The 144179-nt window shown below is 36.2% G+C and overlaps 1 protein-coding gene and 1 gene segment (V, D, J or C); one reads left to right on the top strand and one right to left on the bottom strand.

The window, feature by feature from the left end:
- The first annotated feature begins 32357 nt into the window (after positions 1-32357).
- LOC124103936 (T-cell receptor gamma chain C region C10.5-like) lies at positions 32358-43280 on the top strand. The segment is given in 7 exon segments: positions 32358-32724; positions 33025-33156; positions 36939-37268; positions 39624-39671; positions 41260-41307; positions 41901-41936; positions 42715-43280. Coding segments are annotated over 6 exon segments (684 nt in total).
- On the bottom strand, positions 38538-104463 carry Stard3nl (STARD3 N-terminal like). Of its 4 annotated transcripts, none has more exons than XR_009228332.1 (10): positions 104271-104463; positions 68613-68892; positions 64705-64782; positions 64092-64169; positions 62204-62257; positions 61973-62090; positions 59875-59970; positions 51485-51560; positions 46380-46844; positions 38538-38950 (listed from the first exon to the last, which is right to left on the bottom strand). XR_009228332.1 is itself a non-coding variant. In XM_046460634.2 (9 exons), the coding sequence occupies exons 2-8, from the start codon at positions 68832-68834 to the stop codon at positions 51502-51504; spliced, it is 705 nt and encodes a 234-aa protein (XP_046316590.1). In that variant the 5' UTR covers positions 68835-68892; positions 104271-104463; the 3' UTR covers positions 38538-46844; positions 51485-51501. The 4 variants fall into 4 exon arrangements, 2 of the variants coding, with proteins under 2 accessions (XP_046316590.1, XP_046316589.1); XR_009228333.1 differs by having other exon boundaries at positions 38538-46517; positions 46621-46844; XM_046460634.2 differs by having other exon boundaries at positions 38538-46844.
- Positions 104464-144179: the final 39716 nt, after the last annotated feature.

The following is a 144179-nucleotide window of genomic DNA, read 5'->3' as shown; positions in this document are numbered from 1 at the left end:
AAAGTATTTCTCCAATTCTGTGGGTTCTCTCTTCACATTACTATTTTTTTCCTTTTCTGTGCAGAAGTTTTTAATTAGATGTCATCCATTTATTAACTCTTGGCATTATTTTCTGAGTTTTAGGGGTCCTATTAAGAAAGTCATTACCTGTTCCTAAAAGCTGGAGTGTTGACCCTATATTTTCTTCTAGGACTTGCATAGCTTCTGGTCTAATTCCAAGGTCTGTGCTTCATTTTGGGGTGATTTTTGTGCAGGATGAGAGTTAAAGGTTTAGTTTCATTCTTTGCACAGCGCTATTTATTAAAATAGAAGTGCAATAGATTAGACAAAATGGAATGAAAGGAAGGGAGAGGATAGGAATAGAAAAGGCAGTAGAATAAATGTAACATAATTTTCCTATGTACACAAATGAAAATACCTAAGTGAATGCCATTATGCCCACCCACAAGAATGAGTTCCTAATTAGAATAAATTATAGTCCGTGCTTGTATAATTTTATCTAAATGGATTCTACTGTCATGTGTAACTAACAAGAACCATATAAAAAGGGGTGCTCTGTTTTCTCCAATATATGTTTTTTGGCATTTTGTCAAGGATCAGATGAGCATAGACATGTGAGTCTGTTTCTGTGTCTTTTACTTTACATCCTTTGTCTATGCATCTATTTTTATGCCAGTACCATGCAGTTTTTGTTACTATAGCTTTGTGGTATAATTTGAAGTCAGTTGTGCCTCTAGCATGGCTTTTTTTGGATTAAAATTGCTTTGGCTATTCTTTTATTCTTCCAAATGAATTTCAGGACTGTTTTTTCTAGTACCATGAAGAACATCACTGATATTTTGATGGGGATTACATTGAATCTGTACTATGCTGTTGGTAGTATGGCAGTATTAACAATATTGTTCTTCCTATCCATGAACAGGAGATGTCTTTCCATCTGTTGAGGCCTATTTCAATTTCTCTTTTTAGTGTTCTATAGTTTTCATTACAGACATCTTTCACCACCTTTGTTAGATTCATTCCTAGGTAATGTTTTTTGAGGCTATTGTGAATAAAATTGTTGATTTTTTTCTCAATAATTTTGTTGTTGGTATATAGAAAAGTTATTAAATTTTGTATGTTGATTTTTTAAACCTGATACTTTGCTAAATTTGTTTATTAGCTCTAGCAGTCTTTTTGTGGAGTTTTTGGATCTTCTAGGTGTAGGATCATATAATCTGCAAGCAGTGATAGTTTGATTTTATTTTATTTTTATCACTTTTATTTATTTCTCTCATATAATAGCTCTAGCTAGAATTTCTAGCACCATATTAAGTAGGAATGGTGAAAGTGGGCATCCTTGTCTTGTATCATATTTTCAAGGAAACACATTCACTTTTTCCCATTTACCATGAAGTTGGCTTTGGGTTTTTTACATATAAAGTCTTTATGATGTTGAGGTAGGCTCCTTCTAGCCCTAGTTTCTTAGGTGTCTTTATCACAGATGAATGCTGAATATTATCAAAAGCTTTCTCTTTATCTATCAAGAGTACTATATTTTTTGTTCTTAATTCTGTTAATGTGGTGAATTACATTTATTGATTTGCATACATTAAACCATTCTTGCATCTCTGGATTAAAACCAACATGGCTGTGTGTGCAATCTTCTTAATATATTGTTGAACAAAATGTACTAATATTTTATTAAGTATTTTTACAAGGTTTCTTAAGTATTTTAGTAGGTTTCTTTCCTCAATGTGTCCTTATCTGGATTTGGTATGAGTGTGATATTGGCTTCATAGAGTAAATTTGGAAGTGTTCCATCCTTGTCTATTTCATGAAATAATTTGAGGAATATTGGCACTAGTTCTTCTTTAAAGGTTTGGTAGAATTCAGCTAAGATTCCATGTGGTCCTGGGCATTTCTTTGTTGGAAGGCTTTTTATTACTGCTTGTATGTCATTACAATTTATTTATCTGTTTAGGTTTCCGACATCCTCTTGATTTAGTTTTGGCAGATTGTATTTGTCTAGAAATGAGTCCCTTTCTTCTAGGTTTTCCAATTTATTGGAGTATAAGATTTCTATTTTTTTTAAATTTTTATTGTTGGTTGTTCAAAACATTACATAGTTCTTGATATATCATATTTCACACTTTGATTCAAGTGGGTTATGAACTCCCATTTTTACCCCATATACAGATTGCAGAATCACATCCGTTACACTTCCATTGATTTACATATTGCCATACTAGTGTCTGTTGTATTCTGCTGCCTTTCCTATCCTCTATTATCCCCCCTCCCCTCCCCTCCCCTCTTCTCTCTCTATCCCCTCTACTGTAATTCATTTCTCCCCCTTATATTATTTTTCCCTTTCCCCTCACTTCCTCTTGTATGTAATTTTGTATAACCCTGAGGGTCTCCTTCCATTTCAATGCAATTTCCCTTCTCTCTCCCTTTCCCTCCCACCTCTCATCCCTGTTTAATGTTAATCTTCTTCTCATGCTCTTCGTCCCTACTCTGTTCTTAGTTACTCTCCTTATATCTAAGAAGACATTTGGCATTTGTTTTTCAGGGATTGGCTAGCTTCACTTAGCATAATCTGCTCTAATGCCATCCATTTCCCTGCAAATTCTATGATTTTGTCATTTTTTTATGCAGAGTAATACTCCATTGTGTATAAATGCCACATTTTTTTATCCATTCATCTATTGAAGGGCATCTAGGTTGGTTCCACAGTCTTGCTATTGTGAATTGTGCTGCTATGAACATCGATGTAGCAGTGTCCCTGTAGCATGCTCTTTTTAGGTCTTTAGGGCATAGACTGAGAAGGGGAATAGCTGGATCAAATGGTGGTTCCATTCCCAGCTTTCCAAGAAATCTCCATACTGCTTTCAAAATTGGCTGCACCAATTTGCAGTCCCACCAGCAATGTACAAGTGTACCCTTTTCCCCACATCCTTGCCAGCACTGTTGTTGTTTGACTTCATAATGGCTGCCAATCTTACTGGAGTGAGATGGTATCTTAGGGTGGTTTTGATTTGCATTTCTCTGAATGCTAGAGATGGTGAGCATTTTTTCATGTACTTGTTGATTGATTGTATGTCCTCCTCTGAGAAGTGTCTGTTCAGGTCCTTGGCCCATTTGTTGATTGGGTTATTTGTTATCTTATTGTCTAATTTTTTGAGTTCTTTGTATACTCTGGATATTAGGGCTCTATCTCTAGTGTGAGGAGTAAGATTTGTTCCCAGGGTGTAGGCTCCCTATTTACCTCTCTTACTGTTTCTTTTGCTGAGAAAAAACTTTTTAGTTTGAGTAAGTCCCATTTATTGATTCTAGTTATTAACTTTTGTGCTATGGGTGTCCTATTGAGGAATTTGGAGCCCAACCCCACAGTATGTAGATCGTAGCCAACTTTTTCTTCTATCAGACGGTGTGTCTCTGATTTGATATCAAGCTCCTTGATCCATTTTGAGTTAACTTTTGTGCATGGCGAGAGAAAGGGATTCAGTTTCATTTTGTTTCATATGGATTTCCAGTTTTCCCAGCACCATTTGTTGAAGATGCTATCCTTCCTCCATTGCATGCTTTTAGCCCCTTTATCAAATATAAGATAGTTGTAGTTTTGTGGATTGGTTTCTGTGTCCTCTATTCTGTACCATTGGTCCACCCGCCTGTTTTTGTGGTGAGCCGCTTCTGCCGTTTCTGCAGACTATGGTCGCCATTACAAGATGGCGCTGGCTCCGCTGTGGTCTGTGACAAACAACTCCTTATTTGGGAGAGTTGGCACATGGTTTTTCACCACCCTATGAGAAAGCGCCACGTGGCAGCTTTGCATTAGGGCTTGAGATGCTTTATTAAGGCTGGGAGGGGCATCCGAGAAAGAGAAGAAGAAATATCAAGGGCCTGAATAAACTGCTGAAAGAAGATTCCTGAGTTGCGTCTTCCTTGCGGGCAAGGGGTCGCGACATGTTTTGGTACCAGTACCATGCTGTTTTTGTTACTATTGCTCTGTAGTATAGTTTGAAGTCTGGTATCGCTATACCACCTGATCCACACTTCCTGCTTAGCATTGTTTTTGCTATTCTGGGTCTTTTGTTTTTCCATATGAATTTCATGATTGCTTTCTCTATTTCTACAAGAAATGCCGTTGGGATTTTGACTGGCATTGCATTAAACCTATAGAGAACTTTTGATAATATCGCCATTTTGATGATGTTAGTTCTGCCTATCCATGAACAGGGTATATTTTTCCATCTTCTAAGATCTTCTTCTATTTCTCTCTTTAGGGTTCTGTAGTTTTAATTGTATAAGTCTTTCACCTCTTTTGTTAGGTTGACTCCCAAGTATTTTATTTTTTTTTTTTTTTGAGGATATTGTGAATGGAGTGGTTGTCCTCATTTCCATTTCAGAGGATTTGTCGCTGATATACAGGGATGCCTTTGATTTATGCGTGTTGATTTTATATCCTGCCACTTTGCTGAATTCATTTATTAGCTCTAATAGTTTCTTTGTAGACCCTTTTGGGTCTGCTAGGTATAGAATCATGTCATCTGCAAATAGTGATAATTTAAGTTCTTCTTTTCCTATTTTGATGCCTTTAATTTCTTTCATCTGTCTAATTGCTCTGGACAGTGTTTTGAGAACTATGTTGAACAGAAGTGGTGAGAGAGGGCATCCCTGTCTTGTTCCAGATTTTAGAGGGAATGCCTTCAATTTTTCTCCATTCAGAATGATGCTAGCCTGAGTCTATGCATAGATTGCTTTTACAATATTGAGGTATGTTCCTGTTACCCCTAGTTTTTCTAGAATTTTGAACATAAAGGGATGCTGTACTTTGTCGAATGCTTTTTCTGCATCTATCGAGATGATCATATGGTTCTTATTTTTAAGTCTATTGATGTGGTGAATAACATTTATTGATTTCCGTATATTGAACCAGCCTTGCATCCCAGGGATGAATCCTACTTGATCATGGTGCACAATTTTTTTGATATGTTTTTGTATCCGATTCGCCAGAATTTTATTGAGGATTTTTGCATCTAGGTTCATTAGAGATGTTGGTCTGTAGGTTTCTTTCTTTGAAGTGCCTTTGTCTGGTTTAGGAATCAGGGTGATGTTGGCCTCGTAGAATGAATTTGGAAGTTCTCCCTCTTTTTCTATTTCCTGAAATAGCTTGAAAATTATTGGTATTAGTTCCTCTTTAAAGGTTTTGTAAAACTCTGCTCTATACCCATCCGGTCCTGGGCTTTTCTTAGTTGGTAGTCTTTTGATGGTTTCTTCTATTTCCTCAATTGATATTGGTCTGTTTAGGTTGTCTATATCCTCCTGACTCAATCTGGGCAGATCATATGACTTAAGAAATTTATCGATGCCTTCACTATCTTCTATTTTATTGGAGCATAAGGATTCAAAATAATTTCTGATTATCTTCTGTATTTCTGAAGTGTCTGTTGTGATATTGCCTTTTTCATCCCGTATGCTAGTAATTTGAGTTCTCTCTCTTCTTCTCTTCGTTAGCATGGCTAAGGGTCTGTCAATTTTATTTATTTTTTCAAAGAACCAACTTTTAGTTTTGTCACTTTTTTCAATTGTTTCTTTTGTTTCGATTTCATTAATTTCAGCTCTGATTTTAATTATTTCTTGCCTTCTACTTCTTTTGCTGTTGTTTTGCTCTTCTTTTTCTAGGATTTTGAGATGAAGTATGAGATCATTTATTTGTTGGTTTTTTCTTTTTTTAAGGAATGAACTCCAAGCAATGAATTTTCCTCTTAGAACTGCTTTCAATGTGTCCCATAGATTCCGATACGTTGTGTCTGTGTTTTCATTTATCTCTAAGAATTTTTTAATTTCCTCCTTGATGTCTTCTATAACCCATTGATCATTCAGTAACCTATTGTTGATTCTCCAAGTGATGCATGATTTTTCCTTCCTTCTTTTATCCTTGATTTTTAGTTTCATTCCATTATGATCAGATAAGATGCATAGTATTATCTCTCTCCTTTATATTGTCTAAGAGTTGCCCTGTGACATAATATATGATCTATTTTTGAGAAGGATCCATGTGCTGCTGAGAAAAAAGTGTAACTGCTTGATGTTGGGTGGTATATTCTATATATGTCAATTAAGTCTAGGTTATTAATTGTGTTATTGAGTTCTATAGTTTCCTTATTCAACTTTTGTTTGGAAGATCTGTGCAGTGGTGAGAGAGGTGTGTTGAAGTCTCCCATGATTATTGTATGGTGGTCTATTAGACTCTTGAACTTGAGAAGAGTTTGTTTGATGAACATAGCTGCACCATTGTTTGGGACATATATATATTTATGATTGTTATGTCTTGTTGCTGTATGGTTCCCTTGAGCAGTATGTAGTGTCCCTCTTTATCCCTTTTGATTAACTTTGGCTTGAAATCTATTTTATTTGATATGAATATGGACACTCCTGCTTGTTTCCGAAGTCCATATGAGTGATATGATTTTTCCCAACCTTTCACCTTCAGTCTATGTATGTCTTTTCCTATCAAATGCATCTCCTGTAGGCAGCATATTGTTGGGTCTTGTTTTGTGATCCATTCTACTAGCCTGTGTCTCTTGATTGGTGAGTTTAAGCCATTAACATTTAGGGTTATTATTGATATATGGGTTGTTCTTCCAGCCATATTTGTTTATTTATGCTACTAAAGATGGTTTGTTTTCCTCTTTGATTATTTTCCCCCCTTTACTGTCCTACCTCCCACTGTTTGTTTTCATTGTTATTTTCCATTTCCTCTTCCTGTAATGTTTTGCCGAGGGTGTTTTGAAGAGATTGTTTTCTAGCTGCAAATTCTTTTAACTTTTGTTTATCGTGGAAGGTTTTAATTTCATCTCCCATCTTGAAGCTTAATTTCGCTGGATACATGATTCTTGGTTGGAACCCATTTTCTTTCAGTGTTTGAAATATGTTATTTCAGGATCTTCTAGCTTTCAGAGTCTGTGTTGAGAGATCAGCTGTTATCCTGATGGGTTTATCCCTAAATGTAATCTGCTTCCTTTCTCTTGTAGCTTTTAAAATTCTCTCCTTATTCTGTATGTTGGGCATCTTCATTATAATGTGTCTAGGTGTGGATGTCTTATGATTTTGCACATTCGGCATCCTGTAGGCTTCTAGGATTTGGGATTCTGTCTCATTCTTCAAGTCTGGGAAGTTTTCTCATATTATTTCATTGAATAGATTGCTCATTCCTTTGGTTTGGACCTCTATATCTTCCTGTATCCCAGTGACTCTTAAGTTTGGTCTCTTGATGTTATCCCATATTTCTTGGATGTTCTGCTCATGATTTCTTAACAGTCTTGCTGAGCTGTCTATGTTCTTTTCAAGTTGAAATACTTTGTCTTCATTGTCTGATGTTCTATCTTCTAAGTGTTCTACTCTGCTGGTAGTATTCTCAATTGAGTTTTTAAGTTGGTTTATTGCTTCCTGCATTTCCAGGATTTCTGTTTGTTTGTTTTTTATAACCTCTATCTCCCTGTATAGTTGATCTTTTGCTTCATGGATTTGTTTGTGTAATTCATTGTTGAAGTGATCTTTCATTGTCTGATTTTGCTGTCTAATGTCTTCCTTGAGACTCCAGATCATCGGAAGCATGTATATCCTGAATTCTTTATCTGACATTCTATCTGCTGCAGCTGTTACCTCTTCTAAAGTTGAGTTGACCTGCATTGCTTGTGGTCCTTTCTTTCCTTGTCTTTTCATACTGCTTGCGTTTCTTTCTGCTTGGTGAAACTGTTGTGTTTTTGAAATTTTTTTCCCCCTGTATATTTATATTGCTCTTGTATGGTTGAAAAATCTCTCTTGCAGGGTCGGGCGGCGGTCTGCCTACCTTGCAGGCGCGGGCAGCGGCTCTGCTCTGTCCCTCCTCCAATTGTTGTGACCTGTCGACCACGTCCGCGGACCCCTGGACCTGTTCTGCTGGTCAGTCGCAGGTTTGCCTACCTTGCAGGCGCGGGTGGCGGCTCTGCTCTGCCCTTACTCCAATTGGGGTGACGTGTCTACCAAGCCGGTGGGTCGCTGGGCTTATTTCGGGCGCGGGAGGCGGCTCTGCTCTGCCCCTACTCCGATTGGGGTGACATGTGTACCACGCCGGCAGGCCACCTGGCCTGATCCGCCGGTCGGTTGCAGGTCTGCCTACCTTGCAGGCGCGGGTGGCGGCTCTGCTCTGCCCCTCCTCCAATTGGTGTGACTTGTCTACCACACCCGCGGACCGCTGGGCCTGTTCCGGGCGCGGGCGAAGTATCTGCTCTGCTCCTACTCCAATTGGGGTGACGTGCCTAGCGCCCCGGCCGGCCGCTGGGCATGTTCCACCAGTCGGTCGCAGGTCTGCGTACCTTGTGGGCATGGGCGGCAGCTCTGCTCTGCCCCTACTCCAAATAGGGTGACGTGTCTGTTGCACCGGCAGGCCACTGGGCCTGTTCTGCTGGTCGGTCGCAGGTCTGCCTACCTTTCCGGCACGGGTGGCGGCTCTGCTCTGCCCCCACTCCAATTGGGGTCCCAACTTCTATACATTCTCAAAGAGGAAGCTTATACATAAGAATGTGCCAATGCTAAGCCTCCTCATCTCTTCAGAAAATTGTTTTCTCACACAGACCTTCTAGATCATGAATGTTTATTCATTTGGAGATAACCTCCCCACTCCCTATAGTTGTTGTTATTGTTAATATTTATACACATTTTAAATATTCTATTTAGTTTTAGATGGACACAATATCTTTATTTATTTATATTTATGTGGTTCTGAAGATTGAACCCATTGCCTCACACATGCAAGACAGGTGCTCTACCACTGAGCCACAGATCCAGCCCCCAAAGCACACTTTCTCTCTCTCTTTCTCTCTCTCTCTCTCACTGGGGATTGAACACAGGGCATTGTGCATGCAAGGCAAACACTCTACCCCCTGAGCTATGTCCCCAGCCTTTTATACACATTTTTTTAACTTTGTGCTGATCAACTTGCATTACCTTAAGTTTCTCTGATCTACTTATCTCCATTGATTAGAAGATGGATATTAAATAGCATAGCATTCATTGTCCTAGAGGCTGAATTGTAAAAGGCATGGCCTAATCTTACCACAGCCAAGGCAGACTACAGTGACAAACATACCTTATGCATGCCTTGGGGTGGAGATTTTCTATTGTAAGCAAAATTATCATCACTCCTGCTGATCAGCACAAGGAAAAGTCCCTGGTACTCCTTCTGGACTCAAAATATCATTTCCTGGATAGAAGAAGCCTGTGTACATACAAATATTTTGGAAATTTTAAACACCTTATCAAAGTATGACTCTACATTGTATACTACCAGAGAAATGAAAAGCTGTGCTCCATTCGTATACAATGAACCAAAATGCATTCTGCTGTCAAGTATAATTAATAAGAACATTTTTTAAAAAGTACAGAATCATGGTTTTACTTTAACAGCTTTCATTCCAATAACATCTCTACTAGCAATTCTCTTCCAATGATAGATAAATTTCTTATTTGACATTGTTTTCTATTGGCCTGGTCTACTCAATTTGAAACTTCCTGATTATCTCAGAGAGAAGGTAATGGTCACTCTTTTATTTCCAAGATGTATAGTAATGGTAAATGTGCTGGAAGAAAAGAGGATGGAATTCCTATCCACTCAGCTCCCATTGACTGCCACGTAATGTGCTACCATGTTCAGAATCTCAGAGGATCATCATAAAATCCTACAAATAAACTTGTACATAGAAGAAAGAACTGGTGCTTACAGGTGGTTGGTGACCTACTAAAATGGAGTTTATGAGATTTTAATTCTACTCTTAGGCCACTTTGAGTACCTTTAGAGTTTATTAACTTTGTAAGAATATACTGTGGCATTTGAGGGCAAATGTTGGGTGCCCCAGACCTACTGCCTGCCCAGCAGAGTCTGATTAGGAGAGACTGAACAATAATCAAGAAGCCATGGCCACCTTGGGCACAAAACAGGAAGTTGTTTCTTTCTGAAAATTCTGACCCAGGACCTTTCTTCTTACTGGTGGGAAAAAGGCTAAGAAATGACATACCATCTCTATTCTTGTGAACTTGCCCTAACAGTAAATGTCACAAGTGGAGTACATAGAGAGGTGTCAAAACCCTTTAGCCTAGACATAGGTCAGTGATCAAAATGTGTAACAATGATCATGCTTGAGAAATATATAGTTCCTTTGGTTTTTTTTTCCTCCTATACAAGCTATGCCCCTCCTAGCCCTTTCTCTATTAAGGCTAGGCCATAAGATTTTAAGACCCATAGAAGATGATAGATGTGACTAGAATAAATTTACTGTTTGAGTTAACAGTGAGAGAATGTGTTTGAAAATCAGGTGAATTTTAAGGCAAAAAAAATGGTTTTCTGTAGTCTGAATCCCCATTCATAGGTCAAATCTGACAAACTAAGAGCACACAATTTCACTAAATGTACTGGTCACAGAAGATTCTTCAAATGGTATCATTAAAGTCATGTTCACCCAGAGACAATGGAAGCACCTCCCACTAGGCAGTACTATAAGATGATGGGGAAAGTTAGGGGACAGAAAAGTAAGTAAAGTTCCTTCCTTCTTCCCTAGCCTCTGGGGGTCTTATCCCAGGACAGAAACTCCAACATAGAACACAAGATAGAGGGATAGAGAATATGAGAGCCTCAGTGGATGATCCTACCAAGTTACTGTCTACAAATATGCAAAGAAATGCTTTAAAGTAGACAACAAACTGAAGTTTTCCATTATTATTTTGTAGCTCGTTGACTCAGATTTTCTTCAGTGAACATCTGTGCTTATCAAGATTCCACAGTAAGCGGAAGTGATTTGGGACAGGTCACGCTGGCCCCACTGATCTCATTGACACAGTGGCAATGAGAGGAAGGCTATTCCTCTGAAGCCTGGTGGGAAGTGTAAGTGATAAAAAGCACAAAAACATTTAGAACAGTGTTAGCCACTCCTCAATGGATATTAGGTATAGTAGTAATAGTAAAGTTTTACAAAAGTAAAAATGAACTTTTCTTTTAAAAAGTCCAACTCTTTAACAGTGTGCAAGTGAAAACTCCAAAGTTGTCTCATCTAGTGCTCAAAAGAGCTTCATGGAGCAGTAACAGGGTATCCATAGAGACATTTCCATACATATATAAAATGTGTAATGATCAGATCAGTACAATTGGCATGTCTATACCTCAGACATTATTTACTATTTTGGGGACATTCAAAATCCTTTCTACTTGTTATTTTTAAAGATGTAATTAATTGCAAACTATAGTTATCCTCCTATGCTAAGAACATTGAAAGTAAGTCCTCATACCTAACTGCATCTCATATCCATGAACCATGTCCTCCTCCCTCCTCCTCTACACCTTTCCTGACTTCTGGTAATCACTATTCTAGTCTCTACTTCTTTCTTTCCTTTTTCCCTTTTGGTACCAGGGATTGAACCCAGGGGCTCTTAACCACCTTGCCACATCCTCAGCTCTATTTATGTGTGTGTGTGTGTGTGTGTATTTTATTTAGAGATAGGGTCTTGCTAAGTTACTTAGAGCCTCACTAAGTTGCTGAGGATGGCTTTGAACTTGCAATCCTCCTGTCTCAGCCTCCCAAGCCACTGGAATTACAAGGGTGTACTACCGTACCCAGCTGTTAATATCTACTTCTTTTAGATTAGCTTTTAACTTTCCATATATAATTGATAACACTAACATCCTTTTAGTAACAGGAGAATTTAAAAAGGCACTAAATATTTACCTCCTTTTGCTTGACTTATTTCACTTAATACAATGTTTCCAGTTCTATTCATGTTGCTGCAATGCACAGAATTTTATTTACTCTTAGGGCTGAATAATATTTCACTGTGTACCTGTACTGCCTTTTCTTTACTCATTCGTCCACTGATGGCCACCTAGGTTAAGTTCATGTTTTGCTTATTATTAATACTGCTGTAACAAACAGATGAGTGCGAATGTTTTTCAAAATGCTGATTTCTATTTCTTTGGATATATATCCAGTAGTGGGACAATCTGATTTGTATTCATAAATGCCTGGAGAAAAAATTATAAGGAAAGTACGGGACACGTGCCACTGCTGTTATATTTTTAAATTTTAAAATAAATACCTTTATTTTATTTATTTTTATGCATTGTTGAGGATCGAACTTGGTGTCTCACACATGCTAAGCAACCATTTTGCAACTGAGCTGAGCCCAGCCCCGACTTGACATTTTTATCTCATTTTACTCATATTTTTATGAACAAATGATGATTGCTGATCTTATCTGGTGTTCTCATATTTACCATTATTGAATTATTTGTCAAATGGAGATGAACATAGTATCCATCTCACAGGGCAATAGAGAGGATTAAATGAGATAATTAATGTAAGAAAACACCTAGTATAAATGTCGGACATGTACCAGTTTCTTAATGGCTATTATATGCTATATTAATCTTAAAGGTCTCATTAAATACTATATGTAACACTGATTTCAGATCACTCTTCCACATGACATATGTTCATGATGCTGTTTCACAGTCCAGGGAGAGCACAAATGTTTTTCCAGAGATTGCTCTGTCTCATACCTGCCAGCAATGGAAATCTAGTTCCTTCTTGGAGGCACCCAGGTTATGAATGAAATGTGAGTTCCCTGAGTCATATTCTAGTTAGGGACAACTTAATTAAACACACACACACACACACACACACACACTACTCTAATGTTTGTGAAAATGGCATGTTAAATATTGTGAATAAAATATTTTAACAATTGATATTTTTGCTTTATTTTTTTGTTGAGAAACAAATATCAGGTTTCTTACCTTAGCCCTAAAACAATAGCAAATGACAGAAAGACAGACATGAGAACCATTCCCTCCCCCAAACACAGACGAACACATGCACACCAGGGATGTCTTTCCAGATGTTAACATACTTACCCAAACTGCCCAGTTCGTGTGGTGCAGGAAACCCCACTTTCCTGCACCACATGAACTGCCTCTGCTCATAACTGCAGAAGAGCATGAAGAACTCAGGAAATCACCTGACCCTCCACTTCTCTGAGAAACCAGAAGAACCACACCCTTTTTCACTGACCTGAGACCTCAGCTCTCTGGACCCCTCACTTTCTCACCTTCTCCCTGGGCAGCCAGCCTGGCAGACGGGATGCCACTCCTAAAAGCAGTCATCCTCTCCTCCCTCTGGGCTTGTGAGTTGCCTCTTCCTCACTTCAGTCTCTAGGAGAGAATGAAGTCATTCTTTTCTGTAGCTCCTTCACATATCATTGGTTCATAGGAATCTCTCTTTTCTTTGCTTGCAGTTGTACTTGGGGAATTGGAGCAACCTGAAATATCAATTTCCAGAGAAAAAGATAAGAGTGCCCAAATGTCTTGCAAGGCAATCCTCCAGAGCTTCGATAGCATAGACATACACTGGTACCGAGAGAAACCAAATCAAGGGTTAGAGCATCTAATATATGTCCGGACAAAGTATAATCAACGTACCTTAGGAGGAAAAAACAAGAAATTTGAGGCAAGTAAAGATTCTCCAACTTCCACTTCAGTATTGACAGTAAATTTCCTAGGAAAAGAAGATGAGGCCACATACTACTGTGCCTGCTGGACGAGCACACTGTTAGGGTTGCCAGAATAACTTGCACAAAAACCACCCACCTCCTCACATCGGCAGCCACAGTGGCTGCTGAGCTGGGCGCCCAATCTGAGCCTCCCCAACAGCAGCACTTCCAGAGTTTCCCAGGGAACCTCTTGGATTCTGCTCTCCTAGTGATCCATGAATGGTGTCAATAGGACTTAAGTTGTATTATTTCTGATTAAATCAGGCAATCTTGGAAATTAGAGATAAGGCTGCATGATTCCTGATTAAATCAGACAATCTGGGAAATCTGAAAATATAGGATGGATGGCTGACCACATAATAAAGTTGTTTTTTGTTGTTATTGTTGTTTGTTTGTTTGTTTGCTTGCATTTTGGTTTTATCTTACTAGATTGTACAGAGAATTTCAGTAATTGAATAGTTCAAACTGAAGGCAGGAGAGGGTTAAATGCCTGGAGAGATGTCCACCTATTATATAAATATTTTATGTGACTTGTCATTTTCTCATATTATGCCTGAGTATTTGGGTGTATTCATAGATAGAATGATCTGTCAGACATATTATTATCATTATCCCAGGCTATTCTAATGAAATCTAATGACCATTAGTAAACGATCAGCTATCTGTCATATCTGAGAGACCAAAGTACAAATTCTCAGTCCACATTCTGCACTTGTGGCTGGGAGAAAATGAACCCTGCTCCAGCTATGCTCCCTGAAGACCTTGTACTTCAAACTTCTGCAAAAGAAAACCAAAAATCCTGAATAAGAGGAACTGACAGTTAAAGTGAGAAAATATCTCTTCCCTGCATCTACAGAGAATACAAAGGTAATTTCTCTCACAAATCAGCAAAGGAAAAAATGATTTCTGACAATTATTATGTTTATTCTATGATTAGTAGTTGGACGGTTAAAATTTTTTAAGGAATACTGAGACAAAATTTTAAAAGTTAAAATATGAAAAGTGCTCTCCAACCTTCTTGAAGACTAATTCAAACAAGGTGGATAGTAATGAAAACATCTTCTTTCACAGATGTTTCTCACATTGGTTTCTTTATTAATTGGATTTCTTACCACATAGTAACTATGCGTACAATTTACCTACAGATTTGAAATAACTGCAGCATAGTCATACTCCATTTCTCCCTTCCCAGGATCATCAGAGATGCTGCTGAAGCTCAGTGAGGGAACACCAGGGGGCTCCAAGGCACCTTCCTAGGGAACACTTAGGATCTCTTGTCCAAAACCCTGTCCCTGTTGATTCCTGCTGACCCTGGAGTCAGGGTGGCATTGACCAGAGGGACTAAGTCTTCACAGCCTCTCAATTAATGAATAAAGAGGCACAAAGGAAAGAAACCATTGGAAAGTGCTCGCTTCGGCAGCACATATACTAAGAAATCATTGGAAAGAAAAAAATGGTCTGATACCATGAACCACATTTTGCAAAAAGTGAATGAAAAGATGCAATAAATTGCTTGTAATAACTATACTCAATATTTCTTGCAGGTTATTTCCTTTAATCCTCAAAAGAGCAATGAAGAGTCCCACTGCAGCAGCCCCACAAGTCACATCTCAGCAGATAAAGGCACCTGGAAAACTGAACAACCCCTGACATGTTTATGGGGGTGGAAACTTGGTTACACAGTGAAGTGATGGACAGGAGGGAAAGGGATACCTTATCTACGTGGCTTTATGGTGACCAAATACCTTTTAGCCATTTAATACAGTTTTTGAAGAAATATAAGTAAAAAGGCAAATATACACCACATATTTGCAAGGAGAACATTGAACACAGAAGAGGTTTATATGATATGCTCTCAAGCACATAAATATATATTTATGCAAAATACATATGTATGCAAAAAAGCACATGGGAATTAATTCTCCAGTGTTTAAAGAGTAGATATCCAGTCTTTGAAAGGATGGGTGATTTTAACTTCCTTTTTGTACTTTTAAACACTTTATGCATTTTAACAAAAAGCCCTTACTACATATAAAGATATATATGTGTAAAGTCAACATTTTATTGATTTATATATTTAGTAACAAAATTATTTATATAAAAATATAATTGCATACATAAGGCACACTTAAACGTTCTATTTATATTTTCCTACCTAATCATGTCATTACTCTATGCCTCTCAAGGAAAAAAAATAATTTTATAAAAACTATAAACCTTCATAGTAACAGTGGTTACTATGGATCAGGGGGTCCAGAAATTCTGTTCATGTCCAGATTGGCTGGTTTATAAGTAAAGATTTATTGAAACATGAGCTTGCTTATTTGTTTCATATAAGCTACAGCTGCTTTTATATTGAGTTCACAGTTGAAATAGACACCCACAAAACCTGAAATATTTACTGTTTGGCTCTTTATAGAAAATATTTGTCAGTCACTGTCCTAGGGTAATATACTGATGAATGACTTTATTTTATTTTATGTTTCCCTATTTCTCAGTGTTACCTCAAAAACCCTTTGCCACATGACCATCGTCCCCATATTAACTATGTGACTTTGCATAAATTCCTTCACATAACTTTAATTTTTTTAAATTTTTCTCATTTTAAAAGAATAACATAATAATATTAACCTGCATGAACTGTGGCAAGGATTAAAATAATGCACATAAATCTCTTACAAGTGCTTGGACCATACCTAGTCTTCAATAACTGAAGCATTACATTGATCACATGGGTTATTATTACATATTAGAAAATAAAATTATTTCAATTAACATTCTAAATCCTTGGTGCTCAAAGTTTGGTTTGTAAACTAACAACATCTTCTTCACATGACCTTGTTAGACATGCAGAAATTCAAACCTTAGCCCAGTGCTACTCAACCTGAATCTCACAAGATTCCCACATTACTCCAAGGTACGTTACTTATTGAGTAGGGGGGATCCAAGTGCCAGGCTGTTCAAGAAATGGATGCACGGCTCAGGACAATTAGAAACTGATCTCATTTTCACTGGATTTTTTGTTTAGGGTCCTAATGTTTTGGTAGAAAATCTGAGTCAACATTTGGTGATCTGAGGCCACCAAATGCAAGGCAACTTACAATTTAATTCACAAAAAACACATTCCATTATCCATGTGTGTATGTGTACTTTTACTCTCATTTTTAAAGTTCTTTGCAAAATCATTGCAAATTTTCAGTTATTATGTTATATACCAACAAACACAGGTCTTTTTTCATGGCCTTGACTTTTAGATTCACAGTGTTGAGCACAAAGTAAATGTCCTCATATCCTTCAGGCAATGTTGCTACTGAAAAAAAAAATGAATTAGCAGAGAACAGGAGAAAGAATAAGAAAATGAAGATCATTGATAGTACAACCACCCACACTCATCCAAAACTTAATAGAGTTCTTCCCTGCCATACATATTGTCACTGATGCTACGAGGTGATCCTGAGGGGCTGTGTTGGGGGATGGTTAGGGACAACCATTTAGGAATTTTGTTCTCTTTTCTCTACAGAAAGACTCATGGAATCCACCTGACTCATTAGTCGTCTCTCACAAGGAGAACTCTTGGTCATTCCACACTTAGGGAAGGTGTTGCAGCCCATATAGCTTGCTTCCTTTTGCTCAGGTCTCAGACTCTCCTAGGAAGTGTCAGAATTATGTGAACCCACACCAGGAAGGCTATACCTATCAGGATTTTATTTCCCTTGGACTTCTTCCCATGTAGGTGCATATCCCAGGATCACAGCAGCCATTTGTATACTACCATTTCCTCCTTCCAGCCACTGTTCCAAATCACTTACTTATAAGTCCTCATCTTTGTGACACTTCTTTGACATTATCAATATCATGATTATACTTTCATAGATAAATGACAGAGGTATAGAGATGTCATTTAATTTGTGGTCACAGAGCAACTAAATGAATAGGGAGGGGCTGGTTTCTAATCTTCTAAGGCTTTCCTTTTATCCACCTGCTCTCCTGCCTCTGAAACACACAAAATAAAATTGCCATCTATTATATGGTCTATAGAGCCACAAGAATCTGGTACAAAAATTTTACTAGAAATTATTCATGAAATAATAATGGTTGAGTTACACTATTTGGACAAAGTTTCTACTCCTGAGCATGAAATACCAGGAATTTCCCATCATCTTCTTAGGCTTTGCCTCTAGGACCCCAACATGCTCATACAGGGAGATCATAGAGAATCCAGACAAGGTGCCCCTTTGTACGATGGGACAGCAGCCACTACTTAAATTAACTCAGACCTACCCCATCCCCTGTTCATTTAAACAACAACAACGACAACAAAAAATAATGTGATCAATGTGTAGCAGAAGACACCAGGTGGAATCTAATTTCATTTGTGATGGCCTCAACTTTTCCCAGATGCATTTCTCATATCTCCACAAAATAACAAGTTGTGATCTACAGAGAGACAGATATAAAACCCAAAGCCCCAGGACACTAGGGAAAGCCAACAATGGCTGGATAGGGGAATAAGGGTAGAAAACGCTCTTTTTTTGGAATAGGACAGCAACACTTATGAAGGCTACATTCTCAATTCTGTGTCATGTTGTCTGTTTCAGACAGAATTTTAATGAAAATATCAGAGAATTTCCTTTCTTTACCTATCAGCATCATGCTAACAAACCTCAAGGAAAATACCAGTGGAACAAAGGGGAGAAGAGAAAGCCTTGAGAGAGACTTTCTCAGGGAAGATAAGAACACGGTATGAGCAGAAAAACCTGGATTCTCTGATCCTTAAGAACAAACTCCAGTCTTGACAACTTGGCTAAAACAAACTTCAAACCAATAGAGTGACTCAAACTTCATTCTAAAGGCCCAGCAGAAGGAAATGTGTGTGCATTCTTAATCATAAAATACATTTACCTCAATATCTACTGTATTAAACAACAAGTTCAGCTCGTAACCAAAAATATAACAACAGAACTACAGGCTAGGAGAAACATAGCCACAAAGAAATCATAGAATGACTCAGGTACAACTCATGTGTTTGAACTACCTGTCAGGGAATTCAAAGTAACTATGATGAACATGTTAAAGTCTTTAATGGAAATGGTGGACAACATGAAAGTTTAGACAGATGACTTGAGCAGAGGGGTGGTAATTCTTTAAAGTAAATTGAAATGAAAGAAATAAAAAAGCAAAGTAACAGAAATAAAGAATGCCTTTTCAAGGGCTGATTGACACACACAGTAAAGAAAAGGAAAGAACTAGCTAACATGAAGACTGGCCACTAGAAACTATAAAACAGGCAATGCAAGAAGATGAGACAGAGAAAGCAGATCATCATGTAAGACCAGAGCTATAGACAGTATCATATTTTCAAACATATTTGTAGTTAGAAACCCTAAAGCAGAAAAAAAAGAGAAAAAGGAGCAGAGAAATATATTAGAAAAAAAATAATGGGTGAGAATATTCTAAATTTAGTGATAAACACCAAACTACAGAGCCAAGAAGCTCAGAAAATATCAAGCAGGATATATGTTAATATATATATATATATATATATATATATATATATATATATAATTTATCAACCTTGGCATATTATATTTAAACTATAGAAAACAAAAGATAAAGAGAAAATGGTGAATGCAGCCATAGGGGGAAAATAGCAGATTTTCCATTAGAAACCATGAAAGCAGGATTACATTGGAATGAAATCTTTAAAGTGTTTTTTTTTTTAAGTAACCCAGTATAGAGACTTTCTCAGATGAAAACGAAACAAACAAAAAAAAAAAAAAGAAAGAAAGAAAAAGAAACAGAATTCATTGTCAGCAGACCTACTCCAAAAGAAACATTTTTAAAAATTGAGGCAGAAAAATATTGTGGGTCAAAAATTTGAATATAAAGAAAAAAAATAATGAGTCTTAGAATTAAGAAGGAAAATGTAATCTTTTAAATCTTACTTTTAATTGTTCTAAAATAGGAGTTGACTTTTTTTTTCTTAAAGGCCCAGATGATAAATATCTTCTGTTTTAAGGGCCACATGGTCTCTGTCCTAACTGCTCAATGTGGCCATTGCAGCAGTAAAAAGTCCCCGTCATTTTTACAACTGAAAGGTTATGAACCTGAATGTCAATGGGTGGGATATCTGTTGGAGGTCCCCTAACAGGACCTGTGGCCTTTAGAAAAGGGACACAGCAAGCCTGTCTTAGTTTGGTTTCCTAGAAGGTGAGCCTCAGGTACAGAGCACAGGTGGTTCCTGTGTCAGGTGCAGGAAGATCAGCAGGAGAGTAGGGGATGAAGCAGGGAAGGAAGAAAGACAGGAAATGGTGCTTTAGTGACCAGCTAGAAAGTGAGCCACTGGAGCATCTCAGAGATCCCAAAACTCAGTGATTAATTAAGTTAGTAACCTTCAGCTGTTGAGTCTTTGCTATGTCCAGAGAGCCACTTCCTCTTTATTCATCACATCTCAGGTTTCTTCTGTGATTGGTCCATTCCTTGGCTCCCTCTCAGGACAGATGCTAGCAGAATGCTGCTGGGAGATTGTTGCTGTTCCTGGTTGTTGGTAGTGACATCCCTGTAAGTTTCTGAGTTACACTGGGCAAAATATATCATCCCATTCATTAGAAGAGGGGCAAGGGAAAGTGCTCACATTCTGACACATTCTGACAGTCACATGGTTAGTGGAAAATCCCACCAAGACCTTGTATTCTTCAGGAAGAAAATGTAAGCCTCAGACCCCAAGATCTGTAAAAGTAGAGAGTAAATACGTAGTATTTTAGTGAGCTTCAAATTTTACAATTTTGCAAAATTGCCATTTTTTTTTCTGTTTTTCAAACAGAGAATCGGAGACATTCTCATCACACAGTTTATACCACACATGACCAAGAAAAAAAGAGAATGCAGCATTTCATGAATGCCAAAGATATTGCCACCTCAGAATATACCAAGTGGCCCTGGAGGACATGGGGATGTACTACTGCACCTGCTGGGATACGCTCTGTCAAAATGTTGGAGTGTCACTAAAACCTTCCCAAGGATGGTTCCACCAGTGCAAACACACACCTCCACCTTTTCACCTTCCCTGTGACTATGGTCTACGGAGCACCTTCCTACACTCATGTGTTCTGAGCAAAGTCACAGCAGAAGCCTAAGGGGCCAGGTTGTGATTCTTCCTTCATTTGTCTCTGCACGGTCTTCCTCACCCTCTGGGCCTGGGCTGGCTCTGTAAGTATCCTGAATGGTCTCTGCTTCCCCATCTGTGCGAAGTCTCCTTGGGAAAAAGGACATAATCCAGGCTCAGGGTGATATCTTGACTTTGCGTGAATGATGGAAGAAATGAATGAAGGAATGAATGAATGAAAGTTCTTTTTACATGAGGTACTCATTTCGGCTGGCCACTCAAGGACACAGTAACTTAAGAAAGTTACTAGAGCTTTTCTTTCTTATTTCCCTGAGGTTAAGTGTGAAGTGTGTCACCAACCTCCCAGGGTTGCTGAGAATTGCATGGAGTCTTATCTGAAAGTTCTTAGTTACTAAGCATTGTATTCAACAAATCCCAATGTCTTTTTCATTATGATTCAGTCACTTTTCTGAGCCATGTTAGCCAAAGTTGGGATACTGAACAACTCTTAGAATATATTACATCTATGTGGACTTCCAAAGCATCTAAAAGTAATCTTTAATTCAGAAAAAACAAGAATTATGAATGGAACAATTATAGATGTTAATGAAACAAAAGAATTTTGTCCAACAATTTGCTTCATTCAAAACACAGTATAATAGCATAAAAGTATATACAACTACACTAATTATTAACAGTTATCAAATGGAAATTTGGGCAAACATCTGATTTATAACTGTACTTACTATTTCATAGGGCTGTAGAATTATTCTCTCCTTCATTAATATATGTCATTATGAAATTTGTATTCCATGCTCTTGATAATCTTGCATAGCTAACTCTGCTTTTATAAAATATTGCAAAGAATATCAAACTCAGGGAGTGAAAAAGTGGCCCAAGATAGGTGACTTTGAAGCAGCACTTGAAGGATGATAGGGAGAAAATCTCTCTGGGGTAGGTGACACTGCATTAGCTTAACACACTATTCTAAGACTTGATAGTTCCTTTATACCAGGAACATGGTAAAACATCACTGACCAGAACCTCCATTGGTTCGAAAACAAGACTTTCCCTTCTGGCTTCACTTCCACAGAGCAAGGGCTGCTACTGTATCCAGGTCCTATTTCATGTTCCTTGTGGTGTCTGTTCTAACTTGTCACTAGAAATTGAACTTCCTGGATTTCTCTTGTGTCTCAAGACATGGGATGTTGAGTTGAACTATCTTGTCATGTCATTATTTTTATGTTCAGAATCAACAGTTTTTAATACTTCTGATTTTTCTTTAGTGATTTCAAGATGGAGACCCCAAAATAAGAATATCTTAGGGTCAAATCATCTTTACCTGAATATCAGACAGAATATCACACATCAGTCACCAGCTCTCTGGGGCCCCGTTTTAGAATGCTATTGTGTACTGGTACCAACTGAGGTGACTCCTTTATGGCTCAACCGAGAATTATAAGTAAGACAAGTCCAATCCCTGCTTGGAGACAGATGAAAGAAAAGATGGTATCTTTTACCTGATATTCAATAATGTTTTGATATCAGGCCAGAGACTACTGTGCCTTCTGGGATCTCACAATGTCTAGTTCCAAGGGGTCTGTGTAAGAACCTTCCTTTTAAGACACTTCAGCTGTGTTCATACTCATGCAACCTCATAGACTCTAATGTTGTCATTCCCAGGTTCACAGGTGTTAGAGCAGAAAGGCGCTTGGGACATATTTAGCCCAATGCCTCTACTTCAAAGGAGGAGCAGGGTCCCAGAGAGAGCAATTGGTTTCTCTCTGGTGAACCTCAGAAGCAGGTACATTCCACCTTTCAAAGTCTCAGTCCAGTGCCTCTTTCTGATTCTCTTGTGGTAAATGCCAAGATTCTTTTAGCAACACTGCATTTCTTTCTCAAGGGAGCCCAGACAACATGTCTTATCTAACCAGGTGATGCCCCAGACCTCAACTAAGTCTGGTATAGGCCAAGTGTGTGACTACCACACTCTTCAGAAAGGTATAGAGTCAACAGAGGATGGACTCCTCACCCCCATCGACCCCCATGGAGCTCTCCCATGGCTACTTACTGCCCTTTATTTCTGTCAACTTCTCCCTGTTCTGAAATTCCAACACTGGAACAGTTTCCTTATCTCCAACCAAAAGAGCATGTGGGTGGCAGTGATTGACAACTTCTTGAATATATACTTAAATTGTTTGTGAGTTCCCGAAGGCCCTGCTAACCTAAGGCCCAAATTTCCCACACTTCATTGTGAATCCTGGGGCCAGTCCTGACTGAGTAGCCCTGCTCTAGATTCAAATTAGATATAACTGGCCTGTTTTCTTCTGTGTTAGAGTGATCCAGGACTCTATGTCCATCTCACCAGCCACACCATGGAAATAAGAATAGTAGAAACAAAATCTGTGCCATTAGATAATAGGTAAACAGTTCTTTTTTTGGATGCTAATAAGTAGCCAAAACACAGTTACAGATTCTGATCCCATGCCATCAACCCCAGTGTCCTCAACCTGTGTTATTTTGATCAACCTGTTTGAAGAAAGATTTAAGTTGCTCCCATTGGTCATTGGGTATGTGTGTATTACATAAACAGAATGAGAATTGAAATTACTGACGTTTATACACAAGCCTAAAATTTTCCATTCTTTCTAAAAAAGAGAACACTCTGTGCCTGAATTTTTGCACCAATGATAAGAGAAAATGAACTATTTTTGAACACCTGCTATGCTCAGTCTCTATTCTAGATACATCATTTGAACCTCATGAAGCCCTGAGAAATGGACCTAATTATCTCCATCTTACAGATGAGGAGACCAAGGCTTTGAGAAGTGTGTCAAAGTTGCACCACCAGACACAGAAGAACTAGAATCTGAGCCTGATCTTTCTGATTTTAAAGGGTTTTTTCCTTCACTTTCAATCTCTTAATATGGCAATTTGAATCTTTCATCAGAATCTTCTTAAAACTCTAATAAATCTGGCAGTGTTCATTGCACCATTCACTTTGTATGTCTCCATAAAGCAGCAACATAGGTCCTTATTTGCATCCTTGTTTGTGAATTATGACAGCAATCACATCTAAGACATGTCTCCATCACTGGACTTGCTCCCCTGAGCAGCTTCCTTTTCACTAGCACATTAATAAAAGCACAGAACTAATTTTTCCACTTTCCTCCAAAAGCCTTCATTAAATTCTCTTGTTTATTATTTTTAAAATGTTTATTTGAAAGTAAAAGCTCTCCACATTCCTACTTCTTAAAAATTATTGTACTGAGTGAAGACCCCCCTACCTAGTTCCCACAATATTCCTCTCACCTGTATATTCAAGTACTCTTCTATGTTTTAACACACCTGTGGATATGCAATTGCAATTTTAATTTTAATGTATCTGGAATCTATTTTATTTGGTAGGAGTCAGACAGATGTTTTTATTTTCTCAATAGTATTTTATCTAATGGAAGTTTCAAATTAACTATCATTTTCCTACAACTTAAAAAATTTGCATCATATATTAAGTATCTGCATATACTTGGACATATTCTGAAGTACTTCTGCTTTACTTATTTATTTATTTATTATTTGGTTGGCATATTGATACATTTGTAATAAGTATTAAGATCTACTATGACAAATGTTTTATACTCTACTATTTTAAAAAATAATTCTTTTTCCATTACCTCATGTTTATGCATTCTTATAAAACTGCCATCCCTCACACACTAGTACAAAAAAAAATGAAATGTTGTAGTAATTCCAACTGAAATTGCAGTCAATTTATATATGAATTCAAATGGTATCATTTTTTATAATAGTACATCTTTTTCACAAATATATTTGTCCATGTATATAGGTTTTATTGTAGACCTTTAGTAAAATTTTGTACTGTGTTCTTCATATGGTTTTTATATTTTCTCATAAATTTAATAAGAGATTTTATAATTCATTACTTATCCTATTGCATTTACTTTCTTAAATCCTTTTAGGGCTCTACAAATACATAAAATTCCTAAGGCTCCTGATAATTCTCTTCCTGGTCCCAGAAGAAAGAAAAACTGAAGACAAAAAGGGGTGGTGTGAGAATCAATCCCATGTAATAAATGTGCAAAGTGTAATCTACATTTACAAGAAGTAATAACTGGGAATTCTCAGTTTAAAAAATATCTTCCAATAAATAAGTGATAATATTTACAACTCTTTCCAAAAATACCTTCTATCTAATCCTCCTGTTCTTTGCAACTGGTTTGGTGATTGTGAGCATCTGTGAATGAACAATTATCTACTATGACCATATTATGAATTCCTCATCCTTGTGCGCAGAGGCCATATCTGCTCATGGAACTTAGGCCAGGATAGGTGGACCTGGAGTGGATATGGGGGCCATCACAGACTTTCCTCCTTAGTCCTTGCAGCTGGATAGCTCACCTCTACCTAGGAAAGGATTTGTTTCATTCTTGCAATTTTTTTCTCCTGTTCTGAAACAAGTTACATAAAAGTGCAGAAATGTCTAAAAACTCTCTTCTTTCACCTTATCAGAGAACTGAAATTTTGTCCACATTCCAGTTAAAATGAGCAATCTGTAATTTCATGGGAGATAGAATTCTTCAATTTTATTTTCTGACATCCCCCCACCCCTTTTTAGGGTAGAGAGGCTGAGCATTGAACTCAGGGCCTCATGTATGCTAGGCAAGAACTGTACTACTAAAAGTTACATCTTCAGCCCAACATTATTCTCTTATTCTAGGAAAAAATAATAAGTCATCACAGAACTTTTTTTCACTTGGCATTGTCCCAGGAAGGAACCATGATGTCAAATGATAAATGTGGCATTTTTGAAAATGGAGAACTTGGTTCACAGCTCTCAAATGTGTCGGCACATTTGCATTTTCTGTTATTAAAGAGCTTCCTCCTTTCAAAAATATATTTCCAAAATTGCTGAGAGGCCTTGACATTTGTGAGAACAGAAGACAAATTTCTTTAATGGAAGCTCTGAGCAGTTAGCTTTTTGAAAATAGAGACCTGGGTTCACAGTTCTCAAGTATGTTGGCACACTTGCATTTTCAGTTACTAAACAGCTTTCTCTCTTGAAAAATCTATTCCCAAATCACTAACAGACAAAGAGGCCTTGGTGTTTTGAGAACAGAAAGCCCTTTCCTTTTTTTTTTTTTTTTTGGCTCTTTCCTTTGATGAAAGTACTGAGCAGCTTTAACACAACTGAACACCTGGAAATTAAAAAAAAAATTCTCAGAAACTTTTACTTTTTTACTTTCTTGGTAATTTAGAAAACTACTTGGTTGTCATGTTGGCTCAGTTTTCTTCTTCTCTTTCTCTTACCCTATCTATTTTTCTTTGTTACTTTCCTGTAATGTAATCTCAATGGAAAACAAAGAATATATAAGATCAGTTTATGAGAAAACTTGCAAATAACCTGATGCCACAAAACCTATATCTGAGGCCTTCCAAAGGAAGCTGGAAGATCAACTTGCCAAGGGAAGGTTGCTAAACTGTTGGTCAGGTCATGAAGCTTGGTAGGAAGCTGAGATTTTTGAAGATGTTTTGACCAGTGTGATGGTGCAGACTGCATCCAGATACATGCAGAAGGAAATAAGCTCATAGTAATTCCTCTTGGTAAGTAACTTTTTAAATGTTTTTCTTACCAATCTAAAATGGATACTCACTTGTTAGAAAAAAAAATAATGTCCTTTCAGTCTTATCTGAGCCTGCCACATTCTTATTCTCAGAACATGAACAGTTGTTCTGCAGGTCTGGGCTGTTGGATATAGAAACAAAACTGCTTTGCACATGGAATGGTCTTCCCCATGAGAAAGGAGGTTGTAACTGTACATTCATAACACACATACACACAAAAACCTAAGACTCTAGCCTTTAATGTTTTGAGGACCATTTCTGTAGACCTTTGGTGTAAATTATTGGTGTAAGATATTTTTTGATAAAACTTTTGTGTGAGGGTTCTCTTGTGTGAACCAAGTTCTCCATTTTCAAAAATGCCACATTTATCATTTATTTATTACTTGCTATGTTTATATTTTCAGATCAGATTGATATAGTGTTCTGTTCTCCAGATTACCTGCAAAGTCTATTTCCTTGGTTTTCTTATTAGTTCATTTTAGTTATATGTAATATTAGGGTTCATTTTGACATAATTATACAAGCATGGAATACAACTTGCTCCAAATATATCCTTGGTTTTAATCTTGTCCCTAACAACTCCGCAAAAATCAATTTTTATTGGAAATTATTATAGAACATTAATAAACCACACTTTATATTTTTTAATTCCTTAGAAAAAATATGCTACTGTGACTTGTTAAATTGCCTGTAGATAGATGGCCTCATTCACAGGAATTTGCATTTTGCACAAACCATTGCAACTGAGGTGTATGAAATGACTCTTTGTGGTTTTTCCATCTTCATTTGCTCATTCATTCTCTCTACACATATTTATTGAAGATGGTTTTGATGTAAGATGCTGGAGATAAAATGGTAGATAACATACATTCTCAGCAATTAAAATATTCCAGGCCCATGAATTTGTGTTCTAGATTTTGCCTTGATTGGACCCCGGTGCATTTATTCATTTGTGACTTCCATAGATATAGGATGTACTGGGTTCATGGGCTCTTTTCCTATTTCAATTTATGTGGTACTTATTGATTATTACATCCACATTTAGAATGCATACATCAGAAACTGTAAAAATCCAAGCTCTGAGACACTTTTGGTCCTAGATATATTGGATGAGTGATATTCAATAAGTGTTGTGTTTGGAGGAATAACTTGATGAAATGGCACAATATTATATCATTAAAGAGAAAAATTCTAGGTAATTTTTGGGAGGGCAGAAAACATGCTAGAGTTTTAGTGCTCTCTTTCATCACTCAACAGCTCTATATAAGTAAACCTCTCATTTCCTTTCTACAGATGAAAACAGTAAGGCTTAGAGAAACGCAGTTACTTCCTAGTCACAGGACTAGTAACTGTTTCAAGGTCTGGGATTCAGGGGACACTTGTCTATTCCAAAACACTTGGAATGAATCATTTTATAATATTACAAACATTAAGTCATGTTTTAATAATAAGAATATTTCCTCTTCTTGTAGCTCGAATTTTTACAGGGACTTTTTAATGTACAGTTTAGTAACAGTTTGTAATATTACTCATGCAAGAACACAATGCTTGTTTTAATCATGGTACTGAAATTACTCTCTTTTTCTCCAACAGAGATCATGGAAGTCATAATGAATATAAATTTACTAAATATTCAAGACATGAATCTTAGTGTACTTCTTTCTATAAAATGGCAAGTCATTTTGATACTATTACCCTCAATTTTATTTATGTATTGGCATCAAGTGTGTCAGAAATATTGAAGCTGGTTTAAAAAAAAAACTATAGCAGCTGTGCTGAATTATATTCTTAGTTACAACACTCATAATGGGACTTCTGCAAGAATAGCCACTGGCTGGGGGCCTTTGATGAGCAGTTTCAATGCTCTGGAGCTGAAGTGGTATTTTCAAGTCAAAGAGAGCAGTCAGTCATCAATGAAGTGCTTAAGGGATCATCAGTAAGCATTCACATTCTCATAATTCATCAAAGTCCCTATTAAGGGGAATTGGGTTCTAAACAGAAGTTACTTTATTATCAAACCAGATGTCTACCCATTCATACATATGAATTGCAAAATACCTATGAATCACATTGAATATATATTTATTAAATGCTCAAATATATGATTTCTATTACTGGTTCTTTCTGAAATTGAAGAAATTTTAAATAATATAAATTACATTGTAGGCCAAGAAACATTTTATACATGGAGACCCTTTAATAAGGGAGGAGATTTAAATGCTTCTGGCAAAGTTACAAAAAATTATCAAATCAGAGTTTCCCACATATGTGATAGGGAAGGACAACCAAAACCCAAGCTGCCCAGGCACAGTGTGCTTGGGCCTTAAATTCCTGATTGCACATTCTAATGTGATTTTGTTTGAGCTTTGCCTTTGTTTAATGTCAGCAAACTTACCTTTTATGTTTTTATATAAATATTGAAAAATATTGCTGAAATTTTAAAGTAAATGCAAAAGGAGATTTTTTTTTATAAAGACTTATTAAAATAGCTAGTTAATAAATGGCAGAATAATCCAAGTGTTTGGTCCTGGAACAAAGCTCATCATTACAGGTCATTTATTTTTTTCTTTTTTCTTCAATTCTGCAGGGTTAGATAGGGAGGGGAAGCAAGAATACAAGTGTTACAGGCTCCAGATCCTAGGCTGACTCAGAGATTTTGGAATTGCTCCTGGTTTAGTTATTCATCGTAGTGGGATCTCCTAAGAGGTCAGGTGACTTGGTCCAAGTTCTAAGAGGCACTCTGATGGGAGATGTTAACCTGGAATTTGGAGTAGCCATGGATCCCTGGTGGAGGGAGGTATTAGGTGCCTGTGTTATTTCTTTGTTGAAAAGTTTCTAAGCCTGTTTAGACTAGAAATTTGATTTATTTGATTCTTAAAGTACCCAGTGGGGTTAACATCTGCTAAAGTGGTCATTAGGTTATGGAAAGATGAAATATTTGGTGATTTGGCCACAGGATCAGTAATAATAAATGTTAAGGTAGCACCTGCCTTTGTTATCCCAGCCACTTTATTCAGGAGGCTGAGGCAGGATGATTAAAAGTTTTGAGGCCAGCCTAGACAATGTAATGGTTTATCCTTTCTCAAAATAAAAAAGTAATAAAAGGGACTGGGCTCAGTGATAGAGTGCCCATGGGTCCCATTTCTTGTACTGAAAACAAATTTGTTTTGTCACATATGGCCATATTAAAAAATGATATAAGGTATATTTTGCCTTCGTTCTTGTTTTTTAAATTCAGTTCAACAAGTTTTTTTTCAATCCCTCATTAGACTTAAAAATTCAGTTTTGCCTGAATGAGGTAGAAAATTTCAAAAGGATGATCCTTGCTTATTGGTTCCACTGAGATGGAAGTTTTCAGAGATTTTTCATAAAGTTGATAAAACATTGAAAACATGAAAAAAATTATTTCCTTAGTGATTTATACTATTTGAAGAAATAAATAATTTGAAAACTATTTTCTGGTCCTCTTTTTTCCAATGGACCCAATGTGAATTGTAGCAATGGAATTAAATAAATAAGTTCTCTGAGAAGGATTTTCAGTACAAGGAAAGACACAACTTCAATTCTAGAATATGACTTCTGGAACTACCACTTTCTATGTACCCATCCTTCAGCAAGTAAAATTTGGTTAAACAGTCAATACCTGATTAAAATTCTTAACTAATTATAGAAAAATTATAAAATACATAAAATAAACAAAAACTTAAAATGTATATTGTCACTCATAGTCATTATCCTTTCATTATAGTTTCACCTAAGAGTTTTATCTGTGCAAATTTCATTTTTATTTTACGAAATTAGAAACATACTAGTTACACAATAATGTATCTGTTTATATACTCCATGTTACTTCATGACCATTCTTCTGATATGTACTTAAAATTATTCAGTAACTGAGCAAATTTTGAAATTTTTCATTCTAGTTGATCTGTATAAAGAAGATAATGAGATCTACCTTAGGTGGATATTATAAAGTTTCACTGAAATTAAATATAGAAATTATCTATTCCAATGACTGGCAGGTGGCAGATGATGCCATATTGATTATTTATGATTCAAACCCAGGAAAGGAGGGCTATATAAACTCAGGAATAATAATAAATGTATTATCCACCATCTAATCTATTGTTCACTTTAGAACAAATGCTTTTTATATACAAGACTAAATGTACCACTTCTAAAAGTGATTAGAGTGGAATATGTATGATCTCAAATCTCATATATTATCTAACTGAATACAAGGTGCTCCCTCTTTTTTCAGTAGCTATCTATGGTGTTTTAAAAAGTTTGTTTCCACCCACAACTTGAAAACATAAACAGATTTCTACTTATAAAATTTACTTTCCTAATTGATTTATGTGTACAAAGTACACATTGATAAAAATAGAGGTTAAGAAATATTGCATATATATCTATTTGATTTTTGGTACCAGGAATTGAACCCAGGGGTGTTTAGCCACTGAGTCACATCCCCAGCTCTTTTTAATTTTTTTTTTTTTTAATTAGAGACAGGGTCTCACTAAGTTGCTTAGGGCCTCTTGAATTGCTGAGGTGGGCTTTGAACTCACGATACTCTGCTTCAGCCTCCCAAGTCACTGGGTTTACAGACAAGCTCTACCATGCTGGTGAGAAATATTGCTTTTTGTACTCTTACATTTTGTTAAAAATTTTGTTCAGGCTTAATCTGTATTGAAAAAATCTATCACGCCAGACATGGTGGTACATGCCTATAACCCCAAGGATTTGGGGGACCTGAGGCAGGAGGATCAGAAGTTCCTAAACCTCAGCAATTTATCCATGGGGCCCTAAACAACTTAGTGAGAACTTGTCTCAAAATATGAACTTTTAACAAAAATGACTGGGAATGTAGCTCTATGGTTAAGGATTCCTGTGTTCAATCCCCAATACCAAAAACCACAACAACAACAACAAAAAAAAAACTATCACTCAGGAGAGTTCTAAATCAACTCATGTGTGAGTGTCCATTTGAAACCCCTGAACCCCTGAATGATATCACTGGGTATTATCACCTCACAAAGCAAAAGGAAAGCATTTTTTCCATTCATATTATTCTATAAAGGTGTGAAGCAGTATAAACTGCAGAGATCTTAGTCCCAAGTAATAATTGCCAAATTCATGTTAATTTTTTTTTTTACTTTTTCTTTTCCTGTTACCAGTGCTATCTCCAAAAATAGCATCAACTGAGGTTCATTGTAGGCTCATATTTTGTCCTTGAAGGGTACCTCTTCCTAAAGGTACAAAGACAGTACCCTATTATAGCCTGACTTATTCCCCTTTCTAACCAAAAGGCAACCACTGTAAAGGAATAATTTGGGAAAAGAAAGTTTCATATTGTGTTCCAGCACCTTCAGAATATTTAAATTTAGCATGTCGGCATCTCTGTAACAGAGCCAGGATTTGCAAACCTGTTCTCCATCCTTTGTGCCTTATTTGAGCTAGACTTTACAAATCTTGAAAACCCTGGGAACAAAAGAGAAACATGCTATATACACAAATCAGGGATCATATATTAAAACAATCTATTACCAATATCTATTTGAGAAAATCTAAAATAAAATACACAAGTAGAGTCAGATCATTCAATAAAAATAGGTCAAAAGCACTAAGGATAAGAAAAAAGTCCTGTGATTATCTAGCAACAAGCACAGAGACTTTATGGTCAAAGTAGAAGAAAAGTGTAGTGGAATATATGCTTTTTAATAACTGATAAAAGTAGCACACCTAATTTTTAAATATGATGCTTTTTCCCATTATAAAATTAGAAAAGAATTGCAATGGGCAAGCCCTTTCCGAAGGAAGTGACATGTAGTGAGGACATCACTTTCAACCTCCACTTGGGGAACTGAGGGAAGGATCATTAAGCTCATTGCATCCCAGCCCTGCATTGGTGCTGTGGGTCTCATGACATTTCATGTGATGCACACATAGGGTCTCTCAGCACATAGGTCAGGCAGATAGCACACAGTGACCTAAGATGGCTTTGAGGACCAGGCTTCTTGTCATTTCTCTGGTCATTCTGCCTCAACAGCCCAAGCCAGCAGTTGTAACGTATACTTTGGCAGGAAATGATCAAAAAAAGTTGAGGCTGAACATTCTAGACAAAGCTTAGAATTCACACGTGTGGGGCTGCTGGTTGGGAAAAGAGCTATTATTTTGGACAGCAGAAGTGAAGTGTTTCCACTCACCAACTGCACCTGCTGGTTTGAGCTGGGGCTCCCTTTGTTTGCTGAAAAGGAGAGGATAAGACAGATAAGAGCCTGATAAAGCTTGCTAGTGTAAAAGGAACATTTCCTATAATGATGGCTTTGAGAATTCCTGACATATTTGAACAGAAGACAGAGGAACAACTCTCCCTCCTTAATCACCATGGATCTAATTGCAATCCCCAACTTTGATGGGTAAGGCCAAAGCTTAGTCCTGTGAAATTAATTGTCATGTTGAAGCCCATAGACGTAGCAGCAAGTTTCTAATTATAACAATGATAATGATGATAACAATCTGCTGTTTTTCTATAATATTTTAATCAAATTGTTGATTTTAGACTCACTTTATTTCTGGTTTAAATTGACTGACACCACTGTCATCGTTTTAAGATAAACGTAACATGAAAACCCTTAAAGTTAGTTGATTTGCTTAGCCATAGAACTTGCTGAGTGAAATTAACCAGAACCAGAACCCTATTCTCTTAAAAATTCTAGGCCATCATGTTGCCACTAGAATTTGAAGAACTCAGAGACGCCAAATTCATCTAATGTTTTTGATGAGGGTTATGTCACTGTGGAACAACTTTGAGAAAGTCTTCGGTAGTGGAACCAAACTTGTTGTCACAGGTGAGTATCCTAAGAGTCCATTTCCAAGGAGATAGAAGGAAGGCAAGAAATGATCCTCTTGGAAAAATAGTAAGAATGTTTAGAAAAAAGAGGTATGTGAGGGGAAATCGATGTATCAATCTTAGGAGAGATTTTAACCAAATGCCATACTAAAGGAAAAGAGACAACATTGTGCAGATAATGTAAAAACAGCATTTGGCTTTGTGTATATGTGAACTTCTACAAAGTGCTCATATAAAACTGTATAATGATATGAAAGTGTTTGACACTGGGACAAAGTTCCTTCTTGTAGATACGATGGTGATAGACTCAATGGAGGGCACACATTCCCTATTCTCAGTGAAATGTGTTCTGGAAGTCTGAGCTTTGAAGGCAAGCAGACTTGAACCTCCAGCTCCCTTGCTTACAGTTTAGTAAATTTGGACAATTATTCTTTGGCGTTAATTTCCGGATTCATAAGATGGGATAATAATATGAACCTAGCAAAGTTATGTGATAATCAAATGAGATAATGTGAATAAAATTATTGGCACAGTATTCAATACAAAATAGAAGCCCCATTACTTTTCTTCCAACTTAAATGTAAAGAGAGAATCATCTTCACTACAGAGTGTTGCTTTCAAATAATAACACTTACTACAGAGCAGAAATTTTCCAGAAGATTCAGCAATATTTCTAATGGCTCAAATGTAGTTTACCTTAACATTCACTCATAAAAAATTGAATCTGAATTTTCCATCACTTGGCAAGAATAATAAGAATAACTGAAATGAGCATGTTTTAAAAAGATTTAAAATTTTTAGTTATTGATAGATCTTTATTTTATTTATTTATATGCAGTGCTGAGAATCGAACCCAGTGCCTCACATATGCCAGTCAAGGACACTACCCTGAGCCACAATCCCAGCCCAAAATGTGCATTTTTAAAAAATGATTTTACATACTTTGAATCTTATTTCTTTATCTTAATTAGTAACATCTCTAACATCAATATAAATGGTCCCAAAATTTTAGACAAACAATAATAATATTATTATTATCCCACCAATATTTATCAGAAAAGAACTTTGGATTCATACAGAAAATAGGAACACTATAAATCATTGAAATATAGTTGGAAAATTGTCATAAATCTGAAATAAATATTTAAATATGAAGTAGGTAGTGTTATTTGATCAAGGAAAAATAGACAACCTTTAAATAAGTTCTCATATGTAGATTTGGAAAATACTTTTAATAAACAAGCAGTTGATATTTGGCAAATTTATATGAAATTTGTGAGTGCATCTTAAAATACAAGCTTAGGTATTTAATTCAAAATGCACTCCTTTATGAGGCAAATGAACATACATAAATTAATCAAACAGCTTCATTTATTTATTTAAATAAGATGTATTGATAGCCATTTTATTTATTACTCAAATAAAACAGAGTGGCTACAATTTGCCATATTATAAAAATTTTGATCATGATAAATATCTTGCCGGGGGGCAGTGGTATACATCTATAATCTCACTGGCTTGGAAAGCTGAGACAGGAGGCTCATTAGTTCAAAGCCAGCCTCAGCAAAAGTGTGGTGCTAAGCAACTTAGTAAAACCCTGTCTCTAAATAAAACACAAAAAATTGGGCTGTGGATATGGCTCACTGCTTGAGTGCCCCCAAGTTCAATCCCTGGTACCCATACTCCAAAAAAATCTTAATATATAATTTTTAAAGTAATGCTTTCAAAACCATGTAGCATTCAGAATATAAGTTCTAACTCTATATAATCAAGTATACTTTGTAATACTTAGTTCATTATTACCTTGAGGCAGTTCAAGACACATTCTGTACTCAAAAGTATGAAACTTAAACTACCTAAGGAAAAGATACAACAGGTAATACAGATGGGGTATTGTACAGGAATTTTTCCAATTCATCATTTGATTTTTAATTGCTTTATTATAATGAATCAGAAACATTCCATCAAGAAACACAGCTTCTAAGATGAAAATTAGATTTATTAATACATTATTTTACTAAAATTACAAAATTTACAATTGAAAAATTAATCACCTTTTATAACATACCTTTGAAACTACAAATAAAGTATACAGTTGGATAAATATGCAGTATGCTTACTATTTACACTAAAAGAAAGATGCAAAAAATTAAAATAAACACATTATGCCCCTAATACATTTATAACACGTCAGGAATATTAACATTATATGCTTACTGATTTTGTATACAAGTTAGGAACTTTGCTACTACCCAGACAGAAATCATCAAAAACTTTTGTTCTTTTCTTCTCAAGCGTGAAATCTGATTTTTTTCCTTAATAAATCACCTGTTGAATTATTATACTAAATTCAAATTAGTCCTAAGAGAATATTTGTAAGGCATCTGAGTTTCAACTTGCAATCAAATTGAAATAATTCCATCATTTATAACAATGAATTGTGTTAAAAATAAATGTAAAACCAGTTAACATTCAAGATACGCAAGGTATGGGGTTGTAAATAAATCACAATTTGTTGTATATTTTTACATTATGTCTGCAAGAAACTCTTGGAACTATAACTTTTAACATTACATCAACTACATATACGTTTTATTTAGTAGGTTAAGATGAAGAGACAGATTGAATTCCAAAGGAGAGATGTAGGAGACTGCGCTAATGCAAATTTTGTGAGAGTCAAACACAAATATACTGATAGGTATATTCCCTCACCCTAATGAAATAAGTACAAAAAATACACCCTTGGTGTATCTTAGTGACACTTGAACTTCAAATGATATTCCCAAATAAAATGTTTTTGATGAACATTTTCTATTGATAAGCACATTGTTTGGTAAAATTAATACAAGAACATTTCTGAAAATAATCAATACAAATTTTAAACAGTTTGCTGAGGAAATGTTGATATTTTCTGTCTAAATTCAAAACACTGAATAATTTGGAGGTGTGGCTTTAAATACTGCCCAACCCAAAATCCTATAGTAGGACAGATGTTAAAGCAAAATGTTAAATAAAGTTAGAAACTTCAGGAGCTTCACAAGTAGGTATGCATCTGCATTTGAAGCCAAGAGACCAACCTGACAGATTACAGGTACACATGGAAGTAGAGGCCTATTGAAACAAGTAACAGCGTGTTGTTACAAAGAAAAATGAAAAGCTGCCTCCTGGCATTTATTTTTATGAGAAATAAGATAAATAGGCTGCATTCTAGAATTAGCTAAATGAAGACTAGTTTGCAGAGTTGCAGAGCATGAGACAGTGAATTACATGTCCAGAGAGCAGAAGTGACAAAGGTTGGACAAGGGAAGTACTTTAGAAGGGACCACAGAGCCTCATCTAGAAAGATCATTAAAAAGGTCTGGTTGTCTTCTGCTCCTCTTCATTCATCTTGACAACACATACTCTACTAGGAGAAAACTAAGGAGATGTAAACAAAAAGTTAATGGGTTCAAGAATGTTGGAAGCCTCCTTCAGGAACAATTAAAAGTCACACCTCTCTTAGCATGTGGAAAAAAGAACAAAAGTCAAGCTTCCTTCTAGATCTTCCACTTCATAGCTGTGTCTTTGGGCTAGTTACTTAACTTCTTGAACCTTTTTGCACATCTGTAAAATAAGGTCTACGGTAAGCTCCCTGCAACCTATGGGGAATAAAAGGCCATGGTGGACACTAATTCAATGGCAACTTGTCTTCCTATTGATATATGTTAGGTTATTCCAAATCAAGCAATGTTTGTAACTCTCTAATTACCTTTTAAAATCTGTTTTCCATTTCCTCCACAGATAAAATCTTTAATGCAGACATTTACCCCAAGCCCACGATTTTTCTTCCTTCAGTTGCTGAAACAAATCTCCATAATGCTGGGACATATCTTTGTCTTCTGGAGAACTTTTTCCCTGATGTTATTAAGGTATATTGGAAAGAAAATGGAGGTTATAGGATTCTGGAATCCCATCAGGGAAATACCATGAAGACTAAGGACACATACATGAAGATGAGCTGGCTAACCGTGACTGGAGAGTCAATGGATAAAGAGCACAAGTGTATTGTCAAACACGAGAATAATAAAAGAGGAGTTGATCAAGAGATTCTCTTTCATGCAATAAGGAAAGGTATGTGCATTTAAATGTAAACATAAATTTCCAGAAAAAAATTTGAAAGGGAATACCACATCTTTCCTTCCAAGCATTAATGAAATCAAGTCTAAATCTTTCTTAAATATAATAACGTTTAATGGCAGAATATATATCCTGTGATTTTCCCCATAGAAATGAAATGGTACATAATTTGGAGAAAACTCTGAAAAATTTACTTCAGCTTTCTCAGCCTCAGTTCAATATTTATAGTATTAAAACTATAGGATGTGTTTTATAATTTTTATGTGGACTATATGAAATAAGACAATGAAAGTATCTAGCAACTCAATACTTGTAAAATATTAAAAAGAAGTTTCTACTTTTGATGATTTTACCTGATTTAGAAATCAAAACAATTATGTATATTTCAGAAATGTTCTATGAAGCAAGTAAAGTTGCCTACTTCAATCTTGCTATGCACAGGTTAACTTACAATGAGTTCTTAATTGAAAAAATTATGCTCAGACAAAAGAGCAGGAGCATGGCCCAACACCACCAAAAGATTTGGAATAATCTTAGCCACTGAAGTTCTATGTTAGCTTTAAGTATTTCTTATTTTTATTTTATATATCACTGTTAGAAAGAATTTCATAATTTATGCTTCAATGAGCCTAACGTGTATGAAGATACTCCATTTTTCCATGACAAATTTCTCCTTCCATTGGTAAATGTAGCTACATAAACATTTCCTGTTCTATTCACATATGCCAGGCCTGAGTTGGAATGTGGATGAATATTCTAGAATTAGTACTGCCAGTAGGATGTATTGCAGTCAAGAGAGAATCATTTTTCCCTGTCACTTAGGACCACATAGGACTCAGGCACGATGTCCCAAAGGAATCCTTTGGGTGCATTGAGGTACATATTCAACAAAGATAGGCAGAAGCCTGAATGTGCAGAGGCCTTGCAGTGGTCCAGTGACTCACTACATATTCACAGTCCTGAGTGTTAAACAGCAGTCCAAAAGGCCTAGTGGGCATGGGAAGCAATCTCTTTGTAATTTTCCCTGTGGCTCCGAGCCCCTATTGTGCCAGCGAGAAACTGGCACGTGGCAAACAGGGTGAAGAGCTTTGCCATAGTCCATCCCGGTTTCCCAAGTAAACCTTCAGTCGCTGGGACCCTAACTTTATGCAATCACTACTGAAGTCTGAACAGTTGCCTGGTTTTCCCTGGAGCTATGACAAAGATCAAATGAAATGCTGTTAGGAAAAAAAAAAATGTTTTCTTAAAAAAATAGAGCATGGATTCAGATATTTCTATATTTATTGTACTTACATCCTTTCCTAAAATCAACTAAACAAGAATACAAAACCAACCCCAATTTTCTGTTTTCCATGCTGAGAAACAGAGGGGAGGCAAATATGCAAACACAAGGTTAACTTAACCACTGTGCATAAGTGTCCAATTAGGTTCAGATTGTTCTATTGATCAGAGAAAATTAAAAAGAATATTAAGTTACATGGTGATGAATCTCGTGTAGGAGAGAGGTTCCAGTTTAATAATAATTTACTAGGCACTGATTTCTAAAACAAATGTTTCTCATGGGCTTCTCTGGCTCCAGAGCTGAGGAGAGAGCTTTTGTCAATGTCATCTTTTCCAATGCTGCTTTTTGAAGGTTCTTTTTTATTTTGGTTTGGTTTGGTTTGGTTTGGTAAAAGCTGAAAAATAGCACATGGAAATGAATTAATGAAGTGACTATTTTGAAGGGAGATAAAATGGTATTTTCATGTTTACAATAAGCTTTGAGAGAACTTAAAGAGCACATAGACTTTATTACTTAGGAACTGTACTTTCTTCTATTTACCTCAAATGATTCATGGTAAAAATGATTTTCATTTATCTTTTAGTGAATATATCACAAGGAAAGAGATACACTTTTTTCAAAAACAATTTTTTTGTTGTAGATGGACACAATACCTTTATTCTATTAGTTATTTTTATATGGTGGTGAGGATTAAACCAAGTGCCTCACACATGCTAGATAAGCACTCTACCACTGAGTCACAACCGCAGCCCCTAAGAGATACACTGTTTATATCCATTACAGTCAGTTTTTAATGGTATTTTCAATTCAAATATAACCATACTGATATTTTATTTCTAGAGACTTACCCCTAAGACCTATACCTCAACTCCATTTTAAAAATACACACAAAAAATAAGTCAATGTTCAATAATATTGCAGAGTGTTAAGTATATTCATATAGACAAGAACATGTCTAGTAGAAAAAGAACCAACCAAAACAACCATTGTCTATATACACACACACTCACATGCTTTAAAATAATGGGCATGAATAATTGAGTGATATTTGTTCTTATTGCTTTTAGTTGTCACCACTATGAATCCCAGAGAAGCCGATTTGAAAGTTACAAATGGTGAGTTTTAGTGTGTGTTTGCCTTCACCTCATTCGATATCATTTTCCCTCCTCTGATCATCTTAACTTCTGAACTTCATCACTTATGACAGAGAAATCAGAATATCTGGTTGTTCCAAAATGGACTGAGTGTCACTTTAAGTTGTCCTTTGTTTCCTTGGCATCATATCAACACAGTAAACTACAGACGCTGGTATGAGATGACTGTAAATAAGAGGATACAGCCATAGGCTCTGAAGCATTTCAACAAAGGGACTTCATTCATTCATTTGTCTACTATGTGTAATGACTGGGGAAAGAGTGATAGCAGATTACTCTAGTTTTGTTTCCTAGCTGTGGGTAAATACAACTGTTACTCTGAGTTTTATTCTGAGAACTAAAAATGTGATTGGGCCTATATTTCTATCTCCAGAGAGAATGGCACTGAAATGCTCAGCACCTATTTTTTTTAAAGGCATTTTCTAAGAATACTCAAGATTCTAGGGGATTTTCTTAGTGTCCAGAGTGGTGGAATTGTTTGTTTCTGTATAAATTATTTTCTCTGTATTTATATGCAAAGTAATTTCCACATTTTTTAAAAAAAAAAATTCCCCTCGATATCTTCAGATATTTACCCAGCAATTCACTGATAGGACTCTTGGTTAGTTATGTAAACCCTTCAAATTTTATTTCCTCATTCATGACATGAGACTATCAATAATGCAACTCAGCCATGTGTAGTAGTGTGTGCTTGCAATCCTAGTGACTCGTAAGGCTGAGGCAAGATGATTGAAAATCAAGACCAACTTCAACAACTTAGTGAAACCCTGACTTAGAATAAAATTTTAGAAGGACTAGGGATAGAGCTCAGTGATAAAGCAACCCTGAGTTCAATCTGCAGTAACCGCCCCTGCCACAATACAACTCACTTAAGTGTGACTGAGGATTTAAACAAGATAATTCATGTGAAGCATTTAACACAGTGCCAACCAAACAGGGATCACTCAATGTATATGAACTTTAATTAATATTGATATCGTCATGCCTACAAACACCAAACCTTCAGGAAATCGTGTGCGTGAACCAGGAATATTGGGGATATGCATGATTTGGAAAAGTACTAAGCAGAGGAAATTTCTCTAATTGAGACTCCTTCAAAAGTGCATGATTCTGTCATTGACTCTAAGATTGGACAGATTCATTTTAGTGTAACATCGTATTAGGAGTGTGAGCAGAAACCTGAAAAGCAGCTAATTCTTTTATTTTCCCACTGACATATTTGTGCCTACTTGTGAGGAGCTTTGAGTAAGGAGGAAGATCAGTCTTGGATATTATAATCCAGTTATGATAAAAAAAGGAAAAAAAATCTTTCATGAATTTCAATATCTGTGTGTGTGGAAAAATATTATATGATAGCTGCTCAATTATCTGGAATCAGACTATTTTTGGAACTGTGGGACTCAGTTTTAATGATTATGTCTTCTATGCTTCCAGAGATGTGTGTATATATTTATTTACGTGCATATAAATACGTGTATGTGTACACATACATAAACTTTCAAATAATAGACAAGAATACTTGACTCAATCTTGCTCTCTTTTCTTCTAGCTGTCACCACTATTAATGCCAGAAAAGCTGATCTGAAATGTGAAAGTGGTAGGTTTTAGCACGTTTGTCTTTGTATCATGCTATACAATATTCCTCCTCCTGAGCATCTTACTTTTTGAACTTCCCTCGTGTAAGTTAGAGAAATCAGAATGATTAGATGTGTCAGAATAGACGGAGTGACATTTTAATTAATCCATCATTTCCTAGGAGTCATGATAGATAAATACAGCTCTCGCCTTAGGTTTATTCAGAGAATTAGGAATGTAAAAATTCCTATCTTGTGTCTTTAGAAAGACTTGCACTGAAATGCTGAATCTATGGTTAAAAAAAGAGAGAGTGGAAAAAAGAGAGAGAAAAGGCTATATGCTAAGAATAATTAAGATACCTGATGATGCTACACCATTTATAATTAATTCCTCATTCATAAAATGGTTACCGTCCATGATTGAACACACTTATGTCACTGGAGATGCAAACAGTGTGGAACATTTAACAGTGCTTGGCACAGCAATGGTCACTCATAGATATTAACTTTTGGTTGACTGTCTCCAGTGTTGACATTGAAGTTTACCCATACCCAGGTACATACAGTCAAATAATGGACATGATAATTGACTTCTACTTGTTCTTATTTCTTCTAGTTGTCAATACTACTGAATCTGAAGCTTATTTAAAAGGTAAAATCTTAATTTTTAGTGTGTGTTTTTCTTTATCTCATGCTATAGCTTCTCCCACTCCTGATCATTCTAACTTTTGAACTTCCTTTACTTAAGGTAGAAAAATCAGAATGGCTGGATTGCAGAAAAGACTGTGGATATTTATTTAATCCATCACTTCCTAGGCATTATACTATCATAATAAACAATTTGTTTTCATATGAGACAACTATAAATGAGTCACAAAGCAAGAAATTCCAAAGTCAAGACTCTGAAACACCATGGACATATATGTTTGGGTGGGAAGATTCATGGGCTTTGGAGTACCACAGACTAGACTCTATTCCCATTTTGTATAGGCTACTATACAGATTAAATAAGACTAAAATTTTACATGCAAATTAATTCTTAACATACTCTGTGTCATTCGATTAATGGTTAATGAATATTATATATTATTTGTACTTAGAGACAGGTTGGGGTAAAGAAATTCTAAAATCTAGTTATCACACATACTTTTGTTCCCCATTGACACATCCATTAAACATGGATTCTTACTTTTAAATATTAGGAAGGTTCTAAGTAAGTAAGGCAAATATTGGTAATCAACTTGACTTACAAGCTAAACCTTGCTCTTGGTGGTTTGGGTGGGAGTGGTAGATGTTGACCTTTGGGGTTTGGTGGGGGTGGTGTCACTTCAGTGTAGGTCACCAAAAATAAACATCTGTGGAAACTTTCCCCATGAAGGGTCCTATCTTGTCAAAAGAACAAGTGAAACTAATTACCTGACTTCTCTTAGATGCACTAAAGCTGCAGCTCACAAACACCTCTGTCTACTGGACCTACCTCCTCTTACTCCTCAAGAGTGTGGTCTACTTGGCCTTCATCACCTTCAGTCTGCTAAGAAAAACAGCTGTCGGTAGAAATGGGAAGAGTACCTAACAAATGGTGGCACAACGGAGTTGTGTTGTGTTCTTGGTTTATTGTCCTGAAGAGTGTCTGCCGAGAACCTGGCTAGGTTTGCTTGCTGGGTTACAGCTCCTTGGGTTCTCACCTGTATAATTCTGTCACTATTGCAGTAAGGGTTTCTCTAACCAGTGGGCAAATGGAGCATCTTCACTCTGTAACAATGAGTAGCACTTAGTGGCACCTAGTCCCTGTGTTTCTAGTCCCTATCAGCCCCTCCAGCCAGCCCAATCATCTCAACCTTCGTGGGGCCAATGGACAGCTTCTAGACACATCCCTTAGTGCCCTTTAACCAGAGACCACCTTAAAGCCTTCCATTCCACACATCCTGAAATTGCCTTCTTTGCTATTTGAATTCTGTTCTTTATTTTTCATAATAAACACAACAGTCTACTTTGGGCCATGTGGACTTTAATTTGATGGAAATAAATTGAAAGTTCAAAGTGACAAGCAGCATGACAACTGAATCTTGACTTCAAGCCATGGTTATTAACGAGGATCCAACACCAATTTTCACTTCTATCCCTGAGATGGGAATTTTAGGGCTTTCCTAGGGGCACTGGCTCCAAAAGGAGTCAGAACCAAATGGAGAGTCATATTACCGCTCTTTTAAAGGTAACAGATTGACATTCATTTTGTTTAAGACATTCCCATGAAAATAGGAAAACAAGACTTGCACTGTGTGTGCCCAGCTCTGTACCAGGGTTTCACAAGCACTGTTTCCTGGTCCTCACAATACCAATGTAAATACTGCACTAAACCACAAGAGGCAGTGAGACAGAGGAGTTGAGGATATGGATGAAGGACCCAGATAGCTTGGGTTTCAATCCTGGGTCTGGAATTTAGTGTCTGGGTGACCTCAGAGACTTGCAATCTATGTGCCATAATTTCTTCCTATAAAATGAAGTTAGAAAACCCTGTGTTATAGAATTGTATGGGTTACATGAGTTAGTAATGCTTGGTTCAGGCAAGTCATCCATAGCATTTGTATGTGCTGAACTCCAGAAATAGTTTATAACGCATTTATATACCAGCAAAGCACCAAGGATGATCTGTTCTCAATTTTCTGCAGAGGATGGGTGGAATAGAGCAGGGACTTAGCTACTACCGTGCACCAGGCAATCCAATCCATGAATCCTGTAAGAGTCCTTCAATGTAGGCACAATTATGGCCTACAGTCTATAAAGTCACTAGTTTTTTAAGTAATAGTATTGATTTAAAGTCAAGTCCAGTGGAACCTAGTTTGTGTGTGTGTATAATTGCCCCAATATCATGTCTTCCTTTTATCCACTATCAATTTGGAGAAACAAAACAAAATCAAACACATGCATTCCTGCTTTACTAACGGCATCCTACAATGAGTCAGAGAATTTTCTTAAAGGTTTGTGAGTACATCTGTTTTCTCTTCATATACATACTAATTTCCAATTTGTCTTTCCTCTTTAGATAAAATTGTGACCTACTCTGTAATCACGATAATTTGTCCTCTAGCCATAGAAAGAAGCTCTGCCTTCCTTTTTGAGAGTGTGTGTCCTCTTGTTGGGAAGTAGGCTGAGCTTCATGTACAAGAGGACCCTTAACGGTTCTCTCTGGACATGGATAGTATTGTGATATCCTAGCTCCTTCAGTAGAATTACTGGGCCCTAAGGTCCTCACAATCACCTTGAGGAACATTCTAAGGAATCCAAGAAGGAGGTAGGTTATGCAACCTTCTTGGTCCAATCTTTTCCCCCACAGCACAACTACCCCTTATAGAGAAGTCCCATGGCATGGTGGAAGGAATCCTGGACCAGAAATCACATTTCATAGCCAGTTAGAGCCCTGGCTGCTCAGTATGACTCTAACTAGCTATACCATTTGCTCCTTTTATTTAAAATGACACATAAAATTTGTACATATTTGTGGAAACACGTGATGGTTTAATGCATGTATACATTGTGTAAGTTCAAATAAGGATAAGCATATCTATCCCCTTGTACGTGTATCATTTTTAGTCATAAAAACATTGAAAATCATTTTTCTTTACCCTGTGAAATATATAGCACATTATTATTATAGTTTATTCTCACACTACGTTTATCCATCCTTAGAAGAATGTATTAAAATTGAAGATTACAGCTTCAAATTCAGTGATTGACATCTCAATGAAGTAATAATAGCAACTGCTTTATAATGCTTACTACGTACCAGGTGCTACATTAACTACATGTCCCCTCATTTAATTCTCACAAACAGCCTAGGAGATATGTACAGGGGTAACTGAGGTGGCAATGGCTGAGGAACTTCCCCATAGCTATAGAGGGAATAATCAAAAAGGCTGGCACTTGAAGCTAAGCAGCCTGGCTTCAGGAGCCCTGCCCTCAAGTTACCCTTTAGAAAATTCTGTATCCTCATTACCTTCCTGTATTTCCTCTCCAGAATGCTGTGCTATTATTTTTATTAAAGGGCTAGAAGCCAACTGCCACGTAATTTTTCATGCTGAGAAGGCTTTTACACACTGATCTCTCATTAACCAATAGGCCTTCTATGATTCAAGTCCATGGCACATGGCTGGATGAAATACAGACTAGAACAGCAGGTTACATCCACAGGTGTTTGATGAAAAAAAAACTTGAGGCAAAGGTTTATACAATTCCAAATGAAGACAGTCATGTCTCAATAGTCATTGTAGGGCTAGAGTAATCCATACATTTCCCAAGTATAAGAAAAAAATGATGAATAAAACTTCATATGTTCTTTTTTTAATAATTATTTTTTAGTTGTAGTTGGACACAATACCTTTATTTATTTTTTTATGTGGTGCCAAGGATTGAACCCAGAGCCTTGCACATGCTAGGCAAGCCCTCTACCACTGAGTCACAACCCCAGCCCCTCATATGTTCTTAATTATTTTACAAAAGAGAAATTTTCCAGGCAACAATTCTCAAAACTTTAAGACTTGCCCCTATTATGGTTTTTTTTTTTTTTTTTTGTACCAAGGAATAAACTCAGGGACACTTAACCACTGAGCCACGTTCCCAATCCTTTTGTATTTTTTATTTAGAGACAGGGCCTCACTGAGTTGCTTAGCACCTCATTAAGTTGCTGAGGTTGGCTTTGAACTTGCAGTCATCCTGCATCAGCCTCCAGAGCTGCTGGGATCACAGGCATGCGCCACTGCACCTGGCCCCTGTTATGTATTCTCTTCTATGATTTGGAATTATTTTCTTCATAGACTTCATTGTTTGAAGTCTTTTTGTCTGGCAAATGGGCCAAATTAACAATAGCTGAATTTCTCCATTCTATTACTCAAAGTCCTATATAATTGCCAACCAGAAAATTAGAGGACTAAGACATAAATTGATAAAAAGCAAGATGATACATAATTCACCTGAAAGGCTATAAACTCAACATTCTTATGAACCACGAACACTTACATAACTGAATGCATGATTTCCATTATCTTCTGTTAGACTATGTTTGCTGTTTGATTTCTTTGAATTAATAGGAAATACCTACCATGTAGTGAGCATCAAGAATTCTGCAGGGAGGTCCACCTTCTCTCCAATGTCTCAACTGCACCACCATACAGACATTATGTCCATTTCACTACATCAAGCCAGATTTCAGAGGCCCCAGGTTAATCACACTGTAACCCTAAAATTAAATATGCCCAGAGATAACCAGTAAGCCACAGTATTAAATATGCCCGTGTTGAACACTGAATAAGCCCCAGAGTCCACATGATTCCAAGTCTTACTGGACATCTGTTGCTCTGTCCATTCTACCTACGGGTCTCTCTGTCTTCTTAGGAGCCCTTGAGAGTCATTGAGACATACAGCTTATCACAGGCCGGGTATAGGAACTTATAAACAATGTTCGGTGATCCTAAAGTACAGCCTGGTTTGAGACCAGCAAGTGACTTAAAACAACTCCAGAACTCCAACATGGCTGTCGCAGATCAAGCCACAAATGGTCATCATCCTAGAGAGAGCACAGCACCCATATAAGGAACATGATTCACCTGGAAATTGTTTACACTATTTGATTCATCAGTTATCAAAAGAAGCAAAATATATATGCTAAAATTATATGCAAGGATAATTTTATGTATAGCACTACATACCCTAGCCAAAAATTAACACATATGTCCAATAAGAAATTAATCAAGGATGTCAAATGACAAGACAAATACACGTCTTCACAAATGCAAATTCCTTAAAAGCAATGGAAAATAATCAGGATGTTAGATATTACAATATAATATTGTAATAAGATAAACTTACTGAAATCATTATATAATACAATCACATGGTGCAAACCCCAAAATATGTTACTTTAAATTCCTGTGAATAGGAATATATATAAACATATATATGGGTGTATATTCCCATTATGCTTTCCTACATATAGTATATATTATTCTGCACTTTTTCATTTATAAATTTGAGATCTCATTTTATGTATATATATATTTAGAGAGCCAGAGGTATTTCCCTGGTGAACATAAATTACATAACATCAGTTTCCTCTTATAGGCCCTTGGTTTATTTATTGCTACTATGAATAACCAGTTTTATGTCTATCTGATTGTGTGCACTGCCAACCTGCCCTCCAGAGAGCCCCACATGGCTTGCCTATCTGCATGTATATGAATTTGTGAGTATGTTGTCAAACATCAGGACTTTGTTAACCTGACAGGTGAAAAATAGAATCTCATTGAGGTTTTAATTACTGTTTTCTTTCTCATTATGAGTGAGGATAAACATCTTTTCATTTAACATCTATTTATGTAACTTTGCAAAGTTCTGGTCCTCTGATTATTTTTACTACTGAGTAATAATACTAAGAAATATGATACTTGTTTGCTCTGTGTGTCTGCATTTCTGTAGGAAATGATACAAATATTAAATGTATGGTAGGTGATTAAAAATAGTGTATATTTTTCTATATTAATGAAACCTTTTAAAGTTAGAAAAGTTTAAAAGTTTGAATTTAAAAAATGTCTTATTTTTTAATACTGGAAATGTTTTGCTCATTTACAATCACCTTTACTTTCTGTGAGACACATTCTTTGGAAAATAAACAGAGATTCCCATTATGAAACAAAATAAGAGTAACCAGACTCAAAAAGATCTATTCCTTGATGTACCTGCTTTGACCATGACTCCTTCAGCCAAATACTCCTCCCCCTGTTCAGAGATGGGGAACCCTCCCTGCCCTGGGAAAGCAGACACAAAGGCAGGAATCTTTGAGATCACTGAGAGCTTTGTGGGCTGACATAACTGGCTGGGCACTAAGCAGCCTCCTCTGTGTTTTCCAACCTGAAACCCTTTCCTCCCCCATGCAGCCCTGAATTTGAGCAGTACAGAAAGGGAGAGCTCTGGTAGTGGGGGACACAGAGTGGGTGGGGGATGGGTGCTGGTGTGGCTGATGCTGTTTTTAGTTTCTCAGGTTTCTTTTGTTTCTATACTCTGTCAAATGTGGTTGATTCAGGGAAAAGGCTCAAAGTCAAACCGACTCTACTTGTTTGTGTATCAAGAGGTGGCTGAGGTGTTGGAAGAGTAGTTGAGGGCAGTTAAACCACAACCAACTTTGCTCTGTTTCAGAAGTCTACAGCTTGTTGGAAGAGGTATCTGAGTTCACATAGTGAGACTAAAATGGGACCTGCTCTCCCTGCTGTGATCTAGGGACAAAGGAAGTGCTTCATCTACCCAGAGCACTGGGAATCTGATGCCAGGATTTCTCAGACACTGCATCTTCTGTCCATTCTGACACTGTCCTGAAGAATGGAGAAGAGGTCATGTGTAGCCCCAGGGAACTCCCAACATTCCACCAAGTGTCTGTGCTTTTCCCAGGTACTTGATTTATGGATGCTGGTTGGTACCTTTCAGTTTACTTTCTTGGTGTAGAGAGTGACACAAGACCAGTGTACATGAAGCCGTTGGCAGAGGTACACAAAGATGTGGGCAGTGGCAATGTGCTTCAGGAACTCAGATACAGAACCACGGGAGTTCTACTGTGTAACTGAAAGTCATATGCTGGACAATGTGAAGTCCATCTACAAGGACAGGATGACTTCAGAGTCAACCTAAGCAAGGCTCAACAGAGGACATTAACCTGAGATAAAAAGGTGATTGAGGTCAGACAGAAGAGTGTTGTTCAGCAATGTGAGCATAGAAATAAAATGCTTCCACCCATACCCTTACCTACCAGAATGGCTCCCCAGGATACCTAGTTTCATCTGTCCACTCCCAGGGGGAAATATAACTATTTCTGAGATAATTGCTTTAAGCTCTCAGTCTGACTTCATGCCATATTGCAATTATTCCATCATTCTTCTTGTTCTATGCTCAAACCACATTATGAGTGAGAATAATTTTCCTAAAATGATTGGCAGCCCAGCACTCTACTTCCTCAAATGATCTCATTTGGGGAAATACTCTTCCTGAAGATAAATTTAAATACCTGATGTCCTGCTTGGGCCTTATCTCTGGGTTTGGTATATATGCAACTCCACTTCTGAGAAAGGAAACTGACACTGAGATAACTTTATTGAGTTCCTTATGTATCAGTCTCTAGAACAGACCCTGGAGACTTTCCTGGCTCTTCTCCACCATAAGAAGCTCCTTGTGGTCAGATGCCAGCCTTTGAGTCAGCCTCCTATTCACACTGCTGAGATGTGACCCACACTTAGAACAAGCACCACAGCAGGGAGGCTTGGAGCTGCACAAATCATAAGGTTCCACCTAAATCAACATCATCACCATTATATACAATTTGGTTTTTCTTGAATGGCACCATGAAGGATGGAAAACTAACAGGTATGCTAACTCTCTGTGAAGCAGTTAGGGGAATATTCATGTTTGAAAAATAACTCACGATATAATTTAGTTCATTTTAATTCAAATTAGCATAAAAGACAAAGGAAAAATGATAACAATGGTTTCTTAGTCCTTTTATGGACACTTAAGTATTATATCTCAGAGAAAGATATAATTTTATAATAAAATAATACAACATATGGTGATGTTTTACATGTATTCACAATCCCTCCTTGTTCTCTTTCTTTATCCCAACACTTTAGGGTAAAGACATAATGTAAACCAAGAAAATACAACTAATCATTTTGATATGCTGGATTTTATTACTTTTAAAAATTGTACAAAGAGCACATGTGCATGAGTTAAAAAAAAACACAAGGGAAATGTAGGGTGTTAATAAATGAAATACAAAAGAAATCTGAGACATGAAACAAACAAAAAATTCCATCAAGTGAATTGAAATAAAAGGTATTTCACTTACTAGAAAAGTGTTATTTCAACATATTAAGAAGTCTTTTGATTAGGATATAGCACACACACAACTTTCCTTCAATTATTCATTGACAGGTCAGACTCAGTCTCACTGAACAGAGAAATAATCATGACATGACCTGGCCAGCCAGAGGCAGGAGACTGAATGTGTGTGGATGTGGGAAAATGTCCGTGAGGTATCACCATAAATAAAAGTTTACTAGCTGTTCAACAAAGTCAGCAGTGGATGTCGCCATTTCAACTATCAATAGGGAGACCCCATCTCCATCTTCTTCCCTCGGATGACTTCAGTGAGGGTTCTGCACACTTCGGAAAAGAGTGAAGACAAACAGGTTGAGGTATGGTGTTAAGAGGCAAAATTCTACACTGCCTCTTATCTTCCTAACAGGGTCTATACTGAAGACAAACTGTGATAAAGGCATATAAAGGACATGGGTGTGGCCATACCTAAAGTTATTTTAAAGCATTTTAGAAAATGTTCAACTATTCCGGTATCCAAGTATTTGCCTCCTCTCTACCCTGCTGTGTGGAGAGAAGCGTCTGTTGTGTGCCAGGTGCCACCAATGCAAGCACTGGTCACCTCCACCAGGAACCTGGCTGCCTCTGTTGCCCAGACTGCCTCTGTCTGGCTTTACAGGGACTCGTATTCCATCTACTACTTTTTCCTTTTGTGGTGAAATATTTAGGAGGAGGTGCTGATACAACTCACTTGCTATTTAATTGGCCTTCTATTTGTGAGGCTGAAATGATTTTTTTTTTTTTTTTGAGGAGCTGAAAGGGTTTAACAATGCATTCTGCCTCAGAGCTTTCGATTTCCAGCAGTTTTTATCTCAGAAGTTCCAAAACTTTTGAGAGACATCCCACTGCCCAGGTCTGAGCTTGGCACTCCCCTTCTAGCTATATAATTTTGGGGAAATTCCTCACCCACTGTTCCCTCACATGTGACACAGTGGTAATAACAGTCCCTACATATCACGGGTTGCTCTTCTTAGAACACAAAAAGGTTAATGCTTGAAATTAAAACAATGTTTGAAACAAAAAGACACTCTGGCTAAGTAAGGAGATGTGAATCTCTCCTTTTTCTTTGGAGATTCAGGACTTTGAGGTATTTCCCACATTACAAATTTACCCCATGCAGAAAACATTCAAAAATTTTACATAAGGAAATGTGACTACTGATTTCATGTAAATATAATGAATCTGGCTATATACTTGTACTCACATTCCTTGAAGTTTACTCTGAATCTACTCAAAGAAAATGCATTTTGTTAACCACTCTGCTCTTAAGTTTCACTTTCAAACACTTACTTTTTATAAAGTAGAACTCAGAGTTCTAGAAGCGGTTTTTCACTGTCCTGTTTTTCCTCAGCCTCTTCTTCAGATCCTATATGGTACAGAAGGAAAAAACTGTCTCATTCCATCAAAAAACAGTTTTATTGTAAAAGAAGACATATAAATTCTTAAATGAAAGACTCATTTGTTGAACTCTAGAGAGATTTAGGTTAACAAACTGCTTTCTTCAAATTTTACTATATTTCCTCCAGGAGGAAAACGAAAATATAATTTATGACTTGCATCAAATTGGCAAAAACAGATTTCACTTATGTGCTACTGAGATACTTATATGCCAAGAATTGTTATCGATTGTCATTGTTCTTCCACCTGTTTGCACCCTATGCTGAGCTTTGGTACAAAAAATTTGATCACTGTATCAGGTGAGTGAGAGAAGAGTGTGGGCTCCTGAGGATGAGGGAGGTGCTGCTGCTGCTGAGAGTGATCATTACTAGCTACCTGGTCAGAATCAATGTCTCATGAGCCTCATACAATTGACGCAGTCATTGCACTCTGCAACTCTTTCCTTAGGATTGATCCCTGGGGAAATAATACTTACTATTCATTATGTGGATTTTTTTTCTCTAATAACTAGAAAACAAACCTAACTTCCTGAGAATGTAAGAATGGTTAAATAATTATATTTACATGGAATACCTTGTATCCATGTAAAATTATGGTTCTTTATAGTTTATGACAACATGTAAAAAGCATGTTCATTAAGGCAAATGTAAATATGAAAAAATAAATAAATAAAACTTTGTATGCTATATAATTACGTTTGATAAAATTAAAAAAGGCAAATATAAATGTACAAATGAGAACAAGTAGAAGATAACCACATGACCTTTGCACATTTTAATGAATATTCCAAAATGTCTGTGATAAAATGTAAAGGGACTTAATAAATTTTACATTCTAATTTTAAAAGCAGGGTATAAATAACAGAGGCATTGTGAGAAAAAGATGTGAAACTACACACACAACTAGAAAGAAACAAGTTAAACTGTGAGTAGTGATACTGCTGTTTGAAGGATCAGTGAGTTTTAGTAGTTGTTTTCAACCTCTGTATAAAAGCATGTATTTCTTTTATGAACAGAAAAAAAGAAATAGAAAAATGAGGTGTGGAAAACCAATTCATTAAGTTAGGGATGCAATCTATTCACACATAAAGGTGGTGCCCTGCCTCGGCTGGGCTTTAATCTGTAAGAGAGTACACTGTAAAGAGGACATTATTTTTTTTCTTATGAGAAAATCTGCATGGATTATACCAAAGAACAAATGTGACTGTGTCTTATATCTCAACCTCATAAATGTCATACAGTTCAAGTGGAAACTGGGGTAAAAGAAATAGATAAAGGTGGAGTGGTTAAAAGGCTTTGCATTCCAGCCCATTAAACCGCTGTGTATCATGGAGACACAGAGTGGTTTAACTGCCTTCTCATGTTGAAAGGAGTCTCAGGAAGAGGATCAGATCAAAACTTCCTGTCCAAGGCTCATTTTCCAACTGCCACACCAAAAGTATGTAAACCACAATGAGTGGTCCTGTCGTGGTATTACCTGGGAATCCTAAATAAAGCTCCATCCTTAATTAAAATGTAACTACATATATTCTTTATATATTTTAAAAGAACCTCTAGCTATGGCCTAGTGAGGGGGTTCAATACAATCTTTCCATATGAGAAGCACCTATAAAAGTTGGAAAAATGGACAAAACTAAAAGCATTTCACCCTCTGGAAATGAGCAAAGGTATATACAACTGGAGACTGGTTTATGTGTGAAAACAGCAGAATTCAGAAACAATAGTGCTGCTCCTTCCTGAGCTTCTCCTGTTCCTCCTCCTGTGCCCAACACCCAGCTCAATGGCATGGAGGTTCTGGGGACTGGCAGCAAAGCCATCCAGGTGAGAGAAGCTCACTTAGTTTGGAGTGACAGCCATGCTAGTGGCCAGCAATATGGTTGGAAAATCCCAGGAAGCAGGCAGGGCAGCTGCTCTGCTAGTCACAGGTTGTGGTCATGGTTGTAGCAAGCATATGCCTGGTTGGGTCTTTTCACATGCACAAGGGAAACCCAAGAGAGCTCAAACTAGCCAGATACTTTGAACTATGAGCATCCTCAGAGAACACAGTCTCAGCAAAAACAAAAACCTATGCAAGACCTGAAAATGGCCTGAACTTTGAAAGTGACACTCAAACCATGGGTATTTTCTTCTGGCAGAGGATGGAAGCCTTAATTCAGGTACTTGAGACAGGTACTTAATCCAGCCAGGTACTCTGTAGACACAGGGAACCCATAGGAAGCTTGGTTTTAAAAACAAACCAAAACTTAAAGAAAAAAAAAAAAAAGGAAGTAAATTTAAAAAAAAAACTGAGAAAAGATAGATGTAACCACATTCCCCAGGGAATACAATTTCACAAATAATTTACTAAGCAAATGAACAAATAGCAACAACAACCTTTTGGGAGAAAAATGAGAATCCTGAGTTGCTACAATATATTTTCAAAAAGTTATTTTTCAATAGAAAATATAAAACATGTAGAGAATTAGGCAAGTATGAACATTCTAAAAAATACAAAAACACCAAAGCAAACTATCTCTGAGTGTCTCTAAATACTGTACTTAGCAAGAAAAACATCAAAGCAATATTAACAAATATGTTCAAAGAACAACAGAGAATCAATTTAAATAACTAACAGAAGTAGACCAACAAAGTAGAGGAGGGGGATTTAGACGGGGAGAGGGGAGAGGGAATGGGGAGGTAGAGGGGAAAAAACATCTATAAAACTATGCTATGTCTATGTACAAATATACTACAATGAATATAGCTTTTATGTGTAATTATAATTTACTAATTGAAATAATAATAATAAACAGAAGAATTAGAGCAAGTGGTTCAGGGGCAGTGGCAAGGGAAACAGAAGGTACAGGGGAATAAGATTGATCAAATTATGCCACTTGCATGTATAAATATGGTGTAATGAATCCCATTATTATTTATAAAACCTCTGAAGTGAAAAAAAAAACATTAAGTGCAATGATATATTTGTGAGTCAAGAAAATATTCAAGACAGCAGAGTAATTGGCATACATGAAGATAGGGCTGGCAGAAATGATCCATTCTGAAACAGAGAGAGCAAAAGACTAAAGAAAAATTAAATACAGTTTAGAGACCTATGAAATAACATCAAGAATACAAATATATGGGCATTGGGGAGTTCCAGAAGAAGAAAAAAGAAAAAAAATTCTAGAAAATATTTAAAGATAAAGGCCAAAATTTCCTACATTTTTGAGACATAATTAATAATCTATACATTTAATAAGCTAAAGGATCAAGAATTAGGACATATACAGGGATCCACAAAAATATCACTCTAAACTTGCTGAAAACCAAGGAATACATGAAAATGAACATATGGTATGTCAAAGTTTATGAGATATCAATAAAGCAATGTATATAGGAAAAATGTATGGCTTTAATTGACAATATAAGAAAAGAAAGTTTTCAAGTCAATCAAAAAAATCTACTTTAAAAGGTAGAAAGAGAAGAATAAGCTACATTTAATCCAAGAAGATTCAAGGAAATAAAAAAAATTGACTTGGCACATTTATAACCAACATATTTTTGACAAATGTGCCTAAATATATGAAAATTAATTCAAAATGTATCATAACTTTAATTAAAAGAAGAAACGCTACAAAATCTTCTAGACGGAAACACAAGAGAAAAATCTTCACTATATTTGAGGTCTCAAATATAGTATCCATTAACATTAAAAATTTGTGCTTCAAAATACCACATGAAAATGTGAAAAGATAAACATTAGACAAACATTTGCAAATTATATATATTTGATAAAGGACTTTTATCTACAATGTAGAGACAGCTAGTAAGAAAACAAGTCAAAAAATCTTGAAATACAGATTTCTCCAAAGAAGATACATGATTAATATATAATGGAAAAGATCTCTGTCATTAGGGACATTAAGCTTAACCACATGAGAACTACTTAACCTCTGTTAGACTGGCTACAATAAAAAAGACAGATGATACCAAATGTTAGTGATGATATGGAGAAACTAAAACCCATATATGTTGCTGAAAAGAATGTATAATAGTGCAACCTTGTAAGAATAGTTCAGCAATTTCTTAAAAAGTTAAATTTATCATATGACCCAGCAAATCCTTAGAAATCCATTCAAGAAAAATAACAATAAATATCTCCACAAGCACATATATGTGAATATTCATAGCTGAGTTACTCATAACAGATCCAAACTGGAAATAACCTAGACATCCATTAGCTGGAAAATAAGCAAAAATGTTGTACAGGTACACCATGGAACAGTATTCAGCCATAAAAGAACTACTGATATGTTCTACAACATAACTGGTCCTCAAAAACTTTACACTAAGCAAAAGAAGGTGAATGCAAAAACTACATGTAGTATGACCACAGTTACATGAACTTTCCCGAAAATATAAATCTGTCAAGACAGAAAGCAGATCTGTGTTACTCAGAATGAGATACAAAGGCAGGGGTTAATGAACATGAAATAAGTTTTTCTAATGGTAAAATTTTATAAAATTATCTTGTGATGCTGATGAAAAAAAACTATACATTTGCTAAAAATCATGCAATTATACATTCACAAACAATGGATTTTATAGTATGAAAATTATACCTCCATAGAGTTTCTTAAAAATCAATGTTTTTGGATATTCATCACAATGAGTTTTCAATATTTTAAAATTTCAAAATTTTAATTAAAAGGTAGGAAAGAACTGTGTTTCAAATCTGTTCACTATATATAATGTAATCATGGGACTGATCATCTGAACAAGGACACTTCTGAGAAATGAAAGGGATTCTAATAATCACACAAGGAGACAGGAAAGGCGAGGCAATTCAGAATGGATAGTCATTCTTGGTTGGCATTAAACTGGTATTTTAATGCCTTTATCTAAACCTGTTTAGAACAGATGACATCATGTAATTGAGCTACTCCACATTTTAAATTGGTCAAGAGGTGAATTATTCTGTCCTTAGCATCATGCTTGGTTCATTCTAGCTCTCTGACCACAGATGACAGCTTCTAGTCATCCAAAGAGGACTTTGTTTCCTTGTTCTTTCCATTTAATTCACGGGTTTTAGGACATGGTTAGCAAGCCTACATACAAATTACTTTTCTAGCCCTTAAGTGTTCATCTACTAAAATGTGCTAGTATCCTAATTTACAGGTCTAAAATTCAAGTCGATCAGTGACAGGAAAAATGCTGACACTTTTATGTGTGATGCCTCAATTTCTCTCTTATTTTTATCTAACCTTTCAACAGTTCTAAATCTATGTGCCAGGTACTGCATTAGATGCTGGATTAAAAAAAAAAAAAAAAAGACAAGAAAGGAAGCCAAACCTTTCAGATGCTCCTATGTCTAGTAAAAATCAGCTACTAAAAGACTGATTTTTCAGCTACTGGCGTAATAAGAATAGAATGTTCTTTCTTTAGGCACATTACCTCAAATAATAATTTTCACTTCTAATTCTTTCCTGAATTGAACAGGCAATGCAAAACAAACAAACAAACAAACAACAACAACAACAAAAACAATATAGCAAGGCCTTAGGGGCACTTCTCTTCACCCACCACTACTAATCTGCCTTTTGTCTTAAACAACGTAGCCACCTAGTGGAATACTATGAAAATGTTTTGGTTCTTGTGCAGATTTATGATTCAGTGAAACAGTAATGCCCCAGAGGACCACTAGGTGGTAGCAAATGTCACAGGCAGAAGCCCTGGGATCTACCAGTGCAAAGCTTGATGGGGAGGGAATGCCTGAGGTGAAATTCCTCATGTTTTTAAGAAAAAAACAGTAGAACTGGGAAACCACATTAGTCTTAGATAAAGAATTAGCTAACAAGTTGGAATAGTCTTAGAAAAAGTTGAATGGCATGAAATACATTATGAAATGCCCCACCTCTTTTTTTTAAAGTATTAATCCTATGACATAAAGTATTAGAAAGAAACAGCACTTACAATTTGGTAGTAAAAACATTAATACTTAATTTTAGTTACTATTGTCTCAGAAACAGATTCTCTGCTAATCCACATCTGTATCTCATGTGGATTTATAGTTTTGCATTTTATACTACTTTTAGATCCCATACCAATAGTCTACCATCATTCACACAGCTCTTTCTGCCAGGAGTCTGTTTTATTATAATGTGTAAAACACTCCTCGTGTTGGATGTTGGACATATAATAAGTAGACTCTAAATCAAGCTTACGTCCCATGGTAGAAACAAACCAGGTCACAGATGAAGACAGTTGGACATATAATAAGTAGACTCTAAATCAAGCTTACGTCCCATGGTAGAAACAAACCAGGTCACAGATGAAGATGACAGGGCTAGAACAGAGGTCCCAAAGACCAGGCAAAGGACACCTGACCAAGACTTCCAGGAGTGATGGGATGGGTAGAAAACGGTGTGCAGAGGTCTTTGGAATATGTGGTGGAGACATGATATGGAGAATATCAAGAGAAGATGCAACACAGCATTTTCAGAAAAGCTACAAACACAAGAAGGCAGTAAAGGAGGTAAGAAGTTAGACAACTGAGTAAGAGTGGGAACAGAGGTGCTTTCTGCCAGACTCCGAGACTATTCAATTATGAGTCCTTTATGCCACTGAAGGCTTTTGGACAGGCGACTGACAGGATCAATTCCACATTTTCACAAATACCAAAAGGCTGCAGACTTTAGCAGTTATGACCATGGACCCTAGCAGTGGAGCCTTATTTGTATGATGCTGAGCAACTGCTTCCATTCTCTGTGCCTCAATTTTCTTATCTCCATGTTGGAGATAATCAAGTCTTATATATTAGTATGGTTAAGAGGAGAAAATGAGTGAATTTCAGTTCTAAAGACCTGAGAACAGCACCAGGCACCTATAGAGTATTAGCAACTTTGAAAATATTTTTAATTGTGGCAAACTACAATTAAAATAAAATTTGACATTTTAGCTCTTTGTAAGTGCACCCAGTCCTTGCTTTAAATACATCTACCTTGTTTTGCAACCATTACTACCATGCATTCCAAAGTTCTTAGTCCCTGGGAACCACTGTTCTTTGTTTCTGTGAACTTGACTACTCCAGGTACTTCATTAAATTCTTTATGTGCTAGTTGTCCTTATGTGCCTCACTTACTTTATTTAGGATAATATGTTCAAGGTTCATATATGTTAGAGCATGTGTCAGATTTTTTTTTCCTTTTTAAGACTGAGCAATATTTCATTGGATGTATATATCATATTTTGTTTATTCATTTATCTGCTGGTGGCTGTTCAAGTTGTTTCTACCTTTGGTTACTATGAATAATGAATAATGCTACTCTGTAAATAGGAGGACAAATATATAATTGTGTTCCTGCTTTCATTTCTTCTGGATATAGATCCAGAGGTATAACAGTTGAGATAATTCTGTGTTCAATTTTTTGAGGAAACATCATCTTGCCTCCTATAGAAACTATATATACCATTTTACATTCTCAAATGCAGTGCATAAGGGTTCCAATTTCTTTATGTCCACACCAATACTTCTTTTCTAATATATATTAACAGTCATCCTAAAAGGTATAGTATCTCATTATGGTTTTGATTTTCATTTTTCTAGTGATTAGTGGTATTAAGCAACTTTTCATGTGCTTATTAGCCATCTGTTTACCTTCATAGGGAAATATCTGTTTAAGGCCTTTCTACATTTAGTCAGGTTGTTTTTTTGGTTTTTGATGGCCACTGTTTTGAGAACAGTGGTAGTTAGTTAGTGGGGGGTGGGGGAGGGAGGTATGGAGACATAAGTTTTGATGAAAGCTGAAGCAAGGAATGCTGAACTGGGGTTGGAGCTGCCAGGGAGTGATATGACAGAAATAAGATGACGGAGGCAGAAAAAAAGAAAGGAGGATCACACATCCTTATGAACAAGAAGATATCAGCCAGAAGAAAGTAGGGAGTGCTCAAGGCTCTGTTTTTGACTTGGATATCTGGTGGACAGAGCTGCCATTCACGGCCACAGGCAATTACACAGGAAGGTTGACTTAAGGATGAAAAGCAATGAAAAAGAGTTCAAGAACCTTCCCTTGTCTACTTGTCTTCTGAGATGGAGACAGCAAGTCACAGTGTTTGTGTCCCTCCAGGGCATTCATTTTTAGATCTCTTTATCTCACCACTGGTAACATGTGAGGTCATGTCTTACATATCCTGGTGTGCTAAATGTTTGGCAACTATATTGAGAAACAGAGAGGGTAGTGAGAGGGTTGGAGGGCAGAGCTTTTAATTGATAGATAAAAACAAAAATGGTAATCAAATTTTTACCTGCTTCAGATTCAGGAGGGGAATAAAACTGACCATCAGAAAGACCAGCAGGTATGAGGGCTGCCCTCTCTGATGCATCCTGAACTATCAGGAGTCCTGGAAAAGAAGAAATTCAGATCTGTGAATGTATCACCTTCCTGGTAGGTTCTTGGCAAAACATTAAATATTATAAATGGTAAAAAGAGATATTCTCAAAATCTTTCAACAAAAATAAAGCTTTCATTAATAAACTACGAACCAATACTGTAAAAATAGAAAATAAAGTAGTTCAAAAAAACTGTTTCATGTCACTCCTTCAACTCAATATTTAGAGCATCTTTCCCTTATTAATCCCTGTATTCCCACAAAATCAAAAACAACCACAAAGTGAAATCAAAACCCAGTCAGCCTGTACAAATGGTACACCATCTGCATGTGTTTAGAGAAATGCCAGGTATCAAGCATAATATCTAGCTGGCCTTTTTATAAGTATGTAAAAAAAAGTAAAGTTGATTAAGAAACACCTATGCAAAAAAGATCTGCAAACAAAAGAAGGGCATTAAAAAGCAAGGGGAAGACAATGAAACTCCAGAACACTAACACATGATGAAGAACATCAACAATTGACTACTTTGGCTGAGGACTGAGCAAATGTTAGGAGACAGTGGGAGGAAGCACCCAGACAGCAGATGCCAGGTACATGTGTCCTCTCTGCTACTGATAATAGAAGCAAATGCTGTTTTCAAAATCTAATAATTCTGTGTTCAGCTTTATTGGACACTGTGGAATTGGTTCAGTTAAACTTTAGTCATATTAAAAGTTCATGATTCAATTAAGTTCAATATGATGTTTATATACAATTAAAATAAACTTCCATACATTCTTTAGCTTTACCTATTCTTTCTCCACACTATGCTTTCATACACATACCCCAGAGTGAGCTGTTTGGGAGAGGAGACATTTCACACCCTAATGCACAGGATAGAAAATACATCTTGGACCACATTTTTATATATTTTTTAAATCTACTCTTGAACTATAACTCTTTTCTTATAGGTTATTTTTTTTCCTGCTGAAGAGATTTTCCAAAATCAAACTGTGCAAAGTTATTGTTCATCCTGTCATTTTTGAAACTATAATTATGACTAAGATTCTGTAAGATATAAGATTTTTTTCCCTATGAGGCATGGCATGTTGAGCCAGATGATGGATAAGGGCAACGAGGTAGGAGATCTGGAAACTGCAAGGGAGTCTGAATTGATCTTGGCTATTTCAACTCAGAGAGGGGTAGGCAGGACACATGAGCCTCCACTAAGGCAACATGTGAAAAAGATCCCAGCCCAATAATTAACTGTACAGCTCAACAGTTCATCTGCCCTTCCTACTCAACATCCTGGCACACTGAAAACCAAGCAATGAGATAACAGTTTCAGCAGGGCTCAGGAGTACACCATGCTAGCTGTCATGTGAGAGGGCTGAGCACTGCTCGGGCTGTAGGACTGTAGTTTTTCCCCTCTCAACTTCACCTGCATCATTATGGTCCCAGCTCTAAGCCTTCATTGTATTAATTACACCCAACCCATAGTAGGCCAACACCTACTGTATACATATCAATATGACACTTTAGAGAACCACAGACTTTGTTGAAAATTGCTGATTTGTTCACTTGAAATTGTTTAAAAATTTCTACCCCTAAACAGGATAGTTCCATTTATAAGCACAAAATGTTTAGTGTTGTATGATGATTATTAACAATGAGAAAAGTTCAACCTCCCAAGAAGAATGAGGTGGTGCCAATTTTTTTGAGATTTTGTTAATGAGATTTTCCAAAATGAAACCATATGCAAAATAGCTGTTTCTTGAACGACTTTTTAGCCAGTGTTCATATTTTCTCTTGGGGAAGCCTGGACTGACAGCCAGAAAGAAGAATCACTTCCTGTTGCCATCCACTCACCTACCCAACCCTTCTCTCCATTTTGGTATAGCCAATGAAGAATAGAGATGCTGTGACTGACTCACTCACTCTACCCCCTCATGGCTCCCCCAGAAGCCACATCTCTCCCTTGCTACTTGGTACTGAACTAGTAGTCTCTGGAGGCTGACTTTCACAGAAACTTACTGTTTTCTTCTTCTGCTTCTTGAGGTAACACTTTGAAATCCAGGAACCATGTCTCGATCCAGGCGAGGATGAATGAAATGATGGGCAACACATAGCCAAACGCCCCTTGGGAGAAAAGCTGGAAGAACAGGTGTGACCAGGAGAAGGGGGGCAGTCACTATCAGCTCACACTGGGAAATGAGGCTTCATCAGTGCAGAGGACAATGGTACAGGAAAAGGGGGAGGCCATACCTTTGAAAGGATCACTTTTGCTAGTAAAAAGGCACTGGTCACTGCTGTTGTTAACTGAAAGACACAATGAAGCAGTGCTCAAATTAGACATTTCTCACTGTGAAGGCACCTCCCTCATATAAGAGACCCATTTAAGCCAAGAGCAGGCAACACCTATTCTTGGCCTGATTCCTTCCCATATTACTTTATATTGGTCCCCTACACCCAGACCAGGGCAAAATGGGCTATATATGTGGCACATAATTGCCAACTGGCTGCTTATGGTATTTCTTCTCCCAAGTTTTAGCAGACTGATGTGTTATAAAACTACACTTTATCTATCAGAAGTTACAATATTCAGTCACATACAACAAATTTGTGAAAATGTACAGACAAGGCTTTCCATAGAGGTTATGAAGCCCAGAGCAATTCTACCATACCGGAGCCTTGTCACTTTCACTTCCAATTAATATTTTTAGCATGATGAAACCTGACCACAGTCAATGCTAATAGCAGTATGACAGAATGGAGGCCAGGGAATATCAAGGATCTTGCTTAGTAAGTGTTAACAAGTTGCTTGCAGGCGCGTGCATGCACACACACATACACATACCCCAGAGTGAGCTGTTTGGGAGAGGAGACATTTCACGCCCTAATGCTGGTTTACTTTACAGGCTGGCACTAAGTGCTCTTTAGGTACCAGCTGACTTCTCCTCCTTCTAGGACTCTCTCTGTAAATGTTTTAAACATGAATCAGAAACAGTAAAATGGATTTGCTAAATCAGATCTATTCTTAAAAGATCATTTGAAAGTATCTGTTAAAGATGCTTTATCATTGCATGTCTGAACGTCAATCACTTTTCTAAAATAAATACTAAGACAAATGGTCTGGCACAGTATTCTCCATCATGGAAACTCTGGAATAGAATGTTTCCATGGGGCTGTTAAAGAAAATTGGAATATGCTATCATCACAGGTAGTGTGATATGAGCTAGAGTATTTGGGAATCAAGTTGCCTAGACTGTCCACTACATCCCTCAAATGAGAGCTTCTGGATTAACGTAGGTTCTGACCTCCATCATGTGATGATGGGAATGTTAAGAAGAAATGACCCAGGCAGATATGGCCCTGGTACTTAGTCTGCAGAAGGCAGCATAGCTCCTATTCCCACCAGGACAAGACAGAGCCCTCAAACAGCAGGGTTTGGGGATATTCCTATGCAGTTCTCTCCAGCTTGGAAGATTCAACATTCTCTTGCCCCTTACCCCCAATGTATTCAGAACATCTGTGGAAATGGCAAAAAAACATTCAGGCAGAATTGCTTCTAATTCTTTTAATCCCTTAATGTTTACTGAAGATGAGTACCATGTGTCCAAGCTTTGTGCTAAAAGCTAGGAAAGAAATAAGTAAAAATATCACTATCCTCATGAAACTAGGGGGAACAGGAATGAGCATAGAAGCTTCTTCTTCCAGAATAGGGGAAGTGGGTAAAAGAGGGGGAAATTGATTATCAAAATAAACACAGATCAAATCTTTAAATATCTAGGCAGTTTTAATAAAAGAATTTTCTAAATATTTCTGGGACAGAGGATCCTGTTTTTATCTCTTCGGCAACATGAAACACAGGGTAGATGGATGTTTGGCCAATCATCATTCTTGGACCTCCAGAGTCCTCATTTGACTCAGCATCTTAGAAATGAACCTGATTACTCTTAAACATTAGAAAGAAGACCTGGAGAATTAAGTCTACTAAAGCCAGGGAGGAAAGGGACTCACGAAGAATTAGTGAAATTTGCTAGTGAAATTCTGTCTGGTTAAAACCCCTTCTCTTCTCCCAACTCGGGCTTGTTGTGCACAGGCCCTGGTCAGAACCCCAGAGGAGATGACCAGCTCATCATGGCACACTCACCGCTATTGCCCACCAATGGCGCAGTCTGCATACAGCATATGCGAGTATCAGCACTTTAAATCGAAAAACTGCCAAAAGCTGGACCAAAAAACAAAGGTAAAGAAGACAAGTTATTTAAAATACATATAATAAAATATATTTTAAAATACATATTTTAAATACACCATTCTAGTGCAATTGCAGATTGCCCCAAATGGGCACTGACTCCTAGACCAGCATGTGGGACTGCCTACCCCAGATCCTCAAGTAAAGTAACCGAAGTAAGGTGTCAGATTAATTTCTCCTTAACAAAAAGGAGCAATCTAGAAAAGAAATAGCATTTTTATCAGGCTATCATGAAAGCAGGTGAATTTGCCTTTCAGTGGCTAGGACATGTCAAAAGGTTCTACTTGAGCTGTGTGCTCTCATCTAGAACATGGGAATGATTCCTTCTGCCCTCTCTTTATTTCTTTCCTTGCAATGATTAGACACTTCCTTAGTGAGTAATTCAGGGAAAAGGAATACAGTTTACATTCAAGGTAGAAAAAAATGGCATCAAATTTTAGGCCTATTTAAGAAAAATTGTCTTTTGTTGTCATTCTATTTGTAAGGAGTTACAAAAGAAAATACTCACAAATATATCAAAATAAGATGAGTAGTAGTCATACTGTACCACCTCCTTCTCTAACGTGTTCTCAATGCCTCCGTTCACCTAGGAAAAAGAGTAAAAAGCAAAAAACAAGGATTTACTTGAGAAAATGAAACAAGAGTGAGGTTTCCTATATACTTTCCTACCAGTCTTGAACCCAGAAATGTTTGGAAGAAAAGAAGCCTCATAATTTTAAAAGGCTGAACAGCACTTCCCACTTCTTCAGAGTTCATTCATGCAAAAGATATAAATGTATAATAAGGAGCAATGACTTTGCAATTCATATTTTAAATACTAAAATATTAAAAATCATATTTTCTCTTTTAAAATAAAGTCTTCAAGCATATATATACATACACGCTTTTAAAGAAGGCACATTTATTCAAGCCTTCTTCACTTGAAGACCAATAGTTTTAGATTCTGGAAGGCTCAGGCTCCCATGATCTTACAGCGAACATAAATGAGGACAATTAGCAAGACACATAAGAGAAGTATAAAAATTCTCTTTATTTTTATCATCTTTTAATTTTGCTCCTGGCATTTTAAAATTCTAAACTCTTTATGCTAAGTGAAACAAGTCAAAACTAAAGGTCAAATGTTTCTGCTGATATGTGGAGGGTAACTCACAATTAAGTTGGGGATGGGGGGAGGAATAACAGAAGTTCAATAGATTAGACAAAGGGAAATGGAGGGAAGCCGGGGGATAGGAAAAGGAAAGACAGTGAAGAATCTGACATAATTTTCCCATGTACATATATGGGAACGACACAGTGAATCCCATCATGATGTACACGCACAAGAATGGGATCCTAACTAAAATAAGATATATTGGGGCTGGGGTTTTGGCTCAGCGGTAGAGTGCTCGCCTAGCAAGTGCGGGGCCCTGGGTTCGATTCTCAGCACCACATAAAAATAAATAAACAAAATAAAGGTGTTGTGTCCAACTACAACTAAAGAATAAATATTTAAAATAAGATATATTCCATGCTTATACAATTATATCAAAGTGGATTCTAGTGTCATGTGTAACTAAAAAAAAAAAAAAAACAATAAAAAATAAAATTCTCTACTCTTATCAATTTACATATATAACTTGGATAACAAAATTGGAAACATGTGACAGTTACAATAAATGGTGAAAATCAAACCCAACAAGATAAACTTTCTGTCCCCCCGCTAATTCTACCATGAAAATGAATTTTAAATTATCGAATTTAAAATTTTACAAATAAAACTATGGAGAAATATATATATATATATATTTTTTTTTCTTCTTTTAAGAAAATCAAGTAAAGGGACATATGACAGGCCATGGACAGAGTACCAGACAGACTCTCTTAATGGTGACAGCTCATGGACCAGCCTGGTCAGAAGGAATGTGATATGAAACATTAACTTCAAGCTTCTAATTCTGAACAAAGTCCTGGCAAACAAATAGAGATGCACTGAAAAAGGACAAAACAAAGTGCAATTGACCAGGCAATTGGATAAGAGGGAAAGAACAAGGAATACCTTTATAAGATTCCCTAATTTGTCAAATTAAAATGTCACAAGGAAAGGGTGGTCTTAGCTTAACTACCTTTTCATGGATTTGTATTTGTTATCCAAGTGAAAACAAACCAAAAATACTATTCTGTACCTTAAAATACCTGAAGGAGTTTTAGGTTTCTAAAATTAGTACAAATTGATTTTGTACCTCCTTGGCTATAAATTTCTATAAATAAAAAGAACTGAAAGCCTGGTCACAAGGAAAAATCACTAAAGACCAACCGACCATCTATTTACATTGCTTTGTCTCTCCAAACTAAGGAAACATTCCAATATCCAGAATATTAAGAGAATAATTATTCTGAGTAGTCCATGGCAAAGAGGGTTCTCTACCACTGTGACCACCCCCTCACTCCACTTCTGTTCCCAAGACAGCAGGAATCAAAGCTGTCAGCATGGTTTTGCCAGTAGAAAAAGTTTTCCTCTGGTATCTTCTCACTTTAAAAAAGACCCTAACTTTGTGTTTTTTTCAATAAGATATTTAGGATTTATTACCTAAAACCTTAACTTACACTCTAAATCCTTATTTCACAATCTTTGTCTAGCTCTAGGTATGTCAAATTGACTGACTATAGTTGAACACCAAATCAAATTCTTTCTGGTTCAAACTGACCATTCTTCATTCAAAGATATAAAATCTGAAATGCTACAAAATGTGAAACATTTTGAGCACTGGCATTCTCACCACAAGTGGAAAATTCCACATTTGATCTCTCATCCCAAATGCAGGCCCTCGAAAAACAGTACAAAATTACCTTCAGGATGTATATAAAGTACATATGAATAAATTTTGTGTTTAGAATTTGTCTCAACCCCAAGATATCTCATTATATATAAGAAAATACTGAGAAATTTTAAATACAAAATCTGAAACTTCTGGTCCCAAGCATTTTGGCACAGGGACAATTTCTAAGTCCATCATTAAAAAGTTGAGAGTCATCTTTGGTTACTAGGGAGGATAAAATCAGACTGTCAGCAAGTCTTCTGCTTCTCAGGTGAGCTCTTCCCTCCTACTCACACAATCTCAAATGGCATTCTTTCAACAGCTCCTGAGTTAGTGTTCTTATAGTGCTAACATGCCACTAATATAATCAAGCTACACACCACTACCACAATGATCTTTGTCCATTTGTTAAATATTTCCTGGGCACCCATGGAGTACCAAACACTCACTGTTTTAATTAAAGAAACTTCTGAAAACAAAACAATATCTCTGTCTTCATTAGCATGCATCCTAGCAAGGCAGGAGAGAGGACAAGTAAGAAAATAAGTACTATACAGAAAACAGAAGCAGGACAGTCTGACAGAATGATGGTGACATTTAAACTGACTTCAGAATGATAGGATATCAGAATCTACAAAAGAATAAAGGAATTTATTTATTAAATAAAGGAATTTATTTATTCCTCATACAGAGGAAACTACTAGTACAGAGGACCCAAGACAAAAAGGAGCCTGTTACATTCTGAGAGCAAAAGGAAGCAAGCAAGAGTGGCTGATGAATGCAATCAATGAGTTGTGTTGATGAAGGCAAGAGTGTTGCTGAGGGGGAAGCCTTCAGGAAGAACCCACTGTTAGTTGGGGAAAAATATAATCAACCTGAACCAGGGCTTTGGGAGAAAATAGGCATATCAGGTTAAATAAAATATGTTTATAATGAATTTCTCTTGTTTATTTTAACTTTTATTACTGTAACAACTATAGAATCTTAAATTATATGCTTTAAATTGTGCATTACATTTGTAACAGGCAACACTGACGGAGGCAATTATTTGGTAATATAATTGCATATGTCCAAATGCCTCTAAGAAAACTTACTTGATATAATATGAAAAAGTGATCTCTGAAAAAAAATACACAAAATCTGCAGCAATGGCGCTAGAAAAGTAGATGTAATAGCTAAAACATTTCAGAAACATTTTGTGTATTTTTGAGAAGTTGGTGAATTCATTCTGAAAAGGTCTAGGAAATAATTATTTTTGCCTCTTAGGCCAGAAGGTCTCTGGCTTAACTACTTAACCCAACTACTTACACACAAAGTGAAACCATAGGCATATATAAACAAATGGGCATAGCTGTGTTCCAACAAAACTTTGCTAAGACATGCCAACTGAATTTATCCCACATCCTAAAGTTTGTCAACTCTTATTATTGAGCAAAACACTAGGAATTCAAATTTCAAAAAGCCAAAGTGAGCTTTAAATTTACTCATTTGTTTCAAACAATGCTGCATCATCTGGAAAAAGATGAAATTCACTAAATGATACATAAAAAGTTTATTTGAAGAATATATTTTTGTTTCTGGACTCATTTCTTATAAAAGTCATGAAAAAAAATCAACTTACATTTAACTCTATTATCCATAGTAATGTTACAAATAAGAGGTCAAAGGTGACAAACAAACAGAAAGTCCTCCTGACATCGGATATGCCTTTCTTTTCCCTTCCTTCATAGGACTCAATCCTGGCCATGAGTTGTGTGGGGTTGATGGAGTGGACCTCGCGCAGAGAAGCATGGGAGCTCTGGCTCCCAGTGAGTGTATTCTCCATGTCTGGCAGGTGGTTCATCCCGGAGAAGGGTTAAAGGAACCTTTTCCCAACTTCACCATCCCTAGAGAGAAGAGACCTTTGGGAAATGAAAGAGAGAGATCATATTAAATCAATGTATAAGTACATAAACTGTATTATATTTTACCTAGTACAAGCACACTACCCTCATGACTGTGAGACTGTCTAACTGAGCAGCAGAGGGTCCTGATAGAAGGTATTCATGTTTTAATAAAGACAAAGAGAACATGAAATTAACAACACTTAATGTTCTCAACACCACAAAATATCTGCTACAGAAAAAATCAAGAAGAATGCAATAAAGAAGAACACAAATTTATGATAGGAAAGGGTGTTAACCATAACCAAAAGTCAACCCTGATAACCTGAAGCAAATGTCTTGTGAAAGCTGAAAGCACCAAGCCAGCTCTTTTGCTGTGCCAGGGAGAAGACCCCCACTGTCCTGCAAGTGTCATTGCCTATGAACTAGGAAACCATTTACTGAACATTTGCTTGCACACATAAGGAGAACATATAAGCTTTCAGCTACTAAAAAAGAAAAAAAAAAAAAAAGAAAAACCTTGTTTCCTAATGAAGATTTTTTTTTTAACCTGAAGTGCTTAATAAACATAGAATTTCCCCATTACTTCTTAATGAACATATGTTTCTGGGCCTCTTCTTGGAAGAGTTGTTTGTGCGCCCAAAAGTTCAACCCTCAAAAGTTCAACAGTATGTAACCACCCAATTAATGATTACAGAAGGTATAGCCCTATGTAGAAATGCAGGTTCCCCAAGACCAGGAAGTATTTCAATAATAAGATGAAAAATCTTATTATAAAAAGATGAATAATCTAAACAATCTAACTTCATCAATGAAAGATATAGTGGATAGTATGATTGTTTGCCAAATATTTCCGTTTCTCTTCCTATAATATCTCTCCTTGTATGAGGATATATGGACTCTATGACCTACTGAACTCATGTGCTTTTCTTTGGCCATGAATGTGGGTAGATGTTCATATGTTATTTGTGTCCAGAAGCATTAAGAACCAGTATAGCTTACCATGCTCATCTTTTTAAATGTGCCATGATTAGCTATGTCCAGAAAAAGAGAAGCATTTTCTAGCTGGGTAACAGAAGTTGGAAGCAGACTGCTGAGATTTCTCCAAAGCAACATGGTCTCATTTGGTCTTATTCCCTGTCCAGAATGTTGTCTCTTTAACATTGAGCTGATCTTTCTTCCTTCCCACATGCAGAAAAAAATAATCCTTTGCATTATGTATATAATATGGTGGAAAAATGATTTGATATTTTTATAAAAATTATTGATTATATTAACTAATATTTTTTAAATATTCATACTCTACTTCTGGAAATTTTAAAGGAAATTATTTAAACTAAAGACATTCAAAGCAAAATTGATATATTATGAGTCAAGTTAGTAGTTAGTTACCTTGGAGCAAGAGGAAGGGAATGATGATTGCAGGGCACAATGCGGGAGTGCATTTAGCGGACTTGGTAAAGTTCTATCTCTTGATTTAGTAAAGGTAACATGGGTGTGTTCAGTTAAGAGATAATTCACTGATACAGACAGTTTCAGTGTCATGTTGACTGGTGAAAATTTCAAAATGCTTTACACTTATGTATAAGTACATAAACTGTATTATATTTCAACAAAAATCTCTATTAAAATACTTCATATCTATAGTAGTATAAATTAGAAAATGATCTAAATATCTAATAATAGGGAAGTAATTAGATAAATCATGGCGTAGCCATAGTAGACAGATTAAAATGAATGGTTATGAAGCATTTGTAAGGACTTAGAAACATGTTTGAGTGATAACTTAATAAAAATCTAACACTATATGAAATATAAACATGTAGTTTGTTTACGACTATAAAATACACCTAAACCAAATTCTTTAAAGAATGTACATACAAAATATATAAGATGTTAGTAATGATTACCTCTGCCTGATGATACTGTATTTTCCTCTTCTTTTTACTGTTTCTACATTCTTCAAATTTCTTAATTTGAACATACTACATTTATAACAGCAGGAATAAATTCAATTGTCATTTTGTTAGGCTCTTGGACAGAAATCTCCAGGATACTATGGAGTCCTTCTCTTTAATTTCCCCTAATCTAGCCAACATTAATAAACAAGATAACAGTATCTTGTTTATTCACTTTGCTTCCTCAGAATCAGCAAATCAGCAAAGCATTTTGAAAAGCTCAGTAGGAGTTTACTTTTGCACCTTGTATAAAGAAAATATAAAGTTCCAAAAATGTTAAGTACTTCTACATGATTTGTCTGGATACTATGAAAAGCATCCTAGTAAAAGGACTATCAATGGCCTATAGAATATTCCCCATAAAGCAGCTAACTTAAAAAGAAAAGAAAAGAAAACCTTGCCTGTCAGACTTCTAGTGAGTTAACTCTGTAATAGTAAGTCAAAATGAATGAGTGTAAATAGTGTTTTCTGTGATGAAACACATACTTGAAGTTTAAAAGGATAGCTGATATGCCCTCTAGAACTGAACCTGTATGAAAATAGGTACATTTCTGCAACAACATATTCTTTAATAAGATAAAGCAACCCAGATAATTCTTAAGTCAATCTAATAATCCATTAGCAACATATTTAAAAAATTTAAATTCTTAAGTTCACTATTTTGTAAAAACATTAACAAATTTGCAATCCAAATTAAGGGCTCTTTTTAAAGTCATTTTCAAGATTATTTTATTAGTCTCAGTCCTCCTTGTTTCAAAAATCCACTACTCATGAATATAAAACCCAACAAAGCAGAACATCACAATGGCATACACATGACTTGGGAAATGAGTAATAGGGAAGTAATTAGATAAATCATGTTTGAAGTAATTAAATAAATTGCTACAAACATACTAATCAAACTTAAAATCATCTGGCCATCTTTGACCTCTGTCTCTGACACTGCTGGTGAACTGACTAAAAGCCACGTCTCAGAGTGTCTTAGAGTTCACACTAGAAGGTAAGCAAAATTATTGCATTATTTTTCAGATGTATGTGTATAACTGCTACAGATACTTGTAGTAGCTTCAATAACAAAGTTTCCCAAAGCACAAATTGCTCTGCACAACCTGGCTCATCAAATTGATCTTTCTCTGACAAAAAGGGAAATTAAAAAGGGGGAAGAAAGCTTCCTTTGCTTTTTTTATTTAACTATACTTAATGCAGCAAATCGATCTTCATATAGTGACAAATGTAGATGTTCTAGGTCATGAAAAAATATGCAACAGATTTCAAAAATAAATTTGTTTTAGAGAAACTTCTACTAAAAAGAGAAAATAAGAAAAGAGGGTCCTTAATTTGATAGACCCATGCTACAAACATACTAATCAAAGTTAGAAACATTTGACCATCTTTGACCTCTATCTCTGGCACTGTTGGTGAACTGTCTAAAAGCCACCTATCAGAGTGTCTTGAAGTTCACAATAGCAGGTAAGCAAAATCAACAACCTCCACCTGCTCCCTCTCCTTCCCACCCCCATAAAAATGGTTCCTAGTGATAGTTTCTTGGAGGAATTCGTAGGGACTTGTGGGCAAATGGGAGCAAAGAAAAAGCTTAACAATCTTCTTTATTCTCATAAATTAGACTGTGAACTCAGAACTACTGGGAGTATTGGTCAAAAATACCTAAGGAAATATCAGCTAATCTGTGTTCTATATGAAACTCTTGGTTTTTGTGTTGTTGTCCTTTATAAGACTGGATTTGATTTTTTACTGTCTTATTTCATTTTGATAGACTTGAATTAGAACACTTGTAACTACAAGTATGTCTCAAATTTCTTCTTAAATGTATATACATTGAATGTCTTAGCCTAAATTCTTTAAATTTGTTTTTTTTTAAAAAAAGTAGGGTAGGGATCCAACATGGCGGCGGGCGGGGAGGCAGCGCTTTCAATACCTCCTCAATAACGGGGTCAGAGAGACGCATTGATACGCTTAGATTCTACCTGCTGAGAAACTCCTAGCAAAATTCCACTGAAGAGAAACCGGCCGGGAATTAGTAGGATTTTTGGAGGTGACAGTTTGCCCCAGATAAGTGAATCTCTGCCACGCGGCGCAGAGGTCCAGACCCGCCAGCCGCTGCCCGCGCGACTCGGCGACCCTCGGCCACCCGCCCGAGGCCCCTGTGACTGGGCGGCAACCCCCCAGGCGCAGCTCAGCAGGAGCGGCGCAGGGACTCTAGGAAGAGGTCTCTAGCCAAGCCTTCATGAAATAGCGAACCGTGAACTGAAACCAACCAGAGACAGACCAGTCCCACCCCTCCCTTCTGACACTCCGGCAAGGAGCCTGGGGCCCGCCATAGCAGAGAGGTGAGGTCACCGGAGTTCGGCCAACGGAATTCCTTCCCAGCGGAATCCACTTTAGCAGGTGTATGACTCCCACCCCCTCCAGATACAAGCAGCCAGGAAACCTCGGGAATCTCTCCGGGGGCGTGTCTGTAGGGAAGCAGAGGGGATTCCCGTTCCCCAACTCCCCTTACCACCAGCGGTGACACCCAAGGTCTTACCCGCCAGTTTCCGGGGGCGTGCCCACCAAAGGGGTCTGAAAAAATTAAACTGTTGGTTCCCAGATCACCGCACCACAGCACTGAGGCTTAGATGAATGACAGAGAGAGTTCTCAGTCGTTCGGGAAATAGGACACGTGGTGGGGCTGCAAGTGTAACCAGATCCTTGGGGAACCACCTCAGGTGAACAGGACCTGGATGACTGGCTGGCAGGTGGAAGGTGGGAGGGGCCGGAGAAGTGAAACGGCTCTGAACTAACAGGATTGAGAGACTCCCAGGAGCCGCCTTACAGGGATTGCTGTCAGCACATAGAGGGCAGAAGCTCGGCTCGGAGGGCACAGCTCCGCCTACTGGAAGAGAAGAAAATGGATTTCTAAGACTTCAATTTTTTCTTTTATTTTTCTCTCTTTGTGCTTTTCTCCCCTTTTCCTTCTTTCTTTCTTTCCCGTTTCAAGTTTTATTGTTCTTTGCATTCTCCCCTAATCTATCTCTCTCTCCTTCTTTCTTTTTAAGAGCACCTTCCTTCCCCTACCCCCAACTTTCATCCCAAGCATTACGTCTTCCATTACGTATAATTGTCTAAATGCAAATAGGTGAATGTTTCGAGGCTGTCTATAGGGCTCCTAAATACCTAGCTACTACCAAACACCCTGATCCAATCGTCTGTTAATATCCCCCTTCAGTAGAGCAATCTTCTAAAGTAGCCAAGACATACTAACCCTCATACCATCATAGCACCTAACCTAAACATAAAGTCCAAAGAACAAACAACAAATCACTACATGCATACAGAATCCTGAAGCCTTTTATGAATTGAATGAATCAGCTTTAAAGTACAATAAAGCCCAACATTTCTAGGCATAGTCTCCTACCACAAAGGAGAGACAACAGAGATATACAAAACCAAAACAAATTTATAGGAGAAAGCAGAAACACAGCAGTCAAACAGAGCTAGAAAGTAACGTGAACAACATGAAAAAAACAAGGGAAAAAAGGATTACAAACAATGCAGGACAACTTAAATCTACAGGAGGACCTAGAGGCATCAGAAAAATGGACAGAGAAAGAACTCAAGGCATACCTAACTCAGATGGAACGGAATATTAGAGAAGACATGAGACAGCAAGTCCAAGCAATGAAAGTATATTTTGAAAACGAATTAAATAAACAAATTCAAATGGCAAAGAACAAGCTCTACCAGGAGATAGAGATTTTTTTAAAAAATCAAACAGTAATCCTAGAAATGCAGGAAACCATAAAGCAAATTAAAAACTCAAATGAGAATATTACAAATAGACTAGATCAAGTAGAAGTCAGAATATCAGATAATGAAGACAAAGTTTATCAACTTGAAAAGAATACAGTCAACACAGAAAGGATGCTTAAAACTCACGAGCAATCTATCCAAGAGATATGGGATGTCATAAAAAAACCAAACTTGAGAGTCACTGGGATAGAAGAAGGTATAGAGGTTCAAACCAAAGGAATGGACAACCTATTAAATGAAATAATCCTAGAAAACTTCCCAGATATGAAAGATGGAATGGATTGCCAAATCCTGGAAGCCTACAGGACCCCAAACATTCAAAACCGTAATAGACCAACTCCAAGACACATAATTATGAAGATATCCAACATACAGAACAAGGAGAACATTAAAAGCTACGAGAGAAAGGAGGCAGATTACATTCAGCGGTAAACCAATTAGGTTAACGGCTGATTTTTCATCACAGACATTGAAAGCAAGAAGATCCTGGAACAACGTATTTCAAACACTGAAAAATAATGGATTCCAACCAAGAATACTGTATCCAGCAAAATTAAGCTTCAGATTTGACAATGAAATTAAAATCTTTCACGATAAACAAAAGTTAAAAGAATTCGCAGCCAAAAATCCAGCACTGCAAGGCATTTTGAGCAAAATACTACAAGAAGAGGAATTGAAAAATAGTACCCAAAACTAAAAGTGGGAGGTATCTCAGTAAAGGGGGAGAAAAATAACCAAAGAGGAAAAACTAGCCAAACTAAAATAAATAAATAAATAAACATGACTGGAAGTACAAACCATATTTCAATAGTAACCTTAAATGTTAATGGCTTAAATTCACCAACCAAGAGACATAGGCTAGTAACCTGGATTAAAAAAACAGATCCAACAATATGCTGCCTTCAGGAGACTCATATGATAGGAAAAGACATACACAGGCTGAAGGTGAAAGGTTGGGAAAAATCATACCACTCACATGGCCCTCGGAAGCAAGCAGGAGTGGCCATATTCATATCGAATAAAATCAACTTCAAACCTAAGTTAATCAAAAGGGATAAAGAAGGACACTATATACTGTTAAAAGGAACCATCCACCAATAAGACATAACAATTATCAATATGTATGCACCAAACAATGGTGCTGCAACGTACATAAAACAAACTCTCCTCAAGTTCAAGAGTCAAATAGACGACAACACAATAATTATGGGTGACTTCAACATACCGCTCTCTCCATTAGACAGATCCTCCAGACAAAAGCTGAATAAAGAAACTATAGAACTCAATAACACAATCAATAACCTAGACTTAACCGACATATATAGAATATATCAACCATCATCAAGTGGATACACGTTCTTCTCAGCAGCATACGGATCTTACTCAAAGACAGACCATATATTATGCCATAGGGCAACTCTTAGTAAATATAAAGGTGTGGAGATAATGCCATGCACCTTATCTGATCATAATGGAATGAAACTGGAAATCAATGATAAAAGAAGGAAGGAAAAATCCTACATCACATGGAAAATGAACAATATGTTACTGAATGATCAATGGGTTAGAGAAGGACATAAAGGAGGAAAACAAAAAATTCTTAGAGATAAACGACAATACAGACACAACATACCGGAATCTATGGGACACAATGAAAGCAGTTTTAAGAGGGAAATTCATTTCCTGGAGTTCATTCCTCAAAAAAAGAAAAAACCAACAAATAAATGAACTCACACTTCATCTCAAAACCCTAGAAAAGGAAGAGCAAAACAACAGCAAATGTAGTAGAAGACAAGAAATAATTAAAATCAGAGCGGAAATCAACAAAATTGAAACAAAAAAAAACCATTGAAAAAATTGATAAAACTAAAAGTTGGTTCTTCGAAAAAATAAATAAGATCGACAGACCCTTAGCCATGCTAATGAAGAGAAGAAGAGAGAGAATTCAAATTACTAACATACGGGATGAAAAAGGTAATATTACAACGGACACTACAGAAATACAAAAGATAATTAGAAAGTATTCTGAAACCCTATATTCCAATAAAATAGAAGATAGTGAAGATATCGATAAATTTCTTAAGTCATATGATCTGCCCAGATTGAGTCAGGAAGACACACACAATTTAAACAGACCAATAACAAAGCAAGAAATAGAAGAAGCCATCAAAAGACTACCAACCAAGAAAAGCCCTGGACCGGATGGGTATACAGCGGAGTTTTACAAAACCTTCAAAGAAGAATTAATACCAATACTTTTCAAGCTATTTCAAGAAATAGAAAAAGAAGGAGCTCTTCCAAATTCATTCTGTGAGGCCAACATCACCCTGATCCCGAAACCAGACAAAGACACTTCAAAGAAAGAAAACTACAGACCAATATCTCTAATGAACTTAGATGCAAAAATTCTCAATAAAATCCTGGCGAATCAAATACAAAAGCATATCAAAAAAATTGTGCACCATTATCAAGTAGGATTCATCCCTGGGATGCAAGGCTGGTTCAATATACGGAAATCAATAAAGGTTATTCACCACATCAATAGACTTAAAGATAAGAACCATATGATCATCTTGATAGATGCAGAAAAAGCATTCGACAAAGTACAGCATCCCTTTATGTTCAAAACACTAGAAAAACTAGGGATAACAGGAACTTACCTCAACATTGTAAAAGCTATATATGCTAAGCCTCAGGCTAGCATCATTCTAAATGGAGAAAAACTGAAGGCATTCCCTCTAAAATCTGGAACAAGACAGGGATGCCCTCTCTCACCACTTCTATTCAATTGAGTTCTTGCAATACTAGCCAGAGCAATTAGACAGACAAAAGAAATTAAAGGCATAAAAATAGGAAAAGAAGAACTTAAATTATCACTATTTGCAGGCGAACTGATTCTATACCTAGAAGATCCAAAAGGGTGTACAAAGAAACTACTAGAACTAATAAATGAATTCAGCAAAGTGGCAGGATATAATATCAACACGCATAAATCAAAGGCATTCCTGTATATCAGCAACAAAACTTCTGAAATGGAAATGAGGAAAACCACTCCATTCACAATATCCTCAAAAAAATAAAATAAAATACTTGGGAATCAACCTAACAAAAGAGGTGAAAGATTTATACAATGAAAACTACAGAACCCTAAAGAGAGAAATAGAACAAGATCTTAGAAGATGGAAAAATATACCCTGTTCATGGATAGGCAAAACTAACATCATCAAAATGGCGATATTACCCAAAGTTCTCTACAGGTTTAATGCAATGCCAATCAAAATCCCTATGGCATTTCTTGTAGAAATAGATAAAACAATCATGAAATTCATATGGAAAAACAAAAGTCCCAGAATAGCAAAAGCAATTCTAAGCAGGAAGTGTGAATTTGGAGGTATAGCGATACCAGATTTCAAACTGTACTACAGAGCAATAGTAACAAAAACAGCATGGTATTGGTACCAAAACAGGCAGGTGGACCAATGGTACAGAATAGAGGACACAGAGACCAATCCACAAAATTACAACTTTCTTATATTTGATAAAGGGGCTAAAAGCATGCAATGGAGGAAGGATAGCATCTTCAACAAATGGTGCTGGGAAAACTGGAAATCCATATGCAACAAAATGAAGCTGAACCCCTTTCTCTCGCCATGCACAAAAGTTAACTCAAAATGGATCAAAGAGCTTGATATCAAATCAGAGACTCTGCGCCTGATAGAAGAAAAAGTTGGCTCCAATCTACATATTGTGGGGTCGGGCTCCAAATTCCTTAATAGGATGCCCATAGCCCAAGAGTTAATAACAAGAATAAACAAATGGGACTTACTTAAACTAAAAAGTTTTTTCTCAGCAAGAGAAATAATAAGAGAGGTAAACAGGGAGCCTACATCCTGGGAACAAATTTTTACCCCTCACACTTCAGATAGAGCCCTAATATCCAGAATATACAAAGAACTCAAAAAATTAAACAATAAGAGAACAAATAACCCAATCAACAAATGGGCCAAGGACCTGAACAGACACTTCTCAGAGGAGGACATACAATCAATCAACAAGTACATGAAAAAATGCTCACCATCTCTAGCAGTCAGAGAAATGCAAATCAAAACCACCCTAAGATACCATCTCACTCCAGTAAGATTGGCAGCCATTATGAAGTCAAACAACAATAAGTGCTGGCGAGGATGTGGGGAAAAGTGTATACCTGTACATTGCTGGTGGGACTGCAAATTGGTGCGGCCAATTTGGAAAGCAGTATGGAGATTCCTGGGAAAGCTGGGAATGGAACCACCATTTGACCCAGCTATCGCCCTTCTCGGACTATTCCCTGAGGACCTTAAAAGAGCGTACTATAGGGATACTGCCACATCAATGATCATAGCAGCACAATTCACAATAGCTAGACTGTGGAACCAACCTAGATGCCCTTCAATAGATGAATGGATAAAAAAAATGTGGCATTTATACACAATGGAGTATTACGCAGCACTAAAAATGACAAAATCATGGAACTTGCAGGGAAATGGATGGCATTAGAGCATATTATGCTAAGTGAAGCTAGCCAATCCTTAGAAAACAAATGCCAAATGTCTTCTTTGATATAAGGAGAGCAACTAAAAACAGAGCAGGGAGGAAGAGCATGAGGAAAAGATTAACATTAAACAGAGACGAGTGGTGGGAGGGAAAGGGAGAGAGAAGGGAAATTGTATGGAAATGGAAGGAGACCCTCAATGTTACACAAAATTACATATAAGAGGTTTTGAGGGGAAAGGGGAGGAAAAAACAAGGGAGAGAACTGAACAACAGCAGATGAGGTAGAGAGGGAAGATGGGAGGGGAGGGGAGGGGGGATAGTAGGGGATAGGAAAGGTGGCAGAATACAACAGTCACTAATATGGCATGATTTAAAAATGTGAATGTGTAACCGATGTGATTCTGCAATTTTTATTTGGGGTAAAAATGGGAGTTCATAACCCACTTGAATCAAATGTATGAAAGATGATATGTCATGAGCTTTGTAACGTTTTGAACAACCAATTAAAAAAAAGTAGGGTAAATAAGTTAGTATAAAAATTAGTGAAACAAGGAAGGAGGAAAAGCCCTAGTTTTCAATAAGCCTGGAAAAGACGGTGAATCTCCAGAGAAGCCAAATGGAGAAACGATGCCTTACAGCAGTCTATGAGAAAGGGAGCTCCTTCCAGGGATCTGTTTCCTTAGTCATATTTCTCCTGAAAGGAAGTTACCTACACTGCATTTCTGATTGCTTCATCTGGTTCTTCTCAAAAACCAGTGCACACATTCCTGGGTATGGCCTTTCACTCAAGCCTTGCAGGAAGGTGCAAAAACTCTGGATATGAGACTGGCTAGTCCAGATGGTGGAAACCCATCTACTGGAGTATAGCTACCTGTCCAACAAAGTCAATATTTGAAGGTTCTTGAGGCAAAATCAAGGAAATCTGAGAAAAGTTCATAAAATGTGTCTTGGAATTCTTTTAGTTCAGATTATTTTTAAATGCAACAAAATGATGTGCTTTTGGGGTGCACCTGTTATCAGTATCACCTGTAGATTCTGGTAAACTTCCAGGCAGCTGAACCAGGTGATTCTAACACCCACTGCTGTGACAGCTTTCTTTTAATATGTAAAGAGAAGGATCATTGCTGAAGCCCATTTTTGTTCCACAATTACTGGACTTCATCCTACTCATTTCCTTCATAAAGATACAATATGAGTATCTTTCTGGAATTCAGTTCCTTCTGGAATTATCCTCAAATTCTAATCCCCAAGATAAAGTGCATCTCTTCTTTGCTCCTTCAAAACAATGGATGTGCCACTTGTGATATTTCTTATCACAGTGGGCCATTTACTGGGCTGCTTTTCCTGCTAAATGGCATACTCCTTGAAGGTCCTACATCTGACCAGGGAGCAGCCCACTACATGAGAGACAGCAGGAACAAAACAGGTAAAACTGAATAAATTCTATCTAGCATGTAATTCAGAGCCCAGCACAGAGTAGGACCTCAAAATCTGTTGAAGTTAGGAGACTACAACTCTTTCTTTCTGAGGAAGAGCTTGGATGTTTTCCCAGATGTCATTTCAGAAGTGTTAAATATTCAGTCCTTGGTATTGAGATCTTCCTGGTGTTGGCTTAGGAAAGCTTTGCCTCTCTAAAACCAGTATTACACATCCATTTAGCTGTACACATAGGATGTTATATCTACAATTCAGGATTTATTCCAACTATGGAGAAGTACTAAGAGTGGAGAGTAGGGTGGAGAAGTATAAAATAAAAAAGCACTAGTTAGTTTCTCGATGAGCCTAAAAGGGACACAGCAAGTCAAGGGTTTTGTGTGAGGAAATAGAATCCTCTTGTTGTTTTGGTTTTTGAAAAAGGGACTTATGTCTTAATTGTTGAACATCAAAGGATAACAACTATCCTCCTCTGTGTTACAATTATCAGCCAGTTATTTCCGTAATTATATTGCATTAACCTGCTATCCAAAGCTCAACAATTTAAAACAATCCACATTTATTCTCAGCTCTTAAGTCTACAAGTGGCCTGAAGTTCACCTGATCTACACTGAGCTCATATAAGGCAGCTCTGGGCTTCAGGCTCTAGGAAGCAGAGCTTGGTCTCAAACTGTGTTGGGTCAGGTCCCTGTACTCTTAATTGATTTGTCAATTTCCTTGGACTAGGAAGATCCGGAGCAAGTTCTTATCATGAAAGATGGCAAAAGCTCAAGAAACAAGCTAGGCTATGAAAGCACATTTACTCTCTGAATACACTGTGCTGCTCACAATAGTTTTTCCCAAGGCCAAATCCAAAGGGAGCAGAGCTGGGATGTATGTTCCATAAGAGAAGAGGGAAAGTGAATATGTATTTGCTGATTACTACTCCAATCCTACATAGCTATCAATGTTCTAAACCAGGGATCAGCAAACAGTAGGTTGCAGATAAAATATTAAAAACTGTCTGTTTTCGAACATCAAATTTTATTAGAACACTGCCACATCCATCTCTATGGGCCTGTACAAATCCCAATGGCTCGGAAGGCTGAGGCAGGAGGATCAAGAGTTCAAAGCCAGCTTCAGGAAAAGTGAGGGGCTAAGCAACTCATAAAACACAAAATAGGGCTAGGGACGTGGCTCAGTGGTTGAGCATCCTAGAGTTCAATTCCCAGTACTCTCCCACCCACAAAAATGCCATATCCGTCTACAGATGCTTTCACACTAAGACAGCAGGACTGAATAGTTGAAACAAAGGGTACATGGCCCACAAAGTCTAAAACATTGACTTTACTATCTTGACTCTCCTAGAAAGAAGGAATAGTGCTTTTATCAGCTTCCCGAAAGGGGTCCTAAACAAGACTTGCAGTTATTTAGCTAAAGCCAGCCTTAAAAAGGTGTATGCTTAATTTATGAATATTATTTTTTCACAATGAATACTCTGATTAGCAAAAAATGTAATTCATTTTTACTTTTTCATAGTTTGCTCTTCTGACACACCACACATAGGCACAGGTGATCTTATCTAATATTGGCTTATCCAGGCCACTTGAGCAGGACTTAGAGAATGGACACACCACTCTTTGTTATGTTCTCGTTCATTAATTCCACACTATTAGTAACTGGAGATAAACTATCCCACCTGTACTGGTGGCTTCTTCAATAATATCTTTCCCATGTGTGAAAATGCAAGCAAACGAAATGAAATCTTTTCTTTCATTTGTCCCTCTGCTGGGTGCAAAGCTGAGCCAAACTTCAGTTTCATCTGCTTCCACATAGTAGTGAAAATATTCAGTTGGCAAAGAGCTGCAGTTACAGTGCAGCAGCAGGTACCACTTACTCCCATTTTACAGAAGTCCCACAATCTCTCATGCCTTCCTAGAAGAGTGGAGAGGGAATGTGGGCTCCTACTGAATGGCAGCCAAGTCTGTCAACCCAAATGCCCAGTCTTCTCTGTATTACTTCTGGCAGCAGCCAGAACACTACAAGAGAGAATGTCAGACAACAGGCATTGAAAATATTTAAATCAGAATAGTCTATACAGAATATGTGGCTTAGAGACATGTCTTGCTTAGTCTTATACCCTAAATTAATTGCTAACATTTTAAATAATTATATTTTCCATATTCCCAGGTTCTCCTGAAAAGTTGAAACATATAAAATCACCAGGCCTGCATTCCCTGGCCATAATGATAAAACCAAGTTGCTGATGCCTTTAGGTGGGGCTTATACTCTCCACTTGGCCTCCAACCTGGACTTAGTCTAAGTCCTATCATCCTGATCTATTCTGATTCTTGTTTTATAGGCAAAGCAATTGAGGCCTATCTGGACTGTAAGAATGTTTCTACCTAATATATATTAAGATATATCTTAGGATTAAAACTTGACTCTTCCTTCTCTATCATCCCGTTTCACCTTAGACCCTACAAGGATATAGACAACATAGTAAAAGGTATTCAAATGGCCCCTGGGATGCAGTCATGGGATTTGAGAGTTCCTAAAAACATGGGTTGACTCAGCTGTGCCCACTCTATTCTGGGTCTGGGTTTTAATGGAGGCACAAAACAGCCTGGGCTGGCTACCTCTTGCAAGGACCATCACATGTTATAAAATCTGGTTTATAATGGTAAAAGTCCTGTTTCAAGTCCTCAGTTTCTAAGATAAAGCATATAAATGTGGGGGATGTGAATAATGAGGGATTACAAAAACACATTGCCAGGATGAGAGGTATGACAGCCGAAAAAACATCAGATGCTTTAAAAAGTAAGCACATGGTGGGGAGAAGGGGACCGTCAATCAAGGAAAAAACCCATTGAGACAGAAATGTCTCCTGAGGGTACCAATATGAGATAAGGAATGTCATGCCAGGCCTAAGAAGACCTGGAAAACCAACAGGTCAAATTCAACCAGTGATTCCTACTTCCATTAACGTTTGCTTACAGGAGGCTGTCACTACTTTGAAAACACACAAAGGTAGTTTGTAGGTAAGATGTTTTGAAGAAATAAAAATGTGTGGTTCATGTCCTGAACTTCTTCACATAATTGATGCCATGAAGCATGTTCATTCTACCCTGGAATATGAAGAGTTGATAGAAAGTTGCTTTACAAAAGGTTATTCAAAGGTAACCACTGGGGAAAGAAAGGCTGTGGTCATGGGCAAGGTGAGAGAGTTGATGCATCTGTATGACAATCCAGCTTCTCAAGCTGAAGAACTATCATACTAGGAAACACTAGAGGAAGCTTAAATAAGTCACGACCAAACAAACCTTTAGCAAATTGTATATAACCATCATGATGATATTTTAAAACAGTCTTGTTTTCCTTTACACCATGTATGTTCCCCAAAGTCTAATGTACTGAAGGCTTTGTCCCAAGGAGACACTGTGCAGAGGTGGAGCTTCTAGGAACTAACTAGATTATGAAGGCTCTAACCTTATCAATGGATTAGGCCATTTGATGTATTAATCATTTGAATGGATATTGGGAGGTTGAAGAAAGTGTAGGAGTGGGAACACAGGGAGAAAGTGGATCACTGTAGGTGTGCCCTAGAAAGGTACATTTTATCCTCAGCCCCCACACTCCCACCCCTGTTTCCTGATTGCCCTGAACTAACAGCTTTCCTCTGCCATGCTCTTCTGCCATGATGTTCTGCCTTACTTCAGGCCCAAAGCAATGAAGCTAACCAACCGTGGACTAAAACCATAAGCCCAAATAAATCATTCCTCCTCTAAGTTGTTTTCCTGAATTATTTTTCACAGTTATAAAAAGCTGACTAATACATGCCCCAAGTTAAATACAATGTTAAAAAAAAATTTCTAAAATCTGTACTACAATTTAATTCAATAATTACTTGCGTACTTCCCACAACATTTTTCTAATTCTATAAACTGATATATTCTACATGCTGGTCAGGTTAAATAAACATCTAGTCCATATGGCAGTCAAGGTATTCCCTGCAGATACTGAGACATGTCTGTCAATATGAACAGAACTGCTCTCCACTGAGTTATGCACATGACTGCTGGCAAATCAGGATTCCCAGTCAACAAGGAGGAGCTGGACTGAAACCCTAATAGTCACCAGTGGGCCTGGGGATGTGACCACCCCCCCCAAAAAAAAGAAGAGAGGGGGAGCCTTCCTAATGGTCCCCAGTGTAGTATCACTGAGCAGCTTTTTAAGAGGAGGATGTCTAGATGTATTATGATGCCCCTCAATGGCATTATCAGGCACAAAACTGCTCTCTGGAAACTACTAGAGATATCATTCAGACATTAACCTTAGCTGTCATGAAATATTAGCACATTCTATATATGATATGCAGTAATACATTCCAAAGAGGATTTCAGAATAATGAATCATCACTCCGATATTCCCCCAATATCTTTATAAACTTACATGTAATTATCAGTAATATTCCTAAACTGAAATTACTTAGTGGACCACAGTTAACAGACTCAAACCAAAGATATACTCTCTAAACTTGACTGTGCGATGGTAATGAAACATCTGCCTATTATACACCTGACTTGCAAGTACTTGGGTGTGACTATTAATGGATACCAATAAAAGAAAGGGAGGGGAAGTATCTAGTTTAGCTAAAGATTTTTAATATAGAGTATGCAAACACTCAGGATGCATAATTGAGCTCTAAAAATTCTGACTATATCTTTTTAACTAGGCTAGGATAGCTAACATTTAGATTCCCCAAAACTGACAAGTACAATAAATTTGAATTCAGATTTAATATTCATCATTCAGTCTCAATCCCTATCTTCCAAGAAAGAACAGACATATAAAACACATCTTTGCAAACTAAGAAAGACAAATGCTAAGTAAATGACAGGCTATATAATACAATGGGAAGGTCTGCTAGTTTACTCTTCTTTTAATCTTTTTTTATATTTAAAAACTATAAGGAGCTGAGATTGTGGCTCAGCAGTAAAGTGCTCGCCTAGCACGTACAAGGCCCTGGGTTCAATCCTCAGCACCACATAAAAATAAATATATAAATAAATTGTATCCAACTACAACTAATATATTTATATATGTGTATTAGTTGACTACTACTATGAAGTTCTTAAAATATAGTTATTTTAACCTTACAGAGATAAACTATAAGCTATTGAGATAATAAATCATGTTTACAAACTGACCATAACATAGACTACCAAAAAATTCAAATTCAATAAATCTTGCAATAAGTATGTGAAAAACGGGCAAACCGTGCACAGAACAGGAATACATAACAGCAATATTGTCTAAAATAATTATTGAGAAAAAAATATTTAACCCATTTTGTCCCACCATCCCAAATGTAGAATACCTACTATACAACATAATTATAAAATAACAATAAGAATATAACTAAACCATAATATCAATCAATGTTACTATGATTTTACATAAAATTATCAATAATTTTCCTCAACTAGAATTATTTAGTGGACCACGTTTAACAAATTTATGATTCCCAACCACTTTTAGTGCACGTGGGTCAATTTTATTGAAATATTTGCAGAATTGAAAACTTAGGTCTTACTAAGTTAAAACCCAAACAACAAACTATTAAAAATTAATGGTAGTGAAAGTGGTAGAAAGCTGTCTAAGTTGGGCTTATTATGAAATCCACTGCCTTAAAATAGTTTACTTTTTAAATAAAAATTGGGTACACATAATAAAGTTAGAAAAACTAAAACTATCCTATGAGAAAATCTATAAAAACAAAAAAATCAAAGACAGAGTACAAATAATAAATCCAAAATGAGAAAGATAAAAAACTGATGGATACTAAGGAGTGGGTGTGATTCATTATATTAAAATTTCTACTTCTATATACTGATGAACATTTCCATTAAAATAAATAAACAAACAAACAAATAAACCCAAGAATTAGTCTTTTAAAAGGGCAAATATTAACCTAATTTGGGGAGGGAGATGTTAATAAAAATACAAGTGCTCTATATAACAGGTTATTTTAAAAGTGTAAATTATGTTTTACACTAATTATATTTGAACACCATGAACAAAGTCAACACTCTACAAATAATAAATTATTTTAAGAAAAACTAAATAGCTTGAAAAGAATGTACCACACAAGAAATAAAAATTGAGAAAGCTAACAAAGAATTACTGGCAAAGGGACCGTAGTCAGACTGTATATACAGGTACAAAACATTTAAGAGAAAGGAAAGCTAACTTATCATTAAATAAAGTTAGCATACATAATATGACATTATCTGAACAAAAACACAAAGCACAAAACATCAACATCATAAATCACAACAAGGAAATAGTATAAACTAACACAACACACTAACATAATATTGTTAATATAGCATTGTATACCATAGATTAACATTATAACAAGAGAATAGCTTCTTCACACTGAGGCTCATTGTGTCTGCCACAGTGCTGAGTACTTAAGATATGTATGTCATTTAAACCTCACAAAAGCTCCCATAGATATGACCAACATATTAGAATGTATCACTAAAACATCACATAATTCATATATGAATGAAACTAAAAACTCATATAAATAAAATTCAACTTAATAGAAAGCCAGATATTTGTTTACCTATTAAAATGTTTCACTGCATTCCAAAGGCATGTCTGAACATAACTTATAATTCATTTGGACTTGGGAATCATGTATGTTTTGAACTTGTGAGACAACTCTTCATTTACACATAAGTAACTAATTCACACTTTTCTTAACATATGGCACTTCAAGTTTCTCAGTCTCCAGGTTTGTAAAGATAATTACATCACCATGTAAGAATAACAACAGTGCAAACTCAAAGAAACTGACAACTGACCGCTAGAGTCAGGAGTAAGAGGCAAGCAGGAGAGAGGTGTGTACCCAATCTTTGGAGGACATTTTAGAAATATGGGGGAAATTTTTTCATTTATCAGTAGAAATAAGAAATCTGAATTATACTAGGAAATTTCCTAATAATAGGGCATTAGTTCAATTAAAAAGAAAAAGCAGAGGCTGGGGTTGTTGCTCAACAGTAGAATGCTCACCTAGCATGTGCAAGGCGCTGGGTTCAATCCTAAGCACTACATAAAAATAAATAAAATAAAATAGGTGTGCTAATAAAAATGGATAAACATTTAATACAAAAATAAACAAAAAGAAAAAGCAGCACTGAGCCAACACTAGTAACTTTTTTAGAGAAAGAAATTAAACTTATGACATCATTTATTAAATGGTTTTAAGTACAGCTCAAATAACTTATCCTCTCCTTACTCAACACATGGTGTACTTCTGCCTCTATCTCCAGAACCACTTCACCATGCAAAAAAGCACCAGCAGTTCCCTGAAAGCATCACATGCTCATAAACCATTGACTCATGCCTGTACTGGTCTCTCCACCTGGAATGCTACTCTCCTTATCTCTATGGCTCTGACTCATGGGACAAAACTTAACTCAAAGGCCACTTTCTCAGTGAAGTTTTTGCTTTTCCTTCCTTCCACTTTTCTACATCTCTTTGCCTCATCAGAGAATACTGCACCCAGGTCTCCATGATGACATACACCATGATGCATCAATAGATCTTTTGCTTAACTTTAAAAATATATATTTTTAACAAGAGCTCACTTCAGATTTTGTGATTTACTGGTTACCCAAATCCTTAATTCTGGGGGATGGAAATGGAAAGGAACTAGATAAGAGAGAGAAAGGGGACAGTGGAAGGTATTTGAAATAGCATTAAAATCAAAACACTAAGTTAGAAATTCAATTAAAAATATGCAAAATTTCAACAGTGAAAGTTGCAAGACATTGCTGAAACTGAAGATGAAAATAAGTGTTGAGATATAATATGTTCATGGATTAGAAAGCTTCATATTATTAAAATATCAGCTTTCTCCAAACTGATCAAGAGATTTAACTCAATTATAATCATAATCTGACCAAAATTTTTTAACATAAATTGAAAAGCTAATTCTAAAATATATGTAGAAATGCAAAGAAATGTACATATCCAAAACAGTTTTAAAAAAGAATAACAAAACTGGATTAGCTCTACCTAACTTAAAGACTTTTTATAAAATTTAAGTAATCAAAACAGTGTAGTACTAGCTTAAGGATTAATAAATGATCAATGGGACATTAATGGAGCCCAGAAATCAAACAACATCTATATGGCAATTTGACTTTTGACAAAAAATTAAAAGTGATCAAAATGGAAAATATAAAGTTTCTTTTCAGAGGGTACTGAAACAATCACATCAAATTTGGAAAAATAAATAAGCCATAACTTACAGCATGTAAAAAATATTTAAGATGGATCATATTCTAAATATAAAAATTTTAAAACTAAAATCTTTTAGAAGAATATACAGGAGGATACTTTAACAATTTCCTAAAGACAAAAATGCCATAACTATTTAAAAAATTTTTTTGTGCGTGTAGCTGTCTTAAAGGAGCTCCCACTGGCTTGTTTGGGAAAAATTGAGTGTAAAAATGAATAAAGACAGCAATGTTAGAATTTATGTTAGAAAAAATAAAAATACCCCAAGACAGCATGGTCATAATGTAAATAGAGAGGGGTGAGAAGAGTTCTCCTTTACAGGAAAAATTTAGGTTAAAAAAATGTAGAAAGAAATAAAATTAGAAAAACCAATAATTGTCGCTTCCAGTAATAGTAACTGATTCAGGCAAGCATCATTATCACATGATAACAATTATTTAAAAGTTGCTGGGGAATATGATATTCATACTTTCAAAATATCACTTTTTGAATTATTTAATTTCATTGGGAATAATATACCTTTATAGTGGGGAGGTCTGGCAGGCAACACCTGAACCAAGTAATTGAACTGCATCACCAATGCAGAAGCTGGCATGGTGTGTCTTTTATTGTGTTGTAATAAATATATAACATTAATTATGATATATCCCAGCCAGAAATGTTTAACTTGAATTTAGTTTAAGAAACAATCAGAAAAACACAGTATATAGGGCATTCTACAATGCAACTATACTAAACTCCAGAGAATTCAACATGGTAAAAAATAAAAAGAAAACAGAAAAAAAAAAAAGAAGAATAGTGGTATGAATACTCTTCAACCTGAAAGAGCCAAAGAGACAAATATCAAATGCAATGAATAAGCCTAGATTGAATCTTAAATTAAAAAACAAAAGACTACAAAAGACAATGGAGGAATTGATTATAGTTTTGTACTGGTAATACAAAATAATACCCTCATTCTTAGGAGACACATGCTGAAGTATGTGACTCACTTCTGATTAGTTCAGAAAAACATAAGGATGTTTTGGGATAGAGTTGTTTTATCTATCTATATATGATAAATATAATTGAACACAATATTTATAATCTACACATACACATGTAAAGTATGTCTATACAGCAAAGAAAGTAAATGCAAATTTTAGCTGCAAAAACATCATTAATTTTGCTTAAAGTATGTGCTACCTTTAAAAATGTGGAGAAACTGGAATTATCCTCAAAAATCTCTTAAGTCATTCTATAAAAAGAATGTATGTGGATTTTATACACATACTGTTGCAAAAAAAGTTCTTATGCACATGAAAGTTTATGATGCAGTGATAAACAAAAAGGAATAGCAATATAATATTGCTGAGCATTCAAGTTATTTAGCCCTTACTACAACTATAAAATTACCTAACATAAACAGGGAACAGTTGACTTCTAAAGTGCTTCTAACTGCAGATAGGAGTCATTCTGTTTAAATTTTGAGCTAGTGTCACTTAAATACCTAGTAATCTTAATTGCTGTTATCAGGCTTCATTAAAAGAAAGAGTGAAGTCATATCACACAATGATTTGAGGTATACAGTTTGCTAGGATTTTTAGTGGAAATGCACACAAATTGTCATTTTACTATGAGCATTTAAAAGCCATGTTTCTCCTTCATTTGTTCCCTACATTAAAACTCAGACTCTTCCCAGGCAGATGTTTTACAAAGCATCACCTACCAAGCTCAGGTATACCAGGTGTAACTTGCTGCATACAGCTGACTTAGAGCACTTATAACTACATTTAAAGTGCACTTTCTTCTGTTCCTCCTTTCTTTTCTTTTAAGAATTTACAGACCAACTCTATGGTAATATCTCTCCATATTGTTTCCCTGGATTTCTTCTGTGTGTTTATTTTCTAGGCCTCGTTTTTTCCAGTGCAGTTTACATTCCTTTAGGATATAATTAATGCTTTTATTTCATCCTGGCAAATGTGCTCACTCTTTGCTGCTTGGGTTCTGCCCTCATCCATGCTGCAAACACATATACACAACAGTAAAGGCTGCCTATGAAAGCTCTGTCATTTTCAGTAGTTTTCTCATTCAATTACTTCTTTAACATTAGCAGATAAAAGTAACCCTGTGTGCATTAACGAACTAAATCTTTTGACAATTAATTTAGAAATTAATGACTTAGGAAAATTGAGGAGAAAAAATAAAAGTCATGGTGCTTCTAAGTCATTCCCCTGGCAGACAAAACCCAAACCTATTCTTATAATGACTTGATTTCTAAGTGATCAATGTCCTATAGCAGTATTATACATATTATTAAACATTTATTTGACATGGATTACAGGAAAAAATATTAAGATTTAAAGATGGCTAGGTAAATGTTAATCCCATGTATTTTCATAATTTATGAGACAAACATCAAATACTGAGAAGCTGAATCTGAACATGTAATATAAGATTAAGAATTGCACTTGATAATGCCTGGAATGTCAAAGGCTGCCAAGAACCTACCACATCTACTTAGTAGTATCTATCTGAGTGGTATCTATCTGAAAGTATATTTGTGCACCAATGTTGTGGCAGGTCATTCTCTGAGTTCTGGGCATGCGGTTATTAACCAAACCAAAATAATATCCTATTCTCCCAGAGTTTACCTTTTAGAAATCAGAGATGTTTATGAACAAAGAAGTACTGGGAACACAGTAACTGTAAACTGGGTAATCAATTTAATCTCATTGAGAAGGTGCTATCTGAACAAAAACTAAGAGATAAGGGGAAAATGCCAGGGAAACATCAGAAGGAAGAGCACTGCAGGTAGAAGGAAGACAGAGGACAAAGGTCTTGTGAGGGGTAAAGCTGGCCATGAAAAGTGTGGCCAGTAGGACAGAGGGGCTGAATCATATGAGTGGAAGGGCAACAGGAGATGAGGACAGAGAAGTTAACAGGGGCTGGGCCTGTCAGACTGTATATACCACTACAAAGGCTTCTAATCTGAATGAGATGGTTTTCAGCAGAAGAGAAACATGACCAATTTAAGCTCTAAGAGGTTCTCTGGCTGCTCTGTTGAAAGTCGCACAGAAGTAGGAAGAATGGTCAGCAGACGACTAAAATAATTGAGAGAGAAGATGTACTGACAGTAGAACAGGGTGATGGCAGTGGAGTGTTATGCCAGATTCGTGGGACCCCAATAGACCTCCAGGAGCCGAATCCAATGCAATCACACAAGAGTCTTTATTGCAAGCTTGAGCCTGGACTCACAACCGTTCCCGACGCAGTGGTCCCAGGGAGTGAGTCCCGGTCCTTTGTTCAGTGAGATTTTATAGGTTTTGAGGGGATACTCTATGCCTCACAACATCACACCGCAAATCATTCCATAAGGTGAGAAAATCAAACAACTCTTAATGTTGATTAGCACATTCACTGGCGGGAACAAGTTGGGTAGGGGTGATTGGCTAGTACAAGAGGGGGGGGTTCATTTGAACTGATTGGTTTAGGCCACGAGGGGTGTACATGCTAAACTACATGGTTTCCCAACATGTTCTCAACCACCGTAAACTACGTGGGGGTCATCTGGCATTCCAGGTATTTTCCCTGTCTTATGCTGATTGGAGGTTGCTAGGGGGGTTGCTAGGGGTCCTTACCTAGCCTAACTGAGTCAGGGACACCTGGCGCTATAGACCTTCCTTAGGACAGGCCTAAGGTAGAAGTTGCTGTTATTTATTTATTTTAAAAAATGGAGTCACATTAGTTTCTCATGAGTAACCAATTCATTGATTCTAAAGACAGCCTAAAGTATTTGGTGATAGATTGGTTGTGATTCATAGGAGAAAATGAGGACTAAAAAATAAGAGAAAGGGATTGCTATTTACTGAAACAGGGATAGAGGAGGGGCAATTTTAAGACAGAATATCCATTCTGTTTATGTGAAGTATGTGATATTCAAATTGATGAAATAAACAGATATGAATCCAAAGTTCAGGGACAGTCTTGGCCAGAGATGTGTATTTCTGAGTCAACCGCATATACATGGAATTTAAATTCCAAAAGTATACTAATAACAAGGTTCTCCTTTCATGCCATTAGAGAAAAAAGCAAAAACTACTGAAGCATACTTTTATTTGTAAAACTGAAAATTATTATGAGATGGGCCCTATATGAGCCCTTAAGTGTTCCCATTTTGGTAAACCATGGACTTTGAACACCAATAAAATATAATACCACACAGATATTTAAATGGATTTAAAAGGTAATACAAGAGTTTCCCTGTTCTCAACAGAATTTGTATCTACTCAAAAGGAAGATATATAAAAAATACAACTGAATGATCATAAAGAAGGAAAAAAATGAAGTGTATACTCTGAACAATAATATGCCACACCGGGGATGTTGTATGGTCCAGAGGAAGAAGAAGCCAGGTAGAAGAAAGACATCTGCTAATATGTATTTATTCTTCTACGAACTACAAGTTAGCAAAATAGCAAATGTCACAGAGTGGCCAAAGTCATGTGTGGTGGTACATAAGACCTGTTAGCTCACCAATCCCACAGGGGTCAACAAGTTGGTAGCTAATTATCTCCCTAGCACCAGCAAGTCAAAGGGGTGGTGGCATGTTACAGCTGCACCTCATCACTGGTTTGATGAAAGTCTTTTTCAAGATAAGCTCTGAGGAACAAAAATGTTCTTTGACTTGTGTATCACCTTTTTCAGATGCAGCTCTCAGGTTGCCCAGAGGAAGTGGAACAACATGGTCTCCACTGGTAATTTCCTCAGTTTCTACTTTCTTGCTCCAACCTCATTCCCCTCTTTGTTAATCTCTCTGGTACTCAGATCAATTTTGTGGTTGTTTCCCTTACTTGTGTCAGTTCTAACTCCTACACTCAAATATTTTCTCCACAGCTCACCTAGAAATTTCTTTGACTTAATCTTCCAAGTCGAAGAAGCTATTTATAATCCCATTTCCCTTCAGGAGACAAATAAGGTCACTTCTACAAAAGACTGCTGATTTTCTTTTTGCCGACTGCCCATCATTTTCCAGAACTTTTTCTTGTTCCCACAGAGCAAAATCTACAATTAACTTTCCTAAAACTCCTAATAAATGTATTATAAAATACCTGAAGGCTAGCATGAAATTATCACTCTCTTTGCCAATTTGGACTCATTAACTCTGTCAGCCATCAGCAGGTAAGTATTCAAAGGAGCCTTGGTGCCCCTCCTTGCTCATATATATATATAACTACGAACACTTTAAGCTTTCTCTTTGAGATGTGTTGTCTTAGTTGAATTATTTTTCAGACAGATCAAAGCCCCTCCATTAAAAAACTTATAATATCTTCCATTCAATATGAGAACATCTCTGTACCACACAAAGCCACTTCTTCAACACTTATCACTACAAGCAACTTTTTTTTTCTATTTTTCTCTTTTTGCAAGCAACTTTCAAACAAATCTTGTTACCTCTCACCACAGACCTGGACATTTGATTGAGCTATATCTGAAAATCAACAGCATCAATGGTGGTCAGCTCACTTCTCTCCTAGGAATCACAGAAAGTATACACCTGTTTTAGTAACTATCTTTCATTCCAAATCTGATTTAAGACTGTGCTCATCACATATTCTTCATAGGCCTTCCAAGACCTATATTTTCAATATAGATAAAAACAGAAGCTGAATTTTAAGCTGACTAGTAAGAAGTCAGCAGAACTATGCAGAGGCAAGTTTTTTTGTGTGTGTTTTTGTTGTTTTGATTCAATATCACAAGACTCCTTCTCTGAAAGACAGGAGATAATGGTTACTGAAAATGTCACTCTAGGTGACAAGGCCATCTTCTACTCATTGCCCCTGTGGTAGCTGGAGTGGTGGTCCAGTAGCAACATTGGGGAAGATATGACACCAACTTCAGGATAGCACACAGGTCCAAAAAGAAATTCCTAATCTCTACTGTAGCCCAAGGTTTGCCGTTGAAAGCTGAGTGCATGTGACAGATAGGGAAAGACAATCAAAAAAATCTTGATAACCTAGATTTAGTATTCTTTTCTCTTTCGAAATGGCAATAAAACAGGAAACTAAACCTTCAAAAGATGAGCATCAGATATGGGTTCTGGATCACCTATATCAACCTAGCTTATGTTTCAGAAAACAGAATCACATAAAAAATATCAAAGGCCGGTATCTATAAAACTCAGTCAAACAATGGGCTAATATACCTCCAAAATATTGTGTGCTGTACTGATAAGGAGAGCAGGTTTAGAGCACAGGTAACAAAGGCAGAGAATATAACAAAGTAGTAGGATCTTCTTAAAGTCACAGGTTCTCAATATAAGCTGAAATTAGCACCATTTTTGAAAATTTTGATATTACACGTTTTTAAAAAGATAAGCAATTATAAAATAAAAAACTTATGTCTAAAAATATAGGCATTGATATAGACACACAGCTTGCAAATGATTTAAAATGTCTATGATCAGAATAATTAACCAATAATAACCAGTAATACCTTCTTTATAGCTTTTTTTTAAAAAATGTGCTTAAGTTTTATTCTTCTGCTAGTTCCACCCTCAAAACATTCCTTATTGGTAGCTAATTTAATCCCCTTATTAAATCTCAGCAGTCAACTTCACTGTTTTCTCAAATCTCTCTTATATATTACTCCATCAATTATGTCTCACCTCCAGAACACTCATTTCTCTGCTTAAAACATCATTTCCCTCAGCCAATGCTCCAGCTGCTCTCTTGCACTATGGATACCTTTGTTGTATTTGTCCCTTGCATAGAATGCCTTTTCTTCCACCACACTATTAACAGCAGTAAAAGACTATTAATTGTTTAAGGAAGCTTAAGTATCACTTCCTCAAACTTCCTCTGATCCCCTAATGCTGTGTTTTGGACATCCCTAGAACTTTTGATTTGAGTTCCTCCCTGCAAGTTTTGTGTGCCATAAGCATGTTCTCCAGTGTGGTGGTATAAAGAAATTTGGAACCTTTAAGAGATAAGACCTGGTGGGAGGTAATTAGGTCATTAAGGGTTATCACTCTTGGAAGAAGTTAATGTCATTTTTATGGGACCCCAGTTAGTTCTCAGAAAAGCTGTTATAAAAGATCAAGCCTGGGCTGGGGATGTGGCTCAATCGGTAGCGCGCTCGCCTGGCATGTGTGCGGCCCGGGTTTGATCCTCAGCACCACATACAAACAAAGATGTTGTGTCCGCCGAAAACTAAAAAAAAAAAATATTAAAAAATTTTCTCTCTCTCTCTCTCTCTGAAAAAAAAAAAAAAAAAAAGATCAAGCCTAACTCCTGACTCTCCTGTCTCACCATCTGACCACTCACTTCTACACACAGCATTTCCTTTTCTGCTCCTCCACCATTTTGTGAAGCAGTCAAGAGGACCCTCCCCAAGACCAAACCAATGAGACACTTGATCTTGGATTTTAAGCCTCAAAAATTGAGCTAAATAAACCTCTTTACACAACCTCAGGTACATGGTTATAGCAACAGGAAGCAGAATAATAAACCTAGGAATAATGTATATTCCATATATCCTTATTGTATTCCATAAACACATATTTATTTAATGTATATTCCACATATCATTCTAATCATTCATATTCAGATATCATTAACAGCTCTTTTTTTTAGGATTACACCAAAAGCTCCTAGAGAATGCTTCCATATCCTTAGCACACAGAGAAATACTTGGCACATGTTAGGCATTTGATTTGTTTGTTGAAGTAATGAGTTACAAATATCATTTTATAAAAATAGAGAGTCTGAATATTTAATATCTAAAATTAGACAAGTTTACACATGACTGAGGTTTCAACATATTAAATAAATCAAGAACAATCTCCAGTTACTGAACTTGATGATGAAATTAACAAAAGATGCCCAATCTTCCAAAATTATCTAAATTTGTCATCCCTCTTTCCAATATATTTTGAATACTAGTTTGTGAAATAATTCTAATAACACACTAAAATGGAAACGAATATATCATAAATATGAAAAAAATGTAATAAGTCATTACACAAGTGGGAAAATACCTGCCTGAAACAAATAGATATATTTATTATCTACCACATGTAAAACATATGTTAGTCACCCCACAGGAAAATGAAGATGGAAAAGACTTGGTCTCCATCCTAAAGTACCCTTTCCTAAAGAAGTAACACAATTATATAAATAATTAGAAAAAAGTCTAAGATAATTATCATATAAATAAGATTGAATATCACCTTTTGTGACCAGAAAAGGCTTCATGAAAAAGTTGACCTTAGAAAAAACATATGAATCTGGAAGAAATGAACAGCTGTTCTATTCCAAGAAAGAGGCAGACTAGAGCAAACCAAAAACAGAGGAAAGTTCAAGAAGCATGTCAGTGAACAATGAGTTACTATTTTAGTTAGCTTTTCTGCAACTGTGACCAAAAGGCCTGACAAGAACAATTTTAGAGGAGGAAAATTTTATTTTGGTGCTCACGGTTTGAGAGGTCTCAATCCATACATGGTTGACTCTATTACTTTGGGATGGTGGAGAGGGAGAACAAATGGCAGAAGAGTGTGGCAGAAGAAAGTGGCTCAGGATATAGCCACCAGGAAGCAGTGAGAATGAGCTCCACTCACTGGGGAAAAAATGTAAACCCTGAGGGCATGCTCCCATTGACCTGGTCTCTCCAGCCACACCTTATCTGCCAGCAGTTACCACCCAGTTAACCCCATAAGGTGATTAATGCACTGATTAGATTAAGGCTCTCATCATTCAATCATTTGACCTCTAAACTTTCTTGTATTGTCTCACACTTGAGCTTTTTGGGGATACCTAATATCTACACCATAACAGTTACCCTGGGTCTGAAGAGAGGCCCACATGAGAGAAACAGAAAAGATGTGACTGGAAGGCTAGAACAGAAGTGCATGGACAGATCATGAAGGGATATGAAAAGCAAGCATGAGACTGTGTTCTTGACTGAGGATGCCAGGGTCCTGAGGACAAGGAAAACACCAAGGACAGAAAGAGTTTAAGGCTTCTAAAAACTTAGCACAGAGTCATGTCAGGCAGGGAGTTAAACATGGACTCCATGTTTATGGGTTGTCATGAAAATGAGGTATGACTGTACTTCATTTCTCAAGGATGCAGTCATTCAATTCTAGAACCTATGTTTTCTCAGGGTCCTCAGTGTCCTCTGAGATATTTATGTTAATTCTTAGACAAGTGGAGGTCACACAGACAAGTGGAGGTCATAAAATAAAAAAGTTATGAACAGTTCTTTCCAAAGCTGTGAGAAGTCCATAACTTTTAAACTAAGCAGCAAGCATTAACATTTCAAAGTGTGCTGAATGACCAGCTTTAATGCCATGCTCTTTTTTTAGCCTTAAAAGAACATAAGACAACCACTGCTAGTCTAGAAGACCTACCCTTCTATCCTTATATCAACCTTCTGCTCCCCATAGAGAATAGACCTTATTTTCCCTATCAAATGAACACACACATCCTGGACTGCCAAAGTACTGCAAAGTCTACACAAAAGACTTCAAAATGATGTTGTGGCCAAATCTTGCCCATATATAGGTGACAGGGTGTGTCTGGTGGCTTGCACAATGTTTTGTAAACACTAAATTGTCAACATGAAAAGGAGTTTTTCATATAAATAAAATCTAGATTTCTAGCTTCTCTTGAAAAATAGGCAATTTGGGCAATATTCTCAGTTTACCAGTTTGCTACCCAGACACCTTATTTGCTGCTAGGCCTTCCTGGTCCCTGTAAGCATTTACTTTTCCTTCTGCCTTACTGGGTTTTTGGATCCCTAATAGATAGTAATTATCTAGAGTGGGCTTTGCTGAGTCAGAGTTCACCAACTACACTGCTTGGTTTCACAGCCTAGTACTGCCACTGACTAGCTGTATAATTTGGACAAGTTACCTAACCTCTCTATTTAAGTTTCTTCTTCTATAACATGACAATAATACTCTTAACTTTGAGAACTGTTTGGGGAATGAATTAGTTTATATAAAACAGTGGTTCTCAATGGCATGGTAATTAGGAGGGCAAAGGACTGTGCCCTCCAACCCCAGAGCCCTAGAGCATTTGGCAATAATGAGGATATTGTTAGTTGTCAGGACTAGATGAGATGCCACTGATATCAGAAGGCCAGAGAGGGTCCTTAACATTCTACAATGCACAAGACAGCCACCAAAAAATACAGAACTTTCCAGCTGAAATGTCACTGGTGCTGAGGATGAGAAACACTGACACAAAGTCTTTAGAACATCCCTTGGGGTGGAGGGAGCCCTCTGAAACTGTTAGGTATCATCAGTAATGACTAAAGCAACTCCTAGCTGGTGTCCCCACCTCACCTGGAGAAACTGCTAGCATCTCAAGAGCTCTTTGTGTTACCTTTTATAAACTTAACATACCACACAAATAGGAAAGAGTACTTCAAATAACATGGTTTCACATCATGAATTCAATAAGCAATTGGTTAATTTACAAATAATTATGAAATATATTTTTCCTGAAACAAAAATCAAATGAGAATACACTATGGTGGGCAATAATGCATAAAATTTGAAAAATATATTGTCCTTCAATTTCCATGCATGTATAAATTTGTCAGAATAAACCCAACAACTATGTATAACCATTAATATTTAAATAAATAAATAAATAAATATTTAAAGAATATATATTATCCTGAAAATACACGACATAGAAGCCCATGATTACCACAATTTAGAAGACAGTAGGCCAAATCCTTCTAACCTCCAGATTCAATACAATGAGGACATTCACACTAATTAGTCCCAAGATATTTCTTGGAAAGTTGCAACACAGAGGAAATAAAAAAGAAGAGTTTTAAAATAAAGAGCACGGAACCTAATACTACCCCAATGCCTGACCAGAAAGACCCTCCAGGTTTAAATAGCTCAGAGTTAGACTGAGGTGAGTGTTCAGGCTTTAATCTTGATTCACAGCAACTCTAGATCTATGTTGACTAAGGGAAGCAGTGATAAAGGCCCTAGCTGTGATGATACATCATTTAAGAGGCTGCCAGGAGTTCTGACGCAGGACTTCAGATTCAATGATGGCCTGTAACAAGTTCCTGATGCAAGGAGTCATGAGTAGTGAGTAGGCTTCATAGACCAGCACTGGAAGTAACTAAGGGGCCCTGAGATAATTTCCCTGTGAGCCTGTCTTCTCATCCATAATACTGAGAAGTAGAAATTGCTGTTACTATTTCTCAATCCCAGTAACACAGAGTTCACTGATTTTATTCATTTATTTTGTAAAAGTGTATTCTCAACGTTTACAGCCCAAAGAGGTGAGGTCCTCTAAAGGGACTTCTGGTCAACTGTAGAAGTCAGACCCTTAACTGAAACAGGAAAGACCTTCTAGAACCAAAACCAAGAAAAGCCTAACAGGGCCTCTCTCAAAGACAGAGTGATAAATGGTTAAATAAAACTAGAGGGCTCTAGGATCTGTAAAAACCCATTGCATTAATACCACAGATTGCTGTCCTTTAACCTAAAGTCAACAAAGATTGGAAGATCCATGTCTACCACTGGGCATTACCACAGATATCAAGATTGGTATACCAGGTTGTAAAGAAAAACTCCCTAAAGTTCTGTGAAAAGAAAAGGCTACCACTAAAAAAAACACAGAAGATTTTTTTCTTGTAAGTTTGGCATTTGAGTGGACTGAGCGGTACAGGTAGAACTTTGACCAGCTGGAGTTGTACATCCAAAGAGCATTACAGGCAGAACACAAGTAATGGCACCAAAACTAAAGCCAGGAGTACAGTTTAGTGTGCTGGTTCACATGGATGCTACTACTAAAATATGGGATCAAATCACAACATCCTGGATTATTTGAACTTGGACATCAGATGCATGAACAATCTTAAGAGACAGAGACACTCCATCAAAACATTGTTTTACTATTGTAGCTTAAAGAGCAAAAGCTGTCTTTTGTCTAAATTTAAATAACTTCCAACATTTAATAAATGAGATTAATTTCTTTAATAGTATTCTAGTTTGGCTAATAAAAAAAAAAAGATAATCTTCATTAAGAAGATTGGTCAAAAAGTCACCTAGAAAGCAAATTAATCTATTTGTCAGTCTGTTTTATTTCATATACTCTAATCATAATTATTAAAATAAGTAAAGTTTAGAAATAAATAATAGTTATTTTTAAATTTTCTTATTTTGCAAGCTAATTTCTACTTTTTAAAAATATATTTCTAAAAAAGAGAAATTACACCACTGAGCTGACCCAAGGACTTCCTTAATTATAAGAACAAACTCTAGTTGCCATCAGAAACTATGAGCCACCAAACTCTAAGCATTATTCCCACACTTCTAAGCATAAGATTAAAGCTGGGAAAATAGTAACAAATTTTAAATTCTCTTTCAAAAATTTCTGAAATTATAACTTTAAAAAGTCATTTTTAAATCATGCTCTTCTAACAAAAACCAAGGATTCATCCAGAGAGTTTACACCTACTCATTACTCAGAAAAGGGAAGAAAAACAAAGCAAAGGGTTATTTTAGCCCAAGAAAAAGCACTGTCTCATCTTTTTTAAAAAATTACCTTTTAAGAGTTTATGGGCAGTACATTCTAGATGTTAAAATATTATATTTTTATATTTATATACACAGAAATATTGTGGGATAGTCAAGAAGGTAGAAAAGAAAAAAAATTGGGCTGAAAATCAGCAGGGTTATAACTGCCATCAGTTTGTACACTGTGTTTTATTCTGGAAATCAATGGACTTCTCTGGGCCTCCACAGCTCCACCTTTAAACTAAAGGTCAAATCACACAATCTCTAAAATGCCACAACATGAAACAAAGTTTAAATAACAGAGACATGCAGTTGCTATTACATATTCAAAGAAGCAAGGGGTGAAGCAGAAGGAAGTTAAGATTTCAGAGTAAGGCTAATGAGCTCCATCGTAACCAGCTGAGTGGCCTTAAGAGTAACTTTCCTGTACTCTTGAAAAGGTCTAATATTTACCTTTGCAAGATGGTGGAAGGATCAGAATGTATGCAATGTACTTGGCACACTGTATACATTAAATAAAAGCAGACAGAGCATCCCTGGTCAGTAATATCTACTTAACCAAGTAACGCAGTTTCCTAGAGCTTGGCTGGGATACAGCAGACTGACAGTGCTTTCCTAATAGAAAGAAGGTAAAGATAATAAGGAAGAAGATTCATGGTTAGGAGATAAAAGTAGCCCTTGAAGATAAACAAAGGCTTTGAGTCCTATACATAATAACAATGAAAAAACAACTACATGGACATTCTTTTCATTAAAAAGACCCCTGGAAGAAGGAAGAAATATATGCATACATATACATATGTATGTGTGTGTGTGTGTGTGTGTGTGTGTATATATATATATATATATATATATATATATATATATACACACACACACATATATATGTCTATACATACACATATAATATACAATAATTCATAGTATATTAGGCAATATAAAATATATATTACATATATAACAACTTCATAACCAAAAGGCAGAAAGTTGGTCAGAACTTATGAGTGCCTCTAAACAAGAACAAGGACTCTGAGATAGACATATAGATATAGATATAGATAGACAGATATACACATCATCTTTCCTTAACATGTCTGCAACTCTCACAGCAGATGATACAGCTCCTGCTCACCTCTCCAGTATCCCCTCCTATCACTGTCCCCCCACATCACTCTCCCGTAAGTTTATTCTGCTCTAGCCATACTAGCTTCCCTTCATCCTCAGAACATGCCAAACTCATTCTTTCTTTAGTTTTGTTTTTTTGCTTTTGTTTTTGTTTTTGCACTATTAGAGAAACTTCCAGATCTTTTCATGGCTGACTCACTCTAAACATTCAGTTACCACCCCAACCATCACCTCCTCAGGAAAATCTTCCCCACAGGTAAATTTGCCCACACCCCCCAGTACACCAGAGTTCCTTCCCCTGTAATATATTCTCTAACATTTACTACTACCTAAAGTCATTTTTTGGTTTGCATGTACATTGTATCTCCATCAAAAGATAAGGTCTTTGAAGTGAGGGACCTCATCTAAACTGTTCATTACTCAATCCCAAATACCTGAAACAATGGGTAGCTCAGAGAGATATTCATCAGATGAAACTGTCCAATGAATAAATTCAAAATTACACCAATCACCTTTCCTTCTATGAAAATAAGTAGTCATCAGAAGCCATAAAGTTCATTTCTTTAATGCAGTTTTCTATAATGCAATAATGCAACTTTAAAAGGTCCATGTTAGAGACGGTAAGATCTTAAAAAGAATAAATGCTTCCTGACAATACAAAATATTATATATTATATTATTCAGTTTGTATATATTATATTATATATATTGTACATTACATATTTTCATTTCATGTACATTAATTACCCACTACTTTATTATCATAATCCATAAATAAAGCACAGATATGGTAAGTTGTTTTGTTTCATCAAATCTTGCTTCTAGATAGAGAGATGGGCAGATGGACTATAGATGGTAACTACCTTTCAGAAACCTTCCACACAAAGAAATCTGATATAACACACTGAACTAACTCCAGTGTATTTAGAAATTAGACCTGTTACTTTGCAACCTCACTGAACGTATCCAAACTATTTATGAGTCAAGAGATTTATTCAAGTAATTCCATCTGTGAAATAGAAGATAAATGAATGATGAACAACTGCTATATTAAGAGAATGATAAGAAAAATGCCACAGTGTTAACCCATGTTTGAAATAAGAGGGAAAAAAATCCCTTCCTAACTCTAAACCAAAAAGAAAGCATGCTACTTATATTTCAAAAAAAAAAAAAAAAAAAAAAAAAATTTGCAAAATGAGTGGGCAAAGCAGTGAACTGAAACCATCTCCAGAACAATCATGACTCAGACTTTAATCTTTATTTTGTTTTGTTTTGAACAAGGCCTTTCTTGATGAATAAAAGAGGCCCATAAACGACTGTGTCTGGACAACCCACGCTTCACCTCCTAGTCACCATCCTTGGTCATTCTTCGGGGCCCATGGCCCAATATGGGGATGGACCCCACAAGGACCTCGCTGGGGCCAGCGAGGTGAAGAAATGGAGACCTCACTACCCGAATCCGTCCCTAAATCTCTGCCCTGGGAGCAGTGGGTCTTGGAAATCTACAACTTCACTTTTGCATCCATTATAAACACATGCCTTGCCCCTCCTCCTTCCCGGGTGGATCTAGCAAGGGCTCCGTAAACAGAAGGGAACGACAGGGTTATGGCCTCCGTCTGCTGGACTCTCCAGGAACCCAGTTAGGTGGCCTGACCTCGGGGACTCAGTTTTCGAACCTGTCAAACAGGGTGACGCGAAACCCAGCCTACCTCATCGGGTGGTTCCGGGCCGGCCGCCCCAGACTGGCCCGGAGACAGTGGCTCAGTGGTTGCGCCCTCCAGGGATCTCCGGGGCGGCGGGGTGGGGCTCGGTGGGGCGGGACCAGGCACCCAGCCCAGCAAGCGAAGCGCAGCCCACCGCCCGCAGCCAGCCGCCCTAGGAGCTCCTCGAGTACCCGGCCGTGACGTCAACACGCTGACGTACACGCACAGAAGCCGCATCTTGCTCCAGGGTCCAAAGACTGAGTGCTGGGCAGGCTCTAGAGAAACTACTCGATTGGACAGAAAATATGTCAATCATCTACTGACCAATAAGCGACGGGGGAAGACGGGAGACGGGGAGCTGGACTGCCCTGAGGAACGGGTGGGAATCTGGGACTCTGACTTTGAAAACCTTGAGCTGGTTGGGCTTTCCCGCAATTTGTACTACATCATTTTAATTAGTGTTTGCTTTTTCTTTTTTTTACGATTATGCCTTTACCACTTTTTTTCAGTCACTTGGTAGGGATATAGCCCCTGGGCTCGTGGAAAACAATCACAGGGAGGATTTCAGATCCTCTGGGCACCTCCCATTGATCTCTTCTGTACTGAAATAGGGCGTCCCACTTCTATGCCAGTACTGTGTTCGATCACTTTGAATTCTCAAGTCCTCCAGACCTATTTAGGAGACCTTTTCTCCGTGAGTCTATTGCGTAACTAACATCTCTTACTTATAGTTATATCTAATTATATGTGTATGTTTCTTTTCCACGAGATTGGGCATCACTTATTGTTTTATTTAAACTAACTTTGTTTTTTCCCCTAATAGATGCTACAGTTACATCGTTCAAATTTTTACAGTTACAATGGGTAGACAGTGAATATTCTCCACATCCCAGTTCCTCAGGTTTTCAGTTGCCACTGAGTCAACCTGTATTGCTGATTTTTTGGATATTCTTCCAAAGTCATTCTAAGTGCTATTGTTAATTTTAAATTACACAAGAGAAATAATATCGGTTCAATTTTTTTTACCCTTACGAATTACTGAATATCATTTTCAGGCACTAATTACAACCCCATTCCTTAGATGATGACTCCTAGTTCTTGTGTAGAAGTTTTTATTTTCTGTACTCAACATTGAGATCTTCCTATGTTTATATATAAATCTACCTGACTTTTTAAAAAATGCTCTAGGGCTGAGGTTATGGCTTGGTAGTAAAGCACTTGCCTAGCATGTAAAAGGTCCTGGATTCAAGCCCAACCACTGCAAAAGTTTATGAATGAATGAATGAATGAATTGCTGTATGGTACTTCTCAGGACCAATATATGTACAATTCAATTTACATTTCCCCACCCTCAGACATATAGTTTGTTTCATTTTATTATTATTACTAAAATAATAATTCATTAAACGTGTGTAAGTATCTTTCTGTAATTTCTTGTACTTATGTGCAAGTATTCTCTAGGATGGAGAAACCAACAAGTGAATATACTGCATCAGAGAATATGCACATTTTGAATCCTAATAACAAAGTCCCTCAATTTGCCCCACTAAATGATTGTTAGATTTGCTCCCCTAGGTAGTTTTTATAACTTATATACCACCACTTAACATTCCTTTCCCTGCATCTTTAGGAAAACTGATAAAAATGCAATTATATTGTGGTTATCAATAGGTATGAAAATTGTTTTAAGGATAACACATATGAAAAAGAAAAACAATAATCTTAAGTGTATAGCTTGGTGACAAAAGGAACCAACATGTGTACCCACTTCCCATTTCAAGATGTTAAATGTGTATCAGCAATGTAGAAGCTTTTTTCATGCTCAATATTACTCAACTGTACACACAAATAGCCACTCTTCTGAATTCTACCACCAAAATTAGTTTTGTCTTTTTTTTTCAAACGTTTATAAATAGACACAAATAGTATATACTCTTGTAGCTCTTCTTTCTTAGTATTATATTTGTAAGGTTGATCTATATTAAAGAATGTAGGAGTACTTCAATCATTTTCATTTTGGTATGTAATTCCAAAATTTCTTTTTCTGTTCTACTATTGCTTGACATTAGGTTATTTAAATTTTGAGGTAACTACAAATGATACTGCTACAAATATTCTTGTACCTAACTTTTGATGCACATAATACTAAGTTAATTTTGATATGTTCTAAGGGTAGTATTACTGTGACAGAGCATATGTATATGTATTCAGCAGTAAAAGGCACTGCCACATATTTTTTTGATTGCACAAATTTAAGGCCCAGTAGCAATGAATGAAAATCCAGTTGATCCATATTTTTTTTATTTTCAGAATTATCACATTATAAAATTAAATATCCAATATTCACCAAAAAAAGATTACAAAACAAATAAAGAAAAAGTAAAGTATGGCCAATTCATAAGAAAAAAAGATATCAACAGAAACCATCCCCAGGAAAGCTCAGACATTGGTCTTATTAGTCAAAAACTTAAGTCAATTGTGTTTAGTTTTCTCAAAGACGTAATGGAAGCTAAGAATAGAAAAACTGAAATAAACAAGGAGAATGTTCTGAACAAACAGACAATATTAATAGAGATACAAATTATAAATGAAACCAAATAGAAATTCTCGAGCTTAAAAGTACAGTACCTAAAGTAAGAAATTCACTAGAAAGTTCAATAGAGGAGTTTAGCATATCAAAGAAAGAATTCACAAACTTAAAAATAGGAAAATGGAAATTATTCAATCATAGCAGGAAAAAAACACAGCAATAAATGAAAAATGAGCAAACCTAAGGAAACTATGGGGCATCAACAACAAAATATTAGAAATACTAGTCATAGCAGGTAGGCAAAGCAAATAAATTGCATACAAATTAGAAAGAAATAAGTAAAATTCTCTATTCACAAATAGCATGATCATGTATAAAGTCTCAAAGAATTGAAAAAAAACAGAACAACTGAATTTAGCAAAGTTGCATGTAGTAAACACATAGAACTCATGTGCTTCTGAATCTTAAAAGGAAATTAAGAACACAGTATCATTTACAAAAACACCCCTCAAAAAAAGAAAATACCCAGGAATAAATTCAACAAGTAGAAAGATATTATGCTGAAAACCACAAATTATTACTGAAATAAATGTAAATTCTACATAAGTAAGTTTATTTCACGTATCCATGAGTTGGAGACATGTTTTTAAGCTAGTGATAATTCTCAAAACCGTTGATAATTTAAAATTTTTTGCTGTACTCTGAGATCCTATGTAGCAAACTGAAATCTGACTTGGAGGGCTAGGATTCAGCTAATTACAGGCAGCCAACAGAGCAAGCCAGTTGAGGCAAACAATTCCAACCAATCAGGATATTTCTGTTCTTCATTTCTTTGTTCTATCTATAAATATTTATTGTCTATACAGCAGAGCTATGGTCTGAATGCTACCCAGAATTGAATCATTCTTTCTCAATAAAACTGTTAAATTCCTAAGAAGTTTTATTTTAATATCATTTATAGATTCAGAGCAATCTCTTAAAATTACAATGGCATCTTTACAAAAGAAGAATAGCTAGCAGATCTTCAAATTCACTTAGATTTTTAAGAGGACCCACATAGCTAAAACAATCTTGAAAAAAGTAACAAACATGGATAATTCATACTTTTCAATTTTAAAACTTGCAACAAAGCTACAGTAACCAAAGATGTATGGTTGTGGCATAAAGAGACATGCAGATCAATAGAATAGAGTTGACAGCCTAAAAATAAACCTTCCAAGTATGAGCAACTGATTTTTTGACAAGGGTACAAAATGGGCAAAAATATAATCTCTTCAACTAATGGTACTGGGACCACTACACATACACATGCAAAATAATGAAATGGACCCCTATCTCATTCCATAAATGAAAATGGGCTCAAAATAAGCAAATAGTCAAAATATAAGAGCTAATATTAGAAGAAAACATAGGAGTTAATCTTTTTTTGGGGGGCGGGGGCGGGGAGTGAGGGTTATCAGGGATTGAATTCAGAGGCACTCAACCACTGAGCCACATCTCCAGCTGCTGGGAGCCATTAGCCAAGTAGGTATGACAATTTCCTTGCCAGCGTACCCCACGTTGCAGTGACATTGAATGTACGTGACCTTGCTCAAGGACCAAGGCAGATTAGGGTGTTCCTGGTTTTAAGATAATCGTGTTTAGGGCGTTCCCGGTTTAGGTTCCAGGTTTAAGGTTTAAGATTATTCCTGCTGGGAATAGGGCGTATCCTGCTGCCTGAGTTCCCCTTGAGTTCTCACGGGATTCAGACAGTATATTTTGGAGATAGAAGCCCAGTGGAGGTGAATTTGGGCAGAGAACGTGGATTTGGGCAGAGAACGTGGATTTCCCCAGAACGTGATTGTAGACGGCTGGTGTGATTTCGGGAATAAAGAGTTGCTGTTTGAATCTACAAGCTGTGTGGTGGCTCGTGATTGTGTGCCCAGCCAGACTGCGGCATTTGTGCCCAGCCAGACTGTGGCATCCAGCCCTATTTTGTATTTTATTTTTAGGCAGGGTCTCACTGAGTTGCTTAGCACCTCTCTTTTGCTGAGGCTCGCCTTGAACTTGTGATCCTCCTGCCTTAAGCTCCTGAACTGCTGGAATTACAAGCATGTACCACCGTGCCCAGTGGAGTTCATTTTTTTTCCCCTTTTCAGTACTAGGGATTAAACTCAGAGGTGCTTAACCACTGCCACATCCCCAATCCTTTCTTATATTTTATTTAAAGACAGGGTCTTGTTGAGTTGCTTAGTGTCTCGCTAAGTTGCTGAAGCTGACTTTGAACTCTCTTTCCTGAGCTGCTAGGATTATAGGTGTGTGCCACTGTGCCCTGGCTATTTGTTAATCTTCATTCCTTGGATCTGGCAATGGACTCTCAAATATTAAAACAGATTCATTCACAACAGCAACCACAAAATTAGATAACTTGGATTCATCAAACTTAAAAACTTTTATACATCAATGAACATAACCAAGAAAGTGAAAAAACAACCAATAGAATGGGAGAAAATATTTTACCCTTGAGGATAACCTTGATTGAACAGAAACTACAAGTCTCTGAATATTCTAAACAGATAAATCACTTGGATTCTGAGAGGATCTGCAGTTGGTCATATAAGGAAAGGAGCGGGGAACACATTTTATTCCACCATTTTCCATGCAGTCTTTTTGTTATTTATTAATTTGCAACTAAAATACTTTAAGGAGTTTGTCTAGAACAATCCTTTTAATATCTTAGTAATTAAACAAATCACTAGACCACATTACAATAAAGTTTAAAACCTGGGATAGCTAGTTTCAATTTTAAAAGAAAAACACACTAGTCCTAGAGGAGAATGCAATAGTGGATGTCTATTGAGTAGCAGGGGTTCTGAGGCAAGTGGAAACATGGTCTGATACGTAGATTTCAATGCTAGTTTATTCTTTTTAGTGAATAGAATGCAAATTCCTATAGAACTTATTGAAAATGCAGCTTCAGCTGCAGGGAATTAACTATCAGAAGTAGAAAACACAAAATAAAATATGATTTATGAGCCCACAGCTAATGTTAGAACTCCATAAAATTTTGCCAACCCAAATCATCAGTGAATTTGGTCATTTCCATCCTGTTCTCTCCTTACTTGAGGGATTTGGTTGCATTTTGGTGAAGCCATTTAGCTCACTGCGGTCTCTCATGTAACTCAGGACCACAGCTCCAATGAGAATCCTCTCCTGCTTCACACTGAGTGAGTCAAGACAGCCAGGAAGAAGGCACCCTTCTGCCACTGTGACTCATCATTCATGAGACTGAGCTGGTGACCCTGGGAAGAAGCCACTTCATCTCCCTTACATGTGGACCCAGCGTTAACCAAGGCTGGTCAAACCACCAATTCCACATGTCAAATTAGGCCTTTTTCTTGCAAAGCTACCAACAAGTCATGCAGAGGTCATTGTTCTGTTCTTCCCAGCTATGTTTGTAAAGTTTTCACACAATGTTTATGTTGGCAGTAGGGAGCTCCTAAAGATTCTAGTGGCAATGATTGAGGACGGGCTAAAATAATGGCAGAATATCCAGGAAAGCAATGTTTACCATTATCATGAATTATTTTCAAAGAAAATTATCCACATTGCTTTTTTAACTTATTGGGGGTTTTCTTAGTTTTTTTGTAGGCATCTGTAAACTGAGGTTCTTGCTGTATTAAAAAAAGAATTCAAGTAAAACCATTGTTAGTAATTCTTAACGTCTGATGGCATTGTGCTGATGTAAAGGTTTTTCTATAAAATGATACTATCCATAAAGTTGTTTTAAAAATAAAAGTTGTTTTAAAAAAATAAGTAAACAACCCTTTTGTTCTCAGCATTTGTTTTTGCTGAACTCATTCATTATAAGGAGGAAATGATAAGTTATTGAAATATTTGTATTTGTTTACAAAATTAGTCTGTTTAAAATTTTAGGAAAAAAGATTGAACCCATCTTCCTCTTTCTCTCTATTCCTCCATTCCTTTCTTCTCATTTTGCTACTAAAAAAAAAGAAAAATCTAGAAAACCACAGTATTCATATCTGATGCTATCATCAATGCTAGGTCCCAACAATTTCAAAGAAAATTTGTCTTTCTGGAGAGATTCACTAATATCTGATAATAACCAAGAAGACAGCACTTAGGCACACCCATTACCTATATGACATAATAGCATGGCATATTAATTTTAACTTTTAACTTAAAAATCACATTACTTACATAAATGATATATGAATTCAAATAATATAGATGTATAATGAATGTAGAGTATAAAGATCTTTTCAAATGTTCTTTTGTAATCCCTCCCCAAAGATGATTACTGCTGACCATTGAGTGTATAGCCTTTCCATTTTTTTTCCATTTTGAAGTATATCCATTAAAATTTGAAACCAGTACACTTGACAGATTAAAACACATTTGAAAACCTCTTTGTTTCCCATTATCTCCTTAAACATAATCATTATGAAATTCTTTCTTGGCTACTGGATTAAAAGTGGTCATGTCTATTGATTCTTCTGTTCATTGCTACTTAATTCTAAATTATATATACAAGTTGTCTAATTTCTAGTACTACAGTCCTGTACTAGAAATTAGAAGGACTAGTTAGTTGTGTGTACTGATCAGCACTTGAATCTTCTCTCAAGAGAAAGCCACCCATCTTTTCAGTGCAGGGCCCATTGCATGTGGAAAATTTACTGCCAGATGAATGGTGCTATTTCTTTCTTTCTTCTTTCTACGTAGCCCCCTTGTAGCCCCCTTCCCAACTCTGGCAGTGATTTTTGACTCCTGGATATAGAGCTCAAGGGGAGAGAATGTAGAAAAACGAGCAATGGAATGGAAGGCAGGCAGGAAAAGTGTCAACCTGAATATAATTTTATATGAAGGCTCTGTGGTCTCTTGTTCAGTATGTTTGTTTTGTTTAGTTTTAATTTTATAAGAAAACATAAAATTTATCATCTTTACCACTGTTAAGTTTTATAACTAAGTAGTGTTAACTATATTCACATTGTGGTAAGCTGATCTCTAGACTTTTTTTCATCTTGTAAATTTAAACTCTACCTACTGAACAACTCCAGTTTTCCCATTTCCCCCAACCCCAGGCAATCACCATTCTAGTTTCTCTTCCATGACTTTAAATACCATTTATAAATGGAGTCATATATTATTTTTCTATTTTTTATTGGCTTATTTCACTTATGCCATGATGTCATGGCTCGTCTACATTGTATCATGTAGCAGGACTTCTTTCTTTTCTGAGATTGAATGATGTTCTTTGTATATATATATAAATATGCATACACATACACATATATGCATATAGTGTATGTATATATACAAACATATGCATACAATGTGTATGTGTGTATGTGTGTGTGTGTATATATGTATATATGTACATATGTATACATATATATGTGTGTGTATATATATATATTATAGTGTGTGTGTGTGTGTGTGTATACACCCACACATATACATATATTCTTTCATCCTTTAATGGATATTTTGGGTTGTTTCCATCTCTTAGTTTTGTGAATTATGCTGCAATGAACGTGGGTATGCAAATATTTCTTTAACATCCTGCTTTCAATCTTTTTGTGGGGTGTATGGATCATATAGTATTTTATTTTAAATTTTTAAAAGAAACCTCTATACTTTTTTCCATAACAGCTGCACAATTTTATATTCATACCAACAGTGCACAAAGATTCTCGTTCTCCAGCTCTTACCAATATCTACATTTTTTTAAATCTCGTTGTGGTTTTGATTTGCATTAATCTAATGATTAATGATATTACTAACTTTTCCATATGCTTGTTAGCCCTTTATATATTTTAATTGTATAAAGTTCTTTGCTTTTTTTCCCTTTTCTTTCTTTATTCTTGTGTGTATGTGTGTGTGCACATGTGTGTTTTACTGGGATGGAACCCAGTAACACCCTACCACTAAGCTACATCCAAGTCCCCCCCCCCCTTTTTGTTTTTATTTTGCAGAGGCTTGCCTAGAACTTGTTATTCTCCTGCTACAGCTTTCTACAGCTTTCATGCTTGCCAATTTGTAATCAGGTTAAGGTTTATTTGGTTGTTGTCAAGTTGTAGTTCATCATATATTTTGATAATAAATCCTTATCAGGTATTTGATTCGCAAATATTTTATTCTGCTCTGTAGGTACCTATTCACTCTGTTGAAATCATTGGAAAATTCAGTGTCATGAAGTTTTTGCTTATAATTTCTTGGGGAATTTTACAGTTTTAGGTCTTATATTTTGTTCTTTAATCTAGCTTTAGTCTGTTTTCATACACAGCATATTTATCAGCGTAGCATTAACTTCATGAATTGAGCTTGCAAATGCTCCCTCTTCTTCAATATTCTGGAAGAGTTTAAGAAGTTTTGGTGTTGATTCTCCTTTAAGTTTATTATAGAATTCTGTACTGAAATCCTCTGGTTACAGAATTTGGAAGGAAGATATTTTTTATTACTGACTCAATCATTTTACTGGTTATAGATCTGTGTTTATTCCTTCATGATTCAGTCTTTGTAGGTAGAATGTTTCTAGGAATTTATCCAATTCTAGGTAATGCAATTTTTGTATAGTTGTTTATAAGTAGTCTCTAATAGTTCTGTTTATTTCTTCATAAGTAGTTGTAATATTTTCTCTCTTATTTGCTTTCTTTTATTCTTGGTATTGGTAAAGGCTTGTCAATTTCATTCATTTGTTTTCTATTACCTATTTCGTTTATTTCTTCTCTGATGCTTTTACTTTCCTCTCTCTTTGATTTAGTTTATTCTTCTTTTCTAGTTCTTTGAGTTGTAAACTTCAGTTGTTGATTTGAGATTCATTTTTTTCTTTTTAATGAGAGACATTCCTCTGAGTACTCCTATCTCAGTATCTCATACATTTTTTTAACTTTGTCTTTTCATTTTCATTTTTCCCAGGATACTTTCTAAATTCTCTTCTGATTTCTTCTTTGACCTTACTTGTTTAGGAGTGTGTTGTTTAATTTCTGCATATTTGTAAAGTTTCCAACTTTCCTTTTGCTATTGTTTTTTAATTTCATTCCACTGTGGTTGTAACTGATATGTGGTATGATTCAATCTTTGTAAATTTGTTAAGACTTGTCTTCTGGCCTAACATATGGCTTGTCCCGAAGAATGCTCCATGTGCATTTGAGTAGAATATGTATACTGCTGTCATTGGGAAAAGCATTATCTATGTGTCCATTAGGGCTAGTGGCTGCAGTGCTCTTCAAGTCCTCTGTTTCCTTATTGACCTTGTGTCTGGTTGTTCTATACACTATTGAAAGCAGAGTTTTGAAGACTCTTACATTATTTCTGTCAATGTTTGCCTTGTTTATGTTGGAACTCTGATCTTGAGTGTACATTTATTTGTGATTTTGATACTTTTCTGGTGAATTGACTCATTGTTATAAAATGTCCTTTTGTTTGTCATTCAGGCAGGTTTTTTACTTAAAGTCTATTTTGTCTAACATAAGTACAGCCACTTCTGATCTCTAATGGTTACTATTTGCATGGAATATCCTCTTTTATGCTTTCATTTTCAATCTGTAAGTGTTCTTGAGTCTAGAGAGAGTCTCTTATAGACAGCACATAGTGGGGATATTTTGTGGTTGTTCACTCAGGTACTCAATGTCTCTTGATTGGTGTTATAATTCATTTAAATTAAAAAAAAATTACTGAGGGGAAAGGCTTACTCTGGCCTTTTGGTAACAGTTTTCTCTATGTATTTGTTGTGATTTAAATATGAGGTGTCCCCCCAAAAGCTCACAGGTAAGACAATGCAAGAACATTCAGAGATGAAATTATTAGATTATGAGAGCTATATGAAGTTTTTGCTTATAATTTCTTCTGGAATTTTATGAATTGAGCTTGCAAAAGGATTAATTGGGTGGTAACTTCAGGAAGGTAGAGTGTGGCTGGATGAGATAGGTCATGAGGGGTGTGCCTTTGGGGTTTATATTTTGTCCCAAGTGAGAGGAGCTCTCTCAGCTTCCTGATTGCCTTGTCCTGAGCTGCTTTTGTCCTCCACACACTTCTACTATGTTGTACTGCCTCACCTTGGTCCCAGAGCAATGGAATTGGCCATCTATGGACTGGGACCTCTGAAACCATGAGCTCCAAATAATCTTATCCTCCTCTAACATTGCTCTTGTCAGGTCTTTTGGTCACAGTGGCAACAAAAGCTGACTAAACAGTTCTGTAGCTGTGTTGGGCTTTTTTCCCCTCTCTTGCTGCCTCTTTTGTGTTTTGTTGATTTTTTTAATTGATATAACTTGATTATTCTCTCATCTCTTTTTGTGTATCATCAATAGAAACTTTCCTGTGATTGACATAGGATCACCTAAAACATCTTAAAGTTATAGAAATTTATTATAAACTGCTATCTATTTAGCTTCAATAGCATATAAAACCCAATTTCTTTGTTTTCGTTTTTTTGGTACTGGGGAATTAAACCCAGGGGTGCTTTACCACTGTGCCACATCCTCAGCCTTTTTTTTTTTAAATTTTGAGATAGGGCCTCACTAAATTACTGAAGCTGGTCTTGAAATTGTGATCCTCCTGTCTCAGCCTCCTGAGTTGCTGGGATTACAAGCATGCCTCACCATGCCCCACCATGCTGGACCAAAGACTATTTCTTTACATCGCTGTTCCTGTTTGACTTTCTGTCATAAATACTTTTTTTATACCTTGTATCCATTAACATATGTTTATAATTAGTTTTATATTTTTGTCATTTAAATTCTGTGCCAGAATTTAAAGTGATTGCAATATGAGGTTATTCTGTATTCCTATGTATTTCCCCTTACAAATGAACTTTACATTGTCATGTGCTTCCATGTTGTTGTATAGCACCTTTCATTTCATCTCGAAGGGACTCCTTTAGCCTTTCTTGTGTGGTAGTTCTAGGGGTGATGAATCTCCTCAGCTTTGTTTATCTGATAAAGGATAATATCTTAAAAGAAACTTTACAACTCAACAATGAAAAAACAAGCAGAGTTGTTTTATTATTTCTTATGCACTCACTTCTATTAAACATTGCATGTTTTTAAATATGTAAATTGTCTCTGTCATTCCCTTCCATCTTCTCTTTTGTAATACCTGTCATATATGTTTTGAAATTTCTCTTTCCTTCCTATGTCTTATTATTTTTTCATTTGAAAATATTATTTATTTCTATATTGCACTGTGGGACATCTCAGTACCATCTTTCATTTTTCTAATTTATACGGCCACCATTATTCTCACTGACATTACTTTGCTCTTCTAAAATCTTTAGATGTATTGAAAAATCCCCTTTTCAGTTTCTTGTGACTCCTTTTATTTCATCATTTTTATTTGTTTCTATAGATGCAATTATGTTTTTCTTATAGATTTGATTCCACTGATTTTAAAACTTTTGTCAAAAAATTCTGCTTGTTGATTTTTTTGGATATTTCCTAGGTATTGAATTTACTTTGCAGACGCTTTTGGGGTGAAAGTGTCCTCATGTATGCTCCTTCTCTCTCTCTCCGTCAGTCTCCTCTCTTAGACTCAGATTTGAGATTCCCTCCAATGGGGCCGCATAACCTCCCAATCCAAAATTAGATTTGCATAATATGATGGGGGTTAGTGCTCAAGTTCTTCTGTAAGAGAAACACACTGCAGATTCAGACCTGAGACTGCAGGCAGCTGATTTCCATTCTTGTTTATAATGCTGTTTCTATGGCTTCCCATTTCCTTTCACCCGTAGCTTCTTAAAAGCTGTAGCCACATGCTTTTTTGGTCAGTCACTGTTTGTTGGGTATTTTCTCCCTCCATTGTCCTTTAATGACCAAAGCAACTCAACCTAATTCCTTGGCATGAAGTCATGAGTCTGGCTCTCTGATTCCTTGTCTTGAATGGATATCTTTATGACCTCTTGACCTCACTTAATTGCAAACCCCTGACCTAGATTCCAGGCACAGAGCTCAGCAGGCCTGTGGGTTTAGCCCTGCAGGCCACTTTGCATTTTCGTTTAGTTTCTGGTTCAGAAAACAATTACTGTATTTTCAAATTATGTCTTTTTGTAATTTATCTTCCCTTGCATTGGGGTAATAAAATTTGTATAGTGTATTCCCCACTTTCTTACTTTCAAATCTATAGATTGTCTTTCAGTTATTTTAGTGGCTATCATTAACCTTTTTAAAGTATGGAGAAATATAGCATTTTTATAATGTAGTTTATTAGAATATATTCTCTCCGTTTAAAGAACAACTAACTATGAGATGTGCACTTCTACCAATACAAGACCAAGAAGAAGATCATTGCACCCCAGGATTTACATATGGGCCCTCATCGGTCATTCTCCCTCTTTGTAATCAACTTACAACCCTTTCTTTCTTACCTTTATTGTGTTATTTCTACTTGCTTTGGGTCTATTAACAAAACTCTATGTTTTATGTGTTTTTGAATATAGCACAATGTCAATGAACTGCTTTTTCCTCTATGGTTTGCTATTTTTTACTCAAGATGATGTTTAAGATTCATTCTTATTGAGGAATGTAACACTGTTTCATTGATCCTTCATAGGTGTCCATTTTATGAATATACCCGTACTTTATTTAATTGCTAGACATTTTTTATTCATTTTATTGTTGCTCATTAGGGTCTGATATTATGAACATGTGTGCTATAGAAGCTGGTATATATGTCTCCCAGTGCACACAGGCAGGAGTTTTTGTAAAGTACAAAATGCTGGATTATAGGGCAACATTTTAGGCTAGATCAAACTGATTTTCAAAATAGTTGTTATAATACGTTCCTACATCCGTTGTGGACAAGGGCTCAAGTTGCTTCACATTCTATTATGCAACTTTTATTTTTTATAATTTTATGGATGGAAATTAGTATCATTGTGGTCCTATTTTGCATTTCTCTGATAACTGATAAGCACCTGTATTACTTTTGTGAATTTTTTTTTCATATTTTTTGAATAATTTATTTTGGGGCAAGTTTTACTGCCCAACAGCTTGTTTATTGTTGCTCATTTTGAGTTGTTATATATGTTGGACACAACTCTGGTTACATGTTTCCCAATTTTCTTACAGATTGATGCATTTCTTTTATTCATTTTTTCTGTGATGGTTTCACTATCACTCATTTTAATGTGGTCAAATTTATTGATTCTTTCCTTTATGATTTATGCTTTTTGTTTCTTGTTTCAGAAAATCCTTTCCTACCTCAGCCTATAAAGTTATCTTTCTGTGCTGAATTTAATAGGTGTCAGGTTACTCCTTTTACACATCATTTTAGAATTGACTTAGAATTAAATCAATTTTGAATTAAGGCACAGGCAGAGATCCATTTTTATGTAGATAAGCAATCAGCCTGGCACTATTTACTAAAAACCCAATTCTTTTCCCACTGATCTGCAGTAATATCTGTCATAAGTATAGATTCTGCATATATGTATGTTTGTTTTGAACTCTGTGTTCTGTTCTTCTAGTCTGTGTGTCACCTAGAAACTATACCTTTTCTTATTATAAGAAGCAGAGAGTTTCCTTTTTCCTTATTTATTTATTTATATATGACAGCAGAATGCATTACAATTCTTATTACACATATAGAGTACAATTTTTCATATCTCTAGTTGTGTACAAAGTATATTCACACCAATTCATGTCTTCATACATGTATTTTGGATAATAATGACCATCACATTTCACCATCATTTCTAACCCTATGCCCCCTTCCTTCCCCTCCAGCCCCTCTGCTCTATCTAGAGTTCGTCTATTCTTGTCAATTTGCATTTCCATAACTATTCTAGATTCAGCTTATCAAAATATATTTTTTAAAAATGCTGGTGGAATTCTGTGTAGAATTAAATGAATTTGTATATCTCTTTGGGAGAGCTGATATTGTCATGATATTAAGCTGCTCATCTGACAAACTTGGGAAATGTTAGTGAGTTTTAAGTGTCCTACATATATTCTAGATATAAATCCTTTGTCAAATATAAGTTTTGCAAATAATTTCTCCTCTTTTGTGGTTTATCTTTTCATTCCTTATGATATACTTGAAAATCAGCTTTTTTTTAATTTCATGAAGTCCACTTTATCTATATTTCTTTTACAGTTTGTACATTTTGTATTCCTATTTAAGAAATCTTTGCCTAACCCTAGATCATGATTTTCTCCAAATTCTTCCTCAAGAAATTATATAGATGAAGGGTTTTTTTTTTATTTTTGTATAAAAATATAAAAGTACCCAACACCATCCAGTGAAAATATTATTCTCTTTACATTGAATTTTTTGTTCCATTGTTGAAAATTAATTGCCTGTAACATATTTGGAGCTATTTTTGAAAACTACATTCTACTCTGTTGATCCATGTCTATTTTTATACAAATAACACTGTCCAACTTCTTTAGTTTATAACTTACATAACAGCTTGAAATCAGAAGTTGTATTTGGAAATAACATACTTTAAATTTACTACTCATTTTCAAATTTTTTTTGTTTAGTCTACCCTCCTGGTATTTCTACATAGGCAACATAATCAGCTTATCAAAAATTTCAAAATAAACAAGCTTACTAGACTTATGTTTAGAATCTCATTTGAATCTACACATGTGAATCTATACACATGGAACACAATACCTTAACAACATTGACTTTTCTATTCCATGATCACTCGGGGTACTGTCCCCATGAATATAAGCAGGCACAGCAATACTCACATAGTACATAAAATATTATGTTTTCTATCAATCTCTGGAGATTCATTCAAGTTATCAACTGTGTCATAGTCTCGTTCTTTATATTGGAAAATAGTATTCCATGATGTGAATGTACTTCACTATGTTTGACCACTGACCTATGAAGGACATCTAAGTTGTTTCCAATTAAAAGTTATTATGAGTAATGTTGACATGCAGATTGGCATACAGGTTTTTGTGTAAAAATATATTCATTTATTTGAAATAGTAAATTCCCAGGAGTGCAATTGCTAGGTTGTAGGGTATTTATGTGATTAATTATTTTTTAAAGAAACTGTCAAGTTGTCCATATAGGCTATATACTATTTTGCATCACCACCTGTAATGTATGAATGATCTGGTTTCTCTACTTCCTAACCTGCATTTGATGTTGTCATTATTTTATTTTACTTATTCTTTCAGGGTTTATTACATGATTGAGTGATTGATACTGGGTATTAAACCCAGGGCTTGGCACATACTAGAAAAGCACTCTGCCACTAAGCTACATCCCCAGCCCTTATTTTATTTATTCTAATAGGTACACAGTGAAATCTCCCTGTGGTTTTAACTTTCATGTCCCTAATGGCTAACAGAGTTGAACATATTTTATTTTTTATGTTAGTATTTCTTGTACATTCTTTCCAGTGAAATATCTGTTTATCTCTTCTACCCATTTTCTAATTGGATTGTTTGGCTTAATGTTCTAACTGTTGAAAGAATCCTTTATATAGTCTAAAAACTAGTCACTTTAATATATGTAGTTTTCAAGTATTGTTTTTCTACTCTATAGCTTATGGTTTTATCTTCTTAATAGGAATTTACTTAGAGCAAATGCTTTTCATCTTAATGAGCTACAATTTGTCAATTTGTCTTCTGATGAAATGTGCTCATTGTAGTCAAGTTAAGAATTCTTGTTATCTCTAGATCCTGAAGCTTTTCTTTTATGGCTTTTTTCTACAATTTTATAGTTTTCTATTTATATGTAAGCCCATGATCTATTTCAAGTTTCTTTTGTACAAGGTGTGAAACTTGATGTTTTGCTTTCTGCTTTTGCCTATGAATATGCAATTGCACCAGTATCATTTATAAAAACGCTAAACCTGGTTTCTAGAGGTACTGGAGAGAGGTCAGGTTACATAGAAGTGTTCCAGAGAACAAAGAATGAGACAGAAATCAAGCTATTAAAATTAGGGCCAAAGGTCAGAACTAAAGTGATTTCAAGGACCACTTTCCCTATAAACAAGGGAAAGAAAACTGTGGTCAAGTTTGGCATTTCTTTTACAGCAATAATATTGGGGTCAAGTGGAGAGTTGGGATTGCAGAAACTGGAAGTCAGAGAGGCACAGTTAGCCAATAATATCTTTATCTCACATTAGATTATGTGAATCACTTTATATAGACCTTTCAAGTTTACCAGAGTATAAAATCATCTTTTACATTTCAAATCCTTTGCTGAGAAGATAGATACAATGATGACAGATGTAGTGCCCTTTAGGACTTTCTAGTACTTTGTTAAGACACACCTATAGCATTTAAATACCAGTGTAACTGACACAGGACAACAAATATTACATAAACATGCCACTGAATGGAGAAGAATGATAAGTTGAATTTGACATGGAGAATATGAGAAAGTCTCACTGAAAAAATGAAACAGACTTAAGGAAGGATTAGGTTTATCCACAGTGCCTAGAGATTGTAGTTGGGTTCTTTACCTCATTCACACCTCTGTCAGATGCAGATGGGTTTCCAATTGTCCCAAAGTAAAAATCTAACCTATTCATTCCACAGATATGCCTGACGTTACATTCTTCATCCAGACATGATCTTGTCTCTGCCAAAATGATTCATTCACGAAAGAAGAACTTCAATTTTTAAAACATAGAACTGTTACCAATGTAAGTTCATTACATATTTCTTGTTGTTGTTGTTGTCTGTTTGCGCTCACTTTTCAAAATAGTAGAGCAAGATGCATTACTGTTTTCAGGAGGTATCTAGAAGCTAGGGAAGGGAGATTCACTCTCCCAACCATTGACTGGTTAATAAACTGTTATAGTCTCCAGGTACAAACCTGCTCTTTCTACTCTCCTTTCTGATACTAAGACTGACCCTCTACACACCATATTTTTCTGCTTCTCAAAGGCTCCTTGTTAAGCCATTTAATAGTTTAACCTGGGGCAGTTGCCTTATAAATAGAGAATTATTTTCCTCAAATCCCACCCCAACCACAACTGGTACCCTGTAATCCCATAACTTGGATTATATTTCACAATATTTCAAGGGTCAATTATACGAATATGTTGGAAAAAAAGAATAGCTTATATTCTAAAGATAAGTAAAATTTTAGTAATTTAGCATAAATTTTGGTATACATCTGAGACTATAGAGAAATATGATGTAGAATACTGTAATTGAATTTATTAAAATATGTACATTTGCTGAAGATTCTGAATTGAATGCAAGAGCTTGTGCAGGCAGAGTGCTTTCAACAGTGTTCATGAACCTCAGACTCAGCTGTGAATGACTTCAACAGGCTGTGATGTCATAACTACCCTAATAAGAGGAATTATTCCAAAAGTTCAGCAACATGAGAATGTTACGGTGGATTCCATGTGTGTGAAATGTGTACTCTGTTGCATAAAATTTGTGGGAGGTCATGAATTTGGACCCAAACTAATAAAGAGTTTAATGACAGTAACTGACTTTGGTTGGTTGCAGAAGGGCCAGTTAAGGTGTTTTCTTGGAATACCTCTGTTCTACTCATACTGTTGCACATGTTGGCCTTCAGTCTCACAACAGGCTTGATTCATGAATCATGTCTTTTTTTTTTTTTTTTTGCTTTATCTTATTCTTAGCTCAAGTAAACTCTATGTGACATGGTTGGCCTGAGAAATTTTCCCTTTTAACAGTTCTCCGGAGGATGCTGTCTCCTCTTAGGCATTATAGTTTCACTGGTGAGATGAACACCAGTCTTTTCCTTAGAACTCTTCATTGTGTCTGGATACAACAGCAAGATATACTACCACCAAGATGGGCTTTGTAGGGCAGGCCCAACATGGCTATAATTAGGGCTCCCTTGCAAAGGCTTCTGGTACACCAAGTTTTTAAATATGTAACCAAGGTCATAGACATCTTGATTCAGCATATGTACTCAAGGTCATACATACCTGCCTGTGAGCATGTGCTCACTTATGTAGCCTGTTGGAACTGTGCCTTCTTTGTTTGGCCTGTATCTAAAAAAATGGCCTATGGAAAGACTTAGGGGGAAGGCCTGAGGCTGCTGCCACCTCCAAATAAAGCATGTCTACTATCTCAACTATGCCTCACATCTTCTTCCACCTGTAGGGATCCTGAATCCATTTCCCAGGAGTCACAGCTCAACAGACTTCCTAATTTCAGTGGAGATAATGCTAAGAGAGGCAGAAATCACATGGACATGCTTAGCTGTCAAAGACCATGATGGGCCACTGGAATAAAGTGCTAATGAGACATTTTGACATGAGATATTTGGCAGTGGCCTATTGATCATAAGGACCCTAAGAATGAAATATTGGGACACTTTCCAAAAATATTATAAATGCAACAAGAAAAACTGCAAATCTAGTAGCCAGAACCTTACAATCAAGACATACACCTGTACTGAGGTAAGTCACAGAGATATTAAGATTGTTTCTTGGCATTTTGCCTGTTTTCATTAATGCAACTGTAATATCCATCATTTTTCTCTAGAAATGAAAATCAAAAGATTCAAAACTTTTAGAATTATGTGTGTGTGTTTAGTGTCTGACCTTAGAAAGAAGAGAAAAGGCTACATATCCCAATGACTAGGAAGGTACTATCAAACAACTGAAGGAAAAGGTCCTATCAAAAGGTAAGAGTTCATTTTCCCAAACTTATATTTCACCTGTATTCTTCAGTTCACATTTTTTTACAGCCCATGAAAATCAAGGAGTGATGGCCTTTTTTCCACAGCTTCATCTTTGCACAAGATGTTGGTGTCATCTCTACTTCTAAGTGTCAGAACTATTGGACAGCTGATCAGTGAGATAGTCTGTGCTTCACGTCTGTGCTGTTTCTTTTCCTCCACTTCCTAGTCCTGAGATAGAAGTCCCACCTGCCTTCTGCCTTCTTATTCAGTGACCCCCAACCTGCCACTTCTTCCTCCCGTACCCCTTTTGGGTTTTGTCTTCTCTCTTCCCTCTCTGCCAGCCTGAGCTTGGCAAGCATGTCTTTCAACCTTATTGTCTGACTTTAAAACCAGAGACGTCTTTCTTTTGTGTCTGCTTTGGTGTTGGCTGGATGGGGTGTTGGGAAGGGGTGGAAGGCAGGGAAAAGAGGTACTCAGTGCACTAGTGAGAAATAGTGAGGGAAGCAATTACTTGGAAAACACACAGATTAACCCAGAAATATAACCCTGCCACAGATGGCTGTGTGGCCAAATTACCTTCACTGTAATTAACTTTTCAGCCCTGCAGACTCCAACCCACTGCTAACTCTGAGGGAACAATTATTGAATTTTGGCATGCTGTGACTTAAGAAAAATGTAATTTTAGTGGTTGACTTGCATATATGCACTTTCCCCCAATCAGCAAAATGGGCAGATCAGCTGATGCGCTCTTTCCTATACTTGCCAGATCATAAGAACCACCTGGGGCAGCAATTGAAGTACAGATGTCTGCCCCAGTACTAATGCATTAGCTTCTGCAAGGAAGGGGCCTGGACATCTTTAAGAATTCCTTAGAAGAACCTCAAAATCAGACAAGTTTGGAAAAACTGAGAAAACATGGGGAAATATTTCTGAGAGGGAATATTATGATAAAGCACTCAATTTATAAATGATGTAATGTGTATTTCAAAATAGCTCTCCAATTAGCTGAACACATTTCTAAAATTAAGAGGTACCCAGCTGATTTCTTGAATCTTCCTGAGTTTGAGGATAATGAGTTTTCATATTCACATGTCTGAACTTTCCTCTTGCCTCAGTTTCTGCAATAATAGCATCTTTAATTTAACAAGAATAAGTAATTACTTGTAAAACACTTTTATTTGTGTAAGAAAAAAGGTGGGATATAGAAAGAAAAGGAAAACTAACCTCTTTATATAAAGGGAAGAAATCTATTTTTGAATAATTGTGCATCTTATGCCACTATGTCCTGTGACTATCTTGAAAGCAGAGCAAGGCTTAGCATTGTACTGGTCACAGAACAGACTTGGAAATCAAGGCTACCCACGGCCTTGGAATAGATTGTGGCCAGGATCCAAACCCAGATAATGTCCTAGGATGATGAAATCAAGTACTTAAGTGAAGATGAAAAGGTTGAGAACTCATTTTTTGTTTTTAAAATAAAATCTGCTATCGGATTTCATTTAAAAAATGATCTCTGCAAGAAGGAAAAATCTCACAAGTGTTTATTTTGACTCCAAGAGATACTATATTGTTTTTATTTTGGTAATTTGTGTTGATTATATCAAGATCCGTGCAGTTAAAGACAATGGATTGAATTCTACAAGGGTGATGAGTAAATTTAATTAACTGTGGCAAACAAATAATGAATCGACACCACTTCCCACAAAAGCAAGTAAAACAAATGACAATGTCTTCAGTTATGCAAAAACAAACCATAAATGTCTTGAAAAACAAACCCATTTTAACGTTATAATATACAATGAGTATAATAGAACTCTATTCTTTACCTTTTCTCAGTAGCTAGCTCCCTAGAATTTGTTTCTAACTCTTCAGATTCTCCTATCAATTCTCATTCAATTTTTGATGTTTTGAAATTTAGATCCTCTTGTTTGACTAAGATTCCAACCAATGTAAATTACTCAGTTATGCAATTTTCTAATACCATTCTAAGCAAGATCATTCAATTAAACAGTTACTAACTTGTATATGTTATTTGTATCACAAAGATAAAAAGTATCTAAAAGCATCTGTGCCAGGAAGTATTTTGTTATAGACAGTATATCACATAATTATAAAGAAGATGCATACATGTCAGAAAACTTTCTGAAGAAGCATCACAATATGAGGAAATAATGTCACAGTAAATTATATAGTGCTATGGAATTTATGCTTCACTTTCCTAGAGAGTCTGACTCATACTCATAGTGTATCATGTGTAAGTTATACAGGTAGCATTGAGGTAAATTATACAGGTGATCTTTCACCCCTGTCATAAAACTAACCCTGTAGGGATTAGATTGAGATAATGCATACAAAGCACACTGTATAATGTCTGCTCCACTGTAATTCTCCAATAAAATTTAGTCATTACTGAAAGTCATTATAATTGTCTCTATAGTATATCTACAAAATGTGCAGTCTTACTGAGGGTAGGAAATATTAAATATATTTGTTTTGCTGACAGGTGTAGCAAGTAACACGAGAGTAGTATGTGATTTCATTTAAAAAAATATAATACTGTAGTGATATCCTTAGAAGAGATGAAATATTTATATACAAGAATATCACCATAGGAACATGTGAAAAATTATAATGTATATGGAAGTAGAAGGAGAAGTATAATGAACTCATCATCAAGTTGAACAACCATCAACTCATGGTCAACCTTTTTAACTGTGTTCCCTTAATCCATTGTTTTCTTTCCTGTACCCACACACATTATTTTAATGCAAATTGCAGATTTTATGTCACAAAATAATTAACTTTGATCCTATTAAATAATACAGTATCAATAATTCAATCCATTTTAGGAGGCCCTAATCTCACATAAGTATGATTTAAAGAGCAAATTACATGAGAAATCTCATTGTAAATTTTAATCTTCAAAAGAAAAGAAAGAGAATGATGTAAATTTTTTGCAGAAAAGCTCAAAGTGTTGTCAAGTATTTCTTATCAAGCACTCAACTATGATTGCAAAAATAATAAAGATTATTAAGATTTTTTTCAATATTAATTTTTATAGTACTGGGAATCAAATCCAGAGTCACATGCATGCTAAGCCGGTTTTCTATTATTGAGTACCCCCAATCTTAAAGTATTTTCAGTAAACATTATTCAGTAATACTCCTTTTTCATTCAAAAAGTTATAAAATGTTCTAAAATGACTTTTTTACAGTTATTACTAAATCTTGTATTATCTGGCAGGAATATGGTAATTATTATTAGTGTCTGGCAAGATACTAAACATATGTCTCAGAAAGGCAAATGAATATTCACTAAAACTAGAATTGACTTTTTTAAAAAAGTAGATACTTTGTTATAGTAATGAGAAATACAGTCATCTGGGTGCATTAGCACCACACATAGCTGAACTGAACTAAGGACTTGGTACAGGAATAAAGTGTTCAAACAGCACACATTTATATCTCGCAGTTTTGGTGCTTCAGAAAGTTTTGGCCCAGCTTAGCTGTTTTGGAATTTTTCACAAAGTGACAACAAAATTATTGGCTGTACATTTCCAGGAAACTTTGGGCAGGGCCTGCTTATCAGCCTATTCAGCAGATGTTGGAGGACTCAGTTTCTCACTGCCTTTTTGTGCTGATGTTCTTAGTTCCTCTGTTTGCCCAGTTTTTTTTTTTCTTTTTTTTTTTTGCTATAGGTATTCTCAGGTATGTTTTTAAATCTGGCAAGATAGAAGTCTTTTATCTATCTATCTATCTATTTATTTTTGGTAACATAATAGTGGAGATTTTTCTCCTCATTAGAAGAAAGTCCCTAGGTCCAGCCCACACACCAAGGAAAGGCTATCAACATTGGGAGGTGTGGATTCCTGGGGGAACATTTTGGAAATTGGCCTTTATAGTCTTCAGCCAGTAAGCACCTTTTCCTTTTATCTTAAAAATGATGTTTTCTATCACATTTCATAAAGTTACTTAGCCTGAAATCTACTAAACCAAGAAATCACAAATATATGAGCAGACAGAGGAGATTGTCTCAACAAAGGCAAAATTGAGGTGCTCAGGTTTAAAAAAAAAGAAATTATAAAATCAAGTCAAGGAAGCAGTGAATTCTAGAGCTAGATATTTGTCAATATGCAATGATTTTGGTATAAATCATACACATTTGTACAAAAGGGATGTGCTGGTTTGTCTGCACAGCATACTTGGTGTCTAGAGTGTGAATGTCTAATTAGGCATGTGTTTCACAGTTCCAGCCCTTAACACTGATCCTTGGTATCTTACAACTCTGGGTGAATTCTCAAGATTAATGTAAGTGGCTCAACCCCAAAATTATTTGAACTAGGACTCTGTGTTTATAATATCTCACTTGGCAAAATTTGTCCAACTTTTCCATGTGTTTGAGATATCTCCATTTCTCAGGTTATGATCTTTTGCTCCCTTACTGCTCTGGAAGAGAGTATTAGTAAAGGATAACTTATAATTTTCATCGTGACGCTCAGTATGAGTGGTCAGCAAACTAAGTAAATATTCTAGGGTTTGGTGGCTGTATGTCGCTTTTGTCATATTCTTTTGTTTTATTTTGTTTAAAGCCCAGAAAACCAATACCCCCCCCCCCAAAAAAAAAACCCTCCCTATTTCCTCCCTATTTCTTAGACTGTATGAAAACATGTTTGTAAGTTGAATTTGGCATATGGGTTGCAGTTTGCTAACATTTCCTTTCCTGCCTTTTTTTTTTTATGTTTGAGAACTTGAATGCTATAACTCTCAAATTTCAGAAACAAACATATTTGTTACCTAGAGTGATTTAATTGGCTTTTTGAATTCAATTAATACCTTTACTTTATATAAAGGTCAAAAAGGGAGACAGTACATGAAACTACTATTTTCCTTGTGCCTCAGCCTCACTATCTTCTGTTCCTGTGTTTCCTATTCCGAGTACCTTCCCATCCTGACAAGGGAAATATCACTTTTCATACACCATCTCCCCTTTTCACCAAATACTTTAGTTTGTCTTTACATTTACATGTCAAGAGGAGAGGAGAGGAGAGGGAGAGAAGAGGAGAGAGGAGAGTAGAGGAGAGGAGGGGAGGGGAGGGGAGGGGAGGAGAGGAGAGGGAGCACTTAAAGAAGGTGGGCCATGAGAGAAGAAGGGGGAAAGATAAAAATACTTTTCTCAACACTTAGCAGATAACGTTTTAATTTATAGATAATTTAGGATTATTAGTTAATGGTCCACAAGAGCCTGAGAATTTCCCCTACAAATTTACAGTAGGAAAGTGTTCAAATACGAAAGTTGAATGAATGGTCCAGGAAACACCCACAGAGCTGCCACCTAGATAAGCATTTAGCCATTTTTGCTTGATAATCCTTCTTTTAGGTATGGTGATATTCTACCCATGTGATTCATTTCCAAAGAATAAAGTCAATCTCCTATTAGCCACAAGGAAAGTTACTACTTATTATAAGTAACATTATATATTTTTGTTTTGTGTTTCAATGTTTTGCTCCTATGTGTACTAAACTTGGAGAACTCTTTGTCATTTCTTTTTAATTTACACTGTTTAGCAATTAAGCAGACCCTCATAATCTTATACACAGCCTTTTCAGTTCTAGGACATTTCCTTCTTTTGTTTTCCTTCCTACTCCCCTTATTCCCTGTCTTCCTCTGGGACTGCCATTGAAACTTCTGAAGATCTATGGCTGCTTCTCTTGTTTCTTTCTTCCATATGTTCTACCACTTGATTTCTTTGGGCTTCACTTAGGAAGAATTCCTTATCTTAATCTTTCAGCTCACTATTTGGTTTTAAGTTTTGTTCATTTTGCTGTTTATCTCACCTCGATTTCCTAATTAAGCCATTAATTTTTAAATTTTGCAGATCTTTATTTGAGTCTTTTATCAATATATAAAATTTTCCTGAACATTTTTTGTGGGTAGGAAGGAAAGTTCTCCATTTATACATTTTCTAAAATTTCCTTTAGTTCTATTAGTTCCATTTACTCCATAGCTAGTTCTTCCACTTAAAAAAAAAAATGGAGCCTCTATTCCCTTATGATTTTTTTTTTCTAAAGTGTGTTGGAGTTACTGGTTGCTTGCTCATCTTTCTGTACATCTCCCTGCTGGCTCCCTATGGACACAGTGTGTTTTTACTGAAATCTTCCTCTTTCACTTATGTGGAAGGGATGCTGACAGATGGAGTGGCTAGTGACTAGTTTCTTATATGTGAGATTCCCCCTATTCTTCTTGTGTTGTGGTAACAAAGTACCAATCTTATTCTTAGCAGCAGTCCTTACCTACTCTTTCTGTACTACAGAAAGTACTGCTTCCTAATCAAATGGCATGTCACATCCATGAGTTACTAGGGCTAGATCCCTAAGGAAAGTGGAGTATTGTCTCCCAGAATTAACTTTCTGGGGATCAACAGAAAGAAGCAACTATTCATCAATTCCTGACTCCCCATGGATTGAGGGTTTTCTTTCAGCTTGCTAAAGCTCCTTAGCTTCTGGGCTACAGATGCATTCATATGGAGGGGTCTTTTCTGTCTTATGCTGCAGAAATGAGAAACCCCGAGCAGAGGCATTTGAAGTGTAGTTAGGTCAGTATGACATGAGGCAGCCCTCATAGAACTGTTTCTCATAGCTGCGGCTGAAATCAGAGGTGAGATAGAGGAGGTCTAAGTAGCATCTGATATAGGACAGGAGATAGAAAATTTCAGGAAAAAGATGTTACACTTTTGGAGTCATGGTCCCAATTAGACACAGGAGAAGCTTAAAGCAAATCCTTTTGGCAGTTACCTGACTTCACAAGCACAATAAATAACATGTCCAAATGAGCCTCACCTCAGGTGACACCAGCTTCCCATAATATTTTAGACCCAATTCAAAGAAACACATTTCTGACAAGATATACAGACACCACCCAACCTCTTCTCTATGCCACTTTCTGAATTGGCTCCTAATTTCCTAATCTGTCCAATGCTAGCAATTCACAATGTGGCCACAAGAAAGTGGGCCATCAGAAAACAGAAAATAACAGGAAGTGCTACTGTTTTAATCTCCATCACTTATCCTTGGAAGGGGTGTTTTTCTTCAGAAGTTTCTCAGAAATCTTTTAGCTCTTTGCTCCTTGTGGCTTCTAGCACCTTCCCATAAGTACCGACAGATATGGACCTTACCAGACATCTCAGAAAAAGACTAACTTTTCTTTTCTTTCTTTCTTTCTTTTTTTTTTTTTTTTGAGAGAGAGAGAGAGAGAGAGAGAGAGAGAGAGAGAGAGAATTTTTTTAATGTTTACTTTTTAGTTTTTGGTGGACACAACATTTTTGTTTGTATGTGGTGCTGAGGATCGAACCTGGGAGGCACGCATGCCAGGAGAGCGCGCTACCGCTTGAGCCACATTCCCAGCCCAAAGACTAACTTTTCACTTGCTATTTTTTTTGTATGTTGTAACTATGTGTTTATTAAAAACTACAAAATGGTTTTAATGCAGTTCATACAAAGTGGATGTACCATTTTGCATTCCCCGCAGTGATGTCTGGGAGTTTAGTTGTTTCATATCCTTGTAAACTTTTGATACTGACAGTTTTTAAGCATTTTACAAAATGATGTTTTAAAATAATTTGTCTATCTCATTCAAGATAATTGAGATTCATCTGTGTTCTTCCTACACGTATCAGTAACTCATTCCTTTTTATTGCTGAGTATACTTAAAACAGAATGAATATACTTAAAAATTGTCTACCCATTCTCACCCATATATGGAAGTTGGGGTTATTTTTAGTGTTTTTTCTTAACTTTCTTTTTTTATTCATATATGATAGCGGAATGCATTACAATTCTTATTACACAATATAGAGCACAATTTTTCATATCTCTGGTTGTTTACAAAGTACATTCACACCAATTCATGTCTTCATACATGTACTTTGGATAATAATGATCATCAGATTCCACCATCATTTATAACCCTATACCCACTCCCTTCCCCTCCAACCCCTCTGCCCCCCCTAGAGTTCATCTATTCCTCCCATGCTTCCTCTCCCTTTCCCACTATGAATCAGCCTCCTAATATCAAAGAAAACATTCAGCACTTGGTTTTTTGGATTTGGTTAACTTCACGTAGCATTATCTTCTCTAACTGTCCACTTTCCTGCAAATGCCATGATTTTATTCTCTTTTATTGCTGAGTAATATTCCATTGTGTATATATGCCACATTTTTTTATCCATTCATCTATTGAAGGGCATCTAGGTTGGTTCCACAGTTTAGCTATTGTGAATTGTGCTGCCATAAACATTCATGTGGCTGTGTTCCTGTAGTATGCTGTTTTTAAGTCCTTTGGGTATAGACGAAGGAGAGGGATAGCTGAGTCAAATGATCGTTCCATTCCCAATTTTCCAAGAAATCTCCATACTGCTTTCCATATTGGCTGCACCAATGTGCAGTCCCACCAGCAGTGTATGAGTGTACCTTTTTCCCCACATCCTTGCCAACACTTATTGTTCTTTGTCTTCATAATAGCTGCCATTCTGACTGGGATGAGATGAAATCTTAGAGTAGTTTTGATGTGTGAGGGGTAAAAATTTGCTCCCAAGGTGTAGGCTCTCTATTCACCTCATTTTTTTTTTTTTTTTTTGCTGAAAAGAAATTTTTAGTTTGAATCCATCCCATTTATTAATTCTTCATTTTAATTCTTGTGCCACAGGAGTCTTATGAATGAAGTTGGGGCCTAATCCCACATGATGAAGATTAGGGCCTACTTTTTTTTTCTATCAGATGCAGAGTCTCTGGTTGTATTCCTAAGTCCTTGATCCATTTTGAGTTGAGTTTTATGCATGGTGAGATATAGGGGTTTAATCTCATTTTGTTGCATATGGATTTCCAGTTTTCCCAGGACCATTTGTTGAAGTGCTATCTTTTCTCCAATGCATGTTTTTGGCACCTTTGTCTAATATAAAATAATTTTAATTTTGTGGGTTAGTCTCTGTGTCCTCTATTCTGTACCATTGGTATACTAGTCTGTTTTGGTGCCAATACCATGCTTTTTTTGTTACTATTCCTGTGTACTATAGTTTGAGGTATGGTATAGTGATGCCACATGCTTCCCTCTTCTTGCTAAGGATTGCTTTAGCTCTTCTGGGTCTCTTATTTTTCCAAATGAATTTCATGATTGCTTTTTCTATTTCTATGAGGATGTCATTGGAATTTTGATTGGAATTGCATTAAATCTGTATAGTGCTTTTAGAGTATGGTCATTTTGATAATATTAATTCTGCCTATTCAAGAGCAAGGTAGATCTTTCCATTTTCTAAGGTCTTTGATTTCTTTCTTTAGGGTTCTGTAATTTTCATTACATAGACCTTTCACCTGTTTTGTTAATTTGATTCCCAAGTTTTTTTTTTTAAAGCTATTAAAAATGGGGTGGTTTTCCTTTCTGTGGATTTACACTGATATACAGAAATGCCTTTGATTAATGGGTGTTGATTTTATATCCTGCTACTTTGCTGAATTTATTTACTAGTTCTAGAAATTCTCTGGTGGAACTTTTAGGGTCTTCTAGGTATAGAATATATCATCAGCAAATAGTGCCAATTTGAGTTTTTCTTTTCCTATGTGTATCCCTTTAATTTCTTTTGTCTAACTGCTCTGGCCAGTGTTTCAAGAACTGTGTTAAATAGAAGTGGTGAAAGAGGGCATCCCTGTCTTGTTTCAGTTTTTAGAGGGAATGCCTTCAATTTTTCTCCATTAAGAATGATGTTGGCCTGAGTCTTAGCATAGATAGCCTTAATGATGTTGAGATATGTTCCTGTTATCCCTAGTTTTTGTAGTGTTTTGAACATAAAGGGGTGCTGTATTTTGTCAAATGCTTTTTCTGCATCTATTGAAATGATCATATGATTCTTATCTTTAAGTCTATTGATGTGATGAATTACATTTATTGATTTCTGTATGTTAGACCAACCTTGCATCCCTGGGATGAATTCCACTTGATTGTGGTGCACGATATTTTTGATATGTTTTTGTATTTGATTAGACAGAATTTTGTTGAGAATTTTTGCATCTATGTTCATAGAGATATTGGTCTGAAGTTTTCTTTTTCTTTTTTTTATGTGTCTTTGCCTGGTTTTGGAATCAGAGTGATATTGGCCTCATAGAATGAGTTTGGAAGTGCTGTCTCTTTTTCTATTTCCTGAAATAAATTGAATACTGGTATTAGTTCTTCTTTAAAGGTTTTGTAGAACTCAGCTGTGTATCCATCCAGACCTGGGCTTTTCTAGGTTGGTAGACTTTTGATGGCATCTTCTATTTCATCACTTGAAATTGATCTCTTTAAATTGTGTATATTATCCTAATTCAATTTTGGAAAATTATATGACTCTGAAATTTGTCGATGCCTTCAATATTTTCTATTTTATTGGAATACAAGTTCTCAAAATAATTTCCAATTATCTTCTGTATTTCTGTAGTGTCTGTTGTGATATTTCCTTTTTTATTATGTATATTAGTGATTTGAGTTTTCTCTCATCTTGTCTCTGTTAGCATGGCTAACAGTCTGTCAATTTTATTAATTTTTAAAAAAAAAAAAATTTTTGTTCTGTCAATTTTTTCAATTTTTTCTTTTGTTTCAATTTCATTGATTTCAGCTCTGATTTTAATTATTTCCTGTCTTCTGCTGCTTTTGGTGTTGATTTGTTCTTGTTTTTCTAGGGCTTTGTGGTATAATATTAAGTCATTTATTTATTTACTTTTTCTTCTTTTAAGGAATGAACTCTATGCAATGAACTTTCCTCTTAGAAAACTTTTATAGTGTCCCAGAGATTTCAATATGTGTATCTGTGTTCTCATTCACCTCTAAGCATTTTTTAATCCCCTCCTTGATGTCTTCTGCAACCCATTGTTCATTCAGTAGAATATTGTTTAGTCTCCAGGTGTTGGAGTGAATTTATTTTTTATTTTATCATTGATTTCTAATTTCATTCCATTATGATCTGATAGAATGCAGGGTAATATCTCTACTTTTTTTATATTTGCTAAGAGTTGCTTTGTGGCATAGTATATGGTCTATTTCAGAGAAGGATCCATGTGCTGCTGAGAAGAAAGTGTATTCTCTAACTGAAGGATGAAATGTTCTATATCTGTCAGTTAAGTCTAAATTATTGATTGTATTATTGATTTCTATAGTTTCCTTTGTTGAGCTTTTGTTTGGAAGATCTATCTAGTGATGAAAGAGGTGTGTTAAATCACCCAAAATTATTGTGTTCTTGTCTATTTGACTCTCGAACTTGAGAAGAGTTCATTTGATGAACGTAGATGCTCTATTGTTTGTGGCATATATATTTATAATTGTTAAGTCTTGTTAGTATATGGTTCCCTTGAGCAGTATGTAGTGTCCTTCTTTATCCTTTTTGATTGACTTTAGTTTGAAGTCTACTTTATTTGATATGAGGATGGAAACCCCTGCTTGCTTCTGCAGTCCATGTGAGTGGTATTGTTTTTTCCCAACCCTTCACCTTCATGGTGAATGTCTTTCCTATGAGATGAGTCTCTTGGAGGCAGCATATTGTTGGGTCTCTCTCTCTTTTTTAATCCAATCTGTTAGTCTATGTCTTTTGATTGGTGAGTTTAAGCCAACAACATTCAGGGTTATTATTGAGACATGATTTGCATTCCCAGCCATTTTTGTTTATTTTTGGTATTTAATGTGACTTGATTTCTCCTTTGATTAGATTTTCCTTCAGTGTAATTCCTCCTTCCGCTGATTTTCATCATTGTTTTTCATTTCCTCTTCTTGGAATATTTTGCTGAGGCTGTTCCGTAGTGCAAGCTTTCTAGTTGTAAATTATTTTAACTTTTGTTTTTCATGGAAGGTTTTTATTTCATCATCAAATCTAAAACTTAGTTTTGCTGGATATAAGATTATTGGTTGGCATCCATTTTCTTTCAGAGCTCTGGGTTGAAAAATTTGCTGAGATATGAATTGATCTCCCCCTATATGTGATCTTATTCCTCTCTTTTGCAGCTTTTAAGATTCTACCCTTATTTTGTATGATAGGCATTTTCATTATAATGTGCCTTGGTGTAGATATGTTGTAATTTTGTATATTTTGTGTCCTGTAAGCCTCTGGTATTTGGTTTTCCAATTCATTCTTCATGGCTTGGGAAATTTTCTGATATTATCTCATTGAAGAGATTGTACATTCCTTTGGTTTGAAACTCTGTGCCTTCCTCTATCCCAATAACTCTTAGATTTGGTCTTTTGATGCTGTCCCGTAATTCTTGGATGTTCTGTTCATGGTTTCTTACTATCTTCACTGTGTGGTCAACTTTATTTTCTAGATTGTAGACTTTGTCTTCATTATCTGACATTCTTTCTTCCAAGTGATCTAGTCCACTGGTTATGGTTTCTATTGAGTTTTTAATTGATTTATTGTATCCTTCCTTTGAAGGATTTCTGACTGTTTTTTTTTTCAGAGTCTCTATCTCTCTCTTGAAGTAATCTTTTGCTACCTGTATTTGCTCTTGTCTCGTTATTGGAGTGATCAAATTTTTGCCTGTATTTGCTCACTTAGGTAATTATTTAATTCACAGATCATTTTAATTATGAGCCTTCTGAACTCCTTCTCTGACATTTCATCAACTTCACTGTTCATGGGTTCTGTTATTATAGTGTCCTGGTTTGTTTGGGGCACTTTCCTCCCTTGTTTTTTTTATGTTGTCCATGTGTCTTCCTTTCTTGCAGTGTGGATCCGAGATGTTACAGTTTCTACCCTATATTCTTATAGTACCTGTGCAGATTGTGTGTACCTCACCTTGATGTTGGGCTTCCAGACCTGCTGGTGTCCCTTAATGTATGCTACTTCATCTTGGACCTGGGTTCTCTGCAAGTCAGCCTGGGTGGATCTGGGCCGCTGGGCTTGACATCCTGTGGTAGTCTATTGGTTGGAAAGGGAGTTCTGCGCTAGAGACTAGGCTCTGGCTGGTGTCTGCCCCACTGGTGGAAGGATGGACCAGGCCTGCTGTGAGCCTGGGTCCTGTATGGGCTAGTGTGGGCTCTCTGGACTGGATCTCAGCTCCCCTGGTATTCTGCTGGTTGGAAGGGGTGGTCTTGCACCAGAGGCTATGCTTTGATGGGTGTCTGCCTTGCCTGGGGAGGGGCAGACGGGCCTACTGTGAGCCTGGGTCCCACACAAGTCCCTGTGGGTAGATCTGGGCTCCTGGGCTTGACCTCTTCCCCTTGCTATTAAATACAATGAATGTAATAGTTATTTGTACCAGGTAAACTGAAGTGCTATTGAGAAGGGAGAAAGAGAATCAATCATGGAGTTCATGGTAGGTAATAATACTGCTGGTTAGAGGTTACTACACCATTGGAGGAGATGAGGAATCAAGAAGATGGAGGTCTCTGTGGGTGAGCACAGGGCCAGGGGGAAGATGATCCTCTGAGAAGTGGGAGGTCAGGAGACTATGGTGAGAGTGTGCAATCCTGGAGTCTATGACTTCTGGAACCTAAACACATTCTCAAGGCTTAAATTGAGCCAGTATGGTTCTTGAGCTTAAGGAGAGAAGAATGAAGACACAATGAATTTCTTCTATCATAATTAACTGTGTCTTCTTCAATGCCCTAGATCAATTGTTGAGGATAAAGCAGTGCAGTGGCTACCAACTCACAATTTCTCTAATTCCTATCTCTTGAATCTTATCATTTAAGGGATAGCTGGAGAAAAGGGACCATTAATCAGAGGTTGGAAAGCGCTGACTCTACAGAAGAATGTGAAAGCCAATCTGTTAGACATGTCCTGCATCACCACTCAGACATAATGTGATTATGAGCCATCACTGGTGGGAATATTCGGAAGGTGCTAGTGCCACAGGAAATATCTACTACATACTTATTTCAATATATTTTAATAAAATGCTATGTGCTGGAATAATCTGATACTAGGTGTAATGTTTAAAGATACGTCAAAGAGAGGATGACTTGGCCTAGAGGTTTTGAAACACTATGGAAAAATGGAAACCTTGGGCTGTCCTCATTAACTACTGTGGATAACCACTATATTTCTCAATCTGCAAAGTATGAAAATTATGGAAGATCCACAAAAAGAGTTTTTGGTAAATGGCAACTAGACAGTAGATGAATAATTTTTTTTTCTTCCAGAGTAGATTATTGGAGTTTATTTTGGTTTTTCATAGAACCCTTAAATATGATCACCTACAACACACACAGGAGCTGCAGTATACTATATTCCATTTCTGATGTGGCTAGATATCTGTCATTTTTGAAAGCTTCATTTTTTTTAATCCAAAAAAAGCAGATAGATCCTGGAAGATGAGAAACTACCTTAGCAATCTTGTGTCCTTGGATCACTTTACAGCCTTATTCAGATTTTCCATCCTCTTCCTATGGGATTGGTGCTTTGACCTTAGGGGGGAAAAGAAAAGCTTAAAAACTGAAATGAGATCCATTGCCATCTAAGCAACTTTTTAATGTATTTTTGAGCTGGCTGGTGAAGTTCAGTAATTAGCATCATAAACACATCATTTTCTTTGCTTTGCTGGTTTCGAGTGTTTATATACTCTAAGGGTAAGTTTTTAAAAAGTCCACCCTGGTACTTAAATTTTCTATCCCATCAGCAAAGTTCAGCTGGATGAAGCCTAAAATATGCCTTCTGATGGATTAAGTTATGATCCTTATTACTCTATCCCAAACTCTGTCGCTCAATCAAGGGTGAATACATTTAGAAAAAAGACACTGTTGGACCAGAGAAATGTAAATGTTTAATAATTCAGAAACACAAGAGAACAGCTTGCTTTGATTTAGTCCACAACCCTCCAGCTGCAAAACCACTTCAAGCAACACTGTAAAAGGAGTTCCAGCCAACTTAAATGTTTTTTAAACCAAGGGAATATAAAAATTAAAAATGAGAGGAAAAAAGGAATTTTTCAAAAAAGGCTATCTCATGAAAATAGAAAGGAGAAAGAACAGTGAAGTAAAGGAAGGGCATCCAGGGGAAGGAAGGAAGGATGGGAAAGGGGAGGAACTGAGGAAAGAAAGTGACCAAATTATGCTAGGCACATTTATGAATACACCACTATGAATCCACTTTACATATAACCATAATGCACCAACTAAAAAACACATAAATAGAAGAAATACTATTAGAGTAGAGGAAAGGAGGCAGAGGGAAGAAGGAGGAAAGGGACTTAAATGGAGCAAATTATGTTTTATGCATTTATGAAGATATCAAAATGAATCCCATAATTATGTACAACTATAATGCACTGTAAAAATAAAATTTTAAAGAAGTAAAATAAAACTGTAATCAGTAAACAAAACTTTAATTTCTTCACCAAAATTTATATTAAATATAAAACATCCTGAATTAAAATTTTATTCATTTGTTTTCAAGTTATTTTTTTCTGAAATATTAAGTTTTATTAAAACTATAATCAAAATATAAATTGTAACTAATAGAAAAAATAGAAAGGCGAATGGTAAGTTCTTGGCGTTTTAAGCCGTCTCAGGATCTCAGAATAATAGACATGCACACTTGGCTTTGAGGAACCCCAAATAGTCCTGTGGTTACAGGATATGTTCAAAAAGCTGGTGACAGAATTTGAGAACCCTTGTTCACACTAAACACACAGTGAATTCTTTTATTCTAATCTTCCTCACTCTAAAACTATAGCCTTATTTATTTATCACATTTATTTAGTTGTAGATGGATATAATACCTTTATTTTATTTATTTATTTTATATACTGCTGAGGATAGAACCCTGTGCCTCACATAGGTGAGAGGAGTGCTCTACCACTGAGCCACAACCCAGCCAGTTGCTTATTTATTTTTCCCAGTGGCTATGGAGGAATGCAGAACATCTTCATTTACACATCCTTTTCTATACCTTGAATCCATTGGGAAAAAGTCGGATACATCTCTGTTCACCCAAATTCCACCCCCCCCCAACATAACTAGATGATGTACTTTCTGTTCCAAAGAAGAGAGATGTTCAATGGAAGAGGCTGTAAGGTGAGGGTGTCTGGTTTTCCTATCAGGTATTTTACCTATGGGAAATGCGCGCAGTGAGGGCTGTCTGGCACAGTGAGCACTGAAGCAGACATGTTCTTTCTCAAGGAAATTTTACCCTCAAACTCATTCAAAAAGGGAAGGAGGAGTTCAGTGTTTGTCCCCTGATTCTGTTCTGTTTATTGTATTTTGCAATGAACTCTCTGGTTGAAAGACTGAGTTCTCATGAAGGGGCACAGCAATCAGAAAAGGAGTTCTCCCTGATTTTATTTGAAGAATATTGTAACATGGGAATTGAAATACAGCCACATAACAACTGATGTTTGGATTGCCTATAAGCCATACAAGAATGACCACCATGCCAGCAGCTTTCCCTCCCTATCTTCAACTAAGTGTCCTAAAGCTATTGCCTGGAATTCCAATGTAAAGGTCATTGATTTATGGAAATAAAATGGTTTTAGAAGACAATGATTGATCAAGTCCAATGCAACATAGGGTGATGGAAAGTGCCTTAGATATATATTTTAGTGTTTTTACCCCCACTCCCATAACTAATAGTACAACTGAGGTTAAATCATTTAGAGCCCTTGAGTTAACAGATGAAAAGTTTAATGTAAAAGGCAATGATCTTTCTTATCTGTAGATGATAGTCAAAAGCTTGAATTTGATGTAAGTCTTTTATGTAATTCTAAACATTTGCTTATTGTTTTGTAAGGGGTTCTGTCACTGATGTAAAAATATTATTCAATTGTCTCCATTTTAAAGATGAGTAACCTCTTAGGAAATCATTTTTGTTAACTCACACGAAAATTGATCAATATTATACAAACAAAAAATGGTTTCCTTGGGTACCAATTGGCTCTGGAATTTATAGACAAAAATGCATGTGTAATTCTACTTCTGGAAGATGTTGGAGACTAGGATGTAGACATATTTCAACTACAGGAGAGAGTAAGCAGACTTATGATTAGAAATGACAATAATGCAGTTGGGCTCAGAAATGAGACAATGGCTATTTATCACTCATTGTCATTCATCTTTGTTAGTACAGCATTTCCCCTACCACAGAGAGCCAGGCAAGGATAGTTTTAGGGAAATGAGAGCCAAAATTTGGGGATAGGCTGGTTACCAGTGGTTGGGAAGTAAACCATGAGATGCATAGTTTATTTAAACTATGATTTTGGGTTATTTGTGGATTTCTCTCTCTTCTGATTAGCTCTATATGTCAACATTACTATATATACAGAACACATTTGACAATTTGTCAAAGTCATGGATAGACTGATTATTTCATGACCTTCAACCTATGGCCAGCATATATACTCTTCATTTCAAATCTCTACTTAAAGACACAGATAATATTTCCAAGAGAAAGAACATTGGTATGTAGTACAATTATAAGAGAAACATTTGCTAAATTGGAAATTTCATTGGATTAAATAGAATTGAATGGGAAAGTATCATTTGCTGTTAAATCATATGCATCCTTAACTTTTAGAGGGAAAATGATAACAATACCCATTACTTTATTTAAGGAGGGATTTGTAGACCATTGTTTGGCACCGAGTTGCTGAGGAAGATTCCTGTGGTCCACATTCAAGTCCTGAAACCAAACTTGCTGCTTTAGTCAGAGTAATTCTCCAAGTAGCAGAAGGATTTTAAACAAGGTCTATCTTGCCATGAAGGAGCATTATTCTGCCTTGAATAAAAATGGGTGATGAGCCCTGAATCAGAGTGCAGGAGAGGAAATTCCACTTTGGAGGTTGATGAAATTGAAAATCCCTCTAATTTCAGCTACTCTTGAAATTAAGTGTGAATTTTGTAAAAATGGCTTTATACATAAACTCAATATGTCTCTTAGTTATAAGACTGAAGTCATGGAGGGTCCAAGCCTATGACTACATACAAGTATTGTAGTTGAAAGTCACACCAAGAATTTTTTATCCCTATAGAAAAGACTGCCAGACAATGTTGGATGGCAGTGGTAGTACTTGGAGATCATGAAATCACTCCTCTGAAGCAGTCACCACCTGCTGCACTAACAAGTGGCTCAGCAACAAGATGGTGCACTGGAGACCTAAGTGGGTGGCCAAGGTCTCTCTGCCTCAACAGTGCCACCATGTGGCATAAATTATAAAAAGAATGGCCTCCAATGAAGACAGTAGGATTTCTGATTCTCTGTCAGGATGAAGTGAACAAATTATGTTCCATATTTTATAATTTTGTTAAAGCGAATCCTAATGTTATATATAACTAAAAAGAACCATTAAGAGGAAAAAAAGGAAAAGAAAGAAAAGGAAAGGAATAAAGAAACATTCCTGGGCATTTTGGACTTCTCACATGAAGGAGAATCCTATGAGGAAAAAAGGAAAGAATGACCACTATGTAACTGGACCATGCCACTATCAGAGAAGGAAATGAAAAAACAGAAAAGACAAAGGAACACTCATCTACTTCCCTCCTTCACAAAGTATATCTTCACTCATAGGGAAAACAAGGATCAATCAATTTGAGCTCAGAAAGACTTGGTATGAGTGGCAAAGCAAAATAGTAGATTTATGACCAAATAATCTCTCTTCAGTAAGGGCCTTAGAGTAGAAGCTAAAAGTTTGAGCTTTTTTCCAGCCCTACCTGGAGTTAAACCCAGTTCTGATATTTACTGTCTATAACTTTGGGAAAAAAACTATTCAACTCTCACTTTCTTAGCAGGGAGATGGAAAGGAAACAACTCATATCATATGCTGATTTTGAGAATCTAATGCATTAATTTGCAAACAAGTGTTAATCTCAGTACTGGACCCAGTACACTGACATTTGCTGGATGCTATTATATTTTTTTACTTTTCTATAATGTCTTGCTTGTTTCCTTGCTCTTCGGTCCTCCCTGACTTTCTTTAATTCAAGTTTCATCTATAGGCCAGATTAAGATCTCAGTGCCTGCATTATTTTTTATGTTTTCACTTTATATTCTACATTTCTGAAATAAATTTCAGTATTGACATATTTTTCTAAGTGTGTTTTAGTGAATAGTCATAGCTTAAATACCTCTGGTGATACTGTGATGCAAGGATCAAGAAGACAAAGACCTCTAGGGACTGGATAGGAATATAAGAGATGAAAGCAGACAAATGAGAGAAATAAGCAGTAACTGATACAGAGAGTGCTTGATCCCCTTGATCCCTTTAAAAGAGTGGCATGGAAGTCTTGGCTGGTGGATGACAAGTGAAGACCATCTTTTCATTTCTGATATTTTTCAAGAAAAGCAAGAAATACCATTTTAAGGGATTGAGGATACAGTCCAGTGGTAGAGCACTTGGCTAGCCTGCACGAGGCCCTAGGTTCAATCTCCAGCCCTGGAAAAAAGAAAGCTACAGCTACAGCTTTATAATATGGAATAATATAGTTTTAAATATCATTTAGTAATCATTTTTTTTTGAAAAAATGGTGAGCTGATTAAAAACACATTTGAGGGCCAGATCCAGGCCATGACAATTTGCAACCTCTGCATCATTTTCCAGAGTGGATAAAACTTTGGATGAGTGCCACCTAGTGGTAATAATTATAATTAAGAGACAAGAAGTAAAATGCTACTTTCCAATGAATGATTAAAAAATGCTACGGATTAAATGCTCAATGGTATCTTCTAATCATTTCTAAAATAACTAGCCATAAATGCCAGTGTGGTCTGTTAGTTTGTCAAACTTCATTAAGCAATAGCCGCGGTATTTTATTTCACTGTCATGACAAAAGTGGCTGCAGGAGGGCTGCTCCAGTTGTGTAGCTGTAAGATCTTTTATGTTCCATCCTGAAGTTTCTGAGGATTCTGCTTTTATAAACTGGATCATATGCTTACTGGGTCTTCCGAGGCTATGTCCATTTTTTTTTCCTTTTGTAGAACCGATGTGAATTGAAAGTGAGAGAAAAGGAATGACATGATGGTGTGATTGATGGGGGAGGACATAAAACATGTGATGCCTGTTTTTAAAATGCATTGTTAGAACACAGCCATACTCATTTATTCGCATATTGTGTCTGGACACTTTCTTACTACAATAACAGAGTTAAGTAGTTGTGATAGGGGTGACAACATTTAAAATAATAACCATCTGACCTTTTACAGAAAAAAAAAAAAAACAATTGCCATCCTCTGAAACTAGACTTTTTATTCATCACTACATGCAGAACATATATTTTGCTATCCTTTGTTGGTAATATATTGGCATATCCATATTTTAAGTGTGTATCTCTAAACATAATGTTCATGAATTTTATTTAATTGAACTGTCATTTTTATTTGAGTTGCAAATTCACTTACACTGATGTGTTCAGGTTATTTTTGCCATCCTATTTGTGACTTGTATTTATTTTTACCCTTTCATCCTTTCAAAGTTTTAGTAGATTATCCTTTGGAAAAACTTACATTGCCTGATAACATTTGCAAGCTTGATGTTCTGTCTCTCCTCTTTGAATAAATAGTCTTAAACGTTTTAGAGGCACACAGGATTTGGAAAGTTCAATATTAATCAATGATCTTTATCCCTCACCTGAAAAGTACAACTTATTAGAAAACTTGAATACAATATTGCCTTGGGTCTAACATGGTACTATTACTTTATTTTCTGTTCTGACTTATATTTGGAAACATGAAACAAGTTGAAAATAATAATTATCGTCAATTATTATTTATATTTACTGTTTACTATTTATTGTTCATATAATCATTTATTTGTTTATGTTTATCAGTTTTTTTATTTACCATTGTTTCTAGCGTCTCC

The sequence above is a fragment of the Marmota monax genome, unplaced genomic scaffold (assembly GCF_021218885.2).
Source record: "Marmota monax isolate L192 unplaced genomic scaffold, Marmota_monax_Labrador192_F-V1.1 WCK01_AAM20220418_F8-fsc00107, whole genome shotgun sequence".
Taxonomy (NCBI): domain Eukaryota; kingdom Metazoa; phylum Chordata; class Mammalia; order Rodentia; family Sciuridae; genus Marmota; species Marmota monax.
The sequence above is the reverse complement of the archived record's forward strand: the minus strand, read 5'-3'. Positions and strand labels throughout refer to the sequence as shown.

What these genes read in the sequence shown, in the direction of transcription:
- Stard3nl (XM_046460634.2), bottom strand. Translation starts at nt 68,834, where the DNA reads ATGAACCACCTGCCAGACATGGAGAATACACTCACTGGGAGCCAGAGC. An exon ending in TATGGATAATAGAGTTAAAT is followed by an intron (nt 64,783 to 68,612) that starts GTAAGTTGATTT and finishes TCTTTTTCCTAG; the next exon opens with GTGAACGGAGGCATTGAGAA. An exon ending in AGAAGCAGAAGAAGAAAACA is followed by an intron (nt 59,971 to 61,972) that starts GTAAGTTTCTGT and finishes CTTCTTTTCCAG; the next exon opens with GACTCCTGATAGTTCAGGAT.